Source organism: Acomys russatus, chromosome 32 (genome assembly GCF_903995435.1).
Source record: "Acomys russatus chromosome 32, mAcoRus1.1, whole genome shotgun sequence".
Lineage (NCBI taxonomy): Eukaryota > Metazoa > Chordata > Mammalia > Rodentia > Muridae > Acomys > Acomys russatus.
In genome coordinates this window covers 47,979,685-48,123,076 of record NC_067168.1, presented here as the reverse complement: position 1 = coordinate 48,123,076, position 143,392 = coordinate 47,979,685, and the positions used below count along the sequence as shown (strand labels likewise).

General features: G+C 46.8%; 4 protein-coding genes across 4 annotated transcripts in view; 2 read left to right on the top strand and 2 right to left on the bottom strand.

The window, feature by feature from the left end:
* Znf445 (zinc finger protein 445) overlaps window positions 1-7,401 on the top strand; it is a 9,122-nt gene extending 1,721 nt beyond the window's left edge. The window contains exons 2-6 of the mRNA XM_051140146.1: window positions 1,730-1,898; window positions 2,186-2,244; window positions 2,487-2,613; window positions 4,374-4,484; window positions 5,143-7,401. Coding sequence (XP_050996103.1) covers window positions 1,730-1,898; window positions 2,186-2,244; window positions 2,487-2,613; window positions 4,374-4,484; window positions 5,143-7,190 — 2,514 coding nt within the window. The 3' untranslated portion in view covers window positions 7,191-7,401. The remainder of the gene's footprint in view (window positions 1-1,729; window positions 1,899-2,185; window positions 2,245-2,486; window positions 2,614-4,373; window positions 4,485-5,142) is intronic.
* An 11,680-nt stretch (window positions 7,402-19,081) lies between these two features.
* Window positions 19,082-19,551, top strand: LOC127184093 (uncharacterized protein C3orf86-like). Its single transcript, XM_051140329.1, has one exon. It carries the CDS (start codon window positions 19,133-19,135, stop codon window positions 19,523-19,525), a length of 393 nt encoding a protein of 130 aa, XP_050996286.1. The 5' UTR covers window positions 19,082-19,132; the 3' UTR covers window positions 19,526-19,551.
* Window positions 19,552-22,964: 3,413 nt separating this feature from the next.
* On the bottom strand, window positions 22,965-47,524 carry Tcaim (T cell activation inhibitor, mitochondrial). Its single transcript, XM_051140369.1, is given in 11 exon segments — window positions 22,965-23,367; window positions 24,227-24,358; window positions 25,921-26,153; window positions 27,415-27,506; window positions 27,650-27,747; window positions 30,521-30,643; window positions 33,623-33,875; window positions 40,483-40,639; window positions 44,167-44,322; window positions 44,324-44,368; window positions 47,409-47,524. Coding segments are annotated over 11 exon segments (1,590 nt in total). The 5' UTR covers window positions 47,472-47,524; the 3' UTR covers window positions 22,965-23,129.
* Window positions 47,525-52,846: 5,322 nt separating this feature from the next.
* On the bottom strand, window positions 52,847-111,701 carry Topaz1 (testis and ovary specific TOPAZ 1). Its single transcript, XM_051140278.1, has 20 exons — window positions 111,479-111,701; window positions 108,534-110,928; window positions 100,033-100,097; window positions 99,128-99,252; window positions 90,104-90,168; window positions 87,048-87,187; window positions 83,866-83,951; window positions 82,780-82,905; window positions 82,098-82,161; window positions 76,684-76,835; window positions 76,425-76,517; window positions 71,175-71,290; window positions 67,022-67,088; window positions 65,611-65,773; window positions 64,668-64,768; window positions 59,996-60,161; window positions 59,063-59,227; window positions 57,275-57,478; window positions 55,232-55,415; window positions 52,847-53,066 (listed from the first exon to the last, which is right to left on the bottom strand). The coding sequence occupies exons 1-20, from the start codon at window positions 111,699-111,701 to the stop codon at window positions 52,847-52,849; spliced, it is 4,920 nt and encodes a 1,639-aa protein (XP_050996235.1).
* Between the last annotated feature and the right edge of the window lie 31,691 nt (window positions 111,702-143,392).

The following is a 143,392-nucleotide window of genomic DNA, read 5'->3' as shown; positions in this document are numbered from 1 at the left end:
CTTATCTGAGGTACTAAAATGGAGTCACCATAGTTAACCTTTCAGGAGCTGAGTTTATTGAGAAAGAAAGGCAAAACGGATGTAATTATGAGGGTTTGTTCAGTAACTGTTTGAATGCTTTGACATGTATCAAGTCCTGACTCAGTATAGAGAAACAGGAAAAAAAAAATATCAGCCTGGTCTACAAAGTGAGTCCAGGACAGCTAAGGCTGCACAGAAACCCTGTCTAAAACACACACACACACACACACACACACACACACACACACACAGAAGGGGGGGAGGGAACTGAGTGTGTCCCAGCTAAGGCTGCACAGAAACCCTGTCTAAAACACACACACACACACACACACAGAGAGAGAGAAGGGGGGGAGGGAACTGAGTGTGTCCCAGGCCTGTCAATAGAGTGGTGTCGGGCTGTTTTCTGCATTTTTATTCCTTTTGGACACAGGAAACTGTTCCTTTGCCTTTTGAGGTTTTATTTTTGTTTGTTTGTCTTTTATTTTTGAGACAGGGTTTCTCTGCCTGGCTCTCCTGGTACTCACTTTGTAGACCAGTCTGGCCTTGAACCTACAGAGATCCACCTACTTCCCAAGTGCGGGGGCTAAATGTGCATGCCATCACATCTGGCATCTTTTGAGTTTTTTCAAAAAGCATTTACCATTTTTTATGCTTTCAACATTTATTTATATAAAACAGCCTATATGCTTAATTACTAATATTTCTGGTTTATTCCTCAAATTTATTACAAAAATTAAATTGAGTAACATTTGCTCAGTCTGTCGGTGGTAAGCAGTAATAAATCAACATAAGTAATGCATATTAAAGAAAAAAATTGTCTTTTTAAAAATATAAAAATATATTTATCATTTTTTACCAAAACAATAGGATATTCACAGGGACTGATAGTAATTTATTAAATGACATAAGATAGAACATTTACAAGAGGGTGTCTTAGTTATGGCTTGGGGTTAGATGTAAAGGTTCAGTCTGTGGTAGCCTAGTGGCTTCAGTCAAAGGCTTGCATGCGCCTCTGAGCTCACTACCTGCAGTCCTGTGTACTCCCTCTACATCCAGGGCTGAGCTGCCTGTGGCCCCAGGGCCCTGCCCTCCCTCCTGCCCTCCCTCCTGCCCTCGGCTGGATGAACAGAGGAGGAAAGTTCTCTTTTGCTTTGTTTCTTGCTGACCCTTCAGGTTAATATTGTCTCTCTAGTGGTGATGCTGTCCTGTCAGGTTTACAGTTTGAAAGCCAGCTTCCCTGAGGCCATTGCACACTTCACTATGCTTTTCCCTGAGGCTATTGCACACTTCAGTGTGCTTTCCCTGAGGCCATTGCTCACGTCAGCCTGCTTTCCCTGAGGCCATTGCTCACATCAGCGTGCTCATCTGGATCCACTGTGAACTGTTGTTCGTTTTGCTTCCTTTCATTTCTCACCTTTAGACCAGGAGTCCACTAGTGTAGACGCGGAAGGTTTCACTGGGGCATGAGAGGGTTGCTACGACTGACTTGCCAGGTGCGTTCTATGTGAGGTGGGAGCCTGTCCACTCTCCTCGGTAGAGAGGCCAAGGCATGAAAGCTGCTCCATCGCCTTCCTCTCTGGGTCCCTTCTGCCAGGAAGTGATTAAAGGACCTGGTCGCCCACCTCTTTACAGATCAGCCATGTAGCATTCTCCAAGTTTGCTTTCTCATTCCTGTGGGAATGTTCTTATAACATTTTCTTCTTGCTAGGACCCAAGCCTTGCTCAGAATCCAGATGTGCATTGGATAGGCACCGGGGCTCTGCAGCCTGCACAGACATGGTCCCCTGCTTCACGTCTCAAGAACAGCTCTGCTCTGGACGACCACGAGCAGCCTCCACATGGACTAGAAGTTTGTGACGTCCTGGCTGAGCAAGCTGGTACTCCCTGCCTCATCCCTAGCTCTGTGACATGCCTCCTGTGTTACCATCTGTTCTCTCATAAGCACCTTTTGTGGCCTAGCTCCATGTTGTCTTGATGGCTCCTGTGATTTATGTCTGGTGGCTTCTATTCCACTCTTTCTTTCCTGGTCCCCACAGACACTGCGGACATAGTGTGAATCGTGAATAGCAGTCTGCCTCCTTGTAGGTCCAGAAGTTCTCTAGGAGAGTAGGCCTCACGGGTGTCCAGAGCTGGGTGCCTCTCTCATGCCTCTTCTCTCCTTCAGGCTCCCCCGCTGCCTCAGTGCCTGCCTGTTTCCAGACAGAAGAGGGCACAGGCTACCAGGTAACAGCCTTGGGGGCGCAGTGTAGGCGGGCCCGAGGGCTTTGGGTCTTCCCTGGTGTCTGACGCACTGCTGCCTTAGTGCATAGTGCACCTCTCTTCGCCCTGGCTTGTCACAGTTCCCTGCAGGGTGATGGTCTTTTACCTTTGTCAAATGTTTCCAGTGTCAACTCCGTCAGGCCCGTGACCCTCCTGACAGCTAAGGGCTGTGGATTAGCTCCATGTCAGTGTTTTGCTGTTTTCAGGAAGCTTTGACTTTCCACGATGTGGAGGTGACCTTCTCTCAGGAAGAGTGGGGGTGTCTGGACTCGTCTCAGCGCAATGTTTACCGGGATGTCATGCTGGAGAACTACAGGAATGTCGCTTCTGTGGGTGAGTCTTCAGCATCCCTGGCTGCCTCCACTTTTGCCTTTTTCTTTTTTTACTCTTAAAAAAATACTCATTTGAGCCGGGCGTGGTGGTGCGCGCCTTTAATCCCAGCACTTGGGAGGCAGAGGCAGGCCTACAAAGTGAGTCCAGGACAGACAAGGCTACACAGAGAAACCCTGTCTCAAAAAACCATAAAAACAAAAACAAAAACAAAACTCATTTGTGTGCATGGATTGGATGCATGTAGGTGCTTGTATGATACGGCTCATGTGTCAGAGAAGAGCAGGCGAGAGTGGTCTCTGCGCTGCCATGTAGAGCCTACGAATCAAACTCCGGCTAGGCTTGGCTGTAGGTGCCTTGACCTACTGAGCCATGTTCACCGGCCCTTGTTTTTTAAATGTGTAGAAAGGGGCCTTGCCTTAGATTTTGGCTTTGTAACCACCAACCGTATTACTTAATCTGTCACTAGCCTCTCCCTCTTGAATCATAGAGATGGTGATGTCTGTCATGTGGGTTATTGAAAAGACTAAGGCTGCCTCAAGGTCTACGTTGTTAGACATTCATCTAACAACAACAACAATATAAATATTCTTCATATATATATATATATGAGTCAGAACACACTGTAGATGGCTGTCAGCCACCATGTGGGTGCTGGGAATTGAACTCAGGTCCTCTGTAAGAGCAGTCAATGCTCTTAACCACCGAGCCATCTCTGCAGCCCACATACTGATATTTCTAATTGATATAGCCAGTTGAGTAGTCATGCTTCTTACCTCTGACGAGTATCGATTATTGTTATTGATGTTTTAGATATTTTACTTTAAGTGTATGGGCATTTTGCCTACATATATGTCTGTGCACTGTGTTAAAGGATTATTAATATTTAATATTGAATTATTGTTTTAGTGAAGTTAGTGGTTACTCCTTTAACCAGCTTTATATCCAAATAACCACACAGAGAGATCAGGATGTATTTAATTAGCCTACAGCACAATGCTGGGCAGTAATTACTCCATCCTAAACCTCCGTGCTAGTATAGTTTCTTTCCATTCAGATTTCCCACATTGTACTTGCTTTCAAATCATCTCCTAGGCCAGGTGTATTTCTCCTGATGTTTCCCAGTCTCTCCTCATGGCCCATCCTCTCCTCCTTCTCTTTCTCCTCCCACTCACTCAACCAGAGTGCCCCACCCTAGTCTCTGTTAGTGCTCAGCATTGACTAGTTTGTTTTTATTGACAGTACAGAGAACAAATGAGACATGTTACACAAACTTGAAACTGGAGATACTTAGAATAAACATCACAATGCAGGGTCTGGACTGATCCTGAGAGTAGGATGGAGAAATCAGCATTTGAATGAACAAGGGTGAACTGTACACAGTCCACAAGGACATTGTGCCAACATAGACTAGAATGTTTGTGGAGGTCAGAAAAAGGCAGCCGATGCCTTGGACCTTGAGTCACAGATGGCTGTGAGCTGGCATGTGGGAACCGAGCCAGATCCTTTGGAGGAATAGCCAGGATTCCGATGATGAAACAGCAGTGAGGGTCACTATGACATGAGGAACTGTGTAAAGAACTGCAGTGTTAGGAAGCTTGAGAGCCGCTGGCTTAGGCCTGTCAGGAATGGCTGTGCAGCCCTCCCTGTTCCAGCCTCCCCAGTTGTCCTTTTGGCCTTCTCTGTTCTCTACCAGGACGTTAGGTCCTAGGGAGCAGGTCTGTGTGGCCTGTCTTTCACATTCCAGTCCTTCTTTTCTGCAGGGAGGTCACCTCCCAAACCTGCTCTCATCTCCTGGCTGGAAGCAAGGAAGCCGTGGGGCGTGAATGTCTGCACAGTCCGGCTTAAGAGGGACTCAGATGCTACCCTGGAAGGTGAGCTCTATGAAACCCACCTCGTCCTGCCCTCTTACATTTGCTCTTTGTCCTTAGCTCCGGGCCCCTCCCTCCTGCTTGGCCTATGTAGGCCATTTCTTTCCAGCCTTGCCCCGCCCTGCCGTCTTATGTCAGTCCCTGCTCATCATAGGCCTGTCCTCTTCTCCACGCAGTTGCTGTGCTCCTGTGTGCCTGAGCTAACCTGCATTACCTGTATCCATCCAGCTTAGTCTTTGGGGCTTCCATTCCATTCTGTTCTTTTTCACTGTTTGATTCTCTTTCCTATGATGAGCTTGGTACACCTGCTCTTTCAGCCAGTCCCTCCTTGGAGCGCCATGCTTTGAGTGTGGTGCTCCTGTGCCATGGTTTTTTCCTCTGCTGTCTTGCTATGAATATTCTTCCTTAGCTCTTTTCCCTGCACCATATAGATTCAGTTTCCGTGTCCCTCTACTGTTGTATCTGGGCCTTGTTTTTCCCTTTCCTGTCACGTGGACACTCTTTGTTGACTTTGTCTTATCCTTGACTGTTTTGTAAAAAGGTAATGACAGTCTGGCAAGATTCTTGCTACCAAGAATTTTATTTTGTAGTTCATCGTTGCCTTTTCCAGTTTCAAACATGGAGGGAAAGTACATTTGTGTGTGTGTTTGCTTTATTCCAGAAGGTGCACTCCAAATTAAGCCAAGCAAGTTCATCTTGAAACGGGACCCTTCAGAATCCACAGAGACCTTTGCTGTGCCGTCAGTGTGTCTCAAGACAAGTGTTTCTGAGGGAACAGGGCTCAAAGAATCTTTTGAACAGAAGCTCTGTGGAGGCCCTGTACAAGTGAGAGAGATGAAGGAAGGAACCGACATTAGTCACAGGCCAGGAGGAGAACCTGGGGTACTGGAGAGCAGTAATGCTCTTGATGTAAGACATGTTAAGTATGTGAGTGTGCCTAGGAAAATGCTGGCCTTTAAACATGGCCATGACAGAAGCTTCAGAAAAAGATCACACCATTATAACAAGACATACGGGGAAGGGCTCAGAGACATAGTTGAGGGGCTTGGTGTATATGAGAGTGCTGGACTGAAAGAGAGTGGAAAGGACACATATGGGAAGGCCTTCAGTCAGAGCTCCCATCTTGACTGTCGTCAGATGTATTATAGTCAGGAGAAACTGTTTAAATGCAGAGTGTGTGAGAAAGCCTTCAGGTGGCGCTCAAACTGTGTGCGCCATGAGAAAATTCACACCGGAGTGAAGCCGTATAAATGTAGTTTTTGTCAGAAAGCTTTCCAGCGTCGGTCAGCCTACCGTCTGCACGAGAAAACCCACACTAAACAGAAAGTGGAATCCAGGCAGTTCAGAGGAGGCTTCCCCTGCACGCCGGATCGCAGCCAGTGCGGGACAGAGCAGGGCAAGGACTGCAGCCAGTGCGGGAAGGACTTCTGCTGTAAGTCCTACACTCGCGAACACCAAAGGCTTCACACGCAGGAGAAGCCTCACAGATGCACCAGGTGTAAGAAAGCCTTTCGGTGGAAGTCAAACTTATCTCGTCATAAGAGAATGCACCATAAACAAGACTTCTGTAAACAAGAGAAATATCGAGAAGACTTAAAGCAGAATCACAGTCAGTCTCAGGTTCTCTCTACTGTGGAGAAAACTTTTCCATGTCAGAACTGTGGGAAAACTTTTACACAAAAGAAATCACTCATTGAGCACCAGAGGATTCACACAGGGCAGAAACCATACCAGTGTAGTGCTTGCGGGAAAGCATTTACCTATAGATCTTCTTATATTCTGCATATGAAGCATCATGCTACGAAAAGAAAACCTGCAGGTGGCCTAAAAAGTCAAGACACAGCGTTTGACATTCCGCAGAGCGGTCACGACACAGACGAGCTGAACAAATGTAAATACTGTAGCAGAACCTTCCGCAACCTGTCGTTCCTTCTCATTCATCAGAGAGTTCACACTAGGGAGAAGCCCTATAAGTGCAGGGAGTGTGGGAAAGCCTTCCGATGGAGTTCCAATCTCTCTCGACATGAGAGGGGACACTCTTTGTCCTGGCGGTACACATATCATGAAAGGAAAGAGACTTCAAATTTAGAGTCAAAAACCCTCAGTCGTCAGAAACCCTTTTGGTGTGGAGAATGTGGGAAATCCTTCACACGCAAAAGAAGTCTTTTAGACCATGAGGGGGTACACACTGGAGAGAGACGCTTCAAGTGCAACTTGTGTGAAAAATCTTTTGATAGAAACTATCGTCTTGTTAATCACCAGAGGACGCATGCTACAGAGAGAGCTTTTCAATCTCAGTGGCACCACACAGATTTTGTTGGGATCCATGCCCATTCTGTTGACCAGAGAAGAAACAGCAGAACACTGCAGTCTGAATGGAGCCTGCATTCGGACAGGCCTGGCTTATCTAACTCTCGCAATTTAAGATTAAATATTCAGGAATTAAAACTAAGTGGAAAGCAGCCCCGTAGAGCATGTGAGAAGCCTTCTGACAAGAGCCCCAGCTTCGTTGTGCACCAGAGTGCACCCGCTAATGGACACTACCACAGATGCAGCGTTTGTGGCAAAACATTTAGCAAACATTCACAGCTCATTAGCCACAAAAGATTTCACACTAGAGAGAGGCCCTTCAAATGCAAAATGTGTGGGAAGACCTTCAGGTGGTCTTCTAATCTGGCTCGTCATATGAAGAACCATGTTAGAGATTAGCCTGGGGTCCCTGGTGACAGTGGGGGTGGGGGTGGTCCTGGTTACATTTCTAGAGAACCTTAGTGGTAGGCACTGGGAAGAACTTTGCGAAGGCCCAGGCCTTTCTGGTTTGGGGCTTCTTGGTGTAGAATTTTAACGATTTAGAAACTCAGTGACTCCTCAGTCTACCTGCTGAACAGTGGTGCTGGACAAGAGCACTTCCCTGGAGTCCACAGAGGGTCAGGCCCAGGTCTAGCCCAGGGCTGGGACAGCCAGATCTCCTTGGATAGCGTGTTGTTTGTGACGGAAAAGCACGTCTCCGCAGGATGGTAGGCTGTGTCTGCTGGGAAGAGGCCGTTTGGCTCCGCAGTTCTTCTTTAGGTTTGCCTCTTGTGTTGACTTTAAAAGCAACAGCACCAAGAACATGTCTCCTGGGGAGCTCTGGCTGGGCCTTCAGCTCACTTTGTTTTGACAAGTGAAAAGGACAGTGTGTTGGGTTCCACTGCTTGATCTAGGCAGGCAGCCTTAAGGCATCATTTCTGCTGTGAGCACCCTGCCGCTGCTCCCGCCCCACCCCCCACCCCCATGTGCCAGTGATCTCTATAGTCACTGAGTTAGATCATATTCTGGTAGGTGTTGAGGACAAAGTAAACCAGAGTAGAGTGACAGAAAATCTGGGGAGATGTGGATTGTAATTTTAAACAGGCTGCCCAGGAAGTACTGCTGAAAGAATGAAAACTAAACTGGTGCCAGGTGTTGGAGGGCAGTGGCGTTCCTAGGAGTTCTAGAACATCTAGGACTACGTAGGAAAACATCTCAAGAAAACAAACTAATTGACTGAAAAGCTAAAGGGAGTTGGGTGGGGGTGAGCCATGCTGATGTATTGGGAAAGGACACAAGGCAGAGGAGATATGATCTTGTGTGGTGACGTTAGCGGGTAGTGTAGAGTCCCTTGGGTGGAGTAGAGTGAGCTGTCTGGCCACAGTCTCTACAGAGGCGTTACACAGTAGTAGTTCGCAGTCAGGGTTACCCTGAGGCCTTGCTGCACTCCCCTCTGCTTCCATCTCCTTTGAGGCCCAGCCCTTAACTGCTGGGGTCACAGGCTCCCAGTGGTGCTCGTTACTGCAGAGGCACATGGGAAAGCTGGGCTTGGGGCTTTTGCTGACAGATTTTGCGAAACAAACAAAAAAACACTGCTTCTCCAAGCTGGGAAAATGAGTCTGTACTCAGTGTTTGGGTTGCTGTTGCCTGGGTGCAGTTCTCAGTGCCCACATGGCTGGCTGCTCACAGCCACCTGTAGTCTGGGGATTCCGTGCTGACTTGACTTGCACCAGACATGCAAGCAGAGCACTCAGTAAGAAGTGCCGTTAGAAATCTGCATTTTAAAATTGCCTCTCTGGAGGAGAGCTCTAAGTCAGACAGGCCTCAGGTCAAGACTTGGTGAGAGGGCCGGGCGTGGTGGCGCACGCCTTTAATCCCAGCACTTGGGAGGCAGAGGCAGGTGGATCGCTGTGAGTTCGAGGGCAGCCTGGTCTACAAAGTGAGTCTAGGACAGCCAAAGCTATCACAGAGAAACCTTGTCTCGGAAAAACCAAAAAACAAAACAAAACAAAACAAAAAAAAGACTTGGTGAGAGTCACACTCAGAAGTCCACAGCTGCTAGGTAGGCGCCACGCAGCGCTGGCCGACAGCCTCTGGTCATCTTAGCAACTGTGTCCATCATAAACTTGAGCTTGGCCTGGAAAGCACAGGCTTCTTTGAGCACGGCCTTTCTCTGCACTGCCTGAGGAACTGAGGTGGGAATGAGGACAGGCCCATGGAGGAGTGGGTGTCAGGTGGCCTCTTGGTCTCCTGGTCAGTGTGGTAAGTCCCATCCTTACTGAACTGTCAGACCACAGTGTGCAGCCGCTGTGTGGACTATGTTCCTGACCTCTAACCAATGTTACCTGGGTCAGTGTGCTGAACCCTGAGTTGTCAACTCACTGCAGCAGTGCTGAGCTGGTGGGATGGGCAGAGCCCTGCTTCCTTGCACAGGACTGCAGGGATGCATGGTGGTCCATGCCCGTAGCTCTCGTGTGGGAGCGGTGTGCCGAAGCAAGAGGCACCCGCAGCAGCAGCAGCACCATGACCAAACAGTGACTGTGGAAGAGCTATGTACTCCAGCCGCACTGAGCTGCGCAAACTGTATATAGTACACCGTGTGTAAAGTTTAAGCTTAGTAGAGGTGGTCACATCACTTCTGCTGGTTTGGGCTTCATTGTATCTGAACGGGTGTAACGGGCCTCGCGGTGGGGGGAGCAGTAATGAAATGCATGTATGGCCTTGGGACTGGTGCCATGTAAGCATTCCTCATGTATGATAGTGTTTTGCACAACTTTCTGTTGATTCAAAAGGCATGAAATGAGTGTAAAGTTATGAAATGAGATGACGTGTGCTAAGCACGGTTCCGTGTTCTCTGGGTATGCGGCGCTGGTAAAATCAGAATGGATACACGGGGCTTCACTTGCTCTTCTAAGAACTGATGCAGGTGCATCCTAAGGTTACAATTTAACAGGATACTGTGTTGGGTTCTTTCAACTGTTAAAATATATCAGAAATTTAAAAATTAAGCATGGCCTTTGATGTCTATGTAATTATACAGAAGTCCCTGCCCTGCCGCCCACCTGCAGTGCTGCTACTTAAATGGTTGCTGCTGTTGTGTGGCCAGCTGGCCCAGGCACTGCCTACCTCAGGGGCAGCTGGGCACTTTAGGTGAGGCCCAAGGCCAAGGCTGCTAGGCCAAGTTCCTGGTCTCTCCATGGGGTGTCACAGCTTTGCTTTGGAGAATGAAACTGCAGGTCTCAGACAGCAGTGGAGACTTGGAAGCTCCACACGTCTGTGACCTATGATCATACCAAGTGTTAAAGCTCTCTCTCTTTTTTTTTTAAAGCTAAGAAAGTTTCTGCTTTTATTGAGAATTTATATGTGGGCTGGGTGTGGTGGGGCACGCCTTTAATCCCAGCACTCAAGAAGCAGAGGCAGGTGGATCTCTGAGTTCCAGGTCAGCCAAGGCTACACAGAGAAACCCTGTCTCAAAAAAAAAAAAAAATGCATTAAATAAACAACCATTTTCACAAAACACACAGTGCTCTGCTAGAGAAGATTGTAACAGGGATTTGCTTAGTGCCAAGAAAGACTTATCAATACCGAATAAATACTAAACAACATTCTTGAGCCAATGTTGAGCCCCAACAAGTTTTTTCCAGTCTTGCCATATGTAAGTTGCGCCATGTTTGAGCTGTTGTGCCAAGCACAGCAGTGGAAACAGGCGGATGGCCAGAACCGCTGGCAGGCAGGCCTGGTGGTGCGTCAACGGGGGTCGGCACAGAGCTAGCAGCGGTGGTGGAGCAGTGCTATCATCGCTGCCTGGCCACTGGGCCTCTAGCGGTGGTTCCTGCCAGAATAAATGGAGTCTCAGAGGTCCTCGTGGGGGAATGGCAGACAAGAGAGCACAAGTCCCCGCAGCAAGCAGCAAGCCTTTATAAACCCTAGGACAAGGGGCAGGGGTTTTGAGGGTGAGCGTGTCTGAGTTGCTAGGGCTAAGGGTGGCAGGATACTTAATCTACACACAGTGGTCCAGTAGCTCATTTACACGCAGTGACGGGGTCCTGTCACAGAGAAAACGGGACTTAATTATCCTGTGTGAGGGGATGACTTCTAGGCACAAAGGTAATTTGCTGGAGGCTAGGATCTCAGCACAGAGTTGGCTACTGCAGGAATTTGCTGTGCTTGCCGGTCCAAGTTCCTTAGGAGGAAAAGTAGGGCATATAATCTTCCCTGAGGGCTATGTGACGCTCCTTACAAAATCTGTGATTGCCAGATCAGGTGGAGTGAGCCCTGCTAAGAACAGACGTCTGCCTTCGTGGACTGAGCATAAAACAGCTCTCTGGAGAAGTCAGACAGACACCCTTATTGCGCACAGTCCCACAGGTCTGTGTCCCCCTCCGCTTCTTAGGTGTGTCTCACTGTTACTGTGGCTGACCCGGAACTCACCCTGTACATCATTTTGGCTTCAAACTCACAGAGATCTGTCTCTGCCTCAAGAGCGCTGGAAAAAGGTGTGTCCCAGCACACCTGGCTCCTCTCAAGTTCTCAGCATTCTTATCTGCTAAATTTGTTAAGCAGCTGCAGTGTGACAAATGCGATGTGCCAGTTTGAAGAAAACCAGGGTGTTCTGTGTCTCCTCAGCACCATCTCCAAATTAGGAGATCTCCATTCGTCTTGCCGAAAAATAGTCAAAATAGAAGACACACACACACACAAAGATACGGGCAATTCTGACGATGACAGGGGACTTGGGACAGTGATGCTTGTTAGCCATCCCACCTTCCTGATAGATGGAACAAATGAGTATTTATGTGCCAGGTACCACATCCCAGTTAATACTAACACTGCTAAAAGTGCCAGAACTGTTAGCCAGGGAATAGTGAAAAGCCAAGAACCATACCAATTATTTAAAAGCTTGGAACTGCATATAAAGAGAAAAAGAATGCCACGGTGTATTGAGGGCAGGAACTGCTTTATCATCTCAAGACCAGGAGAGTTGTGAAGCTGTCTGTCCCCACATTTGAAGTAAGAATGCTGACCAAGTCCTTTGCCTTGCATCTGGGCAAGCTGGTAAGGAAGTCCAGGCTCTGCCCCCATGGCACCTTGGGGAGGAGGGAAGTTTCACCTGTGTAGACCCTGGGTTTTGTTAGTACACTGGGGCCTTCATTCTGTGGAGTCACTTTCTGGTCTTGTTGCTCAGGCTAACCCTGACTCGCAGTGCCTGCTTAGCTCTTCCCAGAAAGCGTCAGCTGAGAATGGTGAGCACTTTTGTACGTCAGGGTGCAGTGCCTTTGGTCTACAGATCTCAGCTGGCTTGGGTGGTGGTATTTGGTCTGAGGGGAAAACCACAATCATTCTAGAGTTAGACTGGCAGAGAGGGCCTGTAGAGATGAACTCAGGTCTGTGAAGGGGTGCTGTTGTGTGATTGTAGGGCCTTCAGACCCACGGTTTTGTGGAAGGGTGACAGTATGAAGCAGGTATCCTTGGGGAAGGAGATAATTCGTGTGAGATTGGGTTGCAAATGTTGGTCAGTCCTCCCCCCCCCAAAAAAAGAACTATGTGAAGGCATGTATTCACAACCTACGTCCGCTATCCCTTTCACTCTTAAACCAGGGAAATGGAGAGGTGGTCAGTTGAAGCGTTTGCTTGGAGAGGGCCTGAGTTAGGATCCTGGCGCCCAAGTCAGGTGACTCACACAACCTGTAACTAACTCCAGTTCCCTGTTCTGGCCTCTCTGGGCCCCTGTGCTTGATCATGTGTACATATTCATGTACATTAAAAAAAAAAAGGCTTCAACAACAACCAAATTCATATCTCGATGGATCACGAAGTGTGACTGAACAGGTCCAATATATTCCCATAATTGCATCATATGGGCAAACTTTCCTGACAAATCCAGGGAACATTTAGGAATGGATGTTGCAGAATATTTTTGATCCCACTGTGTGCCCCAAGATTTTGAACTGTAAAAACCTGTTTCAGTTGTGGAGTGGCTCAGCCCTAGCACACATCTTTAATCCAAAAGCTTTCTATACACAGATTTTTAAGCAAGAAAACCTGCTAGCTCAGAGAGTCAGAGAAAGCTCGCAGCCTGCCTTCATACTAAGCCCATGTCCTAAAGTAAAAAGCCAAAAACTGAAAGCTAAAAACCAAAAAGCTCCAAGCCCCCCAAAACAAAAGCTTGCTAGCTTAGCTGACACACCAAGAAGAAAAGGTCAAAAGCTAAAAGCCAAAGAGCTCTTCTCCATGCCTAAATACCTTTCAACTCATAGTCCCTCCTTCCTGTTTAATAACCCTTGTCATCTGGTTACTTGCTCCGCCTCTTGACCTAGGGTTAACTTTCTAAAATACTCTTGGATTAAAGGTGTGTGCTAGGGTTGAGCCACACCATAGTCACCTGCTTACAATAAACAGATTTTTTGGATTAAAGGTGTGTATGAGGACTGAACCACACCAAATAAGAAACAGGTTTTTACAGTTCATAATCTCTGAGTTCACAGTGGGATAAATTCTGAAATAAATGTACTTTAAGGGTGTAGGAATATGACTCAAGATTGGTGGGGCTCAATGTTAGTCAACACTGGGCAGAATTTAGGCACTGTTGTGCTGTACCCAGATCTTGAGACCCCAAAAAAGACCACCAGGACTCAATACCGGTGCAATGCACACAAGGACCTTTAATTTTTTTTTGACTCCAGCTGGGTTCTGACTGGTCACCAACACCATGGTATCCAGAAAGAGCCCCAAACTCTGAGCTGAGGGTAAACTTATAGGTTCCTATCTCTCCCAGCACCCCAAAGCAGGGGAGTTCTGGCCCCGCAAGCACCTGTTGGTTGAGTAGCATAAGGGGGTCTAATGATGTCCAAAGGTGACAGCTACAGAGGAAGGCACCAACACCGCCCATGGCTTAGCTTTCTTTATTCTCTTTGTTCACTGCCAGGGAAGTGTCTGGTTTCTTATTAACCCTATCTACGATGGGCAGGAAGGAATGTAACCATAAAACTGGGTCTCTTAGCGACTCTATCTCTGGTGGGTGGAAAGGCTGATTCCTCCCTGCAGCTGGCCAGATTATCTCCTGTAGGCCTATTTCTTAACCTTTGCCCCAGGTGACCCTGAAATCCAATTTTATTTCTTCTGGTTTCTCGGCTGCACATTAAAAACTGTTCAGTGTTGTTGAGCTTTTTGTTATAAGTACCTAGATTTCCCCCATGCCCTGTGAATGAGTGAAGTTGCCAGGAGCCAAGAGTTCATGCTTTTCAACAGCAGTGAACAGACTTCTCCATCCTGTCTGGCAGCCTAGAGCTGGGGACTGTGAGCATCTCCTCTAAGCCAGGCGGAGTGCACGCAGACACCCTGAGAATGTCACAACTGCCCCAGAAGGTCTTGTCTCAGCAAAGCACTCTAGAGAAAGGCAGCTGCTCAGACTTGAGAATTTAGATGGCCTTGAAGCTATTCTCAAAACAGGAGGGGGAACCTCTAAGTTAGTGAGAGCTGTGGTGTGATTGGTACATGTACAATCCTTCATTTGCATTCGAAGATACTGTAATTCTGGATCTCATGGCCAAATAAATAACACACCCTGAGGTCACTTAAGACTGTTTCCCAGGGGCTGGAGATATGGCTTAGAGGTTAAGAGCACTGCTTGCTCTTCCAAAGGTCCTGAGTTCAATTCCCAGCAACTACATGGTGGTTCACAACCATCTATAATAAGATCTGGTGCCCTCTTCTGGTGTGTAGGCATACATACAAGCAGAACATTGTATACTAAAATAAGTTAATTTTAAAAAAAGATTGAAAAAAAAACCCTGTTTTCCTACTGTGTGCTGTGTCCGTTTAACCTGCCCTCTTTGGTTTGACTTTGGTTTCTTGAGACGGGGTTTCTCTGTGTAGCTTTGGCGGTCCTCAGAGATCCACCTGCTTCTGCAGCCTCAGTTCTGGGATTAAAGAGGTGCTGGGCTACCACCACTCGGCTTGTTTAAACTGCCTTTAAGTTAAGGTAACAATGTAACAACTAGCTTGATTTGCCTTGGCAATCACCTTTTACAACTAAGCTAGTATACAGCTTTAATTTTAAACTACATAGTCTTCCATGCCTATAACCCAGGGAGCAGTGTATGTATGTCTGTATGTTGTGGTAGTAAGTGCTAACAGGTTGAAAGCAACTTTACGCAATACATACCCGCCGTAAATGCTAGAAACATTATACTGTTATTTTGGATAAGCGAATGTTTGCTTTTTTAGTGTCTCTGAGTCAGTGAAGTCAGTAATGTTTAATCCTGTGTAAAACTCTGTAAAGCATCTCTCATTTTCCCCATGTGGTGCTGTTTGTGCTGCCCAGATAGAGAGAACAAAGCCCTTTCTTAGACACACACACAAGGACAGATTCACAAGACAGCATTCATGCAGCACAAATTCAGACTTTACAATAGACAGATTGTTGGCCTTCCTGCTTTGGATGGAAAGGTGTACACAGCTCTGAGAGGAAGCCTCCTGGGCAGAGGCATTGCAGCTCCCAGGAGGATAGTCCCAGCTGAGCTCAGGAGCCTCAGCCCCAGGTCACTTATTTGCTTCTTCCGTTTAGTGCACACCAGGCAGAAAATCTCATAAAAGTGACTGGGAGGGTCCAGGGTGTAGAAGGATGAATTCCGGGTTGGCTACCTCTGCTCCCAGGAGAGGACAGCGGGGAACTGAGCAGACACTGCCTTTATAAAGAATTTTTTTTAGGGGAGTGGAGCTCTCTAGGGTAGAGACTTCCAGGGTGAGGATTGGTGGGAGCCCAGGGACTGGGGGGTTTTCCTGCTCAGAGATTGGTGGCTTTTTGTTCAGACTTTTAACCTAAAATTGGCATAATCTGTGAAGACTCCTATTGAGGGTCTAGAGATTATGTTTGTGACAGTTACCAGAGACCAGAACGGCTGTTATGACAGTTAAGAGGGGTCTGGGGGAGGGGCCTGACCGCTTTTCCTGCCCTGAATAGTTACAAAGTTTACAAAGGCGAGAAAGCCTCCTCTGCTGCTTGGGCTGGCATGAATGGTGAACACAGAGCACAGACCTGAGATGGAAGACACAGGGCTCCAAAGGAACGGGCTCCCCTCGTTTGACACTGATACATCTGGGGTACTCTGAGGTTATTACTACTTTGTTTAAATTGACACAAAAGACTTTCCCCAAATTGTCTTGTCTGCTAAGTAGAGCAGGCTGAGCTTGCTTTTTGGACTCCCCAAGATGTGTCTGCCTGGCTATGCTCCCCCCCCCCCCGCCCCCTTAGTTACACTAACCACTCTTCCGCCTTATGGCAGGTGATAAAGAGGCTTGAAGGCTTAGCCCTCCCCCACCCCCAGGTCAGAGGGTCTGAGGTGTACCTGGGCTGGGGCAGGGCCTGGACAGATGTGAGCAAGTGGGTAGGGCCTTGTTGTGATGAAGACAAGGGCGTGGGAAGGGTGTGAGGCATGATGGGAGTTACGTGTGTGTGTGTGTGTGTGTGTGTGTGTGTGTGTGTGTGTGTGTGTGTGTGGTCTGTGCTGAGTGTGTACTGACCTGCCATATTCCTGTTCTGAGAGAGAAGCCATGTGATGGACTGCCAAAAAGCAGGAGCTATGGGAAACAAAGGCAATGCCAGGGTTACCTCCAGGCTGGGACAGCGAGGCCCAGGGCAGTGGTGTGTGGTGCCCGGCAGGATGGAATGCTTTACATAACAAAGACCAGGTTGCTAGGAACACCCAGCTTCTAAAGCCGGCTCTACTGTCAAGCTACCTGCAGGTTCCACCACCCCATAACCTTCCAACAAGTGGGCTGCAGACCTTCAACTCCTGCAGGTCAGCCACAAGGCCTGGGAGGGCTGGGTGGGGTGTGTGGGAGGGAGCTCCTTTGCCGTGCACACAGAGCCTCACAGAGAATGCAGGAGTCAGAGTGGGGCTGGTTGGCCTGGGTGATACACCCAATGGAACCCCTTCAAGTTTCTCAAGGCCATAGCTGCTGTATCCATCCTAAAGAAAGCAAAGCACTGCTGCGGGCACCTGCCTCAGGGCAGCGCTCACACTCTCCCTGAGCTTCCTGTTGCTGCTACAACAATCGCTGACCTATTTATCGTTAGCATAGGTCTGGAACTCCTGACCAGGCTCCTGCCTCCACCTCAAAGTGCTGAGTCACAGCTGTGCCACCATGCCTCCCTCACTATATCGACAGCTGTGTCTGTCACAGTGTTAGAGTCACCATCCAAGCACTCTCAGAGGGAGCAATGTTGCAGGGTGAAAATGTTTTATTATGCTTTGGCCAAGATGCTTTCCAGGGAGGAGGCGGAGGAAGTGGCACTCAGTTGCAGCAGGGGGACTCTCTTAAGGTCTCTCATGAGAGAGCAAGCTAAGCGAAGCCTAATACAAAGGGAACTCCTGTGGTTAGCACTTAGCACAAACACCCTGTGGAAAGTTCCTGAAGCCGGTGTCGCTGGCCACTAGGTCCTGGTGACCTAGTTCTCAGGAGGTCTTTGTGCTCTCTTGACTTGAAACGGCTTAACAATGGGAACATCAATTTCACTTCACCTAAGACACACAAATGTCAAGATCATGGAAATAAGAGCAAGAAAAATGAAGAGTGGAGGCCGCCATCTCAGCAGACACATACATTACGCAACTCAGTGAAGGCAGAAATGGAGGCGTCTAACAGCCCCCCCTCTCACGGTTTCTACTTAACCCCTCCCATGTTCACTTTAGCAACAGCAAGTCAAATCATTCTCTTGTCTACACTGTTTGGGAAGCACACTCAGACATAGTATCCCAACCGAAAGTCGACAGCAGCAGGCTGGGACTATACTTGGGTATTTGGGACCCAAGTGGAGCCCGAGTGCTTAGATCAAGGGGCTTCAAAGGCAAAACTACACCCTCTAATGTTGCCTGGCAGCTTCAGGGGAGCGTTTTGCACAAGCAGGCAATTACAGAAGCCGAGATAAATCAGCTGGGACACCCTGACCTCGGTTTCCCACAGGGCTTCCCATTAGGGAGGTCAAGGCCCATAACACAGGAACGCGCGGAAGCCCTCTTGCCAGGTCAGTTACTTAGCTACATGCTCCGAGTGTACAGTCAGTTTTGATGCACCACTGCGCTGATTACACACGAGCACGTCTTAGAACACTTAGCAAAGGCAGTGTGTATGTGTGTGTGTGTGTGTGTGTGTTACTTGGGAGCCTTAAACTCACTGTGTAGTCCAGGCTGGGCCTCGGCTCCTTTGAATCCTGGGAGTACAGGTATGTCCACAGCACTCTGTGTTTGTCTTCTTTCTACACCCTATTTTTCTTTCTTTCTTTCTTTCTTTCTTTTTTTTTGGTTTTTCGAGACAGGGTTTCTCTGTGTAGCCTTGGCCATCCTGGACTCACTTTGTAAACCAGGCTGGCCTCGAACTCACAGCGATCCGCCTGCCTCTGCCTCCCGAGTGCTGGGATTACAGGCGTGCGCCGCCACGCCCGGCCACACCCTATTTTTCAAGCGATAGTCACTTACTCACTATTGCTTCCCTTATGAAATGAACTTAAGCAGTGGTGGCCAGCTTGTTCAAAGAATAAATAGAAATTATTATGTAGAAAATATTAGAAATATAATCATTTACCTCCCATTGAAACTGTTACCATATGTACATAGAGATCTGAACTGGGTCAGGAAAACCGGTAAAACCCTCCGTCATTCTTGGGATTGGCACGCGCTTGCGCAGCAGAGCTCAAATCCTTACATCCAATGCAGTCTCATCTTCTCACACACTTAAGGTCGTCCCTAAAACCTGGTGTGAGACGAATGCTGTGGAGCAGGTGTTAGCCTGCACTGCTCCTGCGTATGCTCAGGGTAGCCATGCATCTTAGGGTTCTACTCCTGTGAGGAAACGCCACGACCAAAAGCAGCTTGGGGGAGGAAAGTGTTAATTTCAGGTTCCACCTCAGGTCACAGACTCTGTCACCTAAGGGAAGTCAGTGTACCTCAGAGTAGAGAACACAGAGGAACACTGCTTACTGGCTTGCTCGGTTTGTTTTCTTTTACACCTCAGAACCCTTCTATGTCATTAATCAAGAAAATAAATCTGAGCATGATGGCACAGGCCTTTAACCCCAGCACTTTGGGGGGCAGATCTGGTCTACACAGTGAGTTCCAGGACAGCTAGGGACACAGAGTGTTCACCCCCTTCCGGCCCCCTGGTCTGTCTGTCTGTCTGTCTGTCTGTCTGTCTCTCTCTCTCTCTCTCACACGCGCGCGCGCACGCGCGCGTGTGTGTGTGAGAGAGAGAGAGAGAGAGAGAGAGAGAGAGAGAGAGAGAGAGAGAGAGAGAGTGAAAGACTACTCAAACATTGAGAGCAGCTTTTACCTGAGCCTCCTCATGCCGTTTTCTCCATTTTAGATATGTCTAGGAGTCAGCCTGAACAGGAGAAGAAGTCTCTAGACTCTTTTGTCTGGGTAAATGAGATCACTGGAGAAGTCACCTTCCCTCCAGGGGAGGAGAGCACACCGGCAGCCTCTGGAGAGAAGCGCCTTGCAAGGTCGGGGTCTCCCCATGGGCGCACGCCCCTCACAGCTGACGCTTACAGTCAGGCTTCCCCGGCGAACCCCAAGGCTGCAGGGAAAGGCCCTGGGGCAAGAAACCCCCTCCTGCCCGACCCGTTCTCACTTGGGGGCGCTCTGCCAGCGCAGTGCCACCTGGGAGTGTCCCCTCCGAGAGCCAGCCAGTCTCCTCCCTGGGCCCTGCCCTGCAAGCTAAGGAACATCCTGACAGGAAACAACCGGTTTTCCTTTTGAGCCAGGGAGTGCCTAGAGGGTCTCTATGAAGCCAGCGGCGCCAACTACACCTGCAGCTCTGTCTTACCCCGAGCGCACAGGTTTTACAGACACCTGCAAACTGCTTTCAGACCCAATACAAACGTTTCTGAGATTTTTACAGACTGCCTCCTCAGCTGTCCTGACACTTTGAGGATGAACACTGCAGTTCTGGTGCTGGAGTTGAATGTGGGACAGAAGCCGGCCTTGGGGTGAGAACGGGCCAGGCTGAGTGGGGCACTCCTGGACACAGGCACTGCCAGGCACTTGGCGTGGAGTTTCAGAGTTCCTTGAAAAGGTGGTCACCTCAGACTCTTTCACTGTTTTCACTATGTGGACCAGGCCACCTGCCAAGTGCTAGGATTCCCAAATTTACAAATGTTTTAATTTAGTGTGCATGGATGTTTTTCTATATGTGTACGTACACACGTACACACACACACACACACACACACACACACACACACACACACACACACCTATGCCTGGTGCTCACAGAGGCGAGTGGAGGTACAGCTATACGCAGCTACTCAGGTGCTCTGAAGAGCAGCTAATGTCCGGGAAGCCATCTCTCCAGCCTTGCCATGCTTTTCTTGAACAAGCCTTCCTGAACCTCTTGAGATGAAGACTAAACAAGAAACAGTGTTGTGAAGACTGGAGAGTGGCTTGGTCCTTGCTCCCTGCTGCTTGCAGATGCCAGCTGTCACTGCTTGCTGCTAGAAGCTAAGTGTCGAAGAGCTTGTCCTACCAGAGAAAAGGAGCCCAGCAAACGTACCGGCTGGCATGCCCGGCAACCTGACGACACCACCGCACCTCTTCCTACTGCCAGGATGGCTTTAGTGGCTACAAATAAACCTGTATAAAGTAGGACAATACCTTCTGAGGGTCAGAGCTATTCTACTCTCTCTGCTGACTCATGAGGAGGTGGTCAGGTGACAACAGTGCCCAGCTAGGAGGAGCTAACAGGGCCACAGGCAGCTCAAGTTATATTGGTCTGTGAAGACGTTAAAGGCTTTGAGGTGATGAGGGATCTGCTGACCTTGACTGGATGCAGCTGTGCTTTACATGGTGACAACTTTTCCAAAGGAAATAAGTAGCGTATGTAGAGACAAAAGGCCAAGCATAAAAGCTGGATTCCATAATAACTGGTCTATGACCATTTGCAGCCCCTAGTGGCCCACAATGCTTTACATAAAAGGCCAGTCTGCTGAGATGAGAGGTTCACCTGTCCCTACAACACAAACTCACAACTTTCTAGGGCTAGCAGGATGGCTCTGCAGGTGAAAGCAGCTGCCACAGTCAGTCTCTCTCTCTCTCTCTCTCTCTCTCTCTCTCTCTCTCTCTCTCTCTCTCTCTCTCTCTCTCACACACACACACACACACACACACACACACACTACAGGAGCTGTAATTCAGTAAATACTGACCCTAACAGGCACAAAGTCCCAAGGTCAATCTCCAGCACTACACTAAAAAACAGGGTGGGGTGTTTATATCACCAGATGCCAGTGTCATTCTGCCTGCAGTAAGGTGGGCAGGAAGCAATTCTCAGGGTGCAGGTGGTGTGGGCAAGCAGGGTCCCTGCAGGAGGCGGGACCTCACTCTCAGTGTGGTGGGCCCAGGCTGTGCACCTAGGGCTTGATCCCACTGGGGCAGGTCTGTCCTTGATGCCATCAAGTGACCTCAACAGTGAGGTGCTGAGCAGCATAGGCTGTCTCCCCCTCCACTGTGCTTCCAGCTCCCCTATAGAGTAAGCCAGCACCACAGGGCCTGCCCTGCCCCCAGAGAAGACCCTCTGGCTGGTGTGCACTCAGTCCTCAGCACAGGAGTGAACTGGCCCTGCCCTTCATTTCACCCACTTCTCAGAGTGTTCCCGTCTCTCCTGAGCGCAGAGGCTGCTTAGGGATAGGGGCCTTTAAGGGGTGGGGGAAGGAAGAGGGCTCTGCAGCCATGCTGGGAACAGCCTGGAGCTGAGAGCCTGGCCCAGTGTGTGTGGGGTCTGCTGTGCGCAGAGCTCAGGTGCCTTTGGAGACCATTTTGCACCAGAGGTTTTGTCTGTGCTCTCTGAGGTGGGGACAGGTCTGAGGCAGCTGGAACCATGGGAAGCACCATTGCGGTCAACAAGGTGGTGTTTATTATTCTGAGAAAAATCCAGTTCAACATATGTGACAGAAGAGTCTATGTCAGCTCATGGTAGACACAGCACAACCCAAACAAACTTCCAATAGGTTATATGTTTGCGGACCACCCCACAAAGACAGGCTTCTCTGTGTGTAACAGCCCTGGCTGTCCTGGACTCACTCTGTAGACCAGGCTGCCTTCAAACTCTCAGAGATCCACCTGCCTCTGCTTCCCGCGTGCTGGGATTCAAGCTGTGCTTGAGGGCTCCTTCGTATGGAAAGCACAGCAGCACTTGTCACACCAGCACGAATGAAAACCAACAATGGCTAAACAACCCTCTCGCCAACCAGTTCTCATTTTGAACACAATTTTGAACTGTTTAAATAATTGATGTCTTATAAAGGTCCAAAAGATGAAAAACATATTTTTAGCATCTCCTTTGTTCTAATGCACTGTGGGAAAAATTCCTTGGACTTCCTCAGGGGAAAAGTGCAGCAGGCCTCCGACTGTGCCGGAGACGCCAGAGAGCAGAGCAGGCAGGCTGTGTTTCTGAGGATGAACCGCAGCACAAGGCTCTCCCAGGCCAGAGCTGCAGGAGTGAAGGAGCTTCTTCAGGGGCCTCAGGCTACCTGACAACACTGCATCTGACCCACTCTTAGTGCTGGGTGGAGCCAGGGCCTGTGCCTGCCCAGCACACGCTCTACCCATATTTTAACTGGTAAAGAAATCATGTGTGTAATTGCTCTGTAAATAGACTAGTATCAGACAGTGTTAATATCATATATTCAATAGGTTTTTTTTTTTTTTTTTAATATAAGTCTTCTTTCTCTTAAGCAAAATTTGGTTATTTAAGTTCTGCTCCCCGTCAATGAAGTGTTTTGGACAACTGCCTGCTGCTGGCTGTAAAGTGGGTGTGTCTATGGGATGCATCATGAAGGTGCATGCTGCATTATGTTGCATGTGACAAATGAGTTTTATTCATAAAGAGCTATACCGAATGAGGCCAATTTATATGCACATATTCACTCATATAAAAATATATAACGCTTACAGAACCCTCTATTACAGAGCTTTAAAATATTTTTTTTCCTAGCATCTTTTTGCCTAGCCATCAGCATCATAAGACTAGGGAGATAAATTTTTTTTTTTTTTTTTGAGACAAGGTTTCTCTGTGTAGCCTTGGCTGTCGGCAATCACTTTGTAGACCAGGCTGGCCTCGAACTCACAGCGATCCACCTGCCTCTGCCTCCCGAGTGCTGGGATTAAAGGTGTGTGCCACCACCGCCTGGCCGGGAGAGAAAACTTTTTAAAAACAAGTTTCTTAGCATAAAATCACTAAAAATAAAAACCTACCCCAGTTTCATAGCAGCAGTTTAGAAACTTTGTTCTAACACGTAAATACTAACATTATGTCAAACGGAGTTTAAATAAACTCAACACTTTCTCACTTCTTCAGGTATCTGTGTTACTTCATAACTTCTTTCTTCCAATTCCATGGGATGCACAGGTCTCCATCTTGCATAACAGAATAAAAATGTGATACACAGAGGTGCATCCCATGCAGATAAGGCAGTGACTGTTCTAGAAGTCTCTTACAGCAATCCACCATTTGTCTACTAGAAATGCTGGGCTCTTTATATAACTTCTCCAGAGAAAATTTCTTTGTTGAAGCCTCTATCAATTCATTTTCAATAACTTTTAACCTATTAAATAAAGAACCGTCATAAGCTATTACTAAATAAAAGATAGAATACAAACATTCTTAAATGTTGGGGTGATGGCACAATGTCCATACAAGCCAGTTATGTGAAAAGACAAGCCAAGAGTTACCCTGAGTCCAATACTGTCTGAATTATTTTCACATTTAGCTCTAAATGTGTTACTCTTTTTAGCATCAATGAGGTAAAAATAATATATAATTTACTCCTAACTTACAGAGATTTATTGTTTCTAATGTGTTTGGGTGCTTTGTCTGCTTTCAAACACCTCCCCTAGCCACTGAAGAAAGAGGAGGAGTGTGGCCCTCGCTTGGACACAAGATCAGGCTCTGCCTGCCTAAGTTGCTGCTCCCTCCCTGCTCAACCATGTGAACCTGCTGTCTGTCTGACTGTCTGTTCCTTCCTATGGACCCACTCCTACCCTTTCTCCTCTATAGTGGACTCAATGCTGCAGGTTAACACCTATGAGGAGGAAACCACTGGCTCTCAAGTGATGGAAAGTTGCAAACAACACAGAACAGGACTACTTCATGAACTACAACAATTTATACTTTAAAACTTAAATACAATAAGGTTAGAGAGATGGCTCAGCAGTTATGAGCACTTGTGGCTCTTCCAGAGATGCAAGTTCAAATCCCAGCACCTACACGGTGGCTCAAATCTACCTGTAACTCCAGCTTCAAGGGGTCCAAAGCCCGTTTTGGTTTTCACTGACACAACAGACACAACACCCTACACATGAACAAAATAGCTAAAATGCAGAAATGCTTTGTTATCTGCTTAACAGTCAGGTCCTCAAACACCAAAGAGGGTCTTCAACTTCTTGGAAATGGGCAGTACTTACTTCTCCTTTCTTGTCATGTTTTCCCTTGCCTGCTGGGCTTTGGTCCTCATGAAGGACTGGGAGCTTGCTGGATCCGAGAGTGCTGGGATGTTAAAATGCCCGAGCTCATGTAAGCTTGGTGCGTACGTATCACTGAAACAAAGGTCTGGTAAGGTAAACATCACCACTTCAACAGACAATGCTTCTTCTTCTTTTTCTTTTTTTTGGTTTTTCAATACATAGTTTCTCTGTGTAGTCTTAGCTGTTCTGGAACTCACTCTGTAGATCTTGCTAGCCTCTATCTCAAAAATCTACCTGTCTTTGCCTCCCAAGTGCTGGGATTACAGGCATGTGCCACTGTGCCCAGTGACAAGCTTTTAAATCTCAAGTGACTGAAAAGTTATCTTCAGAAAACACACCTTAAGTCAGGCAGTGGTAGCACATTCCTTTTACCTCAGCACTTGGGAGGTAGAGACGCGTGGATCTCTGAGTTGAAGGCCAGCCTGGTCTACACAGCAAATTCCAGAACAGCCGGGGGGGGGGGGGGGAAGGAAAGAAGGAAGGAGAGAAAGAAAAAAAAAAGTCCACCTCAAAATTATAGCAATACTGATGATGGATGATTCACTGTTCTGTGTGACCCATGGCAGTGACCTACTTCAAAGAGTCTGTGTGTACTTGACGCTACATTTAAGTACATGGCCAAGTGCAGGTAAAGAGTGCATGCATGTGCACACACAATGTTAACTGTGCACGTGCACACACAATGTTAACTGACTTAACATCCCATTTTTCTATATGACTGACTTCTCTATCAGTGGCTAAATCTTCAAAGAATATTCTAGAAATTCTTAATTCAGTCCTTCGGTTGGGTTCCTGACATATGTAGAACAGGGCTGTGAACACAATTTTTCTGACATGTAGTGACGGTCTTTTGTTTTTGAGAGAGGGTGTAGAAGGAATCTCTTGTGTATTGTATGGATGCAGCACCTGCCAATTAAAAACACCTATGGCCTATGGCCCATGGCTGGGGCATCTGGCAGGCAGAAGGGATACTGGGACAGAGCCAGGTGTGCAAGATCCAGTCAGCAAGAAAGATGTGAGGACGATGGACTCATGGTCCCTGAGCACAGGTAACCAGCCACGTGGCAGACTGAAGATTAGAATAAAAGGGTTATTTTAAGTTATGAGCTAGTTAGAGAAGAAGCTAGCTATATGGCCTAGGTATTTGTAAAATAATAATTGAGTCTTCTGAGACTTTTTATTCCAGGGACTTGGGAATGGGAGGAAAACCTCCCACAGCAACAGGGTTACGCCGGTTAGCTCACGCTGGCCTTCAACTCCTAAGTGATCCTCTGCTTCTGCCTCTTGCATACTGGGATTAAAGGTGTGTACTAGCTTGCCTCCATTTTAAAAATCATTTAAAAATTATACATCTAAATAGATATACAGTCTCTGTGTCTGTCTGTGTCTGCATGTGAGTGCAGTGCATGAGGAGGTCAAAGGCACTGGCTCCCCTGGAGCTGCCTGACATGGGGCCTGGGAACTGAACTTGAGTCCTCTACAGACAGAGTATCTGCTCCTAACCACTGAACCATTACTCCAGCCTCTCATTTCTTCTATTATTATTATTTTTTGATTTATAAGAACCACAAAATGAAACAAACCCAGCGAGATGCACTGAAGTTCACACACCCCATGCGGCTCCAGACACTCACCTACTGAGGATCATCTGCAGGCCTCTCAGACTGTGAGGGTGCAAAGGCGGCCTGCTTCTCAGCAGCCGGTTACAGAACACATCGAGGAGCGAGCAGTACTCCTCAAGTGTGAATGCTGGCTGCAGCTCCTCGATGTAAACCACTTGGATGCCCCCAAGAAGATTGCTTATTTGGTCCTCTAAGGCCAACATTCTCCTCTGAAGGTCAAAATAACTTGGCAAACTTTCAAAAAGCTGTAGTATTGGGGGAAAAGAGACATTTAGTTTTATATTACTATAACTTTAGGCATCCAATAAACGGAACTGATTTGCTCACAGAGGCAGGCAGATCTCTGTGAGTGAGGCCAGCCTGGTCTACATGAGTTCCAAGAAAGCCAGGGCTACAGAGTGAAGCCCTGTCTTGAACAACAAAACCAAAACCAAAATCCATAAACAACATAGCTACCAACATTTATCGTTTAATGCAAATTAAGCTTAAGGTGAGATATACTAGAGTGTCACAATTAAAAGCTTTTGCCAAAGCTGAAAATATGACTATCTTTGACATGATTAAAGGACACAGGCCAGCAACGCTACCCAGGGATTCACCCACTAGAGGAAAAGTGCATTTCCCGTGTCATAGTGGCTCACACCTGTAATCCCAGGACACTGGAAGCTGAGGCAGGAGGATTGCTACAAATTTCAGTCCAGTTTGATTCACATAGTTCTAGTCCAGCCAGGGCTACATATGAGATTCATTCTAAAACAGACAAAGAAACAAAAACCAAACCAAACTAAACAAAAGCATTCACGTCAGGGCTGGAGAGTCAGCACTTGTTCTTGCTGCGTTCCGTCCCTAACCCACAGAGCGGCTCACAACTGTAACTGTGGCTTCTGGGCAGCCCATGGCCTGTCCTGACCTCCTCATGAACTAGGCACATGTGGTACTCAGATGTACGTACATGCAGACAAAGCACTAACACATAAAATGAATAAATCTAAAAATAAAATCTAACAATGAAAAAACTGTTCACGCTCGTTTTATTTGTTTTGTTTTGTTTTGTTTTTTTTTTTGGTTTTTCGAGACAGGGTCTCTCTGTGTAGCCTTGGCCATCCTGGACTCACTTTGTAGACCAGGCTGGCCTCAAACTCACAGTGATCCGCCTGCCTCTGCCCCCCGAGTGCTGGGATTAAAGGCGTGCGCCACCACACCCGGCTTTTATTCGTAATTTTTAAAAGCTAACATGGCCTGTGAGATGGACCTATGAGCAGAAGCTCCTGCTCACGTGTGCTGTGTGGACTCCATTCTGGATCCCAGGATGGAAAAAGAGAACCACTACCACAGTGTGTCCTCTGACTTCTGTGCACACACATGCACAAAATAAAAAATTTAAAGAACGCTATCTTCACTTTCAAGTACTAGTGATGTGGTATTATGGGACTGGAAAACCAGAGCTGTGCTTTCAAATGCTGCAGTTTGCTGACATAATAAAAGCGTGTGGAAGCAAGCCCTTACTCTTGTCCAGTGATGGTGGACGTCCACGGTTCCCAGCATCACGTGGCCCAGCGCACTCATACCAGAGCGGTCTGTGAATACGATGGTGCATCCTGAATCAAACACAAACCCTTGGTTATGGCCCAATTTGTCCTTGTAACACCGTGTAAATAATTATGTAAACAGTGTACACACTCGGATTGAATATAGTGCATGTGCAGCTAGCTGATGTGCTGGAAGAGTGGACAACAGGTACCTTTTGCATTCTGAAGTGGCTCCAAATTCTGGTGTGCTAGGCGGCTGAGACTGTGCAGCTGGCTACAGCGATGGGCAACTCCCCAGCCCCTCTGCCACCTAAGCCAACAGACACAACCACATTAGCAGCAGCACACTGGAGGGGCGAACAGGCTCTCACCCCAACCACCTGGTCCTGAGAAGGTCAACAGCTCTTCCTGAGCAGACACACGTCATGTTTTAACTGATCTTATGTTTCCAAGATGGTTATTGTCTCTTTTAAACAAACAAAAAAAGAACATTCCTGTTATTCTTATGGCTGTGATGTGTGTGTGAGCAGGCCCACGGGGGTCAGAGGTCACACTCAGGATCTGGTTCTCTCCTTCCACTGTAGGATCTAAGGGCTGAGCTCAAGTTGTTAGCTAGACCTGACCCTGAGGCGACCCTGGGAATTAGACATGTGCTAGTATACAATACTTGTATAAGATGATTTATAAACTCTTAGCTTTATCACTGTGTGTGGGTGCATGGTCTATGTATGCAGGTGCACACGGCTATGTGCCACAGCATGTGTGGAGGTCGGAGAACTCTGTGGAGCTGACTCATTCCCTCCACCTTTATGTGGGAACCTGGAGGTGACCAACAGGTTTGGTGGCAAGTGCCATCAACCTCTGAGCCATCTTGCCAGCCCCAAGTGATAATGGATTAAAAAAAAAAAGATAAAAAAATAATAATAGAATAAAAGAAAGAAAAAGGTGCACTGTTTGAATAAGAATGGCCACATAGGCTCATCTGAATGCTTAGTCATGACTGACTGGCAATATTAGAAAGGATTAAAATGATTAGACATGGCCTTGTTGGAGGGAATGTGGCCCTGGGGGTGGGCTTTGAAGTTTTAAAGTCCTGGTGTCTGCCTGTGTGCTGCCACGCTCCCTGTCACTGTGACGGTGATGAAGTAAAGCTCTGAAACTGTAAGCCAGCCCCAGCTAAACGCTTTCTTTTATAAGAGCTGCCTTGGTCACGGTGTCTCTTCACAGCCACAGTGACTACGACACAGAAGCACGAAGCACTGCAAGTGTGCCCCTGTGTGCACGAAGCACTGTGACTGTGCCACTGTGTGCACGAAGCACTGTAAGTGTGCCACTGTGTGCACGAAGCACTGTAAGTGTGCCACTGTGTGCACGAAGCACTGTAAGTGTGCCACTGTGTGCACAAAGCACTGTGACTGTGCCACTATGTGCACGAAGCACTGTAAGTGTGCCACTGTGTGCACGAAGCACTGTGACTGTGCCACTGTGTGCACAAAGCACTGTGACTGTGCCACTGTGTGCACGAAGCACTGTAAGTGTGCCACTATGTGCACGAAGCACTGTAAGTGTGCCACTGTGTGCACAAAGCACTGTGAGTGTGCCACTGTGTGCACGAAGCACTGTGAGTGTGCCACTGTGTGCACGAAGCACTATGAGTGTGTCACTGTGTGCACGAAGCACTGTAAGTGTGTCACTGTGTGCACGAAGCACTGTGAGTGTGCCACTGTGTGCACGAAGCACTGTGACTGTGCCACTGTGTGCACGAAGCACTGTGAGTGTGTCACTGTGTGCACGAAGCACTGTGAGTGTGCCACTGTGTGCACAAAGCACTGTGACTGTGCCACTGTGTGCACAAAGCACTGTGACTGTGCCACTGTGTGCACGAAGCACTGTGACTGTGCCACTGTGTGCACAAAGCACTGTGAGTGTGCCACTGTGTGCACGAAGCACTGTGAGTGTGTCACTGTGTGCACGAAGCACTGTGAGTGTGCTACTATGTGCACAAAGCACTGTGACTGTGCCACTGTGTGCATGAAGCACTGTGAGTGTGTCACTGTGTGCACGAAGCACTGTAAGTGTGCCACTGTGTGCACGAAGCACTGTAAGTGTGCCACTGTGTGCACGAAGCACTGTGACTGTGCCACTGTGTGCACGAAGCACTGTGACTGTGCCACTGTGTGCAAAGATGTAAAACAGAGGATGGGGCTTTGGAGTAGAGCTTGATTTTAGAGCATAATTTTGTGCAAATACCTGAGTTCAGTCCCTGGCATTACACAGACACATACATATGTATACTGTGGCATGTACATGCACACACACACACAAATAAATAAATGTAACAAAACTTCAACTATTACGCCCAAAATATCAGAAATTAAAACTTACTTCTGTGCTTTAAACAAAAATTCATCATAGTGTTCTTACAAATTCATTTGATTATATTCACAAAATGACAATTGAATACTGGATTGTCAGAGAAATTAAAGAGCCAAATATCTGACTACTAGCACGTGTGAGCACTAGGTAACCCCTGTACTTTCACTACTGTCTTGTAGCCACATGGCCGCCTTCTGATCACCCTGTCTGTTTCCTTCGTGATGTGGTCCCAGGTACACACTGCCATGCACAGTTTTTGTGGTGCTGGGGCTGAGACCCATGGCCCAGTGTGTTAGGAAGCACCATGTCACCACTGCATACGGCCGAACAAGACTGGCCTCCTCCATAGGCTCATGCATTTGGATGGCTGGTCACTAACCAGTTGCTGGAACTATCTGAGAAGGATTAGGAGGCGTGGCCTTGTTGGAGGAGGTGTGCCACTGGGGAAGGGTTTTGAGGTTTGAAAGCCCAGGTCCTTCCTAGTAAGGCCCTATGGTTGTTGTCTCAGCATCTAAGCTCTCAGCTCCTGCTCCAGCACCACGCCTGCCTGCGTGCTGCCATGCTCCCTCCATGACGGCCATGACCTAACCTCTGAAACTGTAAGAAAGCCCTGGTTAGATGCTTTCTGTTATAAAATGCCTTGGTCATGGCATCTCTTCACAGCAATAGGACAGTGACTAAGACAACTAGGAAATTTTCTTTATTACCTGATATCTGAAAGTTGCAGAAGGTCAGACAGTTCATTCTTCAGACGATCCAGCTCCTTCCTAAGTGGCAAACTGCTCTTCAGTTTTCTAACAGCACTCCTCTCATTGCTACCTAACCAGGACCTAGACCCCAAACAGAGAGAAGCACTTTCATTCATTTCCACCAACACAACACCCATGTAGCTGGGGATGGGGTCAGCGGTAGAGCACATGCCTAGAGCAAGAGAGGCCTTGCTTTATCCCTGGCCTTGCAGCCAAAAATACAAACACAAAAACCAAACCCACAGCCCAAAACGCACACTAGGAGCAGCCCACTGTTAACTGAGTTTTCTGTCAGACCTTCTTCTTGGGTCTCTATGCAACAGAGCCCTGGCTGTCCTAAACTCACACTGCAGACAAGGCTGGCCTTGAACTCAGAGGCCTGGCTGCCTCTGTCTCCCCAGTGCCACTGCTGCCTGGCTTAGGCCTTTACTCTGTCTCACAAGCCCTGCTCATTCATGTTACTGTTATGGCAACTTCTTTAAGAACTGAAAAAATTAAACTTTAATTGGATCAAACCTGTCACTAATTCTAGACATGAAACAATGATGGAAAATGTGAATTCTTCTAAGTCTTTTACTGTTGACGGGAGTACAGCCCTGTCTCATCCTGTCTCATTAGCTCGTCACTCTGCACAGTCACATGACAGGTGAGGGTACAACTGAGAACCACGAAGCAGGTGCGCAAACATGGTGGTGCACAGCTGTGAGACACACACACTGAGGGGACACGCCCCGAGGAAGGAGGCACAGCTGTGAGACACACACACTGAGGGGACACGCCCCGAGGAAGGAGGCACAGCTGTGAGACACACACACTGAGGGGACACGCCCCGAGGAAGGAGGCACAGCTGTGAGACACACACACTGAGGGGACACACCCCGAGGAAGGAGGCACAGCTGTGAGACACACACACTGAGGGGACACGCCCTGAGGAAGGAGTTTCAAAACTGCTTGTGGATTCTAGCCTGAGACCCAGCTGCCTTGCGCTGCAGAGTACTGAAATTACAAACATGTACCACCATGTACAGCCTGGAGCCCAGTTTCCTAGTGCTTGTCCTCTGAGCTACAGCTCCCGCCTCCATATTTACGCCATACTTTTTAAGTGCAGGTCACTGACGGTATTGGGTAGGTTGTAAGCATGCAATGCCTCGTAGTGATCAGCGGTGATGGGCACGTCCTGCGTCCTGACAGCTAGCTAGGACAACGTAACCGAGGCCACCACAATGAGATGAGAACTGCACTGACCCTGAAGAACATCACTGAGTTACTTTTTCTAGCTTCAGTCTGATTTCACTGTTTTGCCAGCTAGCTAACTTAGTGCTGGGTCTTTAAACAATGGATACCCACTCAACTGAGACCAGCACTGTCTTCTACAGAACACCCCACTCAAGCAAGACCAGTACTGCTGTCTACAGAACACTCCACTGAGCCACAGACTTCATGCTTTTCTGAAACTCTTTAATACTTCACGCTTAAGCCCCTTAGCTTGATCAAGGCCCAACACTATCATTTTTGTCTTTATTTTTAGTCAACTTGTTCTCATTTTTCTATATCCTTCAGGCCAGATATTTGCAGCACCGTGTCTGCTTTGACAGAGGTCAAGGTAAGCAAGCAGCACCCTCTTAAAGGGCATGCAGACTTTGGCGGGCTGTAGCTGGTGCTGAGGGCACACTCACAACTGGCCATGCCACTATCCCTTCAGGGTTGCTAAGCTAGCATCTGATGTGCCATCTGCACCCCACATTCCGCCCGCCCTTCTCCCCACTTCCTGTTGCCTCATGCTTCTGCTTCATCACTAAATCGTCACTCCCAAGCGCCCATCTTCCTCTAGCATGTCTGCGGAAGGAAATCTGAACAGTGGAATACACCGTTAGAGTCCCGCACACAGACAAGCATCACAGCTAGACTCCTGCTCACACACACACTCTTGCCTCCTTGCTGCCAGTCAGTCACGGCCAGTCACTGGCTGCTTTGGATACAAATTATCGAAACAGAAGGGCACTGGCTTTAAGAAGCTCACTTAGAATGCCGGGCATGGTGGCACACGCCTTTAATCCCAGCACTCGGGAGGCAGAGGCAGGCAGATCTCTGTGAGTTCAAGGCCAGCCTGGTCTACAAAGTGAGTCCTGGACAACCAAGGCTACACAGAGAAAACTTGTCTTGAAAAAACAAGGACAAAACCCATAGTTATCAAAACATTAATGGCAGCTTACTAAACAAAGTAAGCCAAATATTTCATTTACCTTTTTTTTTTTTTTTTTTTTTTTGAGACAGGGTTTTATTATGTAGCCCTGGCTGGCCTGAGAACTCAACTGCATAGCCTTAGCTGGCCTCAAACTAACAGAGATCCTCCTGCCTCTGTTCCCCAATGCTGAAATTAAAGGAAAGCACTACTGACCTTACCCACATCTGGATTTTATAATTGAAAACATTCTTTTTCTTTTTTGTTCTTTGTTTGTTTTGTTTTTTTTGAGACAAGGTTTCTCTGTGTAGCCTTGGCTGTCCTGGACTCACTTTGTAGACCAGGCTGGCCTCGAACTCACAGCGATCCGTCTGCCTCTGCCTCCCCAGTGCTGGGATTACAGTGCCAGTGAAAACATTCCTTTTCAATCATTACTCAAGATGGTAATTTACAAAGCTACCTGCCTTTGTTTATCCTGAGACAGGGATTCATTATGTCCTCCAGAGTGGCCTGCCGTGATCTCGTCACCTCCCTAACTACTTTCCAAAGGCTGGAATGACAGCTGTGCGCCTCCACACCTGGCGTGCTTTCTGTAAGTTTGGACTATTAAAGTGAGTTACCTCTGAACTCTCCAAATAGACTGAGAAAGTCTAATGTGTAAAGAACTGATTTTAAAAACTTAAATATTTTGCATGTATTTGGTATTAAACAATAACACAAATTGGAAGTGATTTTTGCAACTTTAAGGAAGAAATATGAAATATATTTTCTCATGGCTTCTCCATCAAATATATTACTGAAATTTATTTTCCTGAAAAACCAGAACTGTATTTAAACATAAAATATACGTGGCTGTTTAAATAAAACCTTTTACTTACGTTAGGGTTGTCTCCACTCTTGAGACATGCTCCAGGTCCTCATCAGGGTCCCTGAACCCAGGGTAGCAGTAATAAGACTTGTGCCACTTGATGGGTCTGTCAGGCCTGGCCGCGGCGCCCCTGAGAGGCTGCGAGTGCACACGAGTGTTCAAGCTTTGAACGTGTTCAACAGACAAACTGCAGGAGTTGAGAATATACAACACTGTGCTTAGCAGATCGCTGGTGCGCAAAGTAAGTCTGACTGCTCGGAACCCTAGAGAATATAATTCCCCAGACAATTGATACAGGTGATTACTTGTTTTACCTTAGAATCATTTTTCATGAAACAATTATAAAAGCAGAATCTTTAAAAACATTTTATTATCCATTAAAATCTCCCCAGTTGTAAATCATCAGCAAATGGGAAAACACTTCCTCTTCCAAACTCTACAGCCTACTTCAGCCTCACGGGCTCCTTTCTAGGCTGGCACCGGTGAGCGCCCATCCCAGCCAAGGGGTGCACACTGTTCTCAGTGCTGAAGGGAGGGGGTGCTCCCATGTCCATCACAGGGTTCCTAGTGCAGAGAAAGCGCTCGGGGACACCTGCACTGGCAGTGCCCGCCAGGGGAAGGTCCAGGCTATCTACCTACTGTTGGTGGGCATAGAAGCTCATCTTTTAAAAAAATTGTTTTCATTAAAATTTTATGTGTGTGTATATATGTATGTCCACATGTATGCCAGAAGAAGGTAAGATTACCCTTGGAGCTACAGTCACAGAGGGCTGTGAACTGTCCTGTGAGTGCTGGAAATTGGACCCAGGTGTTCTGGAAGAGCAGCCAGCGCTCTTTACCACTCATCATCTCTCTAGGCCCAACTTTTAAAACGTAGCTTGAAAATTACACAAGGGAGCTGGTGATAGAGTTCAGTGGCAGAGTGATTCATAGCCCTGACAAAAAAAATATTCTGCTAAGTAGTGTTACTTTTTTTAAAAAAATCATTTTTATTTTATGTGCATTGGTGTTTTGCCTGCACCTATGTCTGTATGAGGGTGTCAGATCTTGGAGTTCTAGACAGTTGTGAGCTGCCATGTGGGTGCTGGGAATTGAACCCAGGTCCTTTGGAAAAGCAGTCAGTACTCTCAACTGCTAAGCCATCTCTCCAGTCCCAAGTATTGTTGCTTTTTAGACAAGGTCTCAGCATGTAGCCCTGGCTGGCCTAGAGCTCACAGAGATTTGCTTGCTTCTCTGCCTCCTGAGTGATGGGATTAAAGGTGTATGCTATCACTTTGGGCTACAAAAACTTTATAAACACATGCTCACTGTGAAGTTTCTCACCCCACCCTCCCACCCACAGCCCCCCACGTGTAAAAGTCTACCAACAGGCAAATAACCTCAAACCTTTACCAGACATAATCCCTGCTAATAGTCACCACAGTCTTCCAACAGCATGTAGCAATCACGGAGCTACATACCCACACACACGTGGGCATTCACTGTGAAATTAATTAAATAACTAAAACTAAGCTGGGCATAGTGGTGCAGGCTTGTAATTCCAGCTCCTGGTGAAGGCTATCCTTGGCTACATGGTGAGTTTCAGGCCAGCCTGGGCTATCTAAGCAACTTTTCCTCAAAACAATGAAACCAACCTTCCCGAGCCCACAATCACCACCACCACCACCACCTCAGTGAATAAAACTCAGAATCTCGTGATCACATGAACTCGGCCGTCACATGGCCAGTGCCTGCTCTGCCCCAGGGGTTATCTGTGGAACACTTGCTTCCCTCACACCAGCTCTGGGACAGTGCTGGTCTAAACCTTTTCTATACGTGTCTCTGAACTACATATGACACAATGCTTATGTGTTTCTATAAATACACACTCACTCATTTTAAATTGTTCCTTTTAGTAAAGACAGTATCATTATGGACCTATTATTCTGAGCCTTTTGCCACTTAGCATGGTGGCCCTTTGATGGGCGGCCTGACTCCATCTGAGGAGGAAAAGCCATCTTGTTATAAAGTCAAAATAAGTTCATCCTTGCTGTCTGTAAGACTTGAGTTTGGCTGTGCCTTGACCCACTTTCTAGAGTTTGACATGTCTCACACCCTACACACTGACTATACCATGATCTCCACCCTGACAAATGTTCTGCCAAGTCAGTCTGAGATGTTCAGTCAACTTCCTACATAACCATAAATCCCTCGAGCCTTTCATTTTGGGGGGGGGGGCTACAAAACCCCTGCTTTCTCCTGTGTTCAGTGCTATGTTATTACACCCAGCTTTAGGGAGATAGCCCTGTCTAACAGAAAACAAAGCTTGGGCTGGTCGTCTTGGCTCTCACTGTCTTCCACATCTATATGAGCCTTACTCTTTTCAGCAGCTACATGCTAGTCAACTTAATAAGCACAGCGTGACGTCTCTGTCACTTCCAACAGTGGCGGGCTGGAAAGCAGTTTTCCCATTTCATGTGGGATTTGAATGTGCTTCGCTTGCATTCCTTCCGTGCACCTTCAAGTCTGCGCTTGGGAGGGTCAACGTCAACCTCAGGCGTTGCTCTTCTGCCACTGTCCACCTTATTTTGAGGGAGCTGGGTGACCCCTTAGGTGAAGCTGGTTGGCTAGTGGGCTCCCGGGATGCTCCTGTTAGCTCTAGTGCTGGGATGATAAGGCATGCTACCACAGCTGGCTTCTATGCGGGTGCTGGAGGCTGAGTTCGGGTCCTGACTCTTGTACGGTAAGCACTCTGCTGACTGAGCTATCTCCTCAACATTCCTAAGATGTGAATTAATTTTAAAAATAATTTATTTAATTTTAAATTTCATGTGCCATGGTGTTTTGCCTGCATGTATGTCAGTATGAGGGTGTTGGATTCCCTGGACCTACAGTTGCAGACAGTTGTGAGCTTCCATGTTGGTGCTGGCAATTGAACTGGGTCCTCTGGTAGAGCAGCCTGTGTTCTTAGCCACTGAGCCATCTCTCCAGCCCCCAGATATGTATTCTTAATAAGAGTCAGAGCTTAACTCATTCTTGTAGATGTACTCTGCTTGACACATTCATACACAACACAGAACATGTAAAATAAGACATTTTTCTTAACAGGATCATTTGATGGTAAGGTGAGGACTACTGGAAGGAGAAAAAGAAAAATTCTAACTTTTTCCATGAAGGCAAGGAGGAAGTAGCTTAGACTTAATAGCTTAATAGGAACACACCCAGCATTCAGGAGGCAGAAGCTTGGAGACTCTCTGTCAGAGGCAATTTGGTCTACATCAAGTTCCAGGCCAGCCAGGGACATACAGTGAGGCTCTGCTTTTAAAAGGCAGGGTTGGGGAGAGAGCTGCAGAGCTCTTGTAGAGAAGTTGGGTTCGATTCTCAGCCCCACATAGTAGCTTACAACAATCTGCAACTCTAGTGCCGGCGTGTGACGGGCTCTTCTGACCTCGGGCACCAAGCATGCATGTGGTACCCAGACATACCTGCTGGGCAAGTATTCACCTAAAAAAATAATTAAATCTCGTTGGGCACAAAACTTTAATCTCAGCACTCAGGAGGCAGAGGCAGGTGAGCTTGAGGCCAGTCTGGTCTACACAGTAATTTCCAGGAGAGCAGGGCTGTTACACAGAGAAACCTTGTCTTGAAAAATAAAATATAATACCACACACATCAATAATACTGCTTGTCTAATGTGTGTGAGACACTAGGTTCAATCCCTAGCAGTTAAAAGGAAAAGTTTGTAAATTTATGAAAAAGACCCCCTCCCCCTACTTTCTCTTATTGAGATAGCGTCTCTCCATGTAGCTCTGATCTGGAACTTACTATGCAGAGCAGGCTGGCCTCAAACTCACCAGATCCTCTGCCTCTGCCTCCCCGTGTGGGATGGAAGGTGTATGCCACCACGCCTGGCCTGCAGAAGCACTCTTACCATGGACAACCATCATCAGTGTAAAAGGTCATCACTGGGCAGGACAGCACCTGGTCATCTGTTTGCTTTTTACTGTTATCTGAGTTACAGTCTGTTTTGTAAGGGAGAAAGTCTGATTCTTCTGGTGTATAAATACTTTACATATTAATACTGTCCTTTAAAATCATGCTTTCTTTTCCCATTTGTAACTGAATTCTCTCTTTAGCTATTCTTGCTATGAAGGGGTTTAGTTAACCCTGAGCTGACAGGAGAGGATTTCTGGCCTTTGCTAAGGCAGGCTCACTACAGCTGCTTGTCTAAGCATTAATTCACAGACGTTCTTAGTGAGTCTAACTTGCTCTAATGTCTACTCTGATAATAACGTTTACTTCCTCTTGGACCAAAAGAACCTAGAGCTGGAAAAATGATTTAGGTCTTTAGGAAGTTAATGTATTGACATGAAAGCAAACAAAATGCCCCAAGAAAGCAGAAGTAAGAAGGCATGGAGGCAGAAAGGCTTGTCGTGAACAGGCCGTGTGGGAGCGGGAGGGCGGGGGTGACAGACATGCACTGTATACATATGACACTGACAGGACTAAAAGGTCAATCTTAGTTATTTCAAACTGTTAATGAAAATTCAGGAATGAAGAAACAATTTAACTTTATAAGTGTTAGGTCCAAAGTGGTCCCCAAATGGCAGTGCTGGTCTTAATCAGGTGTCTTAGTCAGAAGGACTCTGACCAGGGAGAGGAGGGCTGTGGCTGGCCAAGCAGAAGCTACACTCCACATTCCACAGGGTCCTTTAAGGCAGATCTCCATTTACAAGGACCTCTCTCTCAGTCTGCCCCAAAGGTCAACCACCCTGGGCAAGTTCCCAGTTCATCTGAACAGCCTGCATCAACCCAAAGGCCCCACCTGCTGACTGCTGTATAAAATGCTCTTGTTGCATCCCTCCCTGCCCAGAGACAGCCCTGGCAGCCTTTCCTTCTCCCTACCGAGTGTGCGGTTCAATGGGCCACTGCATCCTCACTCACAATAAGATCAAAGAGCTACAGAAAGCCGGGCATGGTGGCCAACACCATGAGTCCCAATGCAGACTCTGCAGGCAGAGCTCTGTGAATTTGCGGATACATAGTAAGTTGATACCCAGAGCCCCCCCCCCCCCAAAAGCTAAAGAAATATGACTTTCAAATTTTGTCACTGTCAATCTTTGTCATGAAGAGAGAGCCAAAAAATAAGACTCCTCTAACAACAAAAGACAAAAGACGGAGAAACTGCTGAGAAAAGGAATTTGTGACTGTTTATTTTCCCTGGTAAAATAAAAGACAAGAGAAAATAGAGAGAGTGGACAGGAAGCCGCCTTTAAAAGGAAACAGTGGTTTTGGGTTGTTTTTTGTTTTTTATTCATTAAGGGAGACTGTGAATGCAGTCCCCTACCACCAAAAATTATGTGGTTGGTTTCCTGAATTTGGGGAAATGACAGGAGCAGCATACTCAGACTCACTGGATGAGCGTCACCGGGAAACCACATTTCTGATCATGGGATTTCTCCTGTTTTTGTGGCAGAGCCTTTCCTTCCCATCTGAGGTCCTGAGGTACTATGAGGGTTTTTTACAAACTACTGCAACTCTCGTTTTAATAACCAAAGATTGAGTCAGGAGTCACAGGCAGAATTGTAAGTATTCTCTATGTTTCAAAGGCCTCTGAAAGGATAGTTATTTCCTCAAGGATAACAAAAGGGGTAAGCTTTTAAACCTTTTGTTTTGTTTTGTTTTTCAAGACAGGTTTCTGTGTCCCTGGCTGTTCATGCTAGGTTTTTCTTCTGTCTGTCTGTCTCTTTCTCTTTTTGTTTTTTGTTTTTTTTTTGATACAGGGTTTCTTTGTGTAGCCTTGGCTGTCCTGGACTCACTTTGTAGATCGGGCTAGACTCAATCTCAGAGATCCGCCTGCTGCTGCCTCCACCTCCCTGAGTGCTGGGGTATGGGTGTGTGCCACCAAGCCTGGCTTTTTTCTTTCTTTAAGATAGGGTCTTGTTATGTAGCCCAGACTATCCTCCAACTGGTAGTAATTTTCCTGCCTTAGCCTCCTGAGTGCTAGGGACAGAGCATGCCAGCAAACATACGCAGCTCTTCACAGGTTTTGTGTGTGTGTGTGTGTGTGTGTGTGTGTGTGTGTGTGTGTGTGTGTGTGTGTGTTTGAGACCGAGTCTTGTGACAAGCCAGACTGGCTTCAAACTCAGTCTTCTTGCGTCAGCATCCCAAGGACTGGGGGCCACAGGTCCTGGCTGTCAGCCTCACTGCATCCCGATACCCTCAGTCGCAGTAGGTGCTTACAAAGAAGGCTGTGCAGGAGCAGCATGGGGTGGAGCTCAGGAGCTTGAGTTCAAAGCCTCCCTCTGTCTGGGGCCTCTCTGACAGGTGGGCATCTGTCTGGGGCCTCTCTGACAGGTGAGCATCTGTCTGAGGCCTCTCTCTCTGACAGGTGAGCATCCGTCTGGGGTCTCTCTGACAGGTGAGCATCTGTCTGGGGCCTCTCTCTCTGACAGGTGGGCAGATGTCACTAGGTCACATCCCCCCTCACAGGGACAGAAGAGAAGGAACGCTATAGATTTCAGAGACATGCCTAACACTCAGACCAACACAGGAATACTTCAGGGTTTCTGTTGCTGTTTTGAGACAAATTCTCACTGTACAGTTTACACGGTCATGGCTGGCCTAGAACTCACTCTGTAGACCAGGCTGGCTTTAGACGCACAGAGATCTGCCTGCCTCTGCCTCTGCTTCTGCTTAAGGCGCGCACCCCAACACTTGGCTGGAATACTTCAGGACACAATTGTTTAAACACATGCAGCTGGGAACAGAATCAAACCATGATATTTTTCAATAATGAAGGATTTAATCCAAAGGTATTCTGGCCAAGTCAGGGTTAATGAACACTTTTCACATGAAGCTGGCAGGGTTCATCACAGAAAGAAAACCTACCGGCAGTACTGACAGCCTCCTGGCCTTCAGAGCAGCTCTGGGTTGTTTTTTCCCTTACATAAAATGTAAGCTGAGTTGGTTTCAGAGACTTGAAGCCTGGTTTCTGGAGATTTTCTAAGTAGACATTTAATCTCTTAAGAGAATTTTCATTGACTTCCTAGAAAAAAATATTAAGGATATTTACATGTGAATAAAGAAAAAATTACATGTTGTCTTTAAGTATATTGAAGATATGAATCTACTGATAAAAATGTTGGGGGACCCAGAAGTGGTAGTGCACGCCTTCAATCCCAGTGCTCAGGAGGCAGAGGCTGGCGCATCTCTGTGGGTCTGAGGCCAGCCTCAAAAAAAAAAAAAAAAAAAAAAAAAAAAAAAAAAAAAAAAAAAAAAAGAAAGAAAGAAAGAAAGAAAGGAAGGAAGGAAGAAAAGTTGAGCTAGAAAGACAGTGTCACGGTTCAGTTCCCAGCACCCACATGGCAGCTCACAAACCGCCTGTACCTACAGCTCCAGGGATGCAATGGGCACCTGGTCTCACTCACCCCAACACAGACACACAGCTGAATATAAAATAAATACTTAAAGAAACATTGGGATTTCGGATTGTTTGGTAAGAGGAAAGGTTAGCTCCACGTCATACAGTGTGCAGCAGACAGGTGCTGAGGGCGAGACACAGAACACGCAATCATGTGAGCATCATGGTAAAGGGGTTACAGTTGCTATGACTGCTCTCCCAAAGCAACACTAGTGATTACATCATGCGTTTGTTACGTGTAATAGTACCTCCACGATAGACAGTTGAGATACATTTCCATAGGAAAAATGAGAAAAACCATACATACATATATACATATACATTTAAAAATTTAAATTTGTGTGTGTCTAAGTGTGCATGGTACAGTGTTGGGTGCCTGTTACAGCATATATGTGGAGGTCAAGGAACAATGTCCCAGAATTCATTCTTTCCACGATGTGGATTCTAGAGACTGAACTCGGGTTGACCACCTTGGCAGTAAATGCCTTCCTAGTGGAACCATCTTTCTGGACATACTTTTTAAAGTGTCTCTATTAAGTCTAGGATGGCCTTGAACCAGAGTTTAAGGTCTACAAGCCTGAGTCTCCACAGTGCTATAAAGCTGCAACTTCTAAGCCTATATGGCCTCATGTGGGGGCCATGCCAGAATCTGCCAAGTCAGAAATCCCATGCTTAGGCTGCACGCTGTGACCTTCCAGCTGCTGAGCTCTGCTGGAGGAGGTCTTTGTGTTCCAGGCCATCCTTGGACTATTTACCTTTGGAAGAAGTAGGGAAATCAAATCCCTACTGAGAAACACCTGGAGGGTTAAGGAAGTTGTTACACAGAGCTACTCAGGCTATCGTGTTCTTCTTGCCCTGGGAGCTAGGGAGAGAGGGATCAGAATAGATCCTATTGGTCTCACTATATAAAGTCTTACTCGGCTGCATTAAAGTGAATCTTGATCAGAAATTTCCTGACTTGATTTGTTATTTCTCGCATCTCTGTATCCTACTTTCAATCCGCACTCCCTCTTTCAGTTGAACCCTGATTCGATTTTTCCAGTGGGCCAGGACCCAACAGCCTCACTGTGTAGCCCTGGCTGGCCTGGAGCCGTTGCTGGTCATGCTGGCAGGAACAACTGCTTTTCATTATTTAAATCCCTTCCTGCACACAATGTCTGGTCAGGAACCTCCCCAGACAGGTTGGCACACTCCTGCCACTGCGGCCGAACCTTGTTTCATACAGGGGTGACTCCTGAACCCCAGCATCTGGGCCTCCAGTGTGTGTTGGCGGTTCTGGTCGGGGAGCATCAAACAGTCTCCCTGGATCTGAGAACCTGGAGGGAGGTACATAAGGCGGACGGGAGCGAGGACTCTATCTCCCAAGCAGCCGGATGGATCATCTACGGATGCCAGATGCCACAGCGGATTTCTTACCCTCACATCCAGCCCCAGCCTTTTGGAGTTGGACGTGAGGCCATGGCTGATTTACACAGTGAGACACTCTCAAACAAACAAACAAACAAAAGACAAAAAGCAAAACAAACAGGCTAGAGCTTGGCGCCCCGCACCACACACTCCTGTATTTGGGAAGCTAAGGCCGGAGGAGGACTGTCTTGAGGTTGAGGGTAGCCTGAGCCACATAGTGACACCCTGACTCAAGACCAAAAACCGAACCCAACATCTACCCTGAACAAAACTGAAATCCTTAAAGTTACTTTTGATGTTTTTACTTTGCCAAAAGAAATGATGAAAACATAACTTGGAAGTTAAATAAAAAGATGACTGTTAAGACACAAAGAAGAAGGGGCCAGAGGGAAGCCGGGCCAGACTCAGATTATTTTTTAAGTGAACTTCGCATTTAGCTCTGAAGTTTTAAAAATCTATTAATATCCCATACTTTTTTTTTTTTTTTTTTTTTTTCCGAGACAGGGTTTCTCTGTGTAGCTTCAGCTATCCTGGACTCACTTTGTAGACCAGGCTGGCCTCGAACTCACAGCGATCCACCTGCCTCTGCCTCCCGAGTGCTGGGATTACAGGCAAGCGCCATCACGCCTGGCTATAATATCCTAGAGTTTAAAATTAGAGTATTACAAGGAAAAGAACCACAGCAGTGTGCCAGTGTGAAGCCCGGGATGTGCAGTAGGATGCTACAAGCATCTGGAGCCTTGAGTCTGTCCCCAGCAGAGGGAAGCTTCTGGTGAGCCGGGAAGAGTGGGTAACAGTCAGCAGGGCCTGATGAATAAGGAGCCAGGGCACAAGGGATGGAAAACAGATGTGCAGAAAATACTGACAGGCAAGGGGAGGAAAGATTACAAAGTAAGATCCTGGGAGAGGCTCACTGACAGGCGGACAGTCCAAGGTGAGGGAGCAGTGAGCACAAAGGCTTGGCAGAGTGTGAGCTCACTCAGACTCAAAGCACCAGGTGATGGGGAGTCCCCAAGACCACACTCAGCCTCAGAGGCCGACCAGGATTCCTAGAACCCGGAAGTCAAGGTTACTACGGTAGAATGGCTGGCAGGGGGCAAGCCCTTGGCTGCTGCACAGTGCAGATTACAGCCAGGCCTTCACGCCCAGCACGGGTGTGCTACTGAGCAGCACTGTGTACTTGAGCCTGGTACCCAGGATTTAGTGTTTCAGGTTAAATCAGAGACCAATGCTAACGAAAACAAAGGGACCGATGAAATAACTCTAGCGCACTCAGCTCTGCAGCATTATCTAATGTTAAGCACACTGATGGTTCTGAGTTTGCCCAGGGTTCTTTCAGCTTTCACCCCTGAGGATGAAGCCGGCAGCACACAGCATGCGGGAAAATCTGTCTGGGGCATGCTCAGAAGAAAGGCTCCATCAGGTGATGAGAGGCTTTGTTCTCTTAAGCTCCCACTGTACTCCAAAAGCGAGCAGAGAAAACATGATTAGTATACTCCTGAATTTGTGTGTCAAGTTTATTGATTATATAAATACCGATAGCTTTGATAAACAAGTTTTCAACTTCTAACGTTACAAATATTCACTAAATTTATTAATTTGAAACTTATTTTTTCAAGTTAGTATTGCTTTTATGCCAAACATTACCATGACAGAATAATCCAAACTTACAGAACTTTCTGCATTATATTGTCTCAAAGGTAAATCAACTAGACATATAGACAAGTTAAAAAATAGTTGCTTACCCTTTCTCTGGGGTACTGTCCAAAGAAATCAGGATGAACTGCAAAGTAGAAAGGCCTCAAGGCATTGACGGCTTCTGCTCCTGATAAAGCTCTCGAGTGATGAAGCCAGTGAGGGAGGGTCTTCTGGCAGAACCTGTCGGAGACACAGGGGTTACTATTCTGTGACACGCACATATGCACCATGCAGGAGGCAACAGCCAGCCTAAAAGTACCACAGGGACAACCACAGCAACAAGGCAGAAACTGATCCGCTTCCCGAATGGGGTAGCAGACTCCCCTAGGGCAGCGTGAGCAGCAGTGAGGGTACTACCACCCCTCCACAGCTCTCTCCGGGAGCTGGCTTCACTGCAGATGGCATCTGTCTCCCTGGAGTTGTTTTCCTGTGCAGTGGAGACTACCCTGAGGCTCTCGGGATAAAGAGGACGATGTCCTTCAGTTTCCACATTATCAGAGTGGTGAGAGGGCTCTAATCCAACAACTTGACATCCCCACTCTGGAACTGTGTCCTGACCTGCCTGGGATGTTCTTGACGCACTGTCTATGCTCTTCAGTAAGAATAGCACTACAGTTTTTAGTACAAAAGAAATGACTTCATTCTTGGGGGACAATTCCTTGAATACTGCAATTTATATTTTCCATTCTAATTACTCTAATTAGAAGTCTCTAAGTGCTGGGCATGCTCTGCAATCTACCAGATATGCTGAGTCTTTCGAAATGCTTTATACTGCTAAAATGGTAGAGATTCAAGAATTAATTTGAAGATTTACTTTTTAAGTATTGATTCTTATTATTTTTCTTTATGTGTATTTGTGTGTGTGACTGAATGCCAAATATGCACAGGTGTCTGCAGAGACCGAAACAGTTCACTGGACACCTATAAACAATTATGATCCTAATTGTGGGTGCCAGGAACTGAACTCAGACTCTGTGCAGAAACAGCATGAGCTTTTAACCTCTGAGCCATCCCTCTAGCCTATGGAAGATTTTTTTTCTTTTCTTTTCTTTTTTTTTGAGTTATTTATTTATTATGTACAGTGTTCTGCCTGCATCTATACCCACAGACCACAAGAGGGCATCAGATCACATTATAGATGGCTGTGAGCCACTATGTGGTTGCTGGGAATTGAACTCAGGACCTCTGAAAGCTCAGCCAGTGCTCTTAACCTCTGAGCCATCTCCGCAGGCCCTACAGAAGATTTCTTAACAGCATGGAAAACTCCAGTATATTTTCAGGTTAACTAATGTTTTATTTTTCACATGCATTTGATCCTTTTATTTTTAAAAATTTTATTAATTTATTCAGATTACAACTCAATTGCCATTGATCCTTTTATAAAGTAAGTATACAGATGGCCCACTAAGTATTATAGCAGCGGTATGAATAATAAGAAAAGGAAGGCTGCAGACACGGCACAGTTGGTAAAGTGCTATGTAAAAAAATCTGAGTCTGATCCCCAGCCAGTGATACATAGTGAGAACCTGCCTCAGACAGACAGACTGCAAAAGGAAGTGACAATTCAGCCTCTATTCAACGCCCCCTCCTCCCCCACCCCCCCTTTTTAAACTTATCCCTAGATACTCTCAAACTTGAGTTCTTCCCACTTTGGCCTCTGGGAGCACTGGGATCCCGAGCTTCACGCTGCTCTTTTGATTCTGTGGCGTAACATCCTTTCTCAGTGCTGCCGAAGCCCAAAACCCAATGAGGCACCACTCAGACCTGTCCTCAGGTCAGCTGGCCACTTTACACTGCCCCCCGGAAACTGGTCCCTCTGCTCTCTTTGCTCGCACACTCTGTCACTGACGCAGCTGCACAGCCTCCTCACTAGTCTGCCTGTCTCTCTCCCCAAACCATGACACTCCATTTTTCTTTTGTTGCTTTCTTAAATTTTATTATTTTAAAACTTTTTATTGATTCTTTGTGAATTTCCCATCATGCACCCCAGTCCCACTCATCTCTCTGTCTGCTCATATCTGCCCTCTGCCCTTGCAACCCCTGCCCCCCACCCCCCCATAAAAGAGAACTGTAAAAGAATCTTGCTGTGGAAGCTGTAGTGTGTCACAGTGTGCCACACAGTACACCCTTTTGTCCAAACAGCTTTACTTGCAAATGTTCATTGCAATGAGTCATTGGTCTATTTTGAGGCCTCTGGCTCCTGTTACACCATCAACACTGGGTCCTTACTGGGACTCCTCTAGGATAACCTGCTGTTGCCCTGTGTGATGGAGGTCCTGCAGCTTTGGGTCTGCAGGACCGGGCCCTTCATGGCCTCCAGCAGATCATAGATGGGGTAGACTTTGGGGTGGGCCAGCTCAAAGCCCTGGATCTGGGCCTGAGAGGTAGCTGAGATGGCTGGCCCGCCAGCTCACCTGCTCCTGCACCACCAGGGTGAGCTCTTCAGGAATGCGCCTGCTAGATCACCCAGTGCTGCAGCAGGCAGGGTCAGATTTCCTGCTCTCATGTCCTTGGGGGGCCAGCTCACCTGTGTCTTCACCACCTGGGTGTGCTCTACTCTGCGGGCCAGGAGAGGTGCAAGGCCCACTCTCCTGACTGCTGCAGCCAGTGAGGAAACCTCCAAAGCGAAGGGTAGAAGACAGCAATTTCATTTCTTATGCAAACAGTTTTGATGGCTTCCACAGTCCTGACATGGTTTTGAGTCTTATATTTAAGAGCCTCAGTAATTATTTCTTAATTAATGCTTCCAACTTGCTCTCAACTACTCTTTATAAAAGCTGAGTCGAGTGTGGTGACAGAAGTCTGTAGTTCCAGTGGAGTGGAAGAGGGAGGATCAGGAATTCAGGACTAGCCATGGCTACATAATGAATGCAAGGCTAGCCTGGGCATCCCTCCCAGGGAACCTCGGCGAAACACCATGATCTTTGGTATTCTCCAGCGCCACAACCCCACCTAGCAAGCTGCACGTACTTGTGTAACTGTGCACGTCTCCTGTGCAGCAGCAGCAGGAGGAACCTGCGTTATTGTAGCCGTTTCCTTTTAAAATCTAAGCACCAAGCCACGAGCTCTGTAGGCTGGGAACACAGCACCCCGTGCTGGGGTGGTTTAATCTTTCATACAGAATGGCTCTGTTAGGATCTGTTATCTCCTGCCCTGAATGGGGCCTTACACAATTTGGCTGCTCAATGTGAGTTTGCTTTCTTTCTTCTTGTTCCTGCCTAAAACCATAAAACGAGACCTGAAAAACAAGTTGCAATTGGTTCAATACAGAGTGGACCACAGAGCTTACCTTCTCAAAGGCCTCAGGTGGCAGAACATTTCTGAATACGCACGCCAAATTCCAAGCATCCATTAATTGCCTAACAGATTAAGCAAACAGAAGAATGGAACGAGTGGGATGTGAGATTGACATTTTGCTATTATGTTACCACCCGCAAAGTGAAGGGTCAGGGATTAACCTGATAACCTGATAACAAACTCCACCTGCGAGGACCTATTTACCTACTCCAAAAGCCTAGTGTAGCCACGGCAGCTGCAGGAGTTCTGTCTTCAGACAATTCCCATGACTCCCGTATAGTCCACAGAATACACCACCCTTCCCTTCAGAGAAAACTCCAGCCATGCGACAGAGTGACTAAAGACGCGGTCTAATCAGACTTAGGAGGCGTGCTGGCTAACTCACCACCTCATCAATGGGCATGCACTCACCGCCTATTGAGTAACTAGGTTCAGGTAAAGCACTAAGTAAAGACAATTGTTGTTTTCACTGGAACTACAGTCATGAGGAAGGGGCAGAGAACCATAAAACAATGACAGCAGATGAAAAGACGTAGACCTAAGCAGAGCAGGGAGACTTCCTCGGGCTGCACCTACAGTGGGGGAAAGATGCCATGGAAAGCCCCGTCCCAAGGAATGGTCTGCTACCTGGACAGACGGTAGGTGTGGGAGGACAAAACTCATTTACAAACAAGTACAAACGACTGCTAGAATCTACTTAATCGTGATACTGTTGTCTGTTCTATCCCTTCTCCTTCCTGCCTGGATGTCTGCAGCTCTTCACTAAGTAGCTCAGGCTGGCCTGGACCTTGCTATGTAGAGCCAGTCGCCTCTGCCCACTACTATGGACAAGCTCGGAGCTCGTCAAACAGGGCTCTTCTTGAGCTTTGGCCTCTTGGCACAGTCTGTATTTGAAAGTAACTTATTTCAACTAAGTTGACTGCACACTCTTTCATTTTACAGTTTCCCTTTGTAACTATCCTGTAAAGTTTTAGAAAAATGTCCCTGGAAGTTTTTTGTTTGTTTTTGGAGACAGATCTCACTTTGCAGACTTGGCTGGCCTGGAGCTCACTATGTAGACCAGGCTGGCATCCACCTCAGAGAGATCTGCCCGCTTCTGCTTCTGGGGCGCTGGGATTGAACGTGTGCACCCTCTCTCTCACCCAGGCACCAGGCTTTCCCCCCTCCCCCCTTGCTTTTAGACTTCCTGCTTAGAGTAGGGCAAAAAGTAAACAAAAGGAGCAAAGTCAGGAAACAGGGTTAGATAGAACAGGCTAACAAGTTTGTTTTTGGAGCCAGGATTTCTCTGTGTAACAAGCCTTGGCTGTGTGGAGGGGACTCACTCTATTGACCAGGCTGGCCTCAGATTCAGAGATCTACCTGCCTCTGCCTGAGTACTGGGGTTAAAGGAGCCATCACCATCACCTGACTGGACAACAAGGCTTTATTTATTTATTTGTTATTTTTAAATTTTTCGCTTTCCTGGTATCTTGCTGGAGATTTAAATCATAAGCACTACTTTTGGGGGGTGGTTTCCGAGACAGGGGTTTCTCTTGTAGTCCTGGTTGTCCTGGCTTTGTAGACCAGGCTGGAAACTCACAGCGATCGCCGGCCTCTGCCTCCCTCCCGAGTGCTGGGATTACAGGTGTGAACCACTACGCCCAGCTCACAACTACTTGATGGTCAAAGATACAGGAAAGAGCACTAGTTTCAAGATGGATACAGGCACTTATGGTCCATCCTCACCTATACACAGGCCTTGGTGCTGCACTCCAGGGTCCAATTAAATCCACTTAGTCTAACTCATCCAAATGTGCCAACAGACCTGGCACAAGCTATGATAAAGCTCCAAACCTGCCGTTGCCCTCAAACCATATTGCATTGTATAGGCTTAGTGTAGGGCATGCCGCTGGGCCTTCCCTGTTAAAGTATCTTTTATTCACTGGATGTAATCAGTGTCTGGGAGGCTTACTGCCTCCTTCTGCTAACCTAGGCCTAGTCCTGAGAGCTTCTAGCCTCTGTACAATCTAACCTAGGCCTAGAATGTTTTCAGCTTCTGAGACTTGCTGCTTAATAAACTCACCCTTTCTAGCTCTTTGTAAATTCTGGCTGTTGGTTCATCTCAGCTGTTCTGTCTCTCCAAGCTGAGTCAATCAGCTTCCTCTCAGTTTCTCACTGAACTGCTCTGCTTGGGCTCAAACTAACTCTGGCAACCTGTTCTAATCTTCTGGCTCCTCGTTCTCTGGCTGGTTCTCTCTTCAATCCTTTCTCTATAAAACTCTCCTGGTGAAAAGTCTGCAAATTCCACAAACGAACTGCCACAAACTCAACTCCACTGCATGGCTTCCTCAACTCACTCTCAACTCAACTGTCTGAACAGAACTCAGGGATCTGCTTGCCCCTGTCTCCTGGGATTAAAGGCGCGTCTGTACTCCAGCTGGATCACACAGACCTCGGATGTGGTTTCTTGCTGGAGCAGCCATGGTCTGGATTAACATTCTTCTACACAGAGCAGGATAGAAGGCTGGATTTTTTTCAGCACACCTAGTCTAGCACTGCAATGTCCCTGACCTTAAAATCCCTTCATCAACACTAAGAGCTATCAGGCATCTCCGGGTCTTTTTCAGTAGGCCACCTTTAGACAGGTGCCAGCTGGCCGGCCAACCAACCAACCAAACTTTTGATGACACCTTTTAAAAACTCTGAGTTCTATATTATACTGTGCCGATAAGCTCGGCCTGGTCCAGTTTCCTTTATTCTACACCCTCAGATCCACTCCCACACATATCGCGAAGACGTCTTGAATGAATTAGCAAACCCGTTAAGGCTCTTCAGTGGTAGTGCACCACCTCGTGGACTAGGAGTCTGACTACAGGTCTAGAGGTGAACTGGGGGTGGGGTGGGGGGGCAGCCGCTGGCGGTGGAGCTCGTCGCAAGGCCCACGCCGGCCTCTCTACAGCCAGCTCCCGGCCGCCCCTGGCACTCACAGGCCGAGGCCGCAGGGAAAGCCTCGGAGCCGCCCCAGGAGCCCGTCGGTCGGGGCGGCAGGCATGCAGGCCGCGGCTCCCTCCCTCCCCGCTTCGAAGCCGCGTGGTCGTGTCCTTACCCCGCCGCCTGCGGGACGCCGCCGGGGCTGCGGGAGGCTCCAGCCGGGTCTTCGCGCCCGCTAGGTCTGAGGGAGAAGGACGACTAGCGGGCAGGTGGGAAGACGGAGAGCAAAAGTACAGAGGAGGGGCCGGGGCGGGGCCGACGCGCGCATGCGCGGTCCACGGCCCCGGGGGCGGGAGGGGCGGGGCCGAGCCCGGCGCTCCGCTGACGCAGGTCCTCGCGGGGCAGCCGTTGGTAGTGCGGGTCGGCTCCCCAGGTGCCGCTGGCTTGCTTTTCCCACTTGACTTTGCCTCAAGCCTCATCTGGATTTACTCATTGTTATCTGAGACAGTGTCTCACACTGTAACGGACGGACGTTGGCCTTGAACTTGCGGCAGTGCTGCTCAGCCTCCGCAGTGCTGCGGTTACAGGCGTGACACCCCCCTCCCCGCCACGCCTCGCTACTAGGCTGTTTTTAAATGTTGTGCACTCGGTCAGCATGGGCTTTTTACTTTATGTCACGCCTGCAGCTTTGAAGTGCAGAGGCCGGAATGGTACCTGGTGTCTTTGCTGTGGCTCCCCTGCCTCGGCTGACAGGCTCCAGGCGCCCACCGCAGTCCCACCTTCCCCGGGTCCGCACCTCTCCGCTGCCCACGCGAAGCCGCTCGCCACGCTTCACTCCAGCTCAAGAGCGCAGGGACTTAACTTTGCTGCTCTTGTGACTTAAGGACGCTGCCTTAGCCTGGCTTGAGAAGTGTAAATACTTTGTCCCCCTCTCGCACCACTTGCCCCTTTATTACCCTACTCCGAGCTTTTTACCCCTAAAAGACTCGAGTTTGAGGCCTACAGTATTGAGGGTGACGGTTTCATTAAAGAGAATAGGCTACAGATACTGAAGACGACTTTTGAACGTTATGGTTTTTTGTTTTGTTTTGAGACAGGGTCTTCCTGTGTAACCCCGACTGTCCTGGAACTCACTGTAGACCACGCTGGCCTTTAACTCCGAGATGGGCCTGTCTCTGCCTCCGCTTGGAAACTTCTTAAGTTTTAACTCCCTAGTGCTTTGGGACAATCCCTGTTTGATATTTAAGTTTTGACATATTTGTTTAAAATATTTTCCTTAGCAGTATCTAACACTATCACGTATCTAACAATACCACATTAGTTACACACTGCCAAAAATCATTCAGTGCTGTGCTTGCTGGTCAGGTCGATCGGAAAGAAGACCAAGGTGTTTGCTGCCTGACCCACAAGCCTGACCACGTTGGTTTGACCATCAGAACCAGATAACGGTGGAAGGAAAGCTGTCCAGCAACTTCCACATGGATGTGTGCTCCCTCCCTCCCACACCATAGGTGTTATTAATGACTACACTAGGAGGGAATCGATGAGAGGGTAACTCAAACGATCGGTATCACACCCTGGATTTCAGTGTCTTAAGTCTGTGCTGGCTAGTTTCTTGTCAACTTGAGACATGCTAGAGTCCTCAGAGGAGGGAGCCTCAACTGAGAAAAGACCCCTTGAGGTTCCTCTGGAGGAAAGCCGGTAGGGCATTTTCTTAGTGACTGATTATGGGGGAAAGGCTCCCACCCACTGTGGGTGGTGCCATCCTGGGCTGGTGGTCCTGGGTTCTATAAGGAAGCAGGCTGAGCAAGCCATGGGGAGCGAGCCGTGGGGAGCCGCACCAGCTCCTGCCTCCAGGTTTCTGCGTGAGTCCCTGCCCTGACTTCCTTCAATATGAACTATGATGTGGAAACATAAGCAAATATGCTTTTATCCCTAAGTTGCTTTGGCCATGGAGTTTTATTCCAGCAATAGTACAAAGTTATTTATAGCATTTGGTGATTCTCAGTCACCACACTAAGCACCCGGTGGGCACCCCTGTTAAGTGTTGCATAGCATTCAGTGTGTGGCTTTTCACTCTTTGAAGTGCATTATTTAAAAAAGGAATTTACCATATTTAGGTCCTTCTGAATTTAAGTTTAAAAAGCAATTTAAAAAAAAATCACTTTTCTTTTTTTTATTTAAATATTTTTATTTAATTGTAATTTATGTGCATTGGTATGAGGGTGTCAGATCTTGGAGTTACAGACAGTTGTGAGCTGCCATGTGGGTGCTGGAAATTGAACCCGGGATCTTTGGAAGAGCAGACAGTGCTCTTAACCACTGAGCCAACTCTCCAGCCCCACTTTTTATTCTTAATAAAATCATTACAAGTAAATGGATTTTTTATTGCTTAAAAACTATTTCATAACTTCTAGTGTCAATAAGATACAAATGCTGAATACAATGAGCAATATTTATTGTCTTTTATTTTCAACAATGATTACTTGAACTTAAACCCAACAACAACGTCTTTATTAACTAATGGTTGGTGAAAAGCCAGACCTTCGCGGCCCACTTCATATTCTGTGTCAGCCACTTGAGGGCAGAGCAGGGCTCCAGGCTGTACACTTGCTCCTGCTGGACATTGACGGTCATGTGCTTCACGAAGAGCTTGGGGTCTGATATGCGAGCGGCCATGACCAGCCTTTCCGCTGCAGCTTGGTAGTCATCCTTGCTGTGAGACTTGCGTTTGTCACACCTGCACAGTGAACACAAAGGCAGAGGTTTGCAGAGGCAGCGAGCAGTGGGGCTTCTGTAGGAAGGTCATTGCACCTGTCAGCTTCAGACTATCATTGTAGCAGTGGCTCTCGAGCTTTTTGGTCTATGGTTGCAGTAGGAGAGGCACTTAGCACCCAGTGGGCATGGGCAGCTTGAGAAACACTGACCGCAGATACAAAGGTAGTAACTATACACACTAGCTGGTTAGCACTAAGTGCAAGACAGCGTCTGTGACCAACAGTCAGGCTAGTTTCTTTTGGTGTTAGTTTTCCTAGTTAATACAGTGTCCACGACCCACAGTCAGTTATTTTCTCTTGGTGTTAGTTTTCCTAGTTTCAAGCAGGTACTTTGTGTGCAGCTAACATTCAGCACACACTGTAGGGCTGCATGGTTTCTTTGGTCCTGGTGGGCACTTCACTAAATGCTACAATTTTCTTCAAGCTCCACCTGCTTGAAGAAACTGTGATTGCATTTACTCTTTGCTTACTGCTTCTTGCTCTTGGTACCTTTGTGTGTGTGTGTGTGTGTGTGTGTGTGTGTGTGTGTGTGGTCAGTGAGCATCACTTCTGAGATGGCTCATGCTAAGTTGACACTGCTGTAGCCCTGAGTGACCTAAATGAGGCTTGCACTTGAAAAGAGGAACAAGCACCCAGGTCCTTCCAGGGCCTCCTGAGTGAGCTGAGGTTGACAGATGGAGAGAGAGCTGCATGGGGCGTGTTCCCAGTGTCTGAAGCACCCCGACCCTTCCAGGGCCTCCTGAGTGAGCTGAGGCTCTCCAGAGGCTGACAGATGGAGAGCTGCATGGGGCGTGTTCCCAGTGTCTGAAAACGACTAAGTTCTACACTGGTTGGCACCCTAAGGCAGGACTCAGCACACCAGAAAGACAAAGCATATTGACCTTCAAAATCAAAGATCTAGGTATGTCACTAGTTATGGACCGGGGCCTCAGCCACCATCATATTTCATGATGAATTGAGAGGCTGCAAGTGTTGGAGACAGGGTGCAAGAAGAAAATCAGATTCTTTTAAGAATAAAACCCAGACAGCTCATCCCACATAGTGAACAGTGTCAAATGAAAAAGTCCATCCTCTATGAAGGAGAGCTGTAAGAACAAAGGTTGGTTTAAATGGTTTTCAAAAAAAAGGTGAAAGTAAAATGATTTCCTCCTGTTAAATGGGGGCTACACCAAATGACTCCTGTAACAAACTGGGAAAATCTGCCATAAGCCAGTTGAATCTGGGGAACTTTTGTTAGAGACACCATTTCTCCTGGAACAGAGATTAGCTGCTGCCACCTTTACGCGTGTCTTCCTGCAGAGAGAATGGAAGCAGGGTTTAGGTTCTTCAGGCACAGGCCTGCCTTCCTGTCAGGGAGCCTGCAGCACACTCAGGAGGCCTTTCAGGCTCTCAGGAGGACTCTGGGATGACAGGGAACCATGCAGGTAATTGTTGGCTGTGTCTCCAACACAGGATGCTTGTGTCTTGTGCTGGCAGGCACGGACCTGTGGCAGGCCTACTTACAAAGGGGCAGAATCTCAGGGTGCACCAGTCCTTTCTTGTGAGCAGTCACACAAGGCACCTGGCATTCTCTTAGCCTTTTCTCTCTTGGAGCACTCATTCTAGGAGAAGCTGGCTCCCAAGTAGACTTGTTTTCTTCCTCTTTTTTATTATTTATTTACATCCCAATTGCAGCTTCCCCTCCCACGTCCCAGCCCATCTCTCTCACCTCCCTGCCTGCCCTTTTATTTTAAAAATGTGTTTTATATTACATTTTACGTTTAAAAAATATTAAGATTTTTACAGCTGAAAAACTGAAGACTTTCCCAGAGTTAAGGGTTGTATACGTGTCCACACTGGGATGACACTTATGTCTGATTGTGCTATTCTGGGTCTGTAAGGAGTCACTGCTACATTTTTTAGATAAGGACCCTTTAAGGTACCACACACTCTTTGACATAAGGAAGCTCATCCTTGTCCCTTGTTTGGTTTTAAGCATCTAGCAGGTCTGGTTCTTTCTCAGTTTAAATGTTAGTCAGGGTTATAATATACACAGAGTACAAACAAATGTCCCATGCACACACTGCCTTTTAAGGCAGAGGCAGCGCTGTGTCTGCATTCAGAATCCAGCTGGAGTTCTGGAACTCACCTTTTCAGAACAATCTGTAGCACCTGTGTGGGAGTTCCTGGGTGCTGAATACTGCTGGCATTAGACACCAGAAATATTTCGATAGCCAAAAGCATTTCAATCTCGGATAAATAAGAAGGAACCAGGAGAAGTTTCCGGTGTAAGTTTCCCTCTGACAGTGGGTAGCAACCCAGTGAAAGAGCGCCTGAAAATTAAACAGCAGGTCACACTTCACCAACCCTCAGTGGGTAAAGCTTGAGGCTTAAGTGTTCACAGCTGGCAGCTACATACAGGGCAGGGTAACTTTTCACAGCCGCAGACTTATTGCGCCTTTTATGATAGTAAGCACCTTGGTACATTTGCCAAAACACAGTAGGAGGACTGTGATAAATGGTCTTTGAGTTTTACTGCGGCCAATTCCCATTTTTTCCAGGTCATAGTAACACACATGACATAATTTCAGATTAATAAAGTAGCCAGTTGTGACGGCTGCACATGCCTGTAATCTCAGAATTTAGGGGCTGAGGCAGAAGGACTGAGTGGAGGCGAGTTTGCTACATATAGTGAGATTAACTCAAAACAAAAGAAAAACAAGAAAAAAATTCCTAACCAGAACAGCTACTTAGGTTTTAACGGGATTAGGCCTATGAACAACTTTGTTTCTATGGCCACTGTCTACCTTGAATTATGAATACAAAAAAATAGACTGTAGCCTATTTTAGACACCGCACGGTATTACTGTTCCCTCTCTGCTGGCAAGCACTAGATACAAAGTGCAGCTCCATCCTGTACATGGCTGCCACTTCACCGACTCACATCTAAATACTTCATGTTTCAAGAGAACAGATTTAACTTTAAACTGTTTGTCTGTTATTAGAAATGATAGTCAACACTCTTAAGATACCCAATTGGACATCAGCAATGTTATGTACAGTTTATCAAAATCAAATTAAATCTTTATGTAGATTTTGTTAAAAATTTTTTTTTTCCTTCAAGAACCGGCTTCAGCTAGCCTAGTGTGGTTGCCCATGCCTTTAATCCCAGCAGTGGCGGGGGTGGGGTGGGGTGGGGTGGGGAGATGGGGGGGGGGAGGTGAGGGTGGGGTGTGGGTGCGCACAGAGGCAGGTGAATCTTTGTGAGTTTGAGGCCAGTGTGGGCTACAAAGTAAGTGTAGAACACCCAAGGCTACACAGAGAAAACCTGTCTTGAAAAAACAAAATAAAAGAAGAACAAAAAAAGAAACAAACCAACAACAACAAAAAAATCAAATACTTTAATTATTGCTATGTTTATGTGTGTACACATGCATAAAACATAAGACCCTGTTAAAAATATCAAAACCTAAAAAAATCCCCCAAACCAAAAAGTATATTAAACACTTAAAGTTACTACCTATAATGCAACCTTATTATTTCCATTTTATTGGAAGAATTACCACTTGCTACAGTGACCACAGCTGGAAGTTTGAAAACACCTCTAGTCAGGTGGGGTAGCTAGGATATCTGACACCCAAACATTTAAATTTCAATTCACCCAGCTCTTTTACTCCTGTGTTGTAAGATATGTCAAACTATTTCAAATTTTGTCTTTTACTTTCTTTGCTTGCCCTCTACTGGAATTGGTAACATCCCAAGGGGGTGAGGGGGGGACCCAAAAGATGGCACAAAAGACAAAAACAAACAAACAAAACAAAAACAGGTTTCAAAAGACAGCATGGAGCTGTCAGACCTTTGCCTTTGAATATGCACCAACTATTGTTTTTACATATTTAAAAAATCTAGTTTTATGATGGGTGGTGGTAGCACACACCTGTAATCCCAGCACTCAGGAAGGCAGGGGCAGAGGCATGTGGATCTCTGAGTCCGACGCTAGCCTGGTCTAAAAGCAAGTCCAGGACAGCCATGGCTGCCCAGAGAAATCCTGTCTCAAAAAAACAAAACACAAAACAAAAAACCAAAAATAAAAACAACAAAAAACCGAAACAATTTTTAAATATTATAGATGGATCCTGGATTAGAAATGATGCAGACCCACCCATCAACTCCAGCGTTCACAAGGACTCACTTTTGTAGTGGGCTCTGGCCTTGAGCCACAGACAGCTCCTTCCCAAGGACGTGATCAGCCTCCTGAGAAAGGAGAAGTCAACAGGGATGCTCTTTGAGACCATGAACTCGGCCACAGAAGACGAGATGCTGAGACTGTTACTTTCTATACAGGCAGCTAGAAGTTTATTAAAAAGAAGGCTATACTGGGGATCCTCCATGGTTTCTGGAAGAAAAAAGGTACAACAAAATGAAAAATGATCAATGACATAGAGACTGACATAATCTTCAGTTCTCTCCTCCCACCCCTAGCCCAGCCCTTCTTTCCCACTGCAGGAATCAGACTTGGGGAAGAACAGTCATCTTTCCTGCTTTCCAAGTAAGAGACAGAAGCCTTCTGAGGAAAGCACGTGTTCCTTCCTGTGACTGGGGAAGTTGCAGTTGCTTCTCTGTGTTTAGTCCCTGCGTGGGGTCGAGGCTGCAGCCTTGAATTCCATGGCTCTGTTTGTGCAGTTTGCACCTCAGCCTTCAACTTCTCATGACTCAAATATATTTGCTCCTACTATTCACTCAAAACCCAACCCTGTAATGCGTTTCACACTAGCAATTTGTAGGAGGGAGACGGCACTTTGGAGATTTAACTCTGTTACTCCTTTTCCTCAGCTGGGTCCCTGTCACTGGAGGATCTTTCCTAAAAGAAGGACTTCTCGAACCCTCCATCGCCCTCCCCTGTTCTGCAGATAAGGAGGGAAGCCCCTTTGGTTTGTCACTCATGGGTGTCTAAACTCTAGCACGCCAGTCTGTCCACTCTGCCCTGCCTCACTGTCAACACGACTGTCTAATAGGGACTTGCTGGGGGCAGACATGCTGCTAGGGACTCTGAAGTAGAGAGAGTCACTGTCAGAAGGGCACTTCCTACCAACGCTAGCCACAAAGGGTGTCTCCATGAACCAATGGAAAATAAAGCTGAGGTTATGGTGAGGCCAGGGAAAGCCCTAAATCATCCTCTGAACCTGCCAGTTTTCCTGAGTACTGTGTCTACTCATGGACTCCCCTTACCTTAAAGCTTGAACTTTAATCTTTTAAGAGAACTCATTTACTCCAAGATTACTGAGGTGTATATCTACCAGGTGATAGAATTACTGTTCACTATCTAAGTAGAATAAATTAAGATATGGAGTATGAGCTGGGCACACACCTTTAAGAAGCAGAGACAGTATCTCTGTGAGTTTGAGGCCTGCCTGGTTTAGAAATTGAGTCCAGGACAGCCAGGGCTCTGCTGCACAGAAAAACCCTGTTTTGAAAACACAAGTCTATATATTTGAAGCACGCTCATGACGTACAGAGGCAAGGGCTCACAGGACCTGCTGACAAACAACTCAGGGAAACACCTCAGACCCATGCACTCAATTTATGAGGACCTGCTTTATAGAAAATGGTTTCATTGAAAACACTGGGACATAAAGCCCGGCCAGAACAGGTGGGGAATTACTTCTTACTGTCAAGTACCAGATTAGAAAAAAAGAGATGGCTGTGCCAGAGCGGTGGCTGTGCAGTGAGGAGCACTGGCTGTTCCTACAGAGGGCTCAGCCCCTAGCACTCATCAGGCTGCTCACAAACTGACTGTGACTTAAGTTCCAGGGAGATCCACTGCCCTCTGCTGGTCTCTTTAGGGACCAGACATGTATGTGTCACAGACAGACAGACAGACACACACACACACACACACACACACACACACTCATACATATAAAATAAAAGTAAATCTCTTTTTAAGAAAGATAATGAAGGTGGACTTTAAAAAGCATACCTTGAGAATTCTGAAAGCCTGGAAGATTCTGCAAAACCTCGAATGTTTGTCTGTAAAGGTTCCTGCCCAGGATGTCACGTGCAATGGCGCAGAGCAGATTGTGCCGATTAAGCACATCCACTCTATCACAAGGCCAAAGTGGAGTGTTGGTTATCCATTCCGATTCTCCCAAAAGAAAAGCACAGACACAGCATGAAGATGGTGCTCTTCAGGGGGACGGCAGTTGGGAGTACGTGTCTGTCTCCCAGGGGGATGGCAGTTGGGAGTACGTGTCTGTCTCCCAGGGGGATGGCAGTTGGGAGTACGTGTTTTGGCTTGAAGGCGCTGTGTCTAGACATGTGAGCACAGAGCTGCACAGCCATGGCCAGGGTCTCCCCAGCTGTTGCTGAGCCTGTCTGCTGAAGCTGGGCGGCTTGGCTTCACTTTGGCGTGTTCTATCTCAAAGTATTAACACATTTCATTACATATTTTTTGGTTTTTCCAGACAGGGTACCTCTTGTTTTGCTTGTTTGCTTGTTTATTTTTGTGACAGGGTTTCTCAGTGTAGCCATGGCTGGCCTGGACTCACTCTGTAGATCAGGCTGGCCTCGAACTCACAGAGATCCCCCTGCCACTACCTCCCGAGTGCTGGGACTCAGGGCGTGCACCACTACTGCTTGGCTTTCTGATTACAGTTTTAATCTATAGAATGGAACTGTAACAGTTTCAGACTTAGGGTTTCTATGACAACTAGGCCATATCAAGTACAAACTTTGTCAACCAAGGCTAAATTAAAGCCACTTTATGATTTTATATAGCGGTGACTTCCTGTCCACATATTCACTCAAATTCAGTCAAGCTGTCACCTCCAGCTGAGTACTCACTAAGGTCATTACACAGACAGGGTTACGAGAAGAGTAGCAGGCTACTATGCAAGCAAATAGCAGAACTTACCCCTCAGAACCCAAATGGCACCATCTAGGCTCCCACTTTTGATAAAAATCTCTGCTGCAACATTCACAATTTGACATCTTGGCGCTACTTTCTCAGGTCCTATAAGTCCCCTTAAACTTGTAAAATGTATTTTTAGCTCATATAGCATATCTAAGACCTTCCGTCCCTGGAATGGAGAGAAAGAACACAGGGCATCACTCATTTACAGTGTCAGAGAGATACACAGCCAGTGCCAACATGCAGGAGACAATTGTCAGATGCAACAAGACTTTGCTTAAGCTTTTCCTGTTTGGTTAGAGGTAGCAAAACACAAAAAATGAGAAGAGCCTTAACTCACATGAAGCTCTCCCTGAACAACAAGCACCTTCTCTATCAGCACATCTCCTTTTACTGAGCTTACGCATTAAGTGCCTCCTTTCAGCTGCTGTGTACGTGGAGCTGGGCGGCGCTCCGCACTTAGGAGACTGAGGCAGGAGGACTGCTGCTAGTGTAAAGCTGGCTCGGGGGTCACAGCACGACAGCAAGGCTCTGCTGCTGCTTCTTTTTTCTTTTTTGGTTTTCTGAGACAGGGTCTCCATGTGTTAGCCTCGGCTGTCCTGGACTCACTTTGTAGACCAGGCTGGCCTCGAACTCACAGCGATCCACCTGCCTCTGCTTCCTGAGTGCTGGAATTAAAGATGTGCGCCACCATGCCCGGCTACAAGGCTCTGTTTCAACAAAACTCAAACAAGCAAAACCAAAACAACAACAAAAATGTCATTGTTTGCAAAAAGGCTTACATGTGTTAATATGGAAAACTGTTATGTGTTTTCACTCCTTCTATAGTTGACCAATCTGAGATCCAAGAGAGTTAGAGAGAAAATGAAGATAATTTGTCATCAAATTTAAATGGACTGCCAGTAAGGTGGAGCCAAACTTGTTCGTGGAAAACAGTTCCTTTTAATTCTGTAAATGAGTGATTTGACAGATTCTACATAAAAACTGTCTTTGGTTTGGACCTAAAAATTTGAGTGTGCATTATTATTTTAGACTAGGGGCCAGCCTACTATCCCTGTAAGCAGCTCAACAATTAATACTTTTTTGTTGTTAGTGTATTTGAAACAGGGTTTCTCTGTGTCACAGTCCTGGCTGTCCTGGAGCTCCTTTTGTAGACCAGGCTGACCTTGAACTCACAGCGATCCACCTGCCTCTGCATTCCGAGTGTTGGGACTAAAGGCACGTGCTACCATGCTCTGACAATACATTATCCCACCCCCCAAAAAAAGATTCTTATTTCACTTTAGGTTATCTCTGTGTACATGGATGTGGGTGTCGGAGGGAGCCCAGAGAGTGTTGAACCCCAGGAGCCGGAGTTACAGGAGATCGTGAGCTACCAGATCTGAGGTGCTGGGGACTGCACTCGGATCTTCTGCACAAGCAGTAACCTATTCTTTTTTTTTTTTTTTAATATTTTATTTGATTTTAATTTGTGTGTGTTGGTGTGAGGGTGTAAGATCTTGGTGTTGCAGACAGTTGTGAGCTGCCATATGGTTGCTGGGAATTGAACCCTGGTCCTTTGGAAAGGCAGGCGGTGCTCTTAACCACTGAGCCATCTCTACAGCCCCATAACCTGTTCTTAACCACTAGCTCTTCAGTCCTCCAACAGTAAATACTTTAGTCTCTGGAGGCTGTGTTGGTGCCTGAGATTCTTTTGGCTATTGCTTTTAATTCATGGCTCTTAAGATATATATGAAAGAAAGAGAAAGAAAAAGGAAAATGAAAAAAAGAAAGAAAAAAAAAAGGAAAGAAAAAACCACTAGAGAGTGATCTTAGTGGGTAAAAGCACTGGCTGCTGCTGTTACAAAAGACCTGGGCTCAGCCCTGGCACCACATGGCTGCTCACAACCACCTATAACTCCTGCTCAAGGTATATATAATGCTCTCTTTTAGAGTCCACAGCACCAGGTATGCATATGGCGCACATATACACACTCAGGCGAAACAATGACATACATTTTTAAAATGCAGTGTGGGTTAGAGGTGTAAATCAGTGGCAAAGTGTTTGCCTTGCTGTGCGAAGGCCTGGGTCTGTTCCCCAGCGCTCTCCACAGAAGGCAGGGCTGGGAAGCGGCCTGGTTGGTCTGTGAAGGCCTTGCAGCACCAGGCCTTGAGTCCTGACCCACAGCACCCATGCAAACACTGGGGAGTGAGCACATGTTTACAGTCCCAGGGCTGAAGAGGCAGGGACAGAAGGATCCCAGAAGTCTGCTGGCCAGTCTGGCTAGCTGAAATGGAGAGCTCTAGTTTCATTGTCTCAAAATACAAGGGGGACAATGACAGAAGAGAACAACCCACGCCTCTGCATGTGTCAGCATGGGCAAATACATAATACATGTACACACATGTATATACAAACACTAAATTAATACATTTTAAAATTAAGGTAATGTTAAAAACATTCTGAGCTTGTAGGCTCAATGTGGCCCATGGGCTTTAGGTTATAGACCCTTAATATTCTGTACTCTTTTCAACCAGATTTTTATTATGATGTGGAAGTGCCTTCAATTTGAACAAATACATGTGTCATTCAATAGATAATTTTAGCTTAATTTCAACAATTTTGCCTTTCTTATATTTAAGAAGGAATAGGCATGAATAGGCCATGGTGTACATGCCTATAATCACAGCACACAAGAGGCTGAGGCAGATGAACTTCTGTGAGCTCACGGCCAGCCTGGTCTACACAGTGAGTTCTAAGGGCAGTCAGGGCTACATAGAGACCTGCCGCAAACAAAACAACAGCAACAACAACAAACCCAGACCAAACAACAAACCACTTCCTAGGAAGTCCAATGATATGCAGAGTCAATTCCCTAAGCACAGTAATTAAAATTTTTGTTAGGATAGGAAAATTTCCCCATGTCTTAATGGCCTAAGAAATAAGAACCAGCTGGGCATGGTGGCACACACCTGTAATCCTAGCGCTCAGGAAGTAGAGGCAGGCAGATTTCTGCAAGTTCGAGGCCAGCCTGGACTATAAAACAAGTTCAGGACAGCCAAGGGTACACAGAAAAACCCTGTCAACCGCCCCCCCCCCCCGAAAATACAACCACATAAATCAGAATAGTCTAAAGTTTTAGCTAAATCTGTACACTGTCAAAAAGAGACTCTTGTTCAACAGTCCTTCAGTGTTCATCACTCACGTCCAAGAAATGAATTCTACGACAGGCTTTCCACTAGGCCCTCCAGCAGACAGGGACCTGTCCTGCCACACAGCCACCACACAGTGAGCATTACATCTGGAAACCTATAGACTTCTGCTCAGCCAGTCTGGATGCACAAACCCTCTTTAACCCTCTAATGTTGCATATGTACAAGTGAGCCAATGCTTGAATGTTATTGCACAGACATCAGTTCTGAAGTGACCCGAGTTAACACAAACTTTACAGTTAAAGGGGCAGTGGCCATACTTAACCGCTGCGTTCTGTTAGTTCCCTCCTCAGAGCTTCCCCTCACATTAGAGTCTCATGTCCTCTACTTGGATTTTATTGAGTCCACAATTCAGTTAGTCATGTTAGGGGATCTAAAGGATGCAACACAGTGTAGTTTTGAAGGCTGCTGAAACAGCTATGACAATAAAGGCTTTGGCAACAAGTGTGGTATCCAGTTAGATCCCTAGGACTTGCACATACATGCATGCCGTGGTATACACATGTGTATGCATGTATGCACACACATGAACATATACAGACACATAAATGAAATGAAACAGAGCCACTATGGTCTTGAGTCACCAGATTACCTCCATAATGGGGTCAGTTAAGAAAGTTAGACATAGCCGGGTGATGGTGGCGCACGCCTTTAATCCCAGCACTTGGGAGGCAGAGGCAGGCGGATCACTGTGAGTTCGAGGCCAGCCTGGTCTACAAAGCAAGTCTGAGGACAACCAAGGTTACACAGAGAAACCTTTTCTCGGAAAAAAAGAAAAAAACAAAACCACCCAACAAAACAAAATAAAAGTTGGACATGGACAGGTGGCACCATCACGTCTCAGAATACTCACGGGTGATCTGTAAAGACTTTTGATGATCGTGAGCATCTTGGGTTCATGTTAAGGAAGATATTTTAACGCTGAGCATGGTTGTGTATGCCTTTTATCCCAGGACTCAGGAGACAGAGGCAGGAGAATCTCTGTGAGTTCCAGGAAAACCAGCCTGGTCTGTATAGTGAGTTCCAGGATAGCCTGGTCTGTATAGTGAGTTCCAGGACAGCCTGGTCTATATAGTGAGTTCCAGGACAGCCAGGGCTATAGAGACCCTGTCTCAGTAAGTAAAACAAATGAATGAATAAATAAATAAAAAGAAGAGATACTTTGCACCTTTTCAAGATTATAACAACAAGTCAGGAGTTGTCAAAGTAAATTCTGAATTGAAAACTTTCAGATAAATACATTTCAGCGCACCCTCCTAGGTATCGCCTGAATAGAATATGAACAGAGCAGTTGCTGTCTCCTCACCCTTTCCACATTTGTTTCCTGTGGAAACTAAGACCTTGTTAAATAGTCTAGGTTCCGTCCTGCTGTGCCTGAAGTGATTTCCAGAACATTCCTAATTTGAAGAATTACTCCATATTCTATTTCTAATTTTAAAACGAGATTCTCTATACTAAACCAAACCAACATATTATGGAATACCTTGGACCACAGCAGCAGTCTGTGATAGAAGTACATAGCACTTATGCCAAGCCTTCCCAACAGCGTCTTGTCCACCTCACTGTACTGTGGATCTTTGCTGACTGAAACATGAAGCAGACCAGAAAAGAAATGAGACAGTCACTTAAGATGACTCAGAATTAACTGAAGTTATTTCAAAGACCTAGTGTTGGCAAACTGTCTGACAAGCTAAATCTAGCCTGAAAGATAATAGTGGGTTGCTGCTGTTGTTTTTGACATGGTCTTTCTACATAGCCTTGGCTGTCCTAGAACTCATTACACAGATCAGACTGACCTTGAACTCGTAGAGATGTACCTGCCTCTGCCTCCTGAGTGCTGAGATTAAAGGCGTGTGCCACCAAGCCCAGCCCAACAGTGGATTATTTTGAAAGAACTGTTTAAAAATTGACACTGATTGGGCTTCATGCACAACCTGGGAGAGTCACTTTCTGCCTTTACAGGAACCTGATAGAGGCCATAGCAGCGACATTTCAACAGCATCTCAAGCTCCCTGCAGTCACTCACTTCTGTAATCTTCACACTTGGGAGGCAGTGGTAGAAAAATTACAAATGTAAGGCCAATTCAGGCTGCACCTGAGACATTACCTCAAGAGAATGTATCTTTCAAGGCTATATGATGTGTAGATAACAGACACCAGGGGCATCAATAATTTGGGTGCTCTCATATCACTTACAGTAATTTTGTTAACCTACATAAAAATAAAATAAACTCATGTTTTATAAAATCTTTTTTACTAAAATCCAGCTCTTGTCCTTATAATTACAATCTTAATATATAGGTAGATGGACAAATTGACAGATTTCAGCCATTTGAAACCTACAACACAGGTTAAGCCTCTGCATGAAGAGCTTACCCCCCAGTTAAGAACCGCACAATCCTTCAAACAAAACAGCAACATTTTACCTGTTTCAGCAAATTCACACAAAGGGACGCCTGGCCTTTCTTCTGTGAGTGCTTCCGCAACGCAAGCACAGAATCTCTGGAAATCAGCAAATTCTTCACAGCCCCTTTTTATGCTAATGTACAGGGTTCCCAATCTGGTCCAGTCACCTTTTTCTTTGCAACTCTATTAAAATTATTAAAAATGAGATGAAGGAAGGAGGAGGAGGAAGAAGGGAGAGAGGTAAGAAGTCTACCCTCTCTGCAGGCACACGAGGCACACGGCCATCTGCTAGACTAAGCCTGGGAACTGAAGACCTGGCAGGCAGCACATGGAACACCGCTTCTCTCACTACAGCAGGCTGTGAGCTGCAGACAGCACTCAACTTATAACTATTCTGTTACTCAAATGCTCCAGGACTTCATGAGAACCACACCACCAGGGTGGTGAGCAGCTCTGTAGCAACACATTACTTAAATTACAGCTTTTAGACGGAGCACAGTTTTACTATTATTTGGCCATTTATGATCTGGGACCCTCAAAGGAAATTTCAGTAAACTCACTGTTTTCTGTTTACTACTACTAAGAAGAACTTTCCGAGGCAGTGTGAAGGCTGTTTCCAGGATATACCACGCTGACCAAGGCTAAGCTAACAGTGGGAGGGAGCGCAATGCGTGTGAAGAGCAGAGCCATCCTCAAGGCCCCGCTCTCTTACTCTGTTCATATTTGAATGTGTGTGTGTGTGTGTGTGTGTGTGTGTGTGTGTGTGTGTGCGCACATGCATGCCGCTGCCTTCAGAGGCCAGAAGAGGGGCTGTATGTTACAGCTTAAGTTACAGGTAGCTGTGAGCCACCTGACATGGGTGACAGACGCTGGATTCAGGTCCTCTGCAAAAGCAAGTGCTCTTACGCACTGAGCCATTTCTCTAACCCACCCCTCTTTCTGAGACGACACTGTGGTCCTGGCTCTCCTCGGTGCAGCACAGCCACCTACACGGAGTCAGCCAAGCTTCTGCCCAGCACTGAGTTATGGATTAACCTTTAGATTGACTTTACATGGTACAAGTTAGCTTTGAAATGCAAATTACTTTCAGGACTAATTTAAAATAGCAATCCTAGATTTATGTGTGTGCATGTGTGTGTGTGTGCGCGCGCGCGCATGTGGGGAGGTAGGGAAGTTAGAACCCAGGGCTGTGTATACACTAGGCAAGCGATCTCCTACTAGCTCCATCTTCAGATCTTACGCCCACAACTGTAGAAATTCAGACGTTTGCTTTACAAAAACTAGTCTTTAAAAACGTTAACTACTAGACTTCTCTTCCTTAGCATTTTCTCTAGCAGTGACATCTCTAATGCCATTCCTAAAGTGGATTATTCAAACATTTTGGTACTGGTTTTCAGAGCCCAGCAATTTCTTTGAAGATAAATGTCATACCTCCACTTCACTCAAGGCTGAGTGTAAATCACAATTCCAGCTCTTTTTCAGTTGCCTCACTCGTAACCTTCAGATGACAGAAGAGAGGTGATTATGTTTACTTCATCCCTAAGTCACCGATGCTCCTGTCTGTTCTGTGGCTTAAATATACATGAAGCCTGAGCAAAACCAATGCATTAGAAGACACCTACACATCCTTCACAGCCAAATTAATTAAAAAATGTATTTATTCTTTATTATGCTTCTGACTACGGGTGCATGTTAATAGTGGCATGTCAACACCATGCCATGCCACATACATGTAGTCAGGGGACAACTTGTAGTAGTCAGTTTTCACCATCCACTGTGTGTTTTGGATACTGAACTGAGCTCATCAAGTGTGGTGGCAAGTGCCTTTAGCTGCTGAGCCAACTTCTGGCTCCTAGCTTCCACTTTTCTGGTTTCAGCCTTCTAAGTATTGGCATTATAGGTGTGTGCCATTGTGTCCAGCTGGAATAAATTATTTTTCTATCTACAAAAAAACATAGCTTGGAATTGAATTAAACCAGTAAGTGAACTTAGGGAGATTTGAAATCTTTATTGAGTCTCTCAATATGTTTATTTAAGTTCTTTCAACATCTCATGGCTTCCCGCATACGAGCCGAACATGTTCTGCCAAGCCTTTTAACCAGCATTTCATTTTTTGAGCTATTGTAAACAGCGCTGTTTTGGATTTTGGTTCCTAGGCTCACGGCTATTACATAAGAACATGGTTGATCTGTGGGCTGGTCTTTATCCTGCGGCTGTTTCTGGTAGGTTGTCACACAGGTTACAGTTCATGTCACCGAGTGGCACAGGGTGCTGTGCTATTTCCAGTCTGCACACCTTGTACTTTCACGCCTTGTCATGCTGGCTAGAAGGCACAGCACTGGTCCTGATGGAAGGGAAGCATGGGCCGAGTCCTGCTTGTTATCAACGCGGAAGAAAAGCCTCAGCCCTGATGTAAGTATGTCTGTGGGTTAGCTTGTTATAGCTCCCTGTCAAGTTTAAGGAATCCTTCATTTCTAATCTGCCGAGGAGTTTTTGCATTTACACTCATAAAAGATACTGGTTTATAGCTCTTTTAAAAAACATTAAAAACTTTAATGCGTGTCTGTTTTGCCTGGATGTATGTGTGCTAGATGAGTGTCTGGTGCCACTGGAGGCCAGAGGAGGGCATCGGGGCTGTGAGCCACCATGTGGGTGCTGGATGTCAGCCCTGGGCCGTCTGGAAGCGCTGCCAGTGCTCTCAGCTGCCGAGGCACAGTTCTAGCTCCACGGGCTGACCTCAAACTAGCTACGTAGCCAATGCTAGACTTGAGTCCCTGGTCCTCCTGCCTCTCTCTCCCAAGTGCTAGATTACAGGTATTGAGTCACCACACCTGGCATCTCTTGGTTTCTTGTACCTACTTTGGTTTAAATTTTATTTTTTGAGACAGGGTCTCACTGTATAGCCTTGACTGTCCTGGAACTCACTATACAGACCAGACTGGCCTCAAATTCACAGAGACCCACCTGCCCCTGCCTCCTGAGTGATGGGCCCACTTTGCTTTTTGTATATGGGTAATGCCTGCCTCAAAACTGTCTTGATAAGCTAAGCATGGTGGCACATGGTGGCACATCCTCTCAACCAAGAGACAGACGCAGGACGGCTAAGATTCAAGGCTAGCATTGACCATAGAGTGAGACCAGCTGGTGCAAATAAAACCCAACCAACCACAAAAGGAAAAAAATATGGGCCAATAAATATTATTCTCTTCTTTTCTATTTTCTGGAATTCTGTGTAAATTTATTCAGAGTCATCTTTTAAAAATGAGTAGATATCTCAGGAGAAAGTATCTGGCCCTTGTGATGGATTTTTTAAAGAAGCTTTTAAACTGTCGATTAAACTTCTATAACTTACCCAAGTATTTAGCCCTAGAAATGACTCCATTTCATGTTCCCTGCTGAGTTCATATCATACACAGTGAATATTCACAGCAATCTTTTCAGTGGCAGGAGGATCTCACCGATCCCTTCACTCCTGATTATTTACAACTTATGTCTAGGCCTTTTTCTGTTAAAGAGACAACTTTGTAGCCAGGCAGTAGTGGCGCACACCTTTAATTCCAGCACTCGGGAGGCAGAGGCAGGAAGATCACTATGCGTTCAAGGCCAGCCTGGTCTAGAAAAGCCAGTCCAGGACAGTCAAGGCTACACAGAGAAACCCTGTCTCAAAACAAACAAACAAACAACGCCCCCCAAAAAAGAAAACAACTTTTTGTTTGTGTGTGGGGGGAGGGGCAGTGCACAGAGGTCAACCTCAGGTGTCATTCCTCAGGATCTGTCCTGTAGGGAAGAGAGGAAGCCCAGAGCCTCAGAGCCATGGGGATAGCAAAGCCTTGTCTGCAGGTGAGGGTCAGAGGAGAATATGGCAAGGCCTCCTCTTCTGGTCCACATGCAGACGTTGGGCTTGTGTGCAGACAATGTCCACCACAGCCTTCTTCCCCTGGGTGTTCACACCTGAGGACTGCTCCTACTGAGGTTAGCTAAGCTACCTCCTTGTTAATCTGTGTGCAGCCACCAACCTCCTCACTCAGCTGCAGGTAAGAACTCTACACACGACACGCTGAGCTGGCCCGGGTGGTTTCCCTAGCAGGGATTCCAGGCCAGGCCACCTGATCCGAGATACTTCTGCTGTATCTGTTTGCCTTGTTTCCATTTTCTCACCACCCCAGTCAGGTTCAAGTCCCTGAGGCCATGCAAGGGCTCAGCACCTTCCACGTTGCTTTTTGAGACTATATTTCTTACTAAACCCAGAACTCAGTAGGTAAACAAGGCTGGCTGGCCAGCTGACCCTGGAATCTGTCTGCCTCTGCTTCCTCAGCTCCAGGATTACAAGTATCTATGAACAGCTTTTATGACTCAAGTCAAGTCCTCACATTCATGTGACAAGCACTTTTCTGACGATCTCTCCAACCCCCAAAAATTTGCTTTTCTTTTTCTCCATATAGGTATATTGCTGCTGTTATTATTTAAAATTCCAGATCATTGTATTTTACCAATAAAGACTCAGGAGCCAGATGTTGTGGTGAAAAACCTGCTAGCTCAGAGAGGCAGAGAAAGCACCAGCTGACCTTCCTGCTCAGTTCACATCCCAATGGAGAAAGCCCAAAGGCTCACTAACTCAGCTGATAGCCCAGGAGAAAAAGGCCAAAAAAACCCAAGGCCAAAGGCTTGCTAGCTCAAGGCCTAAAAAACCCAAGGCCAAGTTGCTGAGAAGCTCAAGAGCCTAAGAGCTAAAACTAAAATCCAAGTAAAGCCCAAGAACTGAACGCGCCAAAGCCCCTTCTACTACTACACGCTGTCTTAAATACCCCTCAACTCAAAGTCCCCTACTCTTTAATCCCTGTCAGCTGGTTTCTTGCTCTGCCTCTTAGCCTAGGGTTAACTTTATTAAATCCTGTGTACAAACAGACCTTGGGTTAAAGGCGTGTTTAAGGCCGGTTAAACCACACCTTATCACCTGTTTACAATAAACAGAACGTTTTGGATTAAAGGTGTGTTAGGGCTCAACCACAAGAAACAGCGATTTACAGTCAATCTCAGGGATCACACTGGAATCAAAGGTAGATTTTTACAGTTCAGAGTCTCATGGGTCCCACTGAGACCCAATGCCCTGCAACATGTTGCAATACTGCTTGTTTGCATTCTACCCTGCGAGAGACAGAACCTAGAACCTGTGCGTGCCAGGTAAGTGCTCTCCCAAGGAGACCCGCAGTCTCATGGCAGTGTACTAAATCAGATATTAAATAAATGATTGGGGCCTCACAAACTAAGTAGGCATAGTGGATGGGGGAAAAGCGAGAGCAGCAAGCTAACAAGTGCGCCAAGGAGAGAGACAGAAAGATGAAATAATCTGCTTACACATTACTGCATTGTATTACGTGCAATTAAGTAAGCAGTAAAATGTGAGCTGGGAGAGGCTCCTTTGCCCTGCGTGGACACTAAGATTAAATGCGGAACCAAGCAGAAGCAGCTGCGGTCAGCTGTGGCTAGAGAGGAACGGGCTTGTGATGGGCGCAAACCCCTGAGATAGGAGTGTTGACCTCTCTTGGCCTCCACCAAGATAAGACCTGATAGTCTCCTATCTTACCTGGATTTGGCTTCCAGAACTGCAGATATTTCTTGCTGGGATGCCTGTGTTTGGTATAAAAGCTTAACAATATAGTTCAAGTGCTCTGAGTCAGGTACCATCCCAGTTTCAACAAACTGCAGAAGGAAAAACAAAAACAAAAACAAAAACCAGTAGTCATTCCTGTAAAGCTCTGAAATAACTGAGAAGTCAGTGTGTGAGAAATGACTAAGACAGTGACAGAAGGGAGTAAAACACGGCTCAAGGGAATCGAAATGTATTAGCAAAGTTTGAAGCATAATTTTCTCAAGTATTTGAGAACCACAGAAAGATGCCTAAAGATTTTTAAGCACACATGGGAGCAATACTTTTGAAAATAAAAACTGAATTTTCTTCCCATTCTCTAAGTAATGTGAACTCAAGTCCTCACACTTGCATGGTAGGCACTTTCTACCCACTGTCCTCCGCGTCCTCAAAATGTTTTCAATATTTGAGAGAACGTATGCCTTATCCCCTCATCTAGATTCGAAGGGAGTAACAGGAATTACAAATGGGCATGGTGTCCTGGTTATACGTATTTGTTTATTTATTTTGTCAGCTTGACACAAGTGATAGTTATCTGAGAAGAGGGAACCAGAATTGAGAAAATACCTCTATTCGACTGGTCTTGTGGGGCATTTTCTTAAGTGTGGTTAAAATGGGCAGGCCCAGCCCATTGTGAATGGTGCCGCTCCTGGGCAGGTGGCCCTGGGCCGAGCAAGGCAGCAGCACTCTTGCATAGCTTCTGCTCCCGTTCCGGGCACCAGGTTCCTGCCCTAATGTCCCTTCACGGAGGCCTGTGATTGGGATGTGTACGCTCTTTTCCAGGCTGTTTTTGATTATGGTCTTTTATTACAGAGGCAGAAACCCCAGTGAAGACAGATGGGATAACAAAACAGCAGGGAGAGTGGAGAAGTTATGTTTTCATGTGAGGTGCCATTTGGTCATTAAGAACTTAACACAGAAAGAAGACAGTTTCTTTTAGTAAAGGGAACAGTAAGAAGTCACTTTGGATCTCCTATCTTTAACTTGTAGGAAATTTGCATTAAATTTGATAGTAGGTTCTGAGCAGGCCCTAGAAACTCCTTTCTAAGTTATCTGATTAAATAAACTGGAAACTGTTTTAGTGAAAAACTAAAACCGACTGCTTCCTACCTGTTACAAGCTGGGATCCTTGAACTATTCCTGCTAGCAACTCTCGATGTAAAGCATGGTCAGTTAAAAAATTTTTTTATTTATTAACTTTTATGTACATTGGTATGTTTTCTGCATTTCTGACTGTGTGTAAAGTTGTCAGATCTTCTAGAACTGGGGCTACAGACAGGTGTGAGCTGCCATGTGGGTGCTGGGAATGGAACCTGGGTCCTTTGGAAGGGCAGCCAGTTTCTTAACCGCTGAGCCATCTCTCCAGCCCCCAGTTTTATTTTTAAAAAGGAAAACAGCTCCCTTCTTAACCCTGTTGAACTTTATGCACACCAAGCAGGTTCACTGTTGTGCTTTGTAACATCTCAAACAACTCCTCTGGTCTCTACATGCCCCATCATGCTGTGATTTTTGACCAAATGGACAAAGCCAACTATAAAACATGTCAAAGAACAAATTAGCTACCTTGTAACTGGTTCCCATAAAATCTACCCTTTAGCTGGGCGTGGTGACTCACATCTTTAATCCCAGCACTTGAGAGGGAGGCAGTTTTCTGTGGATTTGAGGCAACCCTGGTCTAGGTAGTGAGTTCCAGGCAGCCAGAGCTATATGATGAAACCCTATTTTGAAAAACCAAACAACAACAACCACCACCACCACCACCACCACCACCACCACCACCACCTATCCTTTAAAAGTGCTCAAATACTAGGTGGTGGTGATGGTGATGGCAGCAGCAGTGCATGCCTTTAATTCCAGAACTTGGGATACAGAGGCAGGCAGTTCAAGGCCACTCTGACCTACAAAGTGAGTTGCAAGTCAGCCAAGGCTACAGAGAGAAAGCCTATCTCAAAAAACCACACACACACACACACACACACACACACACACACACACACACACGCACACGCATGCACGCACACACGCGCGCACACACACACACACACACACAGAGCGAGCTCAAAGTATAAATTATTTAACTAGGTTAACAGCCCATTTATGAACATACAATGAGTTTCTGTAATCTCCATGGTCTGTAGGTTAGTTGATTGGGATACATTATACTGCTAGAATCAGGAGAAGAGACACCTAAGGAAATATTATATTGCCATTGCTCACCCTGAAAAAGTCTCCATAGGGACACGGATACTGCATTAAGCAACGGTTAGGAACAGTGGTTCTGTACTAACTGTGGAACCAACAACCTCTTTTTTTTAAAGACAGGCTCTCATGTTCCTCAGGCTGGCCTCAAACTTGCAATTTCTGATTCCCCTGCCTCCACCTTTGGAGAGCTGGGATTATAGGCATGTGCCACCATACCTGTGTTTATCCAGTGCTGGTTGGGCTATATTAGATATTTTGAAGCATTCAACAAGTTAAACTTGGGAGATAGAACTGAGCTGGTAAAATGCTTGTTACACAAGGGAGAGGACCTGAGTTTGGGTCCCACCACCCATGTAAACTGTTGGGCACAGCTGCTATGGAGGTAGAGACAGGAGCCCTGGGGTCTTGGTATCTAGGCAGCCTGGCCTAAACCAGTGAGCCCTAGTTCCTAGTGAGATACTTTGTCTCAAAAAATAAAGTGGAAAGTGATGCTGACCTCTAGTCTCCCTGTGTGCACACATATACACACACATTAAAATATTTTTTTTACACATTAAAATCTTAATGTGTGTTTTTGGAAAGCATTTAAAAATCCTTATTCCCACCCCCTGGCAGCGGGCAGAGACACCTTGGTGGTGGTGGTGTTCTTGTATCAGTCAGGAGCAGAGATTGCAGGCCCTTGTTCACCTGCCTTGGTGTCCAAAGCTGTCTTATGCCTAGGACTCATAAAAATAAAATCAAATCCACGCAGTGCAGCTCAGGAGGACAAAGGCAGAGACCTGTGGACCACCCTCCAGCACGTGACACAGGTGGGTCATGGACACCTGCTTGCTGACATGCCATGCAACAGATGGAGGGTGGAGGCTGACCAGCTGTGTGGCTAGCCTGCAGTGGGAGACATCAGTGTGTGAGAATTTGGTGGTCAGATGGGAGAGAGAGGGAAGTGGAGCAGCTGGAGCATTATGAAGAGTGGCCATCCTTGCCACCTGAGGCCACGGTGAGGTCCCAGGCTGACTTGTTGCTGAGGGCCATGTCTGAGGCTGTGGCTATGTAGCAGGGTTCAGGGCTCACATCACCACTAGAGAACACGGATGTCCCTGGTCAGGGCAGCTGCTGGGGACCACATGGATGTCCAGGGCTGTGTAGAGTTGGCCTTGCTCCTCACAGGATATGCGACCTTGTACCTCTCCTGGACAGCACAGTCGTGCTGGCCCTGGACAAAGGGGCTCAGGTGTGCCATCCCTGATGGCAAAAGCGTGGGGGAGCTGGCCCCACCACTCCTCTGCTGTGAGATGGCATGCTGTCTTCCCCCTTCTCAGTAGTCAGGAGAGCTGGCCCCGAGGGCGTGAGAGCAGGAGGGCTATCCCTGTCCTCTCTCTGGCTATAGCATTGAAGCATGGGCCCTGAACCCCACCTGGGCAACACAGTGGAACTGGCCTTAATGGCAGACACATGGGTGAGCCAGCCCTGAAGGTGTGTGAGCCAGAAGAGCTGTCCTAGCCTCTCAGAGTCTGAGCACTTGGGAGAGTGGACTCTGCTCCCTTGACTGGGCAGGACAGTGGAGCTGGCTCTGGAGGCATGGGTGCTGGAGAGACAGCTCTGAGGACATGAGGGCAGAGAGCTGATCTTACCTTCTGCTGACGGCAGCACTGGGTGGCATAGCCAGAGCAGTGCTGGGGAGCTTGCCCTGGTGTGCTGATAAGGGAGAGCTGGTGGGCTGACCAGCTCAGCTAGCACCCAGGCCCAGATCCAGGGCTCTGAGATGGCTCACCCAAAAACCTGTATCATCTGAGAACAGTTGGGGCTTGTAAAAAGGCCAGTCCTGCTCTTCCAAGGGTGCAGGGTCTCCACAAGACAGGGCAACAACAGGGTAACTGGGAGGATTCCCAATGAGGATTTAGAACTGATGATGTCACTGAAGCCAGAGGTTATGAACTAGCCCAATGACTCACTGCAGTGAACATCTGTGTGAAGATGTATGTGTGCTTTCAGGCATCCCTTAGTTCCTCCCTGCTGCAGGGCATGGCTGGCATATCCCACCCTCTACCCTCAACTTTCCAGCTGAGGGAGGGGCTTCCCTTTACTGTATAATTCAGACATTTTGGTTCCTGCCCATCCTCTTTCTGTATCTCTCCTCTCCTCCTCCTCTCTCTCCTTTCTCTGTGCACACCTCCCTCCCTCCCTCCTCCTGCTTCCAATAAACCTGCATTTATATATTATAACTTGGGCTCACAATTAGCTTATTCTGTACACAGTACACAAGGGTGCACTGTGAACACACTGTGACACACCACAGCTTCCACGATGAGATGTCTTCTGTGCTCTGTTTTGTTGTTCTTTGTGTGCTTTTTACTCCAGAGGGAAAGGTTGCAAGGGCAATGGGCAGACATGAGGGGGTAGGAAATGAGCAGGAGTAGGGTGCATAATGTGAAACTCACAAAGAATCAGTAAAAATTAAAAAAATTCTTTCTCAGTTTGCTTATGTAAATTTTAAAACCAATTTCTAACTACTTTAGTTACAATTTTCTATTCATAAACTGATTTTTTGTGACCTTAAATATTTCAAAGAAATGATTCTTTTAGCTATAGCTAAGAAATAAAGATGAAGATAATTGGGCTGGGCAGTGGTGGCAAGCACCTTTAATCCCAGCACACTGGAGGCAGAGGCAGGCAGTTCTCTGTGAGCTCAAAGGCAGCCTGGTCTACAGAGTGAGTTTGAAGACAGCCAGGGCTACATAGAGAAATCCTGTCTTAAACAAACAAGGTGAAGATAATTTAGAATAACAAAGCAGTCACTTGAACACTTAGAGGCACTTGTGTAAGGGGCAGTCAGTCACTGGAGTGTGCCTCTGAACTACTTCAAGAGGAAAAAGACCATTTGTGAATTCCAGCAAGTACAACATTGATAAAAGACAGATAAAGAATTATGTGAGAACAGTCTGGTTTTGTTATTCCCCAGCAGAGAACACAGGGATAAAGTCATACCTTGCAAAAAATCTCAACTAAAGCTGGTACAGCTTTCCTTAGCTTCATAGCCGCCACATACTCAAATATTTTTAGTAATGTTTTCAGAGCAGGCTAAACAAAAGACACAAACAAACAAAGTCACACTCACTTTCGTGTGTTTCAGTGTACCTTAAATTTTACGACTTCATTTATACTGAACATGTGTTCTCTGGGGAGCAGGTGACAAGCACACAGCGATGAGGCCGGCAGAGTGAGCTCATGACTTCAGGGTACTCACCGGTGTCTTAGCTGTTATGCTGAGCTTCACTACCTCAAAGACTTCTTTCAATAAACAATGGTTGAGTAAAGAAATCAAAAGTTCATTCAGCACTTGTAAATTGAAGTGTATCCCTGGGGGGAACTTTCTGTAGTACTCCAGAAATATATGTGCTGAAAGTGGAAAAAAAAAAAAACCTAGTCATTTGCTGCTCTTAAGACTCTTCTGTAAAGATATTATATAAATTCATCCCTTGAAAGGGACCAGAAATGTCAGAAATGTTTGAGGAAAATGAAGGCAAAAAAGTCAAATGGCACTGATATAAAAAACCCCGCAAGCACGCTCAGCATCAGCCTGCACAGTGTGGGAACGACCGTGGTCTCAGTGCCTTGTTCCAGAGGCTCACTCACACAGGGCTCAGAGGCATGGCCACAGCCTGAGATGCACAGTAATTTGGGGATGGGAGAGGACTACTTTGATACTTATGATTTATTCTTTTGTTTTCTTTCTTTTCTGTTTGTCCTTCCTTCCTTCTTTCTTTTCTGGTTTTTCGAGATGGGGTTTCTCTGTGTAGACGAGGCTGACCTCAAACTCTTGAGATCCACTTACCTTTGACTCCCAAGTTCTGGGATTAAAAGTTGCACCACCACTGCCTGGCCAAAAATGGTTTCTATGAAAACCTCAGAACCCCCAGTATGAAGGCAGGTGTGGTAGCACATGCTTTTAACCTCAGTACTCAGGAGGCAGCGGCAGGCAGATCTCTGAGTTCAGGCCAGCCTGGCCTACAGAGTGAGCTCCAAAGCAGCCAGAGCTACACAGAGAAATCCCATCTTGAAAAACCAAAAAACAAAACCAAATTCCCCCAATAAACCAAAACCCCCAAACTCCATGTAACAGCAGTCAGCTTTGCTGTAAAGCTGTTTTATACACTGCATGTGTTTTCCCTGAGAACACACGATGCACTGCTCTATAGTGCAGGCCAGGCTGTAACTCACAGTGATCCTCCTGCTTCAGTGCCTGGGCTGTGGGTACAGGTGTGCACCACCAAGCCCAGTTACAGATACATTCCTACAGCCATTCTGTTTTGCATGAACACAGTTGCCTGTATAAAAGAAAATGAACTGGTAACATGAAATAAACATGTTACTATATAAATCACGAATAAAACCAGGAGTACTGACTTTTTACAAAAGAAATTGTAAAGTTGGTTAGTGTATGTACACTGTTTACCAACCTGTACCCTTTGTCCTTGTCATTAATCTATGTTAAAAGTTTTAATGTAATGAGCCTTCTGGGGCAAGCAAGATGGCTCAGGGAGTGCTTGCTGCCAAGTCTGCAGATCTAAGTCTGATGCCTGGGACCCACACGATGGAAAAAAGAGAACTGACTACTGAAACTGTCCTCTGGCCTTCACATGTGCACTATGGCTCGTGTGTGTGTGTGTGTGTGTGTGTGTGTGTGTGTGTGTGTGTGTGTGTGTGTGTGTGTGTAATGGTTTAAATATTTAGCAGCTTCTGCTATGAAAGGCTTTTTATGCTTCCTAACTGACCACGAGGTAGACTGGGTATGTTCACTACAATTTTTTTTATTATGTGCACATGAGTAACCCTGGCTTTTCCATTCCAGATGTTTTAAATTCTCACAGTAAGAAACAATATCATGTGTTTGTAAACAGCTGACTGAACTGTCAGTCTTACGAACTGGAACACTTCTGCTTATTATTAAAGATAAATCTAAAATACTCTAACAGTCATTTTCAGTTAAATTTATGTGATCATATATCTTCTAACAATTTCTTTGATTACTTTAAAGCACAAAAAGTACTATTTTCCAAAAAACTGGATAAAAATTGTAATTGTTCTACTAAATTGATATTATATCTGTCCATCTTGGTTTATAATCAGTAGTCATCTAACAATGTTTTCAGGAATAAAACTGGGATGGAAACTTTACATGAAAATTCTAAGATAAACGACATAAAAGAAGAACTGCCAGCTGAGACTCAGCAGGTCCTGAGGGTCAACACCCGTGACAGCATCAGTCACATGGCCAAATGTAGAAACAACCCAAGTGCGCAAGTGAAGAATGGACAGACGTGGTACACACAGACAACTGAACAACAGACAGACATGTGTTACACACAGACAACAACTGAACAACAGACAGACATGTGGTACACACAGACAACTGAACAACAGACCGACATGTGTTACACACAGACAACAACTGAACAACAGACAGACATGTGGTACACACAGACAACTGAATAATGGACAGACATGTGGTACACACAGACAACTGAACAACAGACTGACATGTGTTACACACAGACAACAACTGAACAACGGACAGACATGTGGTACACACAGACAACTGAATAATGGACAGACATGTGTTACACACAGACAACTGAATAACGGACAGACATGTGTTACACACAGATAACTGAACAACAGACAGACATGTGTTACACACAGACAACAACTGAACAACGGACAGACATGTGGTACACACAGACAACTGAATAACGGACAGACATGTGTTACACACAGACAACTGAATAACGGACAGACATGTGTTACACACAGACAACAACTGAACAACGGACAGACATGTGTTACACACAGACAACTGAACAACAGACATGTGTTACATACAGACAACAACCGAACAACAAACAGACATGTGTTACACACAGACAACTGAACAACAGACAGACATGTGGCACACACAGACAGACAATGGAGCACTGTTCAGCCTGAAAGGGTCACAATCCTGACAGATGCTGTAAGAAATGAACCTCACGGACAGAACACTAAGTGAAATAAGCCATCAGAGGAGGTCAAGTACTGCACTTCACTCACATGAAGGACCTGCGATGTGTGAGTTCACAGAGACAGAACAATGAGACATTACTGAGGCATCAGAGTGGAACAGAGGCAATGGTGCTGGTTAACGGGTAGAGTCCATCTGGAATGAGCAGTGCTGTTAATCTCTCACACAGCACTATGGACATACTTAGTGCCAATGAGTCATGCACTTAAATGCTTCAGAAATGTATGCTGTACGCATCTTATTGGACAGAAATGTTCTGGCAGGACGTAGGACTAGAGTATCTCATCATGGACTGGATCCTCGATGGGAGGAAAACACTGAACGAAAGGTGAGTCAAGACCACTGTGCAGATGTTTAATTTCCTTAAGTGGAGGATGCACTACCCCTACACAAAGGAACAGGGTATGTTAGAAACTGAACTGAATGCTGGGTGTGGTGGCGCACATCTGTAATCCCAGGACTTGGGAAGTGGAGGCAGGTGGAACTCTGTGAGTTCGAGGCCAGCCTGGTCTACAAAGTGAGTCCAGGACAGACAGGACTATAAGAGAAACCCTGTCTCAAAAAACCAAACCAAACCAAACCAAACCAAACCAAACCAAACCAAACAAAAACTGCTCCCTCTGCCCCCCTCAAAAAGAAAGAAACTATGCGCTGCAATTCATAGGCACAAAGGAACAAGCTGCATGCATTTGGGGGACGGGTTAAGATTTAATTTTTAAATTTTATTTATTTTTGAAGATTTCTTTTGTGTGAATGAACATTTGCCTAAATATATGTGCACCACGTGTGCAAGTACCTATACAGACTAGAAGTGAGCATCAGATCCCTACACCTGGAGCCACAGATGGCTTTGAGACACCTGATGCAGGTGTTGAGAACCTGGGTTCTCTAGAAGAGGAGCCAGTGCTCTTGACCACTGAGCCAACTCTCCATCTTCAATTTATTTTATTTGTGGTTTTTTCCAAGACAGGGTTTGTCTGGGTCTTTGCTATCCAGTAACTTGCTCTAGACTAGGCTGGCCTTGAACTCACAGAGATCGGAGTGCTTCTGCCTCTCAAGTGCTGGGATGAAAGGTGTGTGCCACTACCACTGGCTCACTTTATTTTTAATTTATGTGTACACGTATGTTTGTGTGTGAGTTTATGCATATGAGTGACATTGCTTGTGGAGGCCAGAAGAATGGTCAGGGGCTGGAGTCACAGGCAGTTGTCACCTGCCTATCATGAGTGCTGGGAACCAAACTCAGGTCCTTTGTAAGACAGTGCATTCTCTTAACCACTGAAGCATCTCTCTAGGGTACACACACACACACACACACACACACACACACACACACACACACACGCCACTAACCCTGCAGTTTTCTATCTGGGGACTTCCCCACCGCTCCCATTCATGTCATCCTCTTTTCACAGGTTTTGAAATGATTTCTGAAATTTAAAAACTCCACTACATTTAGCCCTGTTTAACATCTAGCCTGTCAGTCCCTGGGTCACAAGTATGTTCTCATACAGGGTCTTATTGCCTTTAACTTTCCAGCTTCCATATTGGCTCTGAGGGCTCTCGGATGTTCTCGGAGACTGAGACTGGAGCTAGCGGATGGACATGAAGCTGTGACGCACAGGTGCTACCACACGGTGTGGGTAGGAGCCGTGCCAGGAACAACTGCGTATAAATACTGGATCTCATCCTCCTGGGGCTCATAAACTAGCATGGTGAGGAGATGGAGGCAAGGATAGGGTGAAGCTGTAGAAAGCAGACAAGGGCGAAGAGAGGAAGTGACCTTCTCAGTAGGACTGAACCCTGACAGCTGAGCAGCTGCGCAGCCTGGGAAAGGAAGGGTGGAGCAATGTGCGGGTAGATAGCATGGTGCAGCAGCACAGGCTCAGGGCCCATGGTGATGGAGCTGCATGGGACTTGCCAGCATGCTGCCCTGGCAATGAGGGAAAATAATGTGGAAAAAGAAGAATAAAGAGAGGAAAATGGTGTCTACGGCAGCCTTGCACAGAGAGCTAATGGCCAATGAGCAAGACACTTCCTCTCTCACAAATGTAAATGAAATTCCCAAGTCAAGTACACAAAGGAGTTACACTGTTAGGTGGACACAATTTTTAAACTAACCAAAGTAAAAAACATTTATTTTTAATCATTTCTAAGGCCAGCAGAGCCAATCTGAGGTAAGACAGGGTTTCTCTGTGTAGCCCTGGAACTCTCCTGGAACTCACTCTGTAGTCCAGGCTGGCCTTGAACTCAGAGATCCACCTGCCTTTGCTTCCCAAGTGCTGGATTAAAGACGTGCACTGCCCCCACCTGGCTATTAGTTTTTTAATTAAAAATTACTGTGTGTGTGTATATGATGCACGTGTGGGGTGTTGAGTATGAAGGCAGAAGACAACTCTGGAGACTTAGCTCTCTCCTTGCACATTAGGTGGGACACAGGGTCAAACTCAGGCTGCTAAGGGACACAGGGTCAAACTCAGGCTGCTAGGCTCCCACAGCAGCACCTTTCCCTTTCTGGGTAATTTTAACACTCAGTGACAAAACAGCACAGATATGACTCACTCACAGCAACTTGTAATTATTGTTCAGTTATTTCATACCTGCTCGCTGCAGCAAAGGCTGCTTATTGACACTTATGTACTTCTTAAACACATCCGTGCAGATCTACAAAAGTCACAAAACATTAAATTACCTTTATATGTTTTATAAGCAAACAAAAAGTTATGAGCTTAGAGCATTAGATTAAAAGTTTATGTTTATGTCATTCACAGGCTTGGAACCATCACTAGACTGATCCCTCTGCCTCCACTTGGTAAGTTCTGGAAGTTCAGGTGTGTACTGCTGTGGCTGGCTGAACTGCCACGTTTGAACCATCCACCAGGAGACAGGCAAAGAACACCAAGAGTGTCACTGCGGCATCACCCAAGTAAACAGCGCAAATGCCCATCAGTCTTACTCTTTACTGATAAAGTTAGCTTTGATGAAAGGGCAGAATAGAATATTAACTATTACGGAGCAATGAGAAAGAAACGCTAACAACTAGATTTCAAAAACTACTGAGCAAAAGTGGGCAAGCCAGGTGCCATGGTATGCACTTTTTGTCTGGGAAACTTGGGAGATAGAGGCAGAAGGAGTTTGAGCTCACCCCGAGAAACACAGCAAGCCTCTGGGTACATCTACACAGATAATTTATATAAAACGTAACCCCAGGCTATCGGAGCATCAAGACAACCCAAATCCAGAGCGTGCAGTGAGCGTGTCCCCACGGCAGAGGGGCTTTACCTTCTCATCGCCCTGCTCGGGCACATGGACAAACTTGCACTGTGCTCGCTCACAGCCCCGCAATGTATTAAAGTGAGACTTGCAGTATCTATGGGGTATGACCACCCCTAAGGGTTTTCGGAATACCTAAAAGATTAAAAAACAAACAACAAAATTTTCCATGTTAGCCATAAGACACAGTCAAGAGAGGGCATTGTACTGGAAGTTTTGGCTCCTTTAATAACTCAGTTATGGTAACAGTATGTATGTATCTCAAGTGTGGGATATGGAGATGCTTTTAGTTTGTCCACAGCTGATAACAGGCTTATGTGGCTCAGAGAGGAGCTTGGTCTTTGCCAGCTGCAGATAGTTTAATTCTGAGGACTCTGAGAGGGAATAAATACCAGAGCCCAGAAAGAGGACGGATGCTTCGAGGAGATGGATGGAGAAAGAAGGCTGCTGGACTGCAGGACATCCTGGCGACTGAGATTGGTGTTTTCCTCAAGAACCCAATGACTCTAACCACCAGAACTCAGTCTAAAGACACCTACATGCCCTGTCCCTCCCTTCTGACCTTCTTTCTTTCTTACCTAGGGCTGGGGGACTAGAAGGGAGGTAGAGGCATTAAAGAACCAAGTAAAAAGCAGTTTAAAGAGGCGCTTACAAGTCACATCTGAGTGTGCCAATGCCTTGACATAAAAACTAGCTCAGTGTGAGTCACTTGTGGAGTCTATCAATTTTTTCATATAAAAGACTCTTCCAGGATTATGATAGTTTTGTTCAACATTCTTTTTGTCCCCCCTTAAGATAGGGCCTCACTGGCTGGCCTTGAACTCACAGAGATCCGCCTACCTCTGCCTCTGGAGTGTTGGAATTAAAGGCGTGCGCCACCACTGCCCGGCTCGATTTTCATTTTTTAATATTACTTCAAGCTGTCAGTGGCGAGCATTCTCTAAGTTGGTATATATTCTCTGCTGCTCACTCGCAGGTGACCCCACCCGGGACGTGTGCCTGCAGCTGCGTGAGGCAGGACTGTACCCTTCTGCTTGTACTGCCCTATGCGTGGGCTATAATTTGTAACGTTGTTTTTTCAGGAGGGGGACTTACCCCCACGGCTTTTTCTCTTTTAAATATTTCACAAGTGTCAGGACTCTGCAGTGGTAGGACAGAACACCTTCCTGGAAATCTGAAATCTGGAAGCAGAAGAGCATTACAAACAGGTACATGAACACTGACTGATTTTTGAACAGTGAAAGTCACTCCTGTCTCTGCTGTGGTTTCACTCTGGCATACTCTTCATTCTTTAAAAAACCTTATTTTTATGTATATAGGTATTTTACATATGTCTTTTCACCACATATAATGTCTGCTGAGGCCAAAGGAGGGGGTCTGTGGTGGTTTGAATAAGAATGACCCCCCCACAGGCGTGGCTCATATATTTGACCCCCCCCACAGGCATGGCTCATATACTTGAATGCTTAGTTATCAGGGAGTGGCACTCTTTGATTGAAAGACTAGGAGGTGAGGGCTTGTAGGAGGAAGTGTCACTGAAGGTGGCCTTTAAGGTGTCAAATGCCCAGTTCTCTTCCTGTGGCTTGCAGATCAGGCTGTAGAACTCTCCAGCACCGTGTCTATCTGCAGGCCATCATGTGCATGATGATATGGACTGACCCTCTCAAACTGTAAGCAACCCCAGGTTAAATGCTTTCTTTCAAAAGAGTTGCTTTGGTCATAGTGTCTCTTCACGGCAATAGAATAGTGACTAAGAGTGTTGGAGCCCATGGGAATGGATTGAAGACAGCTGTGAGCTGATGTGGGCACTGGGAATCAACCCATCTGCTCCAACAGCCAGTGTGTTTAACAAGTCATCTCTCCAACTCCCTCTTTTATCTTTTTGTTCCCTATATTAAAAGTGTGATCATGCCTGTGTAGGTGTGTGTGTTTGTGTGTGTGTGTGTGTGTGTGTGTGAGAGAGAGAGAGAGAGAGAGAGAGAGAGAGAGAGAGAGAGAGAGAGAGAGAGAGAGAGAGAGAGAGAGAGAGAGAGAGAGAGAGAGAGAGAGAGAGAGAGAGAGAGACTTGGGCATACACTGACATGCAGCACAGCACATGGTTGGAGGGAAGAGGACAACTTGGAGAGATCAGCACTCTCTTTTCACCGTTTCCAGCGATCAAACTCAGCAGTCAGGAGGCTTGGGGCAAGCGCCTTTACTGGCTAAGCCATCTTGCAGGCCTTGCTATGGCACATTCTTACTCAACTTAGACTTGCGCTGCTGCCGTGTGTATTACTGTGAGATACCAAATGACTCATGTAGCAGAACCATTCTGTCTGGCATGAACTCTGGAGTGGTGGCACCTAGGCTTTAAAGTAGCTTTTGTCAGTGGCTGTCATCTGAGATTTTATGGGTTTTTTCCTTTGAGGGATTCTCAGAGCCGTTGTATAATTTAGTCTGAGCCACCCCTGGCGAGCCTGGAAGTTTTGTGTGGCTGAGAACCGCCCTTCAGACAAGTCCTAGATCAGACAAGAGGTTTTGGTGTGTGGAAACTGACTTGCTACAAGCGCCTTTTGTGTAACAATAAAACGAGCTCAAAGGTTCTGGTCCTTCAGAGGCTGATCCCCTGCAGCTGAGAAGCCTCAACTCATCCTGCAGTGTCTCTTTCCTTGATCAATTGTTCCAGAACACTGACAGACTTACCCGACACACTTCTAAGACCTGAACTTAAAATTTAAATTTCATTATAGGCTGCAGATAAGTTTCTTAAAAAAAACACTTAAGCAGCCCTGAGTCCCAGCTCAGTTAGACACCTCACCCAAACCCTTCGTAAGGAAGAATACTGACAAACCCATACATGGAACTTGATTGGGTCTTTGACAGATTTATAGTCTGAACCCCTAACCCTCTATGAAGCTGGAGACCCTATAAGCATAAACACCAAAGAGTGCACTCTCCTTACATGCTCAGAGAAAGAGGGTGGCCTTCTGAGACATAAACAGGATCCTCAGAAACCCAATCAAATCTTGATCCTGGATGCCACAACCATTGGCATAAGTATCTATTTAGGCCCAGCCTGTGAAGCTTTGTTAGCCATGCAGCGCATGCGTCTGCTGTGGGCATGCAATGCCTCTAGAGGCCAGAGCTGCTGGACACCCTAGAGCTAGAGTCAGCGACAGTGTAGGCCTCCTGCCGTGGGTGCCAGGAACTCAACTCGGGTCTTCTTAAAGCAAGTGATCCTAAATGCTGAACCATCTCTCTCTCTAGGCCTAATGGTGCCTTTTAAAACAAGAAGTAGAACATTTAAACACATTCTTTTTTGGGGAGGGAGGGGCAGAGAGATGGCTCAGAGGTGAAGAAGCCTGGTTGTTCTTCCAGAGGTCCTGAGTTCAATATCCAAACCACAAGGTGGCTCCCATCATCTATAATGAGGTCTGGTGGGCAGGCATACATGCAGGCAGAGCACTGTATGTAATAAATAAATCTTTAAAAACAACAACAACATTCTTTTCTAAAGACTATTTTTATGGTGTGTGTGTGTGTATGTGTGTGTGTGTATGCAAGTGGGCTTGCCTCTACGTGTGCATGAGGTGGCAGAGTTTGTATCAGGTGTCTTCCTTTATCAGTCTCCACCACACTTTTCTTTGTGGCTGATTTTTGAGCTAGACCAGGCTAGTCCAGGATCATAGAGATCCACTTACTTCTGCCTCCCATGTGCTAGAGGAGTGTGTCTCCACACCTGTGCTCAGGTGCTCCCATGTGCTAGAAGAATGCGCCTCCAACCTGTTATGAGGTAAGTCCTTGCCCACTGAGCTATTTCCTCAGCCCAAGTATTTGTATTTATGCTGCTGCTTATATTTTATCTCTATTGTATCTAGATATAATCTGGAACAGGCTGAAGGTCTGCTGCCTATAACTTTACAGAAATTTACAGTATGAAAGTTATAAGGCTTTGAAATAAAGCACACAGCCACTGTGGGCTCGCTGCAATGTCTACAACACACTTCGGGCAGCATGGAGTGAGTGCTGGAAGGTTCTCACGCGTGAGATGTGTGCGACACAAAGTAAGTTCAGCTTCTAAACTCATTTGTCAACACATCTCATTTTGTGTAGAGAATTATGAAAAATAACAAAATCCTAAACATATACAAGTGTAATTAATTAAAACACGAATATTTTAGCGATTTCACACAATAGCGTTGTCACATAGTAGGTACTTTATTTCAGCAGCAACATCTCCTGTGAAAGTCCTATGTTACTTCAAGCTGACAAGATCTTAATAAGAAAACGAGCATTACCATTCATCCAGGGCACTGGCACTGCGTCGTCTTGATGGCTGTTTAGCGTCAGAGGAGGCCCTGGGGAGCACAGAGGCCTGGGGCCCAGGGCTGCTAACTGACACTCACTGACCACTACCTCTGCATCTCGACACTCTCTGCTGTATGAACAGAAAGACTGAATCAGAACGTCAGCTTCTTTATAAAATATTAAAGCATCAAGGCTCAGGAAAGCAGAATGTAACCTCCTGCTACACGTGCCAAGCATCATTCCATGCACTAATATCATGAGTTTGCAATATTTCCAGTGGGTGTCCTGTCTTCTGTAAATTTTATTTTACTTAATAATTTATGATGATGACGATGTTTTGGGAGGGGTGCATGTACCACAGTGAGTGTGCGGAAGTCAGATAACTCTGTGAGGTTGGGTCTCTCCTTCATTGTTATGAGGGTTCAGGTCACTAAACTCAGCTTGCCAGGCTTGTAAAGCCAGCAGCACTTGTACCTGCTGAGCCATCTTGCTAGCCCAAGGTTCTGTGTCCTTGACATAAGACCAGCACTTGTTACATGGTTGAGGTGAGGATAGGAAGTGTGTATTATGGGTTGAAAGCGAAGCATTCTCCATGGGCTCATGTATTTGAACACTTGGTTCCAAGAAGATGAAGCTATGAAGCCTTTAGCAGTGAGTGGCTGTGGGGCAGGCCTTGAGGGCTGTTAAAGTGTGAGCTTTCTGCCTCCTGATCCACTGGGCACGGTGAGTCCCTGTCCTCACCTGTTTGCCATGAACTGTGCCATGTTTTCTCTGCCATGATACATCCTCTCAAACCAGAGCCCAAGAAAACACCTCTTCCTTTAAGCTGCTTCCGACATTTTGTCGTAGTGACAAATCAAGGAATACAGGGTGGTGTGGTCACACCACAGCACACAGCGCGCGCACACACACATGCACGCCCGCACGCATGCATGCATACACATACTCGCGCGCGCACACACACGCGCACACACACCAGAAAACCAAAAACACTAGTAACCACAACAATAAAAACCAAGCTTTTTTGAGATGGAGTATCACTGTCCTTGCACTCCCAGGTCAAGTCACCCTCTTGTCTCAGCTTCCTGAGCCTGGGAACTGTAGAAACACACTGCTGGGCTTGGGAATATTTTTTATCATACGCAATAAAAGGTTCAAGAGAGAATGAAGGCATCTACTTATTCCCCTGACCTCAGAATGAAGCCTGTGCCCCAGAGCACAACTCCCTCATCCAGTTTCACAGCTCATGGTTCAGTTACGCAGGATAAACCACAGTGCTAAAATAATAAATGGAAAACTCCAAGAATTATTTCAAAGTTCAAACCGCATCCAGTTCTGTAGAATAGGATGCCGTCTGGCCCTCCTGCTTCATACAGCATGGGCTGTGAGCACTCCTCCTGGTGGTGTCTGCAAGCGCCGGCACTGGATCCACTGTCACACTGCACTGCTTGTCTTCAGGGAACCCTTCCGGAACCGCCTCTGCTGCCACTGCTGTTTTACTTCATCTCTTCACGTGGGCAGTCTGTCTTTTCACATCATTGCGACATGTGACAGAACAGGCCGGTATCAGAACTCATACAGCATAGCGTTATAAAAATAATTGTTCCTGCTGGCCTCTTACTGTACCTTAGTTATAGAATGCATGTGTTGTTATAATGAAAGAAAATCCCAACTGTTCCATTTTACCAATGAAGACTCAGAAGCCAATGTTAGGGTGAAAACCTGCTAGCTCAGAGAGGCAGAGAAAGCACCCAGCTGACCTTACTGCTCAGCTCATGTCCTGAAGGAAAAAGCTGTTCTTACTAAGCTCAGCTGACAACCCAGGATCTAAAAGCCAAAGAGCTAAAGAGTGTAAGAGCTCCTTTTCCTCCTCCACGCTGTCTTAAATACCCCTCAACTCTGTGGCCCTCCTTTCTACTTAATCCCTGTCAGCTGGTTTCTTGCTCCACCTCTTGACCTAGAGTTAATTTTATTAAATCCTGTGTACACAACGCTCTTGGATTAAGGGTGTGTGCTAGGGCTGAGACACACCAAACAAGGACAGATTTTTACAGTTCACAATCTCGGCACTCAGAATGGGATCAAATATCCTGCAACATGTTTGTACAGGAGAAAGCACACCATGGCAAGGGTATGAAGTTCCAGGCATCTGTGTGGTCTTGGGACTACCCTCTGTGGACAGAGAGGAGCAGCTATACACACTCTCTTTCTGGATGTCTATACAAGAAACCTATACATGTCTGAGAGTTCTCCATGGACAGAACCATAAAAATATCACCAGGATGATGATACAAACAACTTTAACTTGCCCACTTTCATGTGGAATATCCTGTATAACAAATTTCATTAAAATATGAGTCTGGAAGTTACTTACGTAGAAAAATAACTTGATGTGTAAAAACAGGCTGGGAGGTGGGGGTCAGGGAATCACAAAAGCAAGTCAGCTAGCCAGACAAATCTTCCTTTGTTTTCTTTCTTTCTTTCTTTCTTTCTTTCTTTCTTTCTTTCTTTCTTTCTTTCTTTCTGTTTTTTAGACATGGTTTCTTTGTGTATCCATTGCTGTCCTGAACTTGCTTTGTAGACCAGGCTGGCCTCAAACTCACAGAGATCCACCTGCTTGTGCCTCCTGAGTGCTGGGATTACAGGTGTGTGCCACCATGCCTGGCTAGACAAATCTTATCAGACAGCCTTGAGCTCAAGCAGAAGACCCCACCTCTCTCTGTAAGGTACACAAGTGCTGAGAAAGATCGAACATTAACTTCTGGGTCACATATGCATACACACACATGCATGTAAACCCACACCCAAGTGCCTACACACATGCAAATACACACACAAGTGCAGCTACACACATGCAAACACACACACAAGTGCAGCTACACCCATATAAAGAATAAAAATAATCCATTTCGTACCAGCTTTATAGTAACTTAAATCACCTTTACATCTGGGAACAACTGACACACTAGTGAAACCACCGCCATGGGCACAGCTTATAGGATGCCGGCCAATGACATACCACAGATTCAAAGGTTACGTCACAGACCTTCTGCAGACTTCACGAGTGCTCTCCTGTTCTTCTATAGTAGCTGCCTTTCCTGAGCTGCTGCACTGTGAAGAGATTACAGCGAGTGAGCATTTCTGTGACACATTTAAACCATGAGGTCTGCTGGGTTTACTAGAAACATGTGGTATGTAAGCTAACAGTTAGATGGCCTAACGACAGTTTGACACTACATAACTTAAAATGCCCAACAATGACTTACAACTTCTCCTGCTGCTGGGCAGCTGGCTGGCCTCTAACGCCAGCTGTGGAGGCAGGTGGGTCACTAGCTGTAGTGCAAGGCCAGCTTTATCTACTGACTGGGCTTGAGGTCAGCTTAGACTAGATGAGACCCTGTCTGAAGCAGACAGACAGAAAAACGAACAACACTGGACAAATGCAACATTAACAAGTAAAAGCACCAGGTGTGGCTTGGCGTCAGACTACATGTGCAGCACGTATGACGTCCTCAGTTCAGTACCACAAGACAAAACAAAGCATCAAGTGGAGAGAGTGCCATGTTCCTAGAGGAAAATGGTGATGATAAGAAGCTAATCCCAGCACTCAGAGGCAGAGGCAGGAGGATTGCTGTGAGTTCCAGGCCAGCCTGGTCTACAAAGTTAGTCCAGTACAGCCAAGGCTACACAGAGAGACCCTGTCTCGAAAAACCAAACCAAACCAAACCAAACCAAACCAAACCAACGAACCAACCAAACAAACAACCAAACAAAAAAGCAGCTAACTCTCCACAGTGCTTCTACACACTGAAAACTAGAAGCTTCTTAGCATATATGAAAGGGAATAAAAACGCATTAACTTTGTAACACATCTTAGTATGTTTTAGAGCATGCTTTCCTACTGCTTCTGTTTTCCAAAGGGCTGAGAGTATGCTGAGGAAGCATGCACCAAGTACCAGTAGAAAACAAGAGCTTACTTTTCCACATAGTACTTATTAGTGAGAGGGCTGCATCGAAAGGCACTGGCTGTTTTCCCAAAGCTCCTGCACTCGATTCACAGCTCCACATGGCAGCTCACAACCATCTGTAACTCAAGTTCCAGCAAATCCAACAGCCATAGCTACTCTCCACTGGTACGAGGCATATACATGGCACATACACGTGCACGTGTGTGTATATGTGTACATATACATATGTGTACATATACATATACACACACATATACGCAGGGAAAACACTTATATACACATGAAAATGTTATGTTGTTGGTTTTTTTGGGGGGGTGGACAGGGTTTCTTTGTGTAGTCCTGGCTGTCCTGAAACTCACTCTGTGGACCAGGCTGGCCTTCAACTAACACTATTTTTGCCTCTTGACTGATGGGATTAAAGGTGTGTACCCCCACCTGGCTGAAAAATTGTTTTAACAATATGCTATTGGCAGTATTTGAAATCTCTGAGAAAATGATTCAATCAACAGTAGAACCAGCTAATAAATGTATAGAAAATAAGAATGATGCCAATTCATTGTAAGCCAAATGTCTTTCAGGTTTCTTTAAGATTAAAAAAAAATAGATATAAAAGAAAATTCTGAAAGTAACTGCAAGATCAGAAATTCTGAAATTACCAGAGAAAATATTTCAAGGTATAGGAAAAGATCAGGACTTTGTCTATAGGACTCCAACATATATATAACCGAAATTCCAGAAAAAACAGGCAAAAAAATAAACATAACCTCACAGAAAAATAACAATAACTTTTAAAATGCTGAAAAATTATTAACTAGATTCAAAAGAAATGCAAATTAAATCATTTGTAAAGAGCAGCAGCTGGATAAGTTAAGCGCTGAGTTGATGGCGTGAGGAGAGAGCAGCTCTAGTCACACTGCTGGGGTGAGGAGAGAGCAGCTCTAGTCACACTGCTGGGGTGCAGGTCACAGTGACCTCTACACTGAGAACTGACGATCTAACTCTAGGAGTTGACTTAAAATGTGTTTACATATGCAGGACACCTGTGCTACGATACTTAGATAGCCAGACAGGTGAAACGTCCATCAGTAATGCTACAGGTGCAAGCACAGCCACAGTCACACAACTGAGAAAACATGGCAGCTCTATGTACACTGAAAGGGGATGATCTCCACCGTACATCGGTGTGGAGGTTTGAACCAGAACGACTTCCAGAGGCTTGTACAGCTGAGTGTTTGGTCTGCTTGGTGTGGCACGGAGTGAGGAACAGAAGGACCAGGAGGTGTGGCCTTGTTGGTGTGGGTGTGGCCTTGTTGGAGGTGGTGTGCTGCTGGGAGTGGGTTATGAGGTTTCAAAAGCCCATACCAGGCCCAGTCTGTCTGTCTGCCTTTCTGTCTGTCTGTCCCTCCCTCCCTGCCTGCCTGCCTCCTGACATGATGATAATGGGCTAATCCTTTGAAAACGTAAGCAAGCCCCCAGTTAAATGGTTTCTTTTGTGACAGTTGCCTTGGTCACGGTGTCTCTTCACAGGCATAGAACAGTGGCTCACACAGTCAGCAACAGCAAAGTACATAAAGGATGGCACTCTACAGTTTACAAAATTAAAAAAAGCTGTGGTGGGCCCAGTGTGAGAAGCAGCAGTCTCCCTTTTAGGCTAACCTTTCTGCAGAAACTGTAAACTCTGCGTCGAGTATTTTAAAACCCATGCCTGGAAATCCTAGAGAGTGAACAGCACTACTCATACCCGAGCTGGAGCTACTCTGAGAAGAAAAAATTTGCCCTAACGACACAAACACAAGACAGGGTTTAAGGCAAAGCAGAAACTAAGGAGTAAAGCTGAGAGTCCTGGGAAGGAGGTGATCCAGAAAGTGAGGGCGCCAGACCTCAGCTCTGCTCTGGCCTGTCCTTAAGCACAGGGGGCCAGCCTGCAGGTGTCCATGGCTCCTTCTCTGCTCCAGCTTCCCTGTAGTTCTGGTCACAGGCCGGGTGGAGTCTTGCCCTAAGGGCACCATCACCACTCCCTTTATTGCCCTGGGATCACACCACCACTCCTTTACTGCACTGGGATCACACCACCACTCCCTTTATTGCTCTGGGATCACACCACCACTCCTTTACTGCACTGGGATCACACCACCACTCCCTTTATTGCCCTGGAATCACACCACCACTCCCTTTATTGCCCTGGGATCACACCACCACTCCCTTTATTGCCCTGGGATCACACCACCACTCCCTTTATTGCTCTGGGATCACACCACCACTCCTTTACTGCACTGGGATCACACCACCACTCCCTTTATTGCCCTGGGATCACACCACCACTCCCTTTATTGCAGTGGGATCACACCACCACTCCCTTTATTGCAGTGGGATCACAACACCACCACTTCCTTTACTGCACTGGGATCACACCACCATTCCCTTTACTGCACTGGGATCACACCACCACTCCCTTTACTGCAGTGGGATCACACCACCACTCCTTTACTGCACTGGGATCACACCACCATTCCCTTTACTGCACTGGGATCACACCACCAGTCCCTTTATTGCCCTGGGATCACACCACCACTCCCTTTATTGCACTGGGATCACACCACCACTTCCTTTACTGCACTGGGATCACACCACCATTCCCTTTACTGCACTGGGATCACACCACCACTCCCTTTACTGCACTGGGATCACACCACCACTCCTTTACTGCACTGGGATCACACCACCACTCCCTTTATTGCAGTGGGATCACATCACCACTCCCTTTATTGCAGTGGGATCACACCACCACTTCCTTTACTGCACTGGGATCACACCACCACTCCCTTTATTGCAGTGGGATCACATCACCACTCCCTTTATTGCAGTGGGATCACACCACCACTCCCTTTATTGCACTGGGATCACACCACCACTCCTTTACTGCACTGGGGTCACACCACCACTCCTTTACTGCAGTGGGATCACACCACCACTCCTTTACTGCAGTGGGATCACACCACCACTCCTTTACTGCAGTGGGATCACACCACCACTCCTTTACTGCAGTGGGATCACACCACCACTCCTTTACTGCACTGGGATCACCTTTCCTTAAGCTTTATCTACGTGAGCACTAGACTTGCTTCCAACATTACATTTCTTGGTGCTTCTTTTCTCTCCCAACTTTGTTTCTGTTTTTGCTTTTTACCACTTGCTCTTTGTCATTGTACATCTGTGTAAGAATGACCACTAATAGCAACATGACACAGTCACTAGTAGGCTGTCTGGAATCTCCTCTGCCAATACCATTAATCGAAAACTATTCAGTTTAGGCTTGGGAAAATTTTTAGGATAAGAGCAGAAAGCTGCCATATTCTTTGCCAGAGTATCACAAAAATGATCTCTAAGCCACTTATTAACATTCTTTCTCTGTGGAACCTCTTGAGCTGTGCTCACAGCTCACAGTCCTCTCAGCATCACTGTCAGCCATGGCCCAGTAAGCTCCACTTAACACGTTCAACTGCTGTTCTAGTCCAAAATCCCTGAGTCTTTCATATTTCTCCAAACAACAGCATGGTCAGGCCTGTCACAGGAATACCCCACTCCTGATACCAACTTTTGTTTTAGTTACTATTCTATTGCTGTGAAGAGAACATGTCTGAAGCAACTCTTATAAAACAAAGTGTTTAACTGGGGGCTTATTTACCAGTTCAGAGGGTTAGCACATTATCATCATAGCAGGAAGCATAGTGCATGCAGACATGGACTGAGAGCTTACATCTTGGTCCGCAGGCAGGCAGGCAGGCAGGCAGGCGGTGGTGGTCAGGTGGGGTTGGGGAGACAGAAAGGGACAGAGCCAGAGAGGCAGACACTGGGCCTGGTGTGGGCTTTTGAAACCTCCTCTAACAAGGCCACAAACACAGCCATACCTCCTAATCCTTCCCAACAGTCCACCAACTGGGGACCAAGCTTCTAAGTATATGGGCAGGCGCACGCGCACACGCACACGCACGCGCACGCGCACACGCACACGCACACGCACACACACACACACACACACCCTATGAGAAGGAGACTCCCAACAGCCCAGCTAAGACTAAAAAATCCTAAACACAGATCTCAGCTGCTTCCTGCTACAGGGAAGTAAGGTGGCAGCTATTACACAGCTCAGCCATGACAGCCCCTTTATCCCAGAGAAACAAAAGCTTAGGTGCAGATGGCCCCTACACAGGTGTCCATAGCCAGCAGCTCTATTTGTAATATCCCCAACTGGAAGCACCCAGATGTCCACCGACAAGTGAACAGCTCACCAACTGTGGTGCACCCACGCTGTAGAGCACTGCTGAGGAGTAAAGCATCAAATTACTGGTGTACGGGACAAGGTGAATGAATAAACCTCAATCTGAGGTGACTACAGACTACATGATTTCATTTACATAACATCCCTGAAATGGCAAAGCTGTAGAAATGGCAAGTGTGTGTTAGGGCTAGGAAGCCTGGGAGCAGGGAAGAAGCAGGCCTGACTCTAAGGGGATAAGATGAAGAACAGTTTTAGTCAGGTGGATGATCTGTGGCACAACTGCATTATCGCCAATGGACAGAGGCAAGGGCTCCCCGAATTAAGACCACAGGTGGCCCCAAAGTTTCTACACTGGGCTACAGTTCTACAACATGACCACTGGGGGAAGTGCCCCACCATCATCTTAAAGTAAGCAAATTTTTGGTGAGCTAACAGTGCTACGTCTTCAGCTGCAACTTGAAACTATACGAGAGGCCAGGCTGTAGTGGTGCACACCTTTAATCCCAGCACTCAGGTGGCTGAAAGAGATGTATCTCTGAGTTCGAGGCCAGCCTGGTCTACTGTGTGTGAGTTCCAGGACAGCCAGGGCTACACAGAGAAACCCTGTCTTAAAAAAAAAAAATCAAAATAAGTAAATTATTAAAAAATAAAAGAAACTATAAAAGGAGACCGGAGAGATGGCTCAGTAGTTTTTTGTCACTCTTGCAGAGGACCTGGGTTCAGTTCCCAACACGCACATGACAGCTCATAGCTAGCTATACTCTGGGGCTGTAACTCTGCCCTGAGTGACTCTTTCCTTACTGACATCCATCTGTACTTATTTCACAATTCTTTCACTGTCATCAGGTGATCCTAGCCTCCACAAGTGCCAGGCATGGGGATATTATACTTTATATACATGAAGATAAAAAATTTATATTAAATAAAAAGAAGTAAATCTTTAAAAAACATTAAATCCAGAGTAAGCAGAAGAAAGGGAAAATATAAATCAGAGTGAAATAGGTAAAAAAGCTAAAGAGAATCACTGAAACCTAAAGTTGGTTTTCTTGGAAATTATCATGACAGTAACAGTTCTCTAGGCTAGATTTTATTGATTTAGAGGAGGGCTGGAGTCAGCCGCCTGCAGCTGCCTTTTTTGTAAGTGAAATGGTAGGTGAGCACAAGGAAACTCTTATAAGCTCTTTCAGTGTCTTGACCTTTGGTAGAGCGAGAGCCTGAAGGACTAAGGGGAGCTCACAGCCTGGTGACCGACTCTAACAGGAGCTGCACGCCAGAGCTCAGGCCAGCGTCGCCAGCGCTGTGCCTCACGCTGTGCCTGGAGGAGTCTGCCCTGGACTCTGCCCTGAGTGTGCCCTTTTTAACTTATGCTTTCACTGCTATCATGTAACCCTGGGTGTGACAGCTGTACTGACCTCTGTGAGCTCTTGAGGTGTATTGCTGACCCCAAGCTGGTCCTGGGAAGCTCCAAACACCCCAAACCCATTACATCATACAGATAATGCACGCCAATCCGTTAGGTGCATATCAGTTTAAACTTAACATTCAACAATGGCAATATGCACTGTCTGTCAGGCTGTGAGCAAGTACTTCATGCACCTTTTCCTTTCCTGGAGCACTCCCAGGACTCATGCTCCCTCTTCACTTAGAAGTTACTAGTCACTGCTCTCGGAGCTGGACTTTCACAAGCATTACACAAAATGGGCAAAAATTCATGTCTTTCTGGGGTTTATCCTAGCAGGAGGGGAAAAGACTAAGAGTAAATACATTTATTTTGTCAAGTATACATAATCTCAAACTCTAAGCCTAAAACACAATGAAGCTTGAGGGTTTGTGAGTGCCAAAACAATGCTCCAATATTTTGGGAACATTTCAGAGTTTAAATTTCTTATTATACAAACATTCCAAGGCTTTACTTGGTGGTGTAATCCCAGGGGTTAATTAGACTGACAAGCCTGAGGTGAGCTGAACTACAAAGACACTATTTCAAAACAAAACCCACCCAAAATTATAATATAAAAACTCTGAACTCTGAAATGCTTCTGGACTCAGGCACTTCGAAGCGGGACGCACCACCTGCAGTGCACACTATGTCATGATCACAAGGAGAACACTGAAATGTTAGGTTGTCGCTGAGAACATCAGTGTGACTAGCCTGAAGGAGAGGGGAGCAGCGGCCATGCTGCTCTAGAGAAGCATTGTCGAGGCTGACACGACTTCATGGGCAAGGCCTTGGGGCAGAAAAAAGCCTGGAATGTCTCAAGATAAAGCTGGCTAGAGTGGAATAGCAAGGGAAACCAGAGGTGATGGCAGGAGGAGGGAGGACACTGGAAGCTTCTGAAGAGTTGAGGCGGGAGAAATAACGACACAAGGAAACCTATGTTGTACTGAGAACACTTTGTAAGCGGGCAGGGTTAGCAATAGGTTTGTGACGAGGCAACTGTGACCATTTGCACAATATACAATATGGACCTGTGTGTTCTTGACGGGTGGTAGGAAGCAGTTTACAGACACCACGTGAAGGTGAACCTTACAGTCTGAATATGAGGTGAGGATGAGAGTAAAGAAAGCTAAGGTTCTGGGACCGAGTAAGAGTCATTAACACGGATGGAGGTTATGACGCAAGCCGGTGTGTGGTGGTCAAAGTATGTATAATGGAGAGGCTTTGTTTTGTTTTGTTTTTGTGTTTAAGCTGTGCTAAGTTTTAAATGTCTAACTGGGCATCCAGGTGAGCAAGCAGGTAACGAGACAGAGGTCTGTAGTTCAGAGAAGTCTAGGCTACTCGAAATGTGAGGGACAATGCAAGAGAGCAAATCTAGGCAGAAAAAGAACAGATTCTGGCTTGGATTCTGGGTTACTCTAATGTGCAGAGGTCAGGCAAACTGTGGTAGCAGATGAAAGCAGAGTAAACCAGGCAAATACACTCATTCTGGAAGCCAAGTGAAAAAAGTTTCAAAGAAAGTAGGAGATGCAGCTGAAGACATCAGGTTCATCAGCAGTGAGGCCTCACTGGAGAGCCATGGAGGAGCTGGGGTTCCAGGAGGCTGAGGTGGGACGTCTAATAGACTGCTGGGGAACCCACAATGTTCTTTTCCTTGTACCTCTGCTCCTTGGTGAAGCTGGAAACAGTTATTAGCTGTGCAGAAGAGTGAAGAGCAACTCAAGTGGGAAGAGTTTGAAACAGTTGCTTAGGAATCAATTACATGATGCAAAGGGCCAGACAATCACCAACATCCAGGCAGAACTTTCCTCTGTGTTGCAGGGCTGGGAATGGACTGAGGGCCTTACAAATGCTAGGCTAACCCTGCCATCGAGCTTCAGCCCAGCCCTGGGCAGAAACTTTCAACACAAAGTCTGATATTAAAGATTTCCCCTTTCAGGTATAGGGAGTATGTTCCAATATCATGTGAAGCTTATCTACAATTCCTGTGTTGTCTACATCTGTGGACACATAACTGGTGTTGACATCCATGACCATAGGAAGTATCATAGTCAAAAATTTCAGGGAAGATCAGATAGTATTCAGTACTGAGACAGAAGAATGCGATCACTTTATTTTAAAAGTCTTACGTGCGTTTATGTAACTCGGAGATGAAGCAGCACACTGCTTTTCTCAGGAGCTCCTGCTTCTGCTGTGCTCACACAGCGCCACGGCCCCACCACGCAGTGCGAAGCCCGGTGCCTGTCTCCCTGTGCACAGCACCACGGCCCCGCCACGCAGTGAGAAGCCCTGTGCCTGTCTTCCCACAGCACTGCTGACATGGCTTCTGCACTCCTACTGCCCAAGCCCAGGACACAGGCAAACGCAGGGAGGCTTCTCTGGTACCTTTGCCTCTGAGTCTGGAGCTCTTGCTTGTTCGCTGAGACCTCCTGGGCTCTCACTTACAGCAGTCTCCTTAGTGGCCTCCAAGGAAATAGTTGCCCTCTGAGAATCATGCTGCGGATCCTTTGCTGAAGAGAAACAACATTCAACCACAAAAACTTTAAACAAAATAACCAAAGATTATTCCATAAAATCCAGAATTCAGAAGTGCTCAAGTTCTAACATGACAAACACCAAGTTAGAGCGTCAGCAAATTACGTAATCCCTACTCACTAGCAACGTGACTGCCCTGTACAGCATAAAAAGAATTGAGCCGGGCGGTAATGGCCTTTAATCCCAGCACTCAGGAGGCAGAGGCAGGTGGATCGCTGTGAGTTCGAGGCCAGCCTGGTCTACAAAGTGAGTCTAAGACAGCCAAGGCTACACAGAGAAACCCTGTCTCACCCCTTCCCCCCCAAATAATTGAGAGTGTGGTACTTAAAAACCTTCCTATGACCCAGCCACTAAAAGATATTTTTGCTGGTGTATGCCTTTAATATTAGCACTTGGGAGGCAGAAGCAGGCTGAGTTCTGTGAGTTTTAGGCTGTTATTTATAACTTTTAGTGACCAGTTTAAGATATGATAAAGTAAAACATATTCATTCAATTTCAAAGTAAGTCTGGAAGACTACAGAGGTCAACACTCTATCTTTTGTGGAGAATGAATAACAAGTTATACTTGAATAATCAAAATGGAAAGTATCTCGAAATACGACTTGCCACCTCATCAGTTAAAATGGAAGGCGGCTGAAAACTCTGTGGCCTTTGGTCAGCAGATGCTGGGCAAAAAGCTTCCCACTCTAGTGAATGGGCCTGAATAGAGACATACACGTTATTTCAATACTGAATAGTCAAATATCAAGTTTTACCTGCTGACAAGGAAGGACAGATATGCAGCCTCAGCACTCCAGGGTCCAGCAAGGCAGCTTCTTTACTGTAAAGCAAACAGAGCTCAAACACTGTCCGACTGCAGCAGAGCTGCTCGTCGACAAAGCACTGTGCAGTTCTTGCTTCTAGGCGGAAGCCACAGGCTCCAGCACATCCGCCCTGGGTTCTCACTGGGCGTTTATGCACAAGCTAGAGCGCTACCATCCTGACGGTGTCACTCAGGAAGGACCTGACAAGAGAGCAGGCTCGGGGAACTATGGAGGATCACACCAGGGCATGAGAGAGAGTGTTTGTTTCTCGAGCACTGTATGTGTGCATATCTTGTTCCTAGTGTGAAAACAAGACAGCTTGCCAAACCCTGAGGACTTTAATCACAGCACTTGGGAGGCAGAGGCAGGTGGATCTCCGTGCATCTGAGGCCAGCCTGGTCTACAGAGAGAGTTCAGGACAGCCAGGGCTACAGAGAGAAACCCTGTCTTAAAAAACAAAGCAAAGCAAAGCAAAAACAAAACAAATAAACCAAAACCAAATCCAAAAACCAACCAACCAAACAAAAACAAAAGATTTTAAGATTCATTCTTTTTCTTTTTGTCTGTTTGTTGCTATTTCTAAGTGAAACTTGTAGTCTGAGGTAAGGTTGTGGAGGTCAGGGATAGACCACTCTGGGTTCCAGTTTGTTTTGACATTTACTGTTTTTGTGACAAAGCACTAGACTTTTCATCTAATCACACCAACAAGTAAGAGTAACATTTGTTTGAAAGGTCACGGCAAGGCTGCGAGGCCTAACTGATACACATCCAATAGGCTCAACAGATGGAAGCCACTTATGGGAGACACGCAAATACATGTGGATAAACACTGCTTCATTTTAACTTAACACACAAGGACACACACACATACACTAAACATCATTTTCTCCTCCAATACAACAGTTGTCAAAAAAGAAATAGACCCATCAAGTGCCTTAAAAGTGATGCCAAGTAACTTAGGCTCTGCCTCCTGTTGGCTGGAAACCAGTGACTGATCTGAACAGCCAGTGGCACATTGATTTCTAGTTCAGAATACATTAATGATGAACATATAAAAGGCTGATGTCTAGGTGACTCAAGTGGCATAATGTAACGCAAACACTGCACAAAGGAGCTGTGCTTGCTTTTCTTTTAACATTATTTGTATTTGCGTCTGTGCACAGGCCTGTCCTGTGTGTGCAGGTGGCGGCAGAAGCCAGAAGAGGACATCTGCTACCTTGAACTAGAGCCCCAGATGGCTGTGAGCTGGTGGATGTGGGTGCTGGGAACCAATGCGGTGCTAGGAACTAACCTGGATCCTCTGAAGAGCAAGCAGGGCTATTAATGGCCATCTCTACAGCCCACAGACCTTTATTTTCCACGGTGGTCCCACATAGAGTCCTCCTAGAAGTTTCTATCCATCCATCCATCAGCTCTAGACTCTACTTTGTTCCTTATGGATTTAAGTCCAAGTAGTAAATATCGCAGGAGCTGACTCCCTACTCAGAATCAGCAGTGCCTCTATCTTACAGAACTCAGATTTTCATGTCTAACTTTTCAATCTCAACACCACAGTGTGCACTCATTAGACGTTGCTTCCCAGCATTCTTGAGCATTAGCTCATCTTAGAAAAGACTCTGTCTCCATTTACACATACACATCAATGTAGGTTGTTCAGAAATAGTCTGCAATATTCTCATACAGAAACTGAAAAATCAGTATTTGGTATGTATTTGTATGTGTGTGCATGTACCTGTGCACACACAGGTAAAGGTAGAGGGGGATGTCAGGTACAGTGGTCTTACCAGATACACACACACACACACACTCATTCTCTCTCTGCTTTATTCTCTTGAAAGAGGGTCTCTCACTCAATCTGGAGGTCACTGTTTTTCTGCTATGTTGGCTGTCTAGCAAGTCCCAGAGATCCTCCTGTCTCCACCACCTGTGCAGTGACTACAGGTGCCTGATCCTCCTGTCTCCACCACCTGTGCAGAGACTACAGGTACCTGATCCTCCTGTCTCCACCACCTGTGCAGTGACTACAGGTGCCTGATCCTCCTGTCTCCACCACCTGTGCAGAGACTACAGGTGCCTGATCCTCCTGTCTCCACCACCTGTGCAGAGACTACAGGTGCCTGATCCTCCTGTCTCCACCACCTGTGCAGTGACCAAAGATGCCTGATCCTCCTGTCTCCACCACCTGTGCAGAGACTACAGGTGCATGTTCCTCCTGTCTCCACCACCTGTGCAGTGACCAAAGGTGCCTGATCCTCCTGTCTCCACCACCTGTGCTGTGACTACAGGTGCCTGATCCTCCTGTCTCCACCACCTGTGCAGTGACTACAGGTGCCTGATCCTCCTGTCTCCACCACCTGTGCAGAGACTACAGGTGCCTGATCCTCCTGTCTCCACCACCTGTGCAGTGACCAAAGGTGCCTGATCCTCCTGTCTCCACCACCTGTGCTGTGACTACAGGTGCCTGATCCTCCTGTCTCCACCACCTGTGCAGTGACCAAAGATGCCTGATCCTCCTGTCTCCACCACCTGTGCAGAGACTACAGGTGCATGTTCCTCCTGTCTCCACCACCTGTGCAGTGACCAAAGGTGCCTGATCCTCCTGTCTCCACCACCTGTGCTGTGACTACAGGTGCCTGATCCTCCTGTCTCCACCACCTGTGCAGTGACTACAGGTGCCTGATCCTCCTGTCTCCACCACCTGTGCAGAGACTACAGGTGCCTGATCCTCCTGTCTCCACCACCTGTGCTGTGACTACAGGTGCCTGATCCTCCTGTCTCCACCACCTGTGCAGTGACTACAGGTGCCTGATCCTCCTGTCTCCACCACCTGTGCAGAGACTACAGGTGCCTGATCCTCCTGTCTCCACCACCTGTGCAGAGACTACAGGTATCTGATCCTCCTGTCTCCACCACCTGTGCAGTGACTACAGGTGCCTGATCCTCCTGTCTCCACCACCTGTGCAGAGACTACAGGTGCCTGATCCTCCTGTCTCCACCACCTGTGCTGTGACTACAGGTGCCTGATCCTCCTGTCTCCACCACCTGTGCTCTGACTACAGGTGCCTGATCCTCCTGTCTCCACCACCTGTGCTGTGACTACAGGTGCCTGATCCTCCTGTCTCCACCACCTGTGCAAAGACTACAGGTGCCTGATCCTCCTGTCTCCACCACCTGTGCAGAGACTACAGGTGCCTGATCCTCCTGTCTCCACCACCTGTGCAGAGACTACAGGTGCTATTTCCCATCTTTCTCCATGTAGATGCCAGGGATCCCAGTGCAGGTCCTCATGCCTGTACAGCAAGTGCTCTTACCCACTAAGCCACCTTCCCATACGCCTAAAACAGACACCTTAAGTTCCTTCTTCTTTTCCCTTACTATATGAGGTACTGGGTTTGTAAAGACACTAAAACATGGATATTTCCTACTCTCAAGAAGCCCAGTGGTAAAATGGCAGAAAGAGAAAATGAACAAAACTGTCACAAAGCACTGTCAAGCGGAGGTAGCACAAGTGCTCCACAAATATGCAGGCTCCCTGGCTGTCTGCTCTCAGAAACTAAGGAAAAGCTTTCATACTTTACCAGTCATGCTCACATCTACCTTTCCCTGTGTGTAAACAAATCCCTCTTCTCCTTCAAAGCCCAAAACAATCCAGAATTAAGGCTCAATGGTTTTGCTTTTTCAGGATGCCTTTCCTCCTTCTCTTCTGAATTCCTGTTTCTGTTACTCAGTATTCAAAGCTTCATTTCAGCCACTTTTAACCCCCTCCATCCCCAGCAATACAGCAATCCCTCCAAACGTCAGTCTTAAAATCCCATCTTAGGCCACTATTAAACAGTTAGCATATAATAAATGTCCTAGTACAGACTAACCACCTTGTATTGTTACAAATATCCTCAAATCATTTCTAATTACTTTCAAGCATATTCAAAAGTTTTAACAATTTTAACCGTTATACATTTGCAAACTCTCAGGGCAGGCTTTGGTGAATTCACTCTCATACGCTGCTAATGCTTTGGAGTTTAATATGGACATTCCTCACTGTGGAGACCGTTGCAAGAGATTTGATCCCACTGTGATCCCTGAGATTGTGAACTGCAAAAACCTGTCTTTTGTTTGGTGCAGTTGAGCCCTAACAAACACCTTTAACCCAAGAGCTTTCTGTACTTTCTGATTTAAAAGGTTAACCCTACGTCAAGAGGTGGAGCAAGAAACCAGCTGACAGGGATTAAAGAGCAGGTGGGACTTTGAGTTGAGGGTTTAAGACAGCGTGTAGAGGTAGAAGGGGCTTTGGCACTTTCAGCTCTTGGGCTTTACTACTGGAATTTTAGCTTTAGCTCTTCAAATTTTAGCTCGTTGACTCTTAGCTCTCCAGCTCTTGAGCCCCTCGGCTCCTTGGCCTTTGCTGTTCTTGTTGATGTTGTTTTGGGGGGCAGTGCTTGGGCTAGCAAGCCTTTAGCCTTCAGTTTTTTGACCTTTTCCTCCTGGGCTGTCAGCTGAGCTAGTGAGCCTTTTGGGCCTGTTCTATCGGGATGTGAGCTGAGTAGGAAGGTCAGCTGGTGCTTTCTCTGCCTCTCTGAGCTAGCAAGTTTTCACCACACCATCTGGGTCCTGAGTCTTTATTGGTAAAATAGGACATTTGGGATTTTCATTTAAAACATCAGGAGACTGCCGAAAGTAAGAACCCTACCACAGTATAAACACCCAGCCAGGTCTAAGAGTACCAACACCCCAATAATCAGAACACCCAGCCAGGTCTGAGAGTACCAACACCCCAATAATCAGACCAGCCCTGGCCTCACTTTCACCAGTAAGAGGCAGTTTAGAGTTTGACTCTCCTAGCAGGAAAAAGAAGTATATGAATTAGTAACTGAAAGGAAGAAGGGACAGATCTGAACTGTGCAGTCACATTTTACGCACTGTTTAGTTCTAGACTTCAACCTTTTGTGCAACAACTGGCAGATCCTCTGGCTATGGCGGCTTCTCTTTCTCTTTTTAGGGTTAGTTTAGCACTGTAGATGAATGGAAAACACATTCAGTGCAGAACAAAAACATTCTAGTTTATTTAATAACTAAAATTTTAGAAGCAGATATAGAAGGCAAAGAGCTGAAAAAGTATAACAGGTGTGCTCTTTATCTGAAGACAAATTAAGCCCAAAGAAATTAGAAAAATTACCTGAGGAAAGTGAGAGGCTGAGGTATGCTTCAGTGGTAGGTACTTGCTTAGCACATGCTCACCCTCACACAACATGCAAATCAAACATACAAAAGAAAATGTCCTGTACTTTAGGTACAATGTTTATCTCTATCTTCCAGACATCAAAGGTCTTTGTTATTTTACGTGTATGGGTGCTTTGCCTACATGTATGTCTGTATACTGTGTGTGTGCCTGGCAAACAAAAAGACGGTGTTGGACGTCCCAGAACTGGAACTACAGACGGTGAGTGATATGACTGCTGGGAATCAAACCTGGGTCCTCTGGGAAATAAGCCAACACTCTTAACTGCTAAGCCATCTCTGTAGCCCCAAGATGTCCTTTTTTTTTTTTTTTTTTAAAAAACAGGGTTTCTCTGTGTAGCCTTGGCTGTCCTGTATACCATTTATAGACCAGGCTAGCCTCAAACTCACAGAGATCTGTCTACTTCTGCCCCCCCAAAGTGCTGGGATTACAGGCGTGCACTACTACACCCAGCTAAGATGTTATGTAGAGGAACATGTCTGTCTGGAAAGAGATCACATCCACAGATCTTCTTGGTCTGTGGAATCTGGCTGGAATACAAACATGCCTTTAATCCAGGAGACAGAGGCAAACAGATCTGAGTTTAAGGCCAGCCTGGTATAGAATAACTATTAGGTAAAGAAAAGCATAGGTCCAGGTATGATGGTACAGGGCTTTTATCCCAAACAAAGGTAAAGTTAGTTTGCACAAAGAAGCACTCACATTTGAAAATGATGTCTAATTGAGTGGCAGAAAAGGTGACGAATCAGAGAAGATTTGACAGAATGGGGTAAGCACAACTCTCACCAGAAGAGAGGAAAGGGAAGTTACTTAAGAGGCAGTTTTACAGAGAGAGGAGGCAGTTTTACCAGGACAGTAATAGAGAGATGGGTTGCAGAGAGAGAACTCAGGTGAAGAGGGAATGAGTCAGAAAATGAAGATTAAAGCAGATTGCTGAGTTAGTCTGAGGCCAAGCAGAGCAATTCCGGGCCGAGAGAAGCCAGATTAAATAAATCAGCTGGGAGAAGAGTGTGAGCCAGAACAGCTGAGTTGAACCAGCCAGCCCAGAGCTCAGAAAGAACAACAAAGGGTGAGCTTATTAAGCAGTACACTTCAGAGGCTAAAACATTCTAGGCCTGGGTTAGATTGTATGGAGGCTAGAAGCTTCCAGGACTAGGCCTAGGTTAGCAGAAGGAGACAACCTCCATGACAACAATTGAGCCAGGAAAATAAAATTACTTTTACAATGTTATTCTTAAATGTAGGATTTGTTTTAATTTTCCTTTGCATTCTTGAAATGAGTCATGGAACAGCGGGTTTTCAAAAGGCCCTCAGTAACTACCTCTTACTTGTTACAGGCCCACTATGAAGTGTCACCTGAAAGAGTGCTTCCCTGGGCCACAGGTGGGTCTAAGTGTTGATGCGTAAACAGGCAGTGAGGGTTGACCTAACCAATGGGCTAGTCTGTCGATGGCCTCAGGGTAACTGGGAGGTGGTGGAAAGTTTGGAAGTGGATCTTGGCTGGGGGAGGAAGGTCACCAGGGTGTGTGCCCTTGGGGTCTATATCTTTTGTAGGTGTGCATGTGTGCCGTGTGGGAGGAGTCCAGAAGTCAATGTTGGTGTTTTCTTCAGTGTCTTCTAAAGCTCTCCATCTTACTTTCTGATACAAGATCTCTCACTGAACCTGGAGCTCACCAAGTCAGCTGGATTGGCTGGCCAGTCAACTTGGAGGGTTAATTTGTCTGCACCTCCAGTGCTGCCATTGTAGACATGAACCTCTGCACCGTGTGTGTTTTTGTTTTGTTGTTGGGGTGGCAGTGCCAGGGATCCAAACTCAGGTCCTCACACTTGTATGACAGGCACTTTCCAGACTGAGCCATCTCTCCAGTTCCTCTTAGGTCACTGCCATATCCTTCCTGGCTACACAAGGCAACCCATGTCCTCTCCCACATGCTCCATCACTCCAAGAGTCTGGCCTCCTCAGACTCAAAGCCACAAACCTCTGGAGCCTTCTTTTCTTTTAAACTGTTTCTCTCATGGATTTGTCACAACATCAATAAAGCCAATACAAGCCCTTGCTGCTTACCCAGTGTGATGCTGAAATACTTCCCACTTGTTCTTTGACTCATAGCCCTCACAGTCCTAATGGAATTTTTTTTTTCTCTTTTCTCAGATAAGGTTAAAAATTTACCTACAGAAATCTTAAACAAAGTTACACATATCTTCATTGGCAGTGACAAATTATAAAACCTAAGCCAGGCTATAAAGGTAAAGATCTTAAACACTAGTTTTAGAATTAAGCCAGATCTGGGTTCAAGTACAGTCTCCTTTATTAGTAGTGTAACCTTGGGCAAATGACAGCTTCGTACCATTTTTCTCATCTCTAAAATGGGCATATTAGCAACCCAACTCATCACATGGTAAAGTAGAAACCATTGAGTTTGCTGGTGAGGCACAAGTGCCTAAAGCACCAAGAATACTGGAGGAGTGCAGTGTCCCAGCAGCTGTAAACACTAGAAACATAAGCCATGCACCACTGAATCTTTGTGGAAAGTGTTGTCATGTTTACTTTTTCATCTAGTCATGAAATGTTCTGATATTTAAATAATGCACACCAATACAAACCAGGGCTTAAAGAATTATAGAAATCTGGCCAAATGTGATATTACATAAATTCTGTACCACCAGAACAGGCCTTGCTCCTGAGCACAAAGGTTATTACCAGTCAGAATAAAGGTGCCTCAGGGAAATGGGCACTATCAGGACAATGATGACTTGAAGTGACTGTCTTAAAGCTTAAGTGTAAAACACATTTACATAATTTTTTTTCTGAAAATTAATTTAGCTTCTGAGTCTTATTTCATATAAATTTCAGCATTCCTCTGTTCCTTGAAAGATGATTAAAAAAAATATCTAACGAGGAATCCACAGAAAATGGGCCAATTCCTTAGTAAACTGGCTAAAATGAGTTTATATATATAAACATATATATATATATTTACCATGAACATAAACTCAATAGGCGAAGTCACTTTGTAAATTATTTTGATTTTAGAAGCTAATCTGTTTTATGTTTCAAGAAATAGATATATCTTACTTTAGCATGACACTTCTACGTAGTTTAGCTAAGTATATGCTATATTTAATAAATAACTATTAAATATGGAGTTTTAACACCAAAGAGTGCTTTGAACGCCCAGCAGTCACCTGAACCAAAGGCATTCTTGAACATGCATACCTCAAATCGCCTGGTTCTTTTTTCCCAGGAAGGTGCATGTGCTTAGAGTCTGCTGAAGGGCGCTCTTCAGATACACTGGGCTCCTGGCTTATCTTGGAGACTTCTGAAGCAAGTGTGGTGTCGCCTTCCCTGGAGGTCCCGAAGAGGTCTGGGTCGTCTTGGATCACGTCGATCAAGAGGACGTCGTCTTCATAGGCTTTGAGGACATCTGAAACGTTTTCAGTCACTTTTCTACCACTGGCTTCAGAGGAGACCGGCACAAACGCGTCTTGCTTCTTGGAGCAGAAGGAACTTTGCTCAACACACCCAAGATCACAAGAAAAAGTGTTATTTTCAATTTTAATAGAAATGGACTCATTTGAAATAATACTGCCTGGTTCAGAGATGTGACCACATGCTTTATTATCATAACCGTTCTTTGAAAAGCTTGGAGAAGTACAGGAATCCTTATTGTAGAGGGAGTGAGAAGTAGCCTGCCCTGGAGTTACACTATTATGCATATTCAAAGACTGAGGTCCTGACGTTGTTGCACAGATATTTTCCTTACTCCTGTTTTGCTTTGCCTCTACTCCAGATAAAGTGTCAAGTAGCTCTAGGGGACTGTAGGCTTCTCTCTCAGATGACCTGGCATTTACTACTCTTTTTCCTGTCTTGTTCTTCAATAAAGGTATTTTAAAATTACTCAGCCGTCCTGTGTTTAATATTTTAACCAAGTCTGGAGCCACAAGTGTTTGCTTAGTAATATAAGCTTTTCGATGAATAGTTTTGTTTGCAAAGTTACTTGCTTCCTGGCTCTCTTGGGATGCCACTGTCAAGTTAAGTTTTGATAGATTCCCTCTCTTTTTCTTATTTCCCGTTAAGCCTTGAGTGATATTAGTTAACTGGGTGTCTTCAGCAGCATTGGAAACTGTGTCTGTCCCAGTTCCACTGGGTTCCTCTAAACTTATCTTTTTATCATGGGGTATAGCTTCCTTTATAATCATCAAAGTAGGTTCTACTGAAGAAGCTGAAGACAAACAATTTAAATCAGAATCATGCTTGTCTTGACTTGAGGGCTCCATGGTTCTTTCTGCTAAGGACTGCTGAGACAGTGTGGAGTCAGTGAAGTGAGCTTGGTTCATTCGGTGTCTGACAGAGTCAGGTTGCCTAACATTTTCCAGAGACCCTGGAAGCGAATAATTTAAGTCTGATAAGGTAGTCTTTTTCCAACACTGGGCAGATATTCTAGCGCAAGAATAAAAAGGCCAGATTCTTTTGCCAGTCATTGGTATTATTCTGCGGCAGCTTACCTTTGATTCCTCAGTTTCACTTCTTGACTCTCTCCATGGAGATCTCTTTCCCATATGATGGCTCTTACTAGGTGATTTTATGGAAGAGCTTATCGTCGAGTCAAGATATTCTTCTGGCTCTATACTTTTGCATCCTAAGGACTCTGAAGCATTTTTTATATCCTCTTTCAAACATGATTCAAGAGTTTTCTGAAACACAGCATTTACGTGATGTCTGGGACTTGTTTTAACTACTGTTTCTGGGAGATACAAATGGTCCACTGGAGAGGGTGTCTTATGGTTTATTTTTCTTAAAGCTTTTAGAAAACCTTTTTTAGGCTCTGTTTCTTTCCCTTCCATACCCACTTGATTTTCTTGTAACATCAACTCAGAATTGTTACACACTTTAGGGAAATTAAGATCAATATTTTTTTCGTCTTTTTCAGACTTCATCTTTTTCCTGTGTTTTCTTCCAATGCTACTCTTCTCTAGTGAATATTTGCTTTTTTCACTTTGAAGGCAAGAAATCAGGCTATTGTTTTTATTTTGGTATAAATGACTCTCTTCAAGCAGTACCTTAGTGGCTATTACATTTTCTTCAGTTTTTAAGAGCTCCGTAGTAGTTTTGGTGTCATTCTTCTCTTCAAGGCTCCTAAGGTTTTCTTTCTTTAACTTCGGAGAGTTCTCTGCCATGTGTAAACAGACACCATCAGGTTTACACTCAAAGTTCCTTTCATTATTACAACCCTCGGAACGGTGGAAACTGTAATCATGTGATTCAGAACTGCAATTTTTTTCTACTTCAGGTGATAAGCTGTCAGAATATTTTGGAGTATTCTTGAACAGTTCATCTTGGAATTCAACCGTAATATTTTGTGTTGCCTCACTTTTAGTTTTTTTGAGAGGTGGATTTTTTAATCTTTTACACTTTTTAATTCGAATTTTTCTTTTAATACCTTCTACCGAATCTTCCTTAGCCAAAGACTGTAAAGAAGCCATATTTTGAAATTCACTGCACTCCACTGTTTGTAAGGATTCCGAGCTGGTTAACGATGCCTTTCTTACCAGGTCAGTCCCTGGCTGTGGATCACCACTTGGGGCTTCAATAACTTTTCCTTTCTCTTTGGCTGATGAAAACAAGAAAACATACCAGAAGACATTTTTTTTACACTGGGCAGGGGGGAAAAACCCAATACCAAAGAACTGTTTAGAAATACAAATTGATTTTCATATTAAATCTTTTTTTAAAAAATTAAGCAGGGTTCGTTGCATGGCTCAGGCTGCCGCCTCTGTGGGGTTATGGGCGTGCATTATCTTGGCCAGCTTTAAGATCTAACTAAGAGCTACCAACAAACCTCTACACATTCTAAAACAGCACAAAGTTCCTTATAACGTCATTTTACCCCAGCTCAACCGGATCAACGCCTTCTGCTGGTACTCAGGACGACAGGCTCCTAAATGGGCGAGTCCTTTCCACCTCGCCTTTCCTCATCTGTCATGTGCACTAGTATTTAACCACACAAATATCAGCTAAAGGTTCGTATAAAGATGGCGGCAGCCGAGGTGCAAAGCCTTGGGGAGAGACCGCCCGTTTCCTTGCTATGTCTTCTGGGATGAAGAGGGGGCTACGCAGCCTTAGCCCACCTGTCCCCGGCCCCTCGGCCGCGGATGGCTCACCCGACTTGTCACCTTCGGCCTCTGCTCTCCCAGCAGCCTGGGCCAGCGCCCTCCTCTTCTGCCCGCTCTCCTCCTCCTCCTCGTGGGCCCTGGCCTCCAGGCTGCAGCCTCCCGCCTCGCCCGGCTCTGGCGTCAGCGGAAGGCCTCGCTTCCTCGGGCCTCGGGCCTCGCCTTCGCGCCCGGGAGCCATGGCGGGGCCCGGGGGCGGCGTTGGCGGCCGCATCTGTCCTCCCGGCCGCCCAGGGCCCTGAGACCGCCGCTCTCGCCGCCGCAGGATGCTGCCCGCCCGCCGCCCGGGGCCTGGTCGGCCTGCACACGCCCCCGCGGTACGCTGTGCCCGACTGGACAGGAAGCGGAAGTGGAGCGGCCCCCCCCCCCCCGCCCTGGGCTCGGCTGGGGGCAACCGGCCGGGGGCCTCGCGGTCCGCCCGTCCGCATGCTCCCTGAAGGGCCCGGGCTGCTCCTTTCCTCCAGGCCTGAGCTTGTCTCCCGGCAGCCACCTTTCACACCCTGACAATGGTTAGCGGTGCCCACCATTGCTTTCTTCCTCCAATACCTACCGTCGTGTTCACCCAGAGAGCCCAGAGGCACCCCGGCGGCCAACATACAAGCTACCATTTATATCTCTAAAAGGTTGCCTCTCTATTGTTGGCGGACAGAAACTTCTAGAAGCTCTTATGGATTCCTTGTACACAAGTTTACCAGCTCTACTAGATTCTACTTCCTGTGTTCCTTCCCCTCTCCCTTTGCCATTTCTGTGGCTCTGGCCCTCAACCTTTGACCTGCAGCACCATGCTACTAGACCAGTTGAGCTAAGGTTGTTGCCAGGCCGTGCCTCGCCATTGAAAGAATCCTGGCACTCCCCATCCTGACACTTCACAAACCTTCCTTTGCTTAGATATCAGAATGGACTTTGTTTTGTTTTTGGAGACAGGGTTTCTCTGTGTAGCCTTGGCTGTCCTGGACTTGCTTTGTAGACCAGGCTGGCCTCGAACTCACAGAGATACGTCTGCCTCTAACTCCCAAGTGCTGGGATTAAAGGCGTGCGCCACCACCGCCCCAGAATGGACTTTAAACGGCTCGTGTGTTATTTTTGTGCCAATCTACTGTGGCCCGTTAGTAAATATTTAATCAGTATTTTCTCACTGCTCTTGTGTGAAGAAAGTGTCCTTCAGTGGAAAGTATTGCTGGTCTGGGGTCATTCAGAGATTCGCTGGTCTGACTCAAGTTTTGATTTTAGTGAATTAGAAGTTTTTTATTAAAAAAGACTGGCCAGGACCATAACAGACATCCAACAGTTTCCTCAGCCATCCAAACAAGCGTCTCATACAAAAGCCGAGCTTAGCAGTTAGTCTGTTTAATCTTGTGACCCATTAACTTGTAGGAATAGCTGAGGCAGTGAAATATTTTGCAACAATCATCAATTTAAAAAACAAAACAAAACAAAACAGCCCAACTGCACCTGGAAATTTTCCATCTCAGGCTAGCTGACAGGGGACATTCAAGGTAGGAGCAACCTGGCTTGTACGAGTTAAAACAATTTGTTTTTACACGTCTATCACTGTAAATTTATCCTCCAAACAGTGTTCACCATTACGGAAAACTGCATAGCAGGTGCATTTCCAATTGTCGCTGATGCATTGAGCTTTGTTGCTGTCATCTTAGGACAGTGTTTCACTCTGTAGTCCCAAGTGCTGGAACTTGTCTGAGCCACCACAGGGAATCAGTGGGAGCTTTTTCTTTCCTTTTCCTTTTCCTTTTTAAACAGCTATATGTGTCTTAGGGTTTCCATTGCTGTGAAGAGACACCATGACCGAGGCAACTCTTATAAAGGACAACATTTAGTTGGGGCTGGCTTACAGTTTCAGAGATTTAGTCCATTATTGTCATGGCGGGAAGCATGGCAGAGTGCAGGCAGACATGGCGCTAAAGAGGAATTTGAGAAGTCTGCATCTTGCTCCGTAGGCAGCAAGGAGGAGACTGGATGTTTCACACTGTGGCCTGGCTTGAGCATTTAAGACCTCAAAGCCCTGCCTCCACAGTGATACACTTCCTCCAACAAGGACATGCCTCCTCCAACAGGTCACACCCCCTAACAGAGCCACTTCCTATAGCCAAGCATTTAGACTCATGAATCTGTGGGGGAACGTACCTATTCAAACCCCCACAATAAGTGATAAGTAACAGAAACTCAAAGTAATAGTTTATACACATATACATTCTTTTTAATAGTTTAGTTGATTTTCTATCCTATTGCAAAGAAGTTAATTTCCACTTACACTTAAATTGTTTCCATAATCATTTCAATACTCCTGATCCATAAGTGTTTGTTCTTCATACTGAAGCTGTGAACTACAAGCTATAAAATGTACCTTATAAGAGAAACAGAATCCTTAACACATTTTCACATCTATATGTGAAATGGGCCTTTAAAAGCAGGTTAACACCACACATGGCTCTCACCTAGGCTACACTGGAATTCAGGTTCTTCTTCTTTTTCCAAGATGCTATAGGTGACAGTTTTTTGTTTTTGTTTTTGTTGGTTTTTTTGTTGTCTTGTTTATTTCTTTCCAGTGGCAGGCACGTATCTCTAGTCTTCTGTCCTGGGCCTTGGCGGCTGGGGATACTCAGTGCTATTGGGGTTGGTCTGCTGCTATGTATCCTAATGCTGATTACTGGCCCTCAAGATCTGGTTGCAGTGGAGAGGAGCACATCTTCCTGTACTACAGGCTTTGTTGTGTAAACTTTGCTCCACCTGACTCAAAGTTAATTGGTTAATAAAGTCACTGAAGCCTGTGACTGGGCAGAAGCGAGGTCCTGGGCTTGCAGTGGTCGTGGGACCATGAGGAGGAGAGAGAGGAAGATGTAGCCAGGAGGAGAGGAGGCCTGAGAGAAGGAAGCATAGACCATGAGCACGTGGGGCGGTATAGACCATGAGCACGTGGCCCTGAGGGCTGGCATCCCAGACAGGAGCACTCTAGGCAAGTACGTGGATGTGCAGCTGGGAGACAGCAACATAGCTTCGAGTGTGCTACCTCCCCAGTTACCGTGCTTTAGAGCTGGGTGGAGACGCCCTCTGGAGGGCGAGATCAACTCAGCAACACAATGCTGTGTGCGTTCATTCACAGTGTCCATGTTACCTTTACAGTGGTAGAGCACGGAGGTCGTGTGTCACCACACGGACTGCCTGCCTCCGTGTCACCTGATATTCTAACTCCTACCAAAACTTTCAGCATCCTCCAAGTCATTTCACATTAACGGGAAGACGTGAAAGAGCTATACTTACAATCACAAAAATGAGACTCGGGTGTTTTGAAAAAAAAAAAAAAATCAGAAACGTTCCAATAGACGGACGCTATTAGAATACCGCTGCCATATTGTAAGCTGTACAGTGTGGCCGTCAAACGGGAGCACTACCTCTGGACAAGCAAGGCAGCAACTTCTTACAATGCACTGCACCACATGGGTGTGAGTGGCAGAAAGCAGGCGAGAAGCTGTGGAGGTGAGATGAGGAAGGCTTGCGAAGTTAATTTTAGATGCACTCACCTGGGGCTGATGTAGTGTTTCAAGTCCTTACCACACCAATTAGACTAAGCAAACATCAGCAGTTTGCCTTTAAGCACTAACTGCAGTCTCTTCAGTTCTGCTTTGACCTTCCCAGACAACTGTTTGTCTTAAACCTCAGAAGCTCAGGTGGAGGTTACAAGCCTCTGAGGTTCATCTGATGGGTTGGCTCAGAAGGAGGCAACAGCACAGCCCTTCGCTTCAGCGTGACCGGCCTTTGTTGAGCTGGCTGGAGTCACCTACTGCCTTAGTTTGCTTTGATGAGGGACATGACCAGAAGCAACGTGGGCAGGAAAGGGTTTATTTGGCTCACAGCTTAAGGTCTGTCATGAAGGGACAGCAGGGCAGGAACTCAAGGCGGGAAGCAAAGCAGAAGGCGTGGAGGAGCACTGGCTGGCTGGCTTGCTTCTCGTAGCTTGTGATTTTTTTTTATATCACCCAGGCCATCTGCCCAGGGGAAGCTCTGTTCCCTATGGGCTGGGCCTCCCACGTTAGTCACAATCAAGAAAATGCCCTTCATGGTAGCCTACCAGCCATCCAATGAAGGCATTGTTTCAAGTGAAATTCTTCTTCCCTGGTGTCAAGCTGACAAAAACTAACCAAGAGGCCTACTACGAACCCATTATGGAACCAGTGCGTTCTGGAAATAAAGTGGTCTTTGTTGGCTCTAAACATTTATAAGAACACCCACCCCTGTGACTACTTAACTAACTGCCCTTTCCTAAGCACAAGATTTCTACGTAGAGGACCTGCTCCGAGTGCTGGCACCCTGGAGCTTAGGGTGGCGCCTCTTCGGGGAGCAGCGGTGTCCTCTCCATCACTTTATGCAAACCCAGAGGCTGGTATGCTCTCTAACTGCACCTGACTTCCTGTACCGTGGAAGTACCAAGGCCAGGCTTCCATCCTCTCCCTTACTGTGGACTCACTCACATACGCTTTGTTTGTTGCTCGGTTGGCTGAGGCGGGCAGAAGAAGCATCTCAGAGCACAGCACCTGCTTCCTTCTAGGGATGTGCTGGACATACTTTCTTTAATCTTCCACATTCTTGTTTGAACTGTCTTCTCAGTTAGGACTCAAACAAGTTGGGACCATCCAGAATCTGTTTTCCCTCCCCCCCTCTCCTTGCATCCTTCTGAGAATACTGTTTGTCTGAAGTAATGCCATCGACATACATTTGCAAATGAATAGTTTACTGCAGTTCTATAAATGACATGTTAGCTAATTGCTGTCACACGTGTAAGAGAAACCAATCTTTTTCATTCATTGCTTTAAACATTTTTGGTTTTTTTAGCCTTGAAGTGCGTTCACATTTGAGAATGCAGGCGCCGCTGCCTGCGTATGGTCTGAGGACAGTCTTGGGTGTGAGTCTTCATGTTTTGTTTGAGGCAGGTTCTCTTCTGTTTTTCTGTATAGCTCAGGCTAGCTGGCCCCCGAGTTTCTGGGAATTCTCTCTCATCTGAGGGGTGCACTGAGATGGCAAATATTGTATGTATTTTTTATGTGGGCCTGGGATTTGAACTCAGGTCCTCATGCTTGCACAGAAAGCATTACATTAAGCCACCTCCCCAGACCTATAGCTTCTCTTACTTCTTTACCCCAGAGGTACTAAGATTCCTAGAGATTTGTCCACCAAGGAATGAACTTAAAATCTTTGCCTCTGTTTTATCTCGCGGCTTCGCCCTCTTTTGTTTTGTTTGTTTTTTGAGAGGCACAGTCTCCCTATGTAGCTCAGCTTGCTATGTAGCCGAAGCTGGCCTCGAACATATGATCCCATCCTCAACCGTCTGAGTGTTGGGACCAGAGGCGTGAATGACCACACCTGCCTTTATCGTCCCCTCCTCAACCTCCCAAGAGCTGAGATCGGAGGCGTGAATGACCACACCTGCCTTTATCGTCCCCTCCTCAACCTCCCAAGAGCTGAGATCGGAGGCGTGAATGACCCCATGGGCTTTTATTTTACAGTTTAGTTAGTGTAACCTTTATCGACTCCTAGAATCACAGTCTGTGCTGTTGGGAACCTCGGCCCCTTCCTTCCTGAGCCTATTAAGGAAGCAGTTGGTACTTTTTATTACATTTGATATCTTGACCCTTCCCAAATAGTTTTCTCCCTTATAAGTGGCAGCGAGGACCCAAGAGAAGCCTGCCTCCAAAATGGACCTCACAAAATAAGTAGCAGGAAAGAGAGTCAGGGAGACCCCTGAGATAGGCAGCCACCACAAAACAGGCTGACTGCAGTACAGAGACACAGGAAACATGAACACGCAGGAAGTCAAAAGCGCGTGCCTCCTCGGTGGGATGCTGAATTCTTAAAAAGGTCATTTTAATTCAAATAAGCAGGTGAGTGAAATACAGAAATCAGTGCAAAACATGAACAGGAATGCCAGCAACGTGGCAAAAAAAAAAAAAAAAAAAAAAAAAAAAAAAAAAAAAATCAGCCGAGAAATTGAGACTAAGAGTGAAAACTCAGAAGTATTGGATATGAAAATCCAATAAAACAAAATTTCAGTGCACACACGTGTGCACCTACATGGGACCTTTGTCCACACCAGCTAGGGACCAAGCATTCAAACGTAAGAGTCTATGGGGGGTTATTCTCATCCAAGCCAGCAATGTCTAATGTTTTCCTCTGGTCTCTGCAGACACATGTGTACACATATGCAACATAACGCACTATATGCATGAATAAATAGTTAACAAAAAGTAAGCTGGATTCCGCCCCCCTCCACTGCTGGTTTCATATGGCCTCGGTTTCCCCAGTGTGAAGAGACACACACTCTTATACCCAGTCTTCTTCTTGTGTCCTCAGCTCTGGACTGTGGTGAGATGCTGAGGGCTTCATTTTTTTCTTCTGAAAACACACGCCATAACATCCTTTAGGGGAGGCAGAGGCAGGTGAATCGATGTGGGTTCGAGGCCAGCCTGGTCTATAAAGCTAATCCAGGACAGACAAGCCTATACAGAGAAAACTTGTCTCAAAAAAAAAAAAAAAAAAAAAAAAAAAAAAAATCCTTTAGGAAATAGCGATTTGTTTCCTCGGAATTTTCCCTGAGACCTTCTCATTGAACAGATGTGCCCTGCTCTCTGCAGCATCCTATAAGGAGCTGGGAACTCACAACACAAGGAGGGGACTCTGTGGAGAGAGAGACAGGCTGTGAGTGTGGGGTGGCTGGGAGAAGAAAGCTTGAGGGGTCCGCTTCGGTTTTCTACTAGCATTTGCTTGGGAAGGCCACTGCCTGCTACACCCTTGGTGGGATGAAGGGCGCTCACCCTGCTACAAGTCCAGCAACTGAGGGCTGAGGACAAAACAAAAACCTCCACTGCCACCACCACCAAGAACAGGTCAGAGGAGCCCTGGGGTGTTTGGTGTTGAGGGAAGAAAAGTTTCCTGTCCCTTCTGTGTCCCTCCACGAGAGCAGGGACAGGAGTGTGGTGGAGACAGAGAAGGCACTTATGTTACAGACTGGTTCACCAGGATGGGGACAAGGTGTCAGCTGCTCCTTAGGTCCTGTCGCCCAGGCAGAGTGGCTCAGACCCCAAGAACAGATCTCAGGCACAACGTCTCAGCGCTTGCAGAGTGCCTTTCCCTGAGACCCAGAATGAGACAGCACGAAACTCTGAATGAGTTAATGGACAGAAGAGAATGACAGTGGAGGCCATCCTCTGGTCTCTAGATGCATACGCACACAGCAGACACAGCGCCTGTACACAACGCACTGCACGCACACCCATGCATGTGGATCCATATAAACACATACACATGCACGCAAAACAAAAGATGGTCTCTTACTCTAGTGGCTTCTGCACTCACTTAGTGGGAATCTGGCTTTATCAGCCTTTGCTTTGAAATCACCTTGATTTTGGGTCCTTGAGGAGAGGACGCAGAAGAGCGCGGAGAGGCTGCCTTATTTCTAAGGAGTGGTGAGTGAGTCTTTGGTTTTAAATGATTTTCGTTTGTTCTTTGCTGTGGAGCCTGTCTGTTACTCAGTCCAGGATGGCGTGAAGGCTGTTCCCTCCTGCCTTAGTCTCCCAGCGTCGGGTTTGAGACGGGGTGTGATCTTTAGCCCCTCGCGAGGATGCAGGTTTAACCTTGCACAGTTTAGAGAGACCTAGACTCTCAAGCGTCCCGCCTCTGTTGCGCATTCTCCTCTACGGCCACTAGATGGCAGTGTGCTAAAGGCTATTCCTGCCAGGTCGCTAATTGCCCAGGACCGCTCCTTAATTTTACATCGGTCTAGGGAAGGGGAAAAAAAAAAAAAAAAAAAAAAGAGCTAGGAATCTACCCAAGCCACGCTCTTCAGTCACACACGTTGCCCCAGCACAGTTCAAACCAATGCTTTTTACTTTGTTTAAACGGAACTTCTCTCAACGTGTCCTGCTCGCCTCTGTCCCCGAGGGCTATCTACAATCACAGAGCACTGTCCTTGGCTTGTTCGCAGCCTTGGCCAGAGTGTCAGAGTCCCCAGCATCAAAGCCTTGAGGAACTCAGCATGGAAGTTCACAAGTGTGAAGTGAGAATTTAGACCCCTTCACAGACCCCTACATCATCTTACAGAGATCACACCTGGCACTCCTTCTGGTAGAGTTCGGACACCTACTAAAATGTAGCTAACCAATAAAAAACTCAAAGCTCAGGTCAACTACGAGCTGGCGTTTTGAAGGCCTACCTGCTTAGCTAGTTTTGCCGTCTCCTTCTGTTATGATGGCTAACCCTTAAACAGGAATTGTAGAAATGATCAATTCACAAATTTCAAGGAACTTTGATTGCAACCCATGGCGATCATCCTGTTTTATAAGCAATAGTTACGGTTAGTGTCTTACTGTGCCTGACCTGGAAATTAAGCTGTAGCACAGGTGTGTAGGTGTAGGGGAAAGCCAGAGCACTCCAGATTGTACTATTGGGGCGTTCCCATATCTGCTGGGCACCTTGGAAGGCCTCCCCGTTAGTGATGCCGACTACTGTTCTTCAGTGGGACTAAAAGCAATCTCGTTCGGCCACGAGTTTTTCTTTCCTCAGTGTCAGAGCGCCAGTGGCTGCTGCTGTGTCCACAGGGCTGCACATGTGTCTTATGACACCCTTTCCAGCGGGTTGCCGCCAACAGGAGGCTCTCTGAGAACATCCTCTAAACTCATGCATAATTGGCACGCTAAGGGCTGATCTGGTACGCTGCCTTGAGTCTCCCTACTGGAGTCTAAAATGTAACAGGCTCATTAAGTGCTGGGTTCTCTTCCTTCTGGAATGTGCCTGAAGAAATCCCCTAAGGCGAACTGCTGCACTGAACCTCTGTCCGGGAGACGAGTGCTAAAGAGCTTTTGAATAGAAAATATAATAGGAAAATAATCTGCTAAATTCCTATTTTTAAGGTGCCCACGGGTAGAAGCCGAATAATCAAACTCCTATGTTTTCAGCGATCTTTTCTTTGAGACACCTAAGCTGTGTTACAACGGATACTTCTCACCTGCCGGGCTACACCGTCCCATTTGGCGATGGTGTAAGTGACAAAGGGCTTTCCTGAACCGTACGCACTCTGGCCTCCTACCCTTCTCTCCTCGTCCTCTTTCCACTGCTGACTGAACCCAGGCCTCATTCATGCTAGAGACAGATCTCAATCCATGTTGACCATATACACCTTTAAGTTTTCATTTATGTATTTGTTTATTGTTTTTGGTTTGTCAGATGAGGGTTTCTCTGTGTAGCCCTGGCTCTCCTGGAACTAGCTCTGTAGACCAGGCTGTCTGCCTGCCTCTGCCTCCTGAGTGCTGGGGTGGCAGGCATGCACCACCTCGCCAGGTTTATGTGGGGCTTCCCACTTGCTAGCACTCCACCAGCTGAGCTCCGTCCTCAGCGTCTACGGGTGCACGCTTCTGTTTGTTCTTCCTGGAGCCTCCACCAGGAAGTGCCTCTGACACTGCTGCTGTGATGACTGCACTCACCTTGGTGGTGTCTGTGCCTACCTTCCAGCCTAGCGTCGCTGAGCCAAGCGCCGCTGTGCAGCCGCACGCTCCTCCCAACCTGCATCCCTAGAGCCGGTGCTCATTCCTCCCCAGCTGAAAGCATTTGCTGTGCCCTCAGGTGCCATTTCTTCAATGAACATTGGGCTCCAATTCAACAGACGGCTCCGCCACTGCAGGTTTCACTCTTTTACCCCATCTAGCGCTTTCTTTAGAGGCGTGCATAACCACAGGCACAGCTTACTTGTGGCACTGAACCTCATGTGTGCTCCTTGCATTTCCCTTCGAAGGTCTCAAATGCTGGTATTACAAAAATGTTGCCCTCAGGCCGGGCGGTGGTCGCGCACGCCTTTGATCCCAGCAATCCTGACGCAGAGGCAGGTGGATCTCTGTGAGTTTGAGGCCAGCCTGGTCTACAAAGCAAGTCCAGGACAGCCAAGGCTACACAGAGAAACCCTATCTTTAAAAACTAAAAGTAAATAAATAAATAAAATTAAAAAAGAAAGAAAGAAAAAGAAAAATGTTGGCCTCATAAACAAGTTGGCTTCATAAAACATTAAAAATTTATCTATTTTCTGGAAGAGTTTGTGTGTAAAACTAATATTTGAAGCTTCATGTTAAAAGTTTGATAAAAAATGTTAATGAAACTATCTGTGCATCTTTATGATTTGGGTGTTCCAGCTCCGGGTTTATTTTCTCTTGCAGAAGCTTTAATAAATAGTAGTTTTCATGAAGTTGTTCATTTCACCTGGGTTGCATGATTTATTGCCATGAATAAAGTTTTTAAATGTTTTTTTTATCATCTTATAGCCTTTCGTTTTTAATATTGATAATTTGTGTTTCCATTTATTGGTGTAACTAGGCTTTTTTGTTGTTTGTTTGTTTTTGTTTTTTCAAGACAGGGTTTTTCTGTGTAACTCTGGCTGTCCTGGACTCACTCTGTAGGCCAGGCTGGCCTCGAACTCACACATCTGACTGCTTCTGCCTCCTGAGCGCTTGGACTAAAGGTGTGTGTGCGCCACTACTGCCTGGTGTGTAGCTAGTTTTTGTTTGTTTTGTTTTTTAAATGATTTTTGTTAGTCTGCTACTAGAATTAAGAAGGAATTAGGCTTTCTTTAAATCTTATTTTTCTCCATTTGTATTTTCTCTACTTTTGATTAGATTTTATTTATTTTATTTGTATGAGTCCTTTGCCTGCATGTATGTAGTGCATTGTTTGTGTGCCTGGCACCCACAAAGGCGAGAAGAAGGCATTGAATGCCAGAAACTGGAGTTAGAGATGGCTGTGAGCTGCTGTGTGGGTGCTGGGAGGCCCTCCCCCTCCCTCCCACTAAGCCGCCTCTTCAGCCCCTTGCTCCATTTTCTCTATTTTTAAATTATCTACTAATTTTATCTATTTAATTAACTTACTCTCTTTGGGTTTATTTTGTTTCGTTTCTAGCTAATAAGTGAAATCTAAGATAATTGATATACGATCGCCCCCCACCCCCATGCCCTCCTCTCTCATTCTCTTCTCTCCTTGTATCCTCTAACTGTGGAAGTCACTGTCTAGGGCCAGGGTAGAGGCTTTGCCTCACATACACAAGGTCCTGGGTTCAGTTCCTACCTCAGTGTATCAGCATGAGTAAAAGAAGTTACTCAAAACAAAACTGGGAAGCCGGGTCAGTGGTTGAGACAGTGTTCAGCTCCTCCTGAGGACGCACGTTCAGTTCCTGGCACCCTTGCTGGATGGGCTCACAACTGCCTGCAACCGCAGCTTCAGTGGCTCTATTGCCCTCTTCTGGCCTCCCCAGGCACTTGCACTCGTGTGCACACACCCATGCTCATTCATGCACACACACACACACGTAATTTAAAGTTATAATTAGATAGATCTTAGAGAAAAGAAACTTGAGCTGATGAGAAAGACCTGGGCAAAGTTGGAACTCTTGATTATTTATCATGGTCATTGGTCAGTGATGGGTGTTATGACAGAAGCTTGGGTGGGCGCTCCCCTCAGCTTGTCCACTGCTGCTTGGCCAGCTGGCAGGTGCTGAGGGCATTGGGGAAGGTGGGAGATGGGCCCAGATCTCCTTGGAAATAACGTGGAGTGAGCTTACTGCTGAAGGCTGAATCATTCAAGGAACAATTTCTTTTCTTTTCTTTCTTTTTTCTTTTTTTTTTTTTTGAGACAGGGTCTCTCCCTGGAGCCTTGGCTGTCCTGGCCTCACTTTGTAGACCAGGCTGGCCTTGAACTCACAGCGATCCGCCTGCTTCTGCCTCCCGAGTGCTGGGATTAAAGGCATGCGCCACCACGCCCGGCTTCAAGGAACAACTTCAAGTTACTGTGGAAATAAGTGGATCACTTGCAACTTTGCCTGAACAGAGGTCAAGGGTCGGGAGAGGCACTTCGCAGGCATTTCAGTGGCCAAGGGGCCTTGTGTAATGCCTGGACTATGTGTGGTGTGCCTATGTGTGGGTGCAGGTGCATGTGTGTGCACATGTGTGTGGAGGCGCAGAATCATCCTTGATCTCTCTTCCACCTTATTCATTGAGACAGAGGGTCACGGCTCTGTAAACCACTATACATGCGTGTGCGTGCGCATGCGCACGCACACGCACCCACCCACCCACAGGCATGCACAGACTATGATTTAGGGAAGTGGTGCAGGTCATTGAGGAAATAGTCACAAGATGCCTTCTGTGACAGAGGACAGTGTGAGCAAAGACTTATGTCCCAGAAGACAGGCATGGGAAGCCTCCAGAGCGGGCCCACCAGACACTCCCCAAGCCTGAGTTCACTGTCTGCCTACACCCCATAGCGTCTGCGTCCACAGGGCCAATGTCAGGGGTGTGGAGCTGAGATGTTGGGCTAACCCATCTCAGGGCCCCTGCATACAACGGTTCCTGTCTTGTTGTTGGAGTGATGTGAGCTAAGTACTAACAGAGTTGATGTGAGCTAAGTACTAACAGAGCCATGTGAGCTAAGTACTAACAGAGTGATGTGAGCTAAGTACTAACAGTGATGTGAGCTAAGTACTAACAGAGCGATGTGAGCTAAGTACTAACAGAGCCATGTGAGCTAAGTACTAACAGAGTGATGTGAGCTAAGTACTAACAGAGTGATGTGAGCTAAGTACTAACAGAGTGATGTGAGCTAAGTACTAACAGAGTGATGTGAGCTAAGTACTAACAGAGTGATGTGAGCTAAGTACTAACAGAGCGATGTGAGCTAAGTACTAACAGAGCGATGTGAGCTAAGTACTAACAGAGTGATGTGAGCTAAGTACTAACAGAGTGATATGAGCTAAGTAAGTGATTAGCGGTGACTAAAATCAGCATTGCCAGTTTTGAAATGGCAGGGTGCAGATGCAATGGCTCTCAGCACTAAAAAACAGCAAATGTTTCCCTTCTGTGTTTTTTTTTTTTTTTTTTTTTTTTTAAGAGTGGGAGGAGAAATAGTGACTTGCAAAGATTTCCTACTCTTGGAAAATTGTTCATTACCTTAAATCACCCAACTTAGGTTTTTTTTTTAAAGGTTTATTTATTTATTTCATGTATATGAGTGCTCTATCTGCACGTACACCTGCAAGCCAGAGGAGGGCATCGGGTCATATTATAGATGGCTGTGAGCCACCACGTGCTTGCCGGGAATTGAACTCAGGACCTCTGGAAGAGCAGACAGTGCTCTTAACCTCTGAGCCATCTCTCCAGCCCCCAACTAGGTTTGCTTTGATGTTCCTGGCAGACTCGGCTTCTCTCCTGCTGTAGGCAGTAGACTGCCTGGCTGTTGTATCAGTTCTGTGTACCACTTTCTCTCTTACAGGCAGATGTGTCCAGTGCAGGACATGGCTCCACACTTCAATATGGCTATCTATCGATGGTGTGGGAAGCCATGGTGGCAGGCGTGTGAGGCATCTGAAGGCGGAAAGCAGAGCCACACAGGAAGTGGGACTAGGCTGTAGGACTTCAAGGCCTGCCTCCAAGTGACTCATTTCCTCCGGGGGGTGGGGGTGTCTGTCTCTTAAACGCTTAACAACCTTTCAAGCAAATGGCAACTTAGAAACTTTGACCTAGAAAGATGGGCTGTCCACTATGGACAATTCCCAGTATGCAATTGTCTCTTAGCTCATAAGCTCGAGCAGCAGCTCGTTAGGCAGCTTAAGGAACAAAGAGTTTATCTGGGTTCAGGGTTCCAGAGGAAGAGCCCACAATGGCAGGGGAGGCGGGGCACCCCTGGACAAAACAGGAAGCTAACAGATCCTTCACACAGGAGGCTCGGTGACCTGGGACGGGGCCGAGGCTATAAACCTTCAATGCTGGCCCTCAGCTATGTGCTTCCTCCAGCAAGGCTGTGCCTCCTAATGGTTAGGGCATACACAACCTCCCCGAGCAGCCCCACCAGCTAGGAACCAAAAGTGCAAACACATGAGCCCAGGGGGCATATTTTCATTCACACCACCACAACCAACTGTCTTTGTCTGTCTTGCTGTGTGCGTGTGTTAGTTGTTTATGTCAGGGGCCACAGAGAGACAGAGGTGCGGTAGACAGAAATGCATATTCCTGCAAAGCTCTGTTTATTTTCCAATATGGATCTGATTAAGGAAGCAAGTGCAAAGGTACTGTGGCTGTTTGTCTGTGTCTGTGTGTGTGTGTGTTTAAAAATAGAAGTTGAGTCCTAGAAGCCAGGGAGGCTCCTCGGACCCAGGGAGGCTCCTAGGACCCAGGAAGGCTCCCAGGACCCAGGGAGGCGCCCAGGACCCAGGGAGGCCCCCAGGACCCAGGGAGGCTCCTTGGACCCAGGGAGGCGCCCAGGACCCAGGGAGGCTCCTCGGACCCAGGGAGGTGCCCAGGACCCAGGGAGGCTCCTCGGACCCAGGGAGGCGCCCAGGACCCAGGGAGGCGCCCAGGACCCAGGGAGGCTCCTCGGACCCAGGGAGGTGCCCAGGACCCAGGGAGGCTCCTCGGACCCAGGGAGGCTCCTCGGACCCAGGGAGGCTCCTCGGACCCAGGGAGGCGCCCAGGAAAGCTTTGATTGCAGGAGTGGCAGTCTGTGGCTGTCAAGGGTCTGAGATTTATATGAGCTCTGCCTGAATGAGGCCCCAACCCTCTGCATTGCACATCTGAACAGGGTTCCTGAAGCTGCCCATAGTACAGTCCAGAAGGCGTAAGCCCCTGTTTCTGTCTAGTGCTTTCTGTCACCTGTGTGTGAGCATATGCATGTGTGCATGTGGTGGACATTTGTGTTTGTATGGGTGTGTGCTTGCGTGTGTCAAGGCCGGAGATGACATCAGATTCTGTCCTCTATTGCTCTCCACTTTATCTTACTTGTTTTTTAAAGGTTTATTTTTATTTTATGCATGTGAGCATTTTGCCTGCATGTGCGTCTGTGCATCAATATGTTCGGGAGCCTGTGGATGTCAGAAGAGAGCATCAGAGTCGCTGGAACTGGAGTTGCATTGTGAGCCGCTGGCTGGGTGCTGGGAACTGAACCTGGGCCCTCTGTAGGAGCTTGGTAAGTTCTACGAACCCCTTCCCAGGGCCCTTGTTCATTTAAAAAAAAAAAAAAGACAGGCTCTCACTGTGTAGCTTTTGAGGGCCTATAACTTGCTGTGCTGTACAGACCAGCCTGGCCCTGACCACACAGAGATCACCTCCCAAGCAGGGATTAAATCTGTGTCCTATGCCCAGCTCTGCTTTTTGTTTTGTTTTGTTTTTGGCAGGGTCTTTTGGTGGATCTGGAGCTCATCAACCAGAGCTCGCTGCCTGGCCCCTGCCTCTATCTCTCTAGTAATGGGATTACAGAAAAGTGCTGGCAGCACCAGATTTTTACATGGGTTTCAAAGATTAGAACTCAGGTCCTGATGTTTGTGAGGCAAGCCCTCTGTCCCAGAGCATCTCCACAGCCTCCCCTTACAGACCACAAGTCAGAATGGAGGCAGCTTTGCCTTAGAAGATGCTCAGCAGCGCAGAGATGTTAGCTCTTTAGAAGGCACGAGTTCCTGTCCCTCCATGGCAGTAGCTCAGCTGCTCCAAGTCGCCTTCCTCTTAGTGCCTTCTGTGGCTTCAGGAGGGGGCCCTGCAAACCAACATGAGGAGCCTGCTTTGACAAGGTTGAAAGCAGAGCTGTGAGTATGCTCCCAGGGCTGCCGTTCTGGGAGGCACCACACACGCCTAATGTGACAAGCCCTTCCTCCCAGCTACCCAGGAAGCAGCCCTGTACTCTCAATTGCTCCCCACAGCGTGGGCTAATTGGAGAGGAAGCCAAGGGGGACTGGGGTCAATAGTGAATCATTTGAGGGCAGGAGACCCCTGGGCCGCCTAGTCGAAGGCACTCCCTCTACAGCCACATGCTTTGCAAGAATGCAAACCGTAGGCTGGCCCGGAAACCAGGAGTGGGGCTTCTGTCCAGATGGCGGAGCCACAGAAACTTCCAAAGTAAGACTGACTGTTCTGGCCCACCTCTGTTCAGGCAGAAGGGCCAGGCGGATGTCAAGAATGGCTGCTTGCTGTTACTGTTGACTTCTGCTCGGGGATCAGATTTGCGTGGCTGGCCAATGCTCTTGTTTCAAGGTGGGAAGAATTCTCAGCTTTTCCTCTCTGGATTGTGACTGGAAATCTCTTTGGTCATTTCTTTGCAAGTATTTTCCCCGCTAATGACCCATGTGACATGTTTCCACTGGCAGTGCTTTCTCTACACATGCTGCTTATCTCCCTCCCCCGCCCCCCCCCACTCCGAGGCAGCCAATTTGCATCCTTTCTCCCCACTAAATCTCTTGTGTGAGATCTGTTTCCTGCTGTGATTTTTTTTTTTTTTTTTTTTTTTTTTTTTTTTTTTTTTTGTGGTATTCCTTGGGCCTTGATCGCCAGGTTACTCTCCTTGAAAAACCTTTTCACTTTTCTTCCATGATCTCATCACCTTTAGTTTGCTTTCCCCTATAACTTTTGAGAATGCTGTTTTGGAGAACCAAGCCCGGGCTCACCAGGGTTCACTGGCCTTTCCTACCCAGCTGAATTGCTCAGAACAAGCCAGCAGTTATGCCGGGGTCATTTTCCAGGCCAGGGGCCTAGGAAAGGAACCTGCCTGGTGATTCTAATGTACAGCCAGAGAGAAGAACCACCGACGCGCGCATTGCTGGGAGGAGAGAGAGCTGGACATTGCTCTGCTGAGGTGCGTTCATCCCTGCGTGTGGTGAACCGTGGGGCGTCAGCTGACATTGCCTTAGCTGTTTTCCTCTTGTACAAATGACTTGTGTTCACTGAATTTAAAGCTCAGAAAACAGACAGAAGGGTAGGTAACCCTAGAGAGCAGCAGTTTAAAACTTTGACAGCAAAAGCAGCTGTGGCCACCCTTGATGCTGCGGCGCCTTCTGGGCTTCTGACTTAGCCACTCCTTTTTGTGATCACTTCGGTGTTTGGCGACATCTGTCACTCTCCTTGTCACCCTGTTGTCCCCAGCATCTACTCGGTAGGAAGGCATGAGTGCCCTTTGCCTATTTTAAAGGTCGTGCCTAAGAAAGAGTCCACACCTTGGCTGAACATGTTCTCCTTTCCCGAGAGAGCAGCGGGTGACATCCATGGAGCTTTAGAGAGTTGGGTGTAGCTTTCTTTTTTACTTCAAAGACACTTTAAACTCTTTGGCCAAAATTTTCATCATTTCCCTTCAGAGACCTAGGGTCAAGGGCTATTTATAGCCATTGCTCTCTCTGGTGCGGTTACCCTCAGAGCACCCTGACTGCTGGGGCTCCCCTTTCAGACAGGTCTCTAAGGTATCTGCCTCTGGGTCCTCCCCCTTTTTAAGTAGGTTGAATAATTTGTTTATTGCTTTCCTAGCTATTATTCTCTTAGCTGGGAAAACTAACTGGAGGAACAGGAAGTAGTAGTATGGCTTTGGTCGTGTTGAAAAAGTGCGGCATTTCCGGGATAGTCTCCTGTGGAGACACAGGTGCGTTTGAAAGCAGCGCTTTGTCAAACCCTTGGTTGTGTAAGGAATCTGGAGGGGCCTGAGAGCAGGACAGTCTGGGGAAGAAAAGAACAGCAACTCGCTGGTTGGTTGTGGTTTTTGAGGAGGGAAAAAGAAAAGAATAAAAGAGGCAGAGCGAGAAAGAAGGGATAGCCTCCAAGAGAGTGGGCGATCGTGTGTTCCGAGGCACAACCTGGGTGAAACGAGACTGCGTTAGTCACTGTTTGGTGATGTGATGTAGTATCTGACAGCAGCAGTTTAAGCAGAAAAAAAGTGTTTGGCTCACAGTTTGAAGGGGAACAGTCCGTCCTATGGCAGCAGGAACATGAGGCAACTTGGTCACACTGACCTCCATCTCCGGCTGTCGCCGGGGATTGTCGCACGACCTCCATTCTTGGCTGCGAGGCAGGCAGAGCTTTATAGGAAGGGTCGTGTGTGAACAGACACCGAGTTTTCAGCTTGCCATCCCCTCAAGACTGGTCCTTGCCGGTGACTGTGACATGCTTTGGTCGGGCCTAAAAGTGTTTCTAGAGCTTCCCCAAGGTGCGGGTCCTCTGTGTCCTGGAAGGGGCTGCCCAGCGTTACACATTGTTTTCCACTCAGTATGTTCTCACTCCTCTGCCTACTCCTGTGTCCTGGGAGTGTTTTCTGATAAACACTTGGTCTGATCTTCGCATCATGGTCTCTTAGAAGAGGCACAGTCTGAGGCAGCCTCTTCCCCTTTTACTCACCACCTAGTTGGCAATGTCACCCTACTCTAAGGAGCTACATTCGCTGGGTCATTGATTCGAGTACTCAGTGGAACCTCAGACTCGGTTTATCACGATGAGCGAGTCTTTCTGGTCCTGTGACAATCTTTGGGGCTCCACAATGTTGAAACCGGGGTTGAGAGATTCCTTAGTCTGGTTCCCTCCACCCATCCCTCAGGGTTGGTGGCTTTCATCTCCATGGTAAGGGGGACAGCTCCTGCGCCTTCACCCTGGACATCGGTGTATGACCTTGGGCCCTGTTGTTGCAGGAGAGGGCCTAGAAGAGCCTCCTCAGTTGGCAGTCTTCTGCAGCATGCCCACACCTCGCTTAGGTGCTCCCTTACCACTGGAGAGAGGCTGGCTTGGCGCCTCCACGCTTTTGTTTCACGTCTCTCTCGCTCTGTCGCCATGCAGGCCCATGCTGCGAGCTGTTAGTTCTCCAGGGAGAGTTGATATTCTAAGTCGGTCCTTTCCAAGTTTGTCATTTACCACAAACTCTGCCATTTACCTTCTAAACTGAGACACTGGAGCCCGGTACAGCGGTCTCAGGCAGACTCACATGAAGGCAGAGGTGCTTGTTGCTGTCGTTGTGTTTATTTTTTAATTTTTTGTAGGATAAGAAAGCAGTGGGGGCCTTTCCTCTGGCGGCAGCCATCAGGATTGGTGTCCTCTGTGGTGGCCGCAAATGCCCAGTTCCTAAGGGTGCAACTCACAACAAGCCTGTCCACCATGGTGTTAACTAGCTAAAATTTGCGTGAAGCCTTCAGTCTGTTGCTGAGGAGAGAGCTGGCTGCCATTGCTGGGCTCTGAGAGTCCTGAATTCCTACTGGGTTGGTGAAGATTCCACACATAAATTTTTTGAGGTTATTCTCATTGATCTATTCCATAAAGCTATCAAAAGAAATCCCGACCCCCAGTGGATCACCAAGCCAGTCCACAAACACAGAGAGATGTGTGGGCTGACATCTGCTGGCCGCAAGAGCCGAGGCCTTGGGAAAGGTGACAAGTTCCACCACACTATTGGTGGCTCTCGCGGTGGAGCCTGGAGAAGACGCAATACTCTCCAGCTCCACCGTTAGCGCTAATTCACGTACTGTTTGTAAAATTCAAGCCCAACAAACAATTTAGGACAGTCAAAAAAAAAAAAAAGCAGTGAGGGGTGTGTGGAGAAGGACAAGAGAGGGGGATTCAGAAGGGGAGATGTGGACTAGTGAGATGGCTTGGTGGGTGTAGGTGACAGCTGCCAAGTGTGATGACCTGAGTTTGATCCCTGGGGCCCACAGGGTAGGAGAGAATCAACTCCTGCAAATTGTCCTCTGATATTGGCATGCATGCTATGTACATGCAGGCAGGCACGAGTGCGCGCGCGCGCGCACACAAACACACACACACACACTGAATAAATACAATATAATAAAAGTTGAAAGATTTTATTTTATTGTTTTTTCGAGGCAGGGTTTTTCTGTGTATACCCTGACTGTCCTGGAACTGCTCTGTAGATCTGGCTGGCCTTGAACTCACAGATCCATCTGCCTCTGCCTCCCAAGGGCTGGGATCAAAGGTGTGCACTGCTACCACCCAGTTTAAGATTTTAAAAGTAAAAAAAAAAAAAAAAAAAGATGGGAAAGAATTCAAGTGAAGCTGCATTGTGTCTTGACTTATCCCAGACATCCTGGAGCGTGAAACGTGTTGGAATAGAGGCATGGAAGCTAAGTGCTCTTGTGTGCTTGTGCACCAGCGATGGGGCCGGCTGCAGGAGAGCATCACACAGTCAGGGGTTGGTTCTTACGGGGTTCCGTCTTGGGTTCTGTGGGGGCAGGACTCACGTTCCTTGGATCTTTGTTTCGGTCTTTCCTCTGGATCCCTTCTGCTTATTTTGGAGACAGGAATAATTTCCGGATGGATTGGCGAGATCCACAGAGTCCTGAGTCTACAGGGCTGGTTGCTTTACCATCTACTTACAGGGATCAATGCGGTGGCACCGGGACTCCCAACCCAGGCAAATCCCATCAAACAAAGCAGATGGCGTTTACGAGCCTCTCTATTTCTAGGTATGTCTTTTAAATTAGCTGTGCTTAAATTAGCAGTGAGTTACTTTAATATTCTTCTCTTGGAGCAGCTAACTGCAGTTTCAATCAGGCACCTGATTAATATGCAAACATGATTTGTTTTGATTCTAGTCTGGTAGGCTTTTTTCCTCCCCCCCCCCCCAAGTCCCTTTGCTTTTAAAGGACAAGAAGAAACACATCTTCTTGAAGTCAGAGGGTGCGGTTTCCTTGAGATTGCAGATGGGAAGGCCTCTCAGAGCTGGTGCGAAATCCCAACAGCACAGCTTAGCCAGTGGAGAGACTCTTTTTTATAGTGTTCAGTGTATTAAAAAGTACCAGCTCTGGGCTGTAGAGATAGCACTATCAGTAATATGCTTGCTGTGCAAACATAAATTCAATCCCAGAACCCTTACCTCTCCCCCCCCCAAATGGTGGCATGGGATATGATGGCATGGGTTTACAATCCTGGTGCTTGTGAGGCAGAGACAGGAAGGTTCCAGACTGACCAGCTGATGTCTGGCTCACACATGCACGCTCCTGCACACTCAAGTCCCAGCTCCACCTTAAGGTAAAACTAGCCTGTCAGTGCTGCATCTGGTCTGTGCGAGTCAACACTTTGCATTTTACTGTTGACTGGGTGCTCTTGAATAGTTACTTAACATCCCTGAATCTAGCCTACTATCTTTAAAAGGGATTAATGCCACTGGGGGACGTTGTGAAGTATAAATCTGTAATCCTTTGTCTCGAAACCTCAATATATTCAGAGTTCAGAATTTTGGTACTTGGAGGAAGGCAATCCAGCATATGTATCCCTACTTCTACCACCCTCAGAGGAGTGAGTCCGCAGAGGCACAATATCATCAGCATATTAATATTTCTGCAGCCAAACTCATGAATATTCATGTAGCATAGCATCGAGACTAAAAATAACCTCCCATCAGCAGAGGGCAAGGTTTACAACTGAGTTACAAATAAGTCTTTCAGAACCTTTGAATGCTGGGACTGGAAACTAGAGGCTGTGACCCTGTCAAGAGATGGCTTCTGTGTCCATCTAGTCCTTTCTCAGCAACTTGAAAGATCAGAGGACCAAGGGGGTGCACAACACAGGAGGACATACTTGGCCTGAGCTGGTCTGGGCTGAGCTGGCCTAGTCTGGTCTGGTCTGGGCTGGGCTGAACTAGTCTGGCCTGGTCTGGTCTGGGCTGGGTTTTTGTTAAGTCTTCTTTAAGTATGTTGTCCCCATGTCCTCTCCATGGCTCCCCTCATCTGATTCTGCATAAACTCTACTCTTCCGACCTCAGTAAGAGTCATGAGAGAGGAGACTGTGCTGCCTGCAATTCAGTGCTCAGAAGGCTGAAGCCAGAGGACCACAGGGACCTCTAGGTTGGTCTGGGCTATATAGGGAGACAAACCAACCAGACACAAATATAAACAAAGTCAATGGTTCATAACAGCAATGTGTGGAATTGTCCAAAAGGTGACAGAAAGCTCTAATTTTTCCAGGTGACGTTTCTGGAATTTCAGAACTAAATACACAGCCAAACATAGTCTTCCATGGTTCCCTCTGCTCCCCACATAGTCAGCAGCTCCTGGCTAACTATGCTAGACTCTGTGACCGTGTTTCTGTCTGTTTGTTACAACATCTCAAATATACCACGCACAGTGTTCACAATAATTTATTGACACCACTCCACTATACCACACATTCTCCTGAAATTTCTTGTGAAAATTTATATTGGGATAAAATGTCCAAGGAATAGTGATCAGTGGCCTTGACTGGTTTTGGGAGGTGTTTTCTTCTTTCACTACAGTTTATTACTTTGCATTTATTAATCAGTTACTGTATGCCAGGGGCTGCTGTTAGCATCTACATTCATAGGTTCAAGGATTCCACATATAAAGTCAGCTAGGGCCAGGTACCTTTCTGGGTTTTCATCTTATTTATTATTTACTTTAAAATGTAACACGTAAATCATGCATATAAATGGGTTTCAGCATGGTTTTTTTTCCTTACATGCAAACATTGATCAATTCCAGTTCCCCCCTTCCCGCCTTTCTCTCTCGCCAAACTGCTAATAATCCTTATTCTGCTTTCAGGCTGACCTTTCCTTTTTAGATAGCCTTCTGTATGTGAGGGAACACACGTGGCACTTCTCATCCTGTGCCTACCTTTATTTCATTTAACATGACGCCCTATAGAGCCATCCTTCCTGCTGCAAATGACAGGATTTCATTCTTTATGTACCCCCCCCCCCCGCAGCTTAATTACACCTGCAATTCTAGCATTTGGGAGATGGAAGCAGGTGGATCTCTATGAGTTCGAGGCCAGCCTGGTCTGCGTAGTGATTTCCGGGCCAGCCAAGACTACATAGTAAGGCACCCCCATCCCGCCTCTCTCATTGTTTTTGGCACTGGCTATTCTGGCTCTTGGATTCCGAAATCAGCCTGTCTCAGCCTTCCCAGTGTTGGGATTAAAGACGAGAGCCACCACACCCAGCTGACCTTGTCTCAAATAACAAATATGTAGGCAGAGATGTAGACACACAGACACACACTGAAAGAGGCTCTTATAGAGATTATGTTTCTTGTCCAGTGTCAGACAGCTGGCCCCTGACAGGAGTGGCCCTCAAGCTTCATTGGCAAGAAGCTCTCTTCTGTCTACAAAGTCACTTCTTTGGGACTAAGGCTTCCAGCCTCACACAATCAGTGACATCTACCGTCACCATCTTGTGGGAGTCCTGTTGTCCTCAATCTTCTTGCGGTCCCTTCTCTTCTGCCACAGGGAACTACATTTTCGGATGAGGCTTTCCCTGTTAGATTTCGATGTGAGGCACTTGAAGGAGAGTGGAAGCAGGAGAGGCAGAAGCCAGCACAATCCTATTTCTGGAGATGTGATTGTGTGAGGGTGACTTTGCAGATTTCAACAGCACTTGGGTTTTCCTGAGAGGCATCCAAGGAAACCACCTTTCATGATCCCTGCAATCGCTTTCTGCTCCACCTTCTGCGCTTGCATAAGCCCTTTGAAAACACTGGTTCTGTGTTTCCCCAGATAAGGGTGACCGACAGAATGCAACAATGGTCACCCATCACAGCGGGGGGGAACGGGTACATCGTGTCTGCATTGTGTCTTTGCAGCACGTTTTTTCTGATATCAGCACCAGGGTTCTGGACAGCTCCAAGCAAAGCTTACGTGTCAGTTCAGCGCTTTGGAGCAGATGCTAAAACAGAATTATCAGAGAGAAGGATTTATTCAGGGAAAGCTGTGAAGGATAAAGGGGAGGAAACAGGAGTTGGCAGAGAGAGCTTCAGATGACAATGTGGGTCTGACACTTGTGAGAGAAAAGGAACAGAGAATCATGTTGGGAAAGCCACAGATCTCGGAACGGTTACCCCTCCACCTCTGTGGTGTGTTGTGTGTGTGTGTGTGCTGTGTGTGTGTGTTTGTGGTGTGTATGTGGTAGGTGTGTGTGCATGCTGTGTATGTGCTGTGTGTGTGTGCTGTGTTTATGTGTGCTGTGTGTGTGTTTGTTGTGTGTGTGGTGTGTATGGTGTGTGTGTGCTCTGTGTGTGTGCTGTGTGTGTGTTGTATGTGTGCTCTGTGTGTATATGCTGTGTTTATGTGTGTTGAGTGTGTGTATGTGTGTGTGTGGTGTGGTGTGATGTGTGTATGGTGTGGTGTGTGTGCTGTGTGTGTGTGATGGGAATGTCTATGGCTCCAACCACATCTGTCTTGACTGAGCTAACAGAGAGAACCCAACTGTCCTCCAGAGAGGTTTTGTACAAAGACAGTAAGATTCCAATATTACTGTTATGGCCAGTGACTGATTGGGAAGAGTCAAGAGGCAAAGCGTGGCTGTGGAGTGAGTGTGCTGTGGCACTTGGGCGCAGGGCACAGCAGGTGATTCAGCCCTCAGAGCAGGTTCCACAGAAACCCAGTATTAGACTTCTGTGGATGCTCTGAGGAAGCCCATAGCGTCCAAGCTTTCCTCAAATGGAAGAGCCCACTGGACTTGTACACAAACTCTATCCGAAGAAAGTTCCAGAGAGATCATGGACTGGGGGACGGCAACCTGTGGAGGAGTGTGCAGCTCCCCATCTGAGGAGGGTCTCAGCAGCACTGAGCACACTGTCCACAGCAGTGAGCTGCTTGCTCACACACAACTCATTCTATTGCCATTTTCTCCACTTTCCACTGCCTGGCTCCGGCTTTGAGAGGTCATGCTGTAGGTGGCCCACGTGCACACAGCCCTTATTTTAGAATCTGAATTTGGAGCCTGACTCTCTGGAGGAGCGCAGTGGCAGTGTTCAGGGTAAGAGAACCGTAGGACTGGGGAAATGGCGCTGACGCTCCGGGGTAGAACTGAGGTTCCCACCAAGTCAGACTTTGAATAGTAATAGGTTTGTTTTACTTAGTGTATAAATATGTGTGTGTGCAGGTGCATGCGTGTGCAGGTGCATGTGTGTGCAGGTGCACGTGAAGACCAGAGGACAACCTAGAGTTGCTCTTTGGGGACTATCCACCGAAGGTTTTGGAGACAGGCTCTCTCACTGGCCTGGCCCGGCCTCCCCTCTCCAGGGCTAGAGTGATAAAACATGCCGTCATTCCCGTCTTTTAAAATGGATCTTGGAGTTGAGCTCAGGTCTTAACCCCTGCAAGACAAGTGGTTTACTACTGAGCCATCTCTTTGTCTCCCGCATTTGTCTTCTTAAACAAGACTGTGAAATCAAAGAAGGGAGGTTCTAGACACTCGTCCAGTAGGAACTAACATGGAGGTGGTGGATGAGTGAGGAGAGTACACTTTCCATGTGGCCAGCTTGTCCAAGGATAGCCCTTGCTCTCCTTAGCCTGCCCGTCCTTGGGGAGCAAGCCAGCTTGGAGGGTGAGCTGGGTTAGCTTTGCCTGCTCACGTGACACACCCTAGAGCCATCTGGGAAGAGATGGATTGCTGTGGGTGTGCCAGTGTGGGCAGCACCATGTCGTGGGGCCCTGGACAGTGCACGTGAAGAAGGCTAGCTGAGCTGAAGAGGCAGGATGGACATGCTTGTTTCTTCCTGTTCCTGTGGATGTGGGTGCCATGCGGCCAGCTGTCTCAGGCTCCTGCCTCTGTGACTTCCTGCAGTGACAGAGTATAACTTGAAATTGTAAGACAACCCCACCCCGCCGCCCAGTCACTCCAGCAGAATTGACAATCTAGGACAGAGAGTTTCTTATCTGTACAGGCACCTGAGGCTTCCTGTGTATCTCTGACAGCAATGGTTGGTGAGGAGAGGAATTTACTGGAACCTTCTTTACCTGGAATCATGGGACTTCCTGATCTCAGGCGCTTCCCTTCCTCTCAATCTAGTTTGAGGTATGGGTCCAGACCTGAAGGCTTCTATGTCTCATCCCTTTTACCCACTGTGAAAGAGGGAGCCACCAGAGCGAAGTCATCCTCCTCCTGGGCCAGTGCTGGGCCTGTCCCACAGAAAACATCGGTGGATCACTGTGCGTCTGTCTGTCTAGCAATACTTTTTTTTTTTTTTTTAGCAGTACTTTCTTAAGGCTTTCCTGTATAATATCATTAACTGCTGGACTTTTAATTCCCAGCCCTTGGGATGCAGAGACAGTTGGATCTTTGTGAGTTACAGGCCAGCTAGGGCTGTATATAGTGAGACACTGTTTAGAGACAAAACACAATACAACCTAATATATGGAAAAATGAATGCAGAGGGGTTGGAGAGGACATTGTTTGTTTTTTAAGGCAGAGTGGCTAGTTTTATCTGACACAAGCTAAAGTCATCTGAGAGGAGGGAACCTCAGTTGAGAAAAATGCTTCTACAAGACCCAGTTGTAGGGCATTTTCTTAATTAGTGACTGGTGTGGGGAGGGCCCAGCCCACTGTGGGTGGAGTCACCTCTAGGCCCTGGGTCCTATAAGGAGGCAGGCCGAGCAAGCCAGTAAGCAGCACCCCTCATGGCCTCTGTGTCATCTCCTGTCTACTTGAGTTCCTGTCCTGATTCCTTTGATGATAAACAGTGTTGTGGAAGCTGCTTTTGGTTACAGTGTGTTCACCACAGTGGTAGAAGCCCTAACTCAGACACAGGGTCTGGCTATGGGGCTTGCTGTGTAGAGCAGCTGTGTAGTGTCAGCCTGGCCTCTGCCTCCCTTTAGTGCTGGGACTAAGTGTGCATCACCACTTCCAGATTAGAGGCCTTTTAAACTTATAACATCATTCCCTATCTTTAAAAAAAATATTGGTTTACTTAAGATATGTATTTGTGTTCACACGTGCGTGTGCTACAGCAAGCACGGAGGCATCAGAGGACCCTTTTAGGACCAGTTCTCTCCTCCTGCCTCGTGGGCCCAAGGGATGGAATGCAGGTGTCAGCAAACACTCACCGAGCCCCCCCTCACCAGCCCTGTGTTAGCTCTTCCGGTGCTGAGTGTTTTCTGTTCTCTTGGATTTTGACCCAAATGGAGGTTATTGTGTACCAGACAAACAAGACTGGCTACTCCTGGACAGAAGTGGGGGTATGGGGGGCGTGATGAAGTGTTTCTCCTCTGATGTCAGAAAACCCCAAGAACTGCCTGCACAGTGTCCACCTGCCAGGTACCTGGCAGGCACTCTTCCAAGGGCAGCCTGTGTGTCTGCTGGGTGGGGCGTGCGTTTTCTTCAGAGGCCGTGCACCATGGCAAGCCCAAGCTCCTGAAATCTATAAATAGCCGCAGATTTAAAAGTCATATGCATTCGTCAGAACAGGGGATGAACAAACCGGTTCGTTTGTGAGCTTTTAATCCTCGGGGTACACATGCTTTGTAGAGGATCAAATTTCCAAATCGTTTTTTGTTTGCCTTTGATACATAGGCAAGTGGTATCCCGTGATCTGCTCAAATACCTGTGGGCACGGAGTGAGGTGGCGGGCGTGGGGTGGGGTGGGGGAGGGGTGGGGGAACAGATGCTCCAGCGACACCTCTCTTTGAGAAATGCTAATGTAAAAGGAACGGAGCCAGAATCTAACAGTGACCTTCACTGAAAGGACCCACTTTACAGGTGGTAAAGAATCCCAGAGCCTCCTAGAGTGGGACAGAGAAATTGCACTAAAAAGTCTCCCTGTTTCCTGTCTCATCAGTGCTGAAATCCTACGATCTCTTGCTCTAATGGGGGTGGGGGAGTTGGGGGCTGGGGGGTTGGGGGGATGGAGGGATGAGGGTGGGGACGACAGGCATAGCAGGCCGACCTCACTTCAGTTTCCTGATTCAAATAGTCTGCCGCAGGCAGGTGTCTGAACTCTCTTTGTTTCCCTGCCCGCAAACACACACGAAGCAGCCTGCTAGAATTAAAGACACAAAGGCTGACGGTAAACAGAATCAAGGAGTTTCATATTATTAGAGGTCAGAAAATGTGGCTTCCTATTTGGTGTGTGTTTGCAGGCTTGCGACCCCAGTTCTATTTTTCTAAAATATAGGTAGAACGTGGAGTAGAATTTGAAAATCCATGCTGGTGGTTGGGGGTGGGGGTGGGGGAGGGAGGAAAGGCTCAGTCAAAAAAAAAAAAAAAAAAAAAAAGAAAAAGTGCCTGCTGCAAAGACTGGAGGGACCTGGGTTTGCTCCTTAGAATCCTGAAGCTCCGAGGTGCTGGGAATGGGGTATGATCACATGTAAGCTCTGGGAAGGCAGAGGCAGGAAGATCCCTGGGGCCTGCTGGTCTCACCTCATTTGTGAACTCTAGGTTTAGTAAGAGAGCCTGCCTTTAAAAACAAAGTGGATGACTTCTGAGAAAGGACACGGAAGGGTGAGGGAGAAGGGATGGCTTGCTAGTGACCTGCCACTTCTGGCTTTGCCACGCACCCTGGATGAGTGGCGTTGACTGGAGATGTTCCTGTTGAGTCCGCTGGGCTGACTGCTCCATGTGTCTTCCTGGATCCCCTGCTGTAGGTGATGCTGACGCCCTTGTGCGGGGAGCCGGGTGTGGCTGTGAGTAGGACCTCAGGACATCCATTAAAATCTTGACAAATGACTGAATTCACTGCAGAAGGAGCGGCCACCTGGACAGAACACAGACTTTCCCACACCTCTCCGAACCTTTGTACTGACTGCAAAGTGAGACCCAGGGAGAGAGCCTTGTGCGAGTACCGAAGGCTAGTTCAGACAGATGGTCTCTCGGCCAGGAATTGCCTGCTTGCTGTTTGAGTCCCAGGGTAGCCCTTGCTCACCAGGGCTTCTCTCTCCCTCCCAGAGGGTATTTTCTGTGTGGTTTAGAATAAAGATTGGGCTAATGTAGATGTTACCATGGCAACTGGTAGTTTAAATAAAAATAGTGCTACACCCCCGGTAGCCTGTCAGTGTGAAATGTGCCTATCTGCACACGCACGAAGGGCTTGGGGGGGGGGGGTATCTTATTTCTCCAGCTCCCAGTGCCCTAGCACTTCCTGAGGCCTAGTGGGCAGGACTGGCTCTTTGGCAGATCCATGCCTATGGGGCCCTTGCCAGTGCGGGAGGGAGCTACCTTCTCTGTCTTTCTGGAGAGAAACTTTGATGGAAGACCGGTTTTGTCTGTTCCTTGGAGGACATTGGAGGACATACTCAGGACAGTTGGGATAGGAAGTGAGGCAGGGAGGGATGCCGGCTTCTGGAGGTCATTTTGTAGGTATGTGCACAAGCAGAGGGCAGTCTTGCCAAAACCAGGTTGCTGAGGTGCCCCACCCCCCCATCCCCGGGGAAGAGAGCAGGGACCACCCCCCCCCCCACCGTTGTGACATGACACTCCTCTCTGAGTGCCTCTGCACTTCTAGCTGGACTTTCCGAACAATCGAGAACGCAGGAAAGTCCCTGGGCAGGGAGCCCAGGAACTAGAGCTCTGGCCTTAAAGGTGAGTAGCTACTTCAGAGGTGTGGGCCTGGGACCTGCTTGGGGCCTCCCTGCCGAGCTGCAACAGATCAGAGCATTCTGTGTCAGGGATCTGACAACCTTTAAAGTGTGTGTGTGTGTGTGTGTGTGTGTGTGTGTGTGTGTGTGTGTGTGTGTGTGTAAGGACCAGAGCCAGTACAGGACTCACCAAGACCAAGTTCTCAGCACAAAGGAGATTTATTTGCCCTAGAGGGACAGAGCACTGGACTGTCTCTGAGTCTCATGAGGAGACAGATGTGGCTTGTAGGCAAATGTCGGTTTATAAAGGGAGAGGGGGAAACCCCGTGCCAGGATGAGGTGTTAAGTTTTGATTGGACATGTTAAGTAGGTGAGCCAAAGGTGGCTTTTTATTTCTGGACTTAAATCTTTGATAGCTGGACCTTGGTGGCAAGTCTCAGGGGGAGGAAGTGGCCAAATAAGAAAATAGACCTTGGTGGCTAGCTTTAGGAACGTAATCCAAGGGTTTTTAACAAGGGGAGAAAGGCAATGGGGGAGGGTAAGGCCAGCCAGAGTTGGGTTTGCCAGTCTATCTAGCCTACTAGAGCCCTTCAGTGGGTGTTTAGAACTGGCCTTGGTGGGATGCGTTTACAATGCTTTCATTTAGGAGGCTGAGGCAAGTGAACCCAGAGTTCAACACAAAATGAACAAAAAAAACTGATCTAAAAATGTGACCCTCCCTGCCCCGAGCCCATGAGGGCAAAAAGAGCCAGGGCGATGGACAGAGAGTTTGAAAGTCCCATGAGTCCAGACAGAAATGGTGACTTCTGGGGACTAGCTCCAGGGACGCAGATCGATTTTATTGGGGTGAACGGGGGCTATATAGGAGCAGTAGGGATGCCCAGGGTGGGCAAAAATCATTGGTTGAAGGGCTAAGGTGCTGAGACATTCCAGGAATCCCAGGTGCTTGCTGAGTAGGTTCTTAGTTGAACCTGTGGTTTTCCTGAGGGCTACATGACATTCCTCACAGAGGGTGTGAGGGTCTGGGATCCCCAGGGAGAGAAAGGCTTTCCAGCCAGGGTGGACTGGGACCTTAGCAGCAGGGTTCTCCCATCTCTCCCCATTTTGTTTTATTTTATCGTGGAGGAGTGTCATCGTGGCCTCAGCCGCTGTGTTGGGGATGGTTCGGTACTGAACCAGAACCCAATTGGCAGGGATTTTTTTTTTTTAATCTGCTGTTTTAAAAACTGCATGAGGCAGGATGCCAGGAGGAGCAGGGCTCTGATGGCCAGTAGGGAGCCAAGCCCAGGGAGAGCCCAAAGCCACTAGAGGGTTGGGGAGTTCTGGGTCAGGGAGTAACTTTTCTCTAAATAGATCAATTCCTTTTTCTAAAGCGGCTAAATCTGCTCCTGAACAGTCCCCAGGGTCTTCCTCCTCGTCTGAGTCTTGTCCTTTGTCCTCATGTGTTTTCCTCTAATGGGGCATTCTGAGGCGCATTGCCTAACGGCAGCTACCCAGAGGAAGGAGAGGAGAGGGACAGAAGACAGCTTTCTTGGACTTCTTTTATTACAGCCCAGACATCTGGGTCAGCGGTATGCACAGACAGGACCCACGGTGTAATGCGAAGTTCCTCAGTCCAGAATTCTAGGCCCTCTTCTTGGGAGCTCTTAAGTCCTCTTGATTTAACCAAGGTCCTAAGGGAACGAATTTGGAAATCCCATCTGGCGTGATGTTGAATTCCCATGACAGGAAAGGGAGGACGGGCTGCCAGACTCGGCCAACCCTGCCACCGAAGGGTTGGTCTGCCTTACCAAGCACAGGTCTGTCTGCAGATTTGAGAGACAGGTGATCATCCTAGGGACGCGTAAATGGATGCTTCATCACCCGTTGTTTTGTTTTGAAGTTAAAAGTTTATTTGCCTACACTTAGCCGGTTATCAGGTCCATAAAAAGGGTCGGGGGACCTGACACCATAAGGCACAACTCCAAATGTACAGCCCCTCTGGGAGAGACAACCAAGGCAGTGAAAGGAGTGGTTGCCAGGTGTGTGTGTGTGTGTGTGCGCACCAGTGTGTGTGCGTGTGTAGTGTACATGCGTGTGTGTGCATGTGTGTGTGTGTGCATACTTGAACGTGAGTGTTTGTGCAAGTGTGTGCCAGTGTATGCATGCATGTGTGTAGTGTGCATGCATGTGTGCGTGCTAGCATGTATACGGCGTGCATGCGTGGTGGGCCCTACTGATACTGTAGTGATGGGCATGCTTCAGAGTGCACAACATTACGTGAACCCTGGTGTGAGCTACTGACCTTGGGTGATAACAATGTGTCCCTGTAGGCTCACCAGTTATAATAAAGGTGTCATTCTGGTCGGCGATGTTTACAGTAGGGTCAATGAATGTGAGTAAATTTCTGTACTTTTCACTCAGCTCTGATGTCAGTCCCAAACTGCTCTTAAAAAACCCAAATCCATTAAAACAAAACAAACAAAGAACAGGTGGGAGTACCAATGAGACAGCTCAGCTGGCCTGGTGACCTGACTTCAGTCCTTGTGGTAGAAGGAGAGTCCTCCTCTGACCCTCACAAATGTGCCCTGGGCTGTGCTCACCCCATGAATAAATACACGTAAAATCAAGCCAAATGGGAAAAACAACAGACCAAACAGAAGCCTTCACGCCTGTCTTCCTTCTCTGCCTGAGTTGGGATTCCCTCAAGGCAGACTCTGTTTACTTGAGAAACCATTGCAGGGGTCACAAGTCTGGGGTCAGCAGGAGAGGGAGGATAAGCCTTAAAGGGGCAACGGGCAATGGGCCTCATCTTCAGGAGAATTCTGGGGAGTTCTCC

Bases quoted from the DNA above. Each gene is read 5' to 3' on its own strand.
- LOC127184093 (XM_051140329.1), top strand. From the start codon at position 19,133: ATGTCTAGGAGTCAGCCTGAACAGGAGAAGAAGTCTCTAGACTCTTTT.
- Topaz1 (XM_051140278.1), bottom strand. From the start codon at position 111,701: ATGCGGCCGCCAACGCCGCCCCCGGGCCCCGCCATGGCTCCCGGGCGC. The intron at 110,929-111,478 runs GTGAGCCATCCG...TGTTTTCATCAG, and splicing joins GGCCGAAGGTGACAAGTCGG to CCAAAGAGAAAGGAAAAGTT. The intron at 60,162-64,667 runs GTATTCCATAAT...TCTCCATTCCAG, and splicing joins GACTGCTGCTGTGGTCCAAG to GGACGGAAGGTCTTAGATAT.